At 40.7% G+C, this 103,673-nt stretch overlaps 12 protein-coding genes across 18 annotated transcripts in view; 6 read left to right on the top strand and 6 right to left on the bottom strand.

Moving 5' to 3' along the window:
* LOC130185460 (dual specificity mitogen-activated protein kinase kinase 6-like) overlaps window positions 1-6,524 on the top strand; it is a 13,077-nt gene extending 6,553 nt beyond the window's left edge. Inside the window, exons 9-12 of the mRNA XM_056401939.1 lie at window positions 355-432; window positions 1,581-1,720; window positions 1,913-1,958; window positions 2,227-6,524. Of these exons, the coding sequence (XP_056257914.1) occupies window positions 355-432; window positions 1,581-1,720; window positions 1,913-1,958; window positions 2,227-2,304 (342 nt within the window). The 3' untranslated portion in view covers window positions 2,305-6,524. The remainder of the gene's footprint in view (window positions 1-354; window positions 433-1,580; window positions 1,721-1,912; window positions 1,959-2,226) is intronic.
* A 14,968-nt stretch (window positions 6,525-21,492) lies between these two features.
* On the bottom strand, window positions 21,493-27,568 carry LOC130184532 (inward rectifier potassium channel 2-like). The gene is made up of 2 exons (XM_056400480.1): window positions 27,390-27,568; window positions 21,493-24,978 (listed from the first exon to the last, which is right to left on the bottom strand). The coding sequence occupies exon 2, from the start codon at window positions 24,737-24,739 to the stop codon at window positions 23,411-23,413; it is 1,329 nt and encodes a 442-aa protein (XP_056256455.1). The 5' UTR covers window positions 24,740-24,978; window positions 27,390-27,568; the 3' UTR covers window positions 21,493-23,410.
* Window positions 27,569-28,244: 676 nt separating this feature from the next.
* Window positions 28,245-29,438, bottom strand: LOC130185674 (inward rectifier potassium channel 16-like). Its single transcript, XM_056402262.1, has one exon. It carries the CDS (start codon window positions 29,436-29,438, stop codon window positions 28,284-28,286), a length of 1,155 nt encoding a protein of 384 aa, XP_056258237.1. The 3' UTR covers window positions 28,245-28,283.
* Window positions 29,439-35,723: 6,285 nt separating this feature from the next.
* Window positions 35,724-38,491, top strand: LOC130184727 (5-hydroxytryptamine receptor 3A-like). Its single transcript, XM_056400766.1, has 9 exons — window positions 35,724-35,757; window positions 35,871-36,016; window positions 36,306-36,350; window positions 36,433-36,539; window positions 36,638-36,807; window positions 37,166-37,281; window positions 37,573-37,783; window positions 37,898-38,053; window positions 38,203-38,491. The coding sequence occupies exons 1-9, from the start codon at window positions 35,724-35,726 to the stop codon at window positions 38,457-38,459; spliced, it is 1,242 nt and encodes a 413-aa protein (XP_056256741.1). The 3' UTR covers window positions 38,460-38,491.
* Window positions 38,492-39,003: 512 nt separating this feature from the next.
* On the bottom strand, window positions 39,004-42,010 carry zgc:112148 (uncharacterized protein LOC550424 homolog). The gene is made up of 7 exons (XM_056402409.1): window positions 41,948-42,010; window positions 41,698-41,765; window positions 41,454-41,598; window positions 40,977-41,066; window positions 40,351-40,476; window positions 40,131-40,259; window positions 39,004-40,035 (listed from the first exon to the last, which is right to left on the bottom strand). Exons 1-7 carry the CDS (start codon window positions 41,957-41,959, stop codon window positions 40,009-40,011), a joined length of 597 nt encoding a protein of 198 aa, XP_056258384.1. The 5' UTR covers window positions 41,960-42,010; the 3' UTR covers window positions 39,004-40,008.
* On the top strand, window positions 42,000-55,550 carry ush1ga (Usher syndrome 1Ga (autosomal recessive)). Of its 4 annotated transcripts, XR_008830204.1 has the most exons (6): window positions 42,000-42,066; window positions 47,892-48,325; window positions 51,625-52,078; window positions 52,541-53,337; window positions 54,132-54,217; window positions 54,714-55,550. XR_008830204.1 is itself a non-coding variant. In XM_056402407.1 (4 exons), exons 1-4 carry the CDS (start codon window positions 48,162-48,164, stop codon window positions 54,715-54,717), a joined length of 1,419 nt encoding a protein of 472 aa, XP_056258382.1. In that variant the 5' UTR covers window positions 47,222-48,161; the 3' UTR covers window positions 54,718-55,550. The 4 variants fall into 4 exon arrangements, 2 of the variants coding, with proteins under 2 accessions (XP_056258383.1, XP_056258382.1); XR_008830203.1 differs by lacking the exon at window positions 42,000-42,066 and having other exon boundaries at window positions 47,221-48,325; XM_056402407.1 differs by lacking the exons at window positions 42,000-42,066; window positions 54,132-54,217 and having other exon boundaries at window positions 47,222-48,325.
* LOC130185773 (proton channel OTOP2-like) lies at window positions 42,620-46,298 on the bottom strand. The gene is made up of 6 exons (XM_056402410.1): window positions 45,503-46,298; window positions 45,261-45,397; window positions 45,101-45,159; window positions 44,247-44,389; window positions 43,294-44,144; window positions 42,620-43,204 (listed from the first exon to the last, which is right to left on the bottom strand). The coding sequence occupies exons 1-6, from the start codon at window positions 45,936-45,938 to the stop codon at window positions 43,034-43,036; spliced, it is 1,797 nt and encodes a 598-aa protein (XP_056258385.1). The 5' UTR covers window positions 45,939-46,298; the 3' UTR covers window positions 42,620-43,033.
* A 1,265-nt stretch (window positions 55,551-56,815) lies between the features above and the next one.
* LOC130184891 (E3 ubiquitin-protein ligase TRIM16-like) lies at window positions 56,816-61,570 on the top strand. Of its 2 annotated transcripts, none has more exons than XM_056400993.1 (6): window positions 56,816-57,443; window positions 57,685-57,780; window positions 57,924-58,157; window positions 60,207-60,378; window positions 60,530-60,604; window positions 60,691-61,570. In XM_056400993.1, the coding sequence occupies exons 1-6, from the start codon at window positions 57,030-57,032 to the stop codon at window positions 61,224-61,226; spliced, it is 1,527 nt and encodes a 508-aa protein (XP_056256968.1). In that variant the 5' UTR covers window positions 56,816-57,029; the 3' UTR covers window positions 61,227-61,570. The 2 variants fall into 2 exon arrangements, with proteins under 2 accessions (XP_056256968.1, XP_056256969.1); XM_056400994.1 differs by having other exon boundaries at window positions 60,207-60,375.
* A 106-nt stretch (window positions 61,571-61,676) lies between these two features.
* amn (amnion associated transmembrane protein) lies at window positions 61,677-63,167 on the bottom strand. Its single transcript, XM_056400995.1, has one exon. The coding sequence runs from the start codon at window positions 63,152-63,154 to the stop codon at window positions 61,679-61,681; it is 1,476 nt and encodes a 491-aa protein (XP_056256970.1). The 5' UTR covers window positions 63,155-63,167; the 3' UTR covers window positions 61,677-61,678.
* A 1,359-nt stretch (window positions 63,168-64,526) lies between these two features.
* otop2 (otopetrin 2) lies at window positions 64,527-67,738 on the top strand. Of its 3 annotated transcripts, none has more exons than XM_056400992.1 (7): window positions 64,527-64,615; window positions 64,856-65,319; window positions 65,401-65,537; window positions 65,627-65,685; window positions 65,771-65,895; window positions 66,025-66,830; window positions 66,925-67,738. In XM_056400992.1, the coding sequence occupies exons 2-7, from the start codon at window positions 64,902-64,904 to the stop codon at window positions 67,093-67,095; spliced, it is 1,716 nt and encodes a 571-aa protein (XP_056256967.1). In that variant the 5' UTR covers window positions 64,527-64,615; window positions 64,856-64,901; the 3' UTR covers window positions 67,096-67,738. The 3 variants fall into 3 exon arrangements, with proteins under 3 accessions (XP_056256967.1, XP_056256966.1, XP_056256965.1); XM_056400991.1 differs by having other exon boundaries at window positions 64,534-64,615; window positions 64,916-65,319; XM_056400990.1 differs by having other exon boundaries at window positions 64,559-64,615; window positions 64,901-65,319.
* Window positions 67,739-67,894: 156 nt separating this feature from the next.
* Window positions 67,895-76,317, bottom strand: hid1a (HID1 domain containing a). The gene is made up of 19 exons (XM_056400989.1): window positions 76,159-76,317; window positions 75,332-75,481; window positions 74,099-74,269; window positions 73,520-73,636; window positions 72,397-72,503; window positions 72,139-72,255; window positions 71,379-71,586; window positions 71,224-71,280; window positions 70,994-71,134; window positions 70,803-70,893; window positions 70,558-70,709; window positions 70,371-70,449; window positions 70,029-70,193; window positions 69,688-69,915; window positions 69,352-69,503; window positions 69,190-69,276; window positions 69,004-69,095; window positions 68,733-68,891; window positions 67,895-68,643 (listed from the first exon to the last, which is right to left on the bottom strand). The coding sequence occupies exons 1-19, from the start codon at window positions 76,222-76,224 to the stop codon at window positions 68,580-68,582; spliced, it is 2,403 nt and encodes an 800-aa protein (XP_056256964.1). The 5' UTR covers window positions 76,225-76,317; the 3' UTR covers window positions 67,895-68,579.
* Window positions 76,318-77,117: 800 nt separating this feature from the next.
* Window positions 77,118-82,550, top strand: LOC130184894 (uncharacterized). The gene is made up of 3 exons (XM_056400996.1): window positions 77,118-77,693; window positions 78,229-78,346; window positions 79,803-82,550. The coding sequence occupies exons 1-3, from the start codon at window positions 77,677-77,679 to the stop codon at window positions 80,022-80,024; spliced, it is 357 nt and encodes a 118-aa protein (XP_056256971.1). The 5' UTR covers window positions 77,118-77,676; the 3' UTR covers window positions 80,025-82,550.
* Window positions 82,551-103,673: the final 21,123 nt, after the last annotated feature.

Consider the following 103,673-nt stretch of genomic DNA (forward strand, 5'->3'; position numbering starts at 1 on the left):
CGCAAATATCTTGCCTGGAATGAAGGCTCACAAAATGAGTGCATTATTTTAATCCCTCCACGAAAAACATATTGTATCTGTTTGTCCTTAACCCAGTTACACTTATTCTCATCTTTAAATGGCATTTTAATTATTTGGTGAGTTTCAGTTAAGTCTGAAATTAACAGTGCTTTTATCACTTTCTGTTTATTAGTATAAGTCTTTTTTCCTATTATGTCAAAGAATAAATAAGACTTGTTAAAAAAAACTAATTTCTACAGGTACAGTATAATTGTAGTTTTTTTTTTTTTTTTTATTGATGAGATTATTTTTTTGATAGTGTTGGTATTTATCTATTGATAATTTCCATTTCAGCCTGAGCGGATCAACCCTGACCTCAATCAGAAAGGCTACAGTGTCAAATCAGACATATGGAGTCTCGGTATCACGATGGTGAGTAAGGCTGGATTATGGAAATTTTGGCTTTGACTTTGTGATACTAGATGAAATAGTTCTGCTGTGCACATTTAATGCCAGTGTTGATATAGTTTTCAGTGAATTAATTGCCACAGCAATACATGTTATTGCTGCCCTTCTCCTGGCTATAACTGTACTTTAATCTGTTTTTAGATGTGGATCAAAAACATGGTTTACAACCATGTTTTGTCTGCTGGATAATAAATGCTTTGCGTATTCACTGTGTTGCAAGCTATGAACTTATTTCACATATGACTAACACTGGTGGCAAACACCGAAATGAAAATGTTAGCTTAGTGTTATGTAACCACTCCGGAACCAATTAGTTCATAAATTATTAAATGATGATAATGAAATGCTTTTATTTACACAGCAGTGTTCTTGACAAAATTGCATAGCTCATTGTAAAGAATAACATACAGACATTCAAACCTAATTTAGGTCAAAGATAAAAAAGCTTCTTTCACTCACCCCTCTCTCTGCTCTGGCGTTGACCATTTTCTTAAATGGTTAATTGCCATATTTACTAAACGAGGTCAAAAGAGATTTCATAACGCATATCTCAGCATTCTAAACACAACTCAGCACCAATGCTGAGTCATGGTGACCCTTGAAAATTTTGATACCTATGCCATGTCAGTGTCACACCCTCAGTAGTTCGTGCTGTCCTCACTTAATAAATTACACGGCTTACGGACTAAACTGACGGATCCTCTGTTTATTTATTTTTACTTTGAATTGACAAAGGAGCTTCTATTGTGTTTTATTTATTGAATTTGACACTAGTTGTTTAAGGAAGGTATAAATCTGAAAAACTTTCCTTAAAATCTATATGTTAAAACATATATTAACTTATTGAAATTGTCCAAACACTGTTGCATTAAATTATATACATTATATACTGTAAATATCCATAAAATGTTCAATAGTACAAAATCATACTGCCGATTTTTATATGTAGATAGTCTGAAATGTGTAAAATAGTTGCAGCTGAAAGGCAGTTATGCTCACCTAGGGTTTGCAAATGTTGCAGTGAACTATTACCAAAATCAAACATGCATCACATGAAACATTTGCCTTAACACTTATGATTGTGGTTAAATCGGCCTTCCTCTGTCTCCCAGATTGAGCTGGCCATTTTGAAATTCCCTTACGACTCATGGGGCACCCCGTTCCAGCAGCTCAAACAGGTGGTGGATGAGCCATCTCCACAGTTGCCTGCCGACCGTTTTTCCCCAGACTTTGTAGATTTCATCTCCCAGTGGTAAGCCTCCTCACATGCAATGACAACAATGTTGTGCTCACTGTGCTGTTTGAAAAAAGAAAAGTAGCCCAGCAGGGGTCAGCGTTAGCTCGTGTTTTTACTAAGAGTGGCATGAGTACAGTGACTGGAGTTCTAACTTGATTTCTCTTCTGCTGTTTTTCTCACTTTTGAATTCATCTCTTGTTTTTACAGTTTAAGAAAGAAGCCAAATGAGAGACCAGCTTATACAGAATTAATGGTTAGTAGTTTTTACATTTAATTTCTCTCATCCCAAAATACCAACATGTATTATTATGCTACTTTGTCACCGTTACCATCCCCGCTATAATGTTCAGTGTGCTCTGGTTCTTGCTTTTGTCCACGAGAGGCCAGGCTTACCCAATTAACCCACTATGACTATGGTGTGTATTTTTCACAAGTAAATAACAACACAGGAGTCAGTTAAATATTTTTTTTCATGGTTCAAGAACATATTTCTAACTGTGTTTTTCCTTGTTTTGATGCAGAAACATCCGTTTTTCACCCTGCATGACTCCAAAGAGACAGACGTGGCCAGTTTTGTCAAGGTCATCCTGGATGACTGATGGGCTCCCTCCAGGCTCCACCCCATGAGGGTAGGCGGGACCTCTCAGCAAAGGAACCAATGGCCTACCTTTTTTTTTTGTTGTTTTTTTGTTTTTGTTTTTTTAAACTCACTGGAATGACAGACTGTCATGCACCCACACACAACAGGGGGGTGACCCAAAGACTGACAGCAGCCCAGCAGCACTGGTGTGGGAGAGTGGTGGTAATATGAACTTGTACGGCCAACTGGAGAGGTTTAATTCACTCCTCCAAGCTTCCTGTGTGCGCAGTTATCCAACATGATGAATATGAACTGAACCTGATTTGTTGTTTTTGTCTTGTTCTTCTTTTGTTTTTTGCCCCCACTGCCCCTCGTATCTCTCCTTTTCAGAATGGACAGAACCAGCCATTACTACTTTGTGACACATATTGTATGAATCATTTGAATTTCATCTGCAAAACCAAACAGTTAATGTGTATGTTGTTGCATATTGAAAGCTATATTTGCATAAGCGTTTGTATGTTTTCTCATTATACAGAGTTTTGATACTGTATATCGTTGAAAAGTGTGAATTTTACCGGACTAGGGCCTTGTTTGTCAGACAGACCTGGTTCCGCCCTGAGGTGATTGGTCAGTGCAGGGGCTGCAGTTGTCATGGGCCGGGCCGTGGGAGGCTCCAGGGCTGAGACAAAACATGTAAGAAATGTCAAAGGTCACATTCTGGGCAAGAGGAGTTGCAAGTCATTCCTAGATCGCTCGGCGGTGCGAGGCAGGAATGTAAGGCGTCCCATATCATTGGTGATCTGAGGCATAACCCTCCATGCAGTGACCCCTCCGTGCTCCTCTTCTTTCTTGGGTATTAAAGAGGTTTGCTCCAGTGCTACCATTGTTACTACCTGGAAGTATTCAGGGGTCGCCTAATCAAGCTCACAGCTTTATCTTTTTCTGTGTGCCATTTTTGCAAATCGTTCTCATGAATTACTGCATTAATTGTGTTTTTCTTCATTTTTTGGACTTGTTCTGGCCCGCATTTTGATTTATTTCGGCCACATTTAAGCTTATTCTTCCCTTTGCCGACCTTTCTCAATTCTGGAATCAGCATAGTCTTTTCATAAGAGGCACTTATATTTTCTTTTTCTTTTTCAGAGACCTTATTATGCCTTACACAAACAGTATGGTAGGGAAATAATTTATGTGTTAAAGATGTAAATACTATCTCCTTTTTTAATGTAACATGGCACTGTCCCAACCTGGCAGTGTAGATGAATGGTAGAGTGGTTGGTATTAGTTAGTTTTAATGCAGTGTGACACGCGTACACAAACACTTGTACTCACAGGGCCAGCTGACTGTCGTACACCTATTTTGGACTGATGTGCTGTCAGGCTCCACTGCTCAGGTTTCTGTGCTCTCCTTCATGAGGAGACGGCCCCATTTTTTTTTTTTTTTTTTTTTTTTTTTTTTTTTTACCCCCCCCCTCGAGGTTGTACTCTCCTTGAGTGCTGGAGCGAGAGCCTCTTTTCAGTCCATGGTGGGCAGCCATTATCTATTCTGTCAGACCATACTATGCAGAGCCCCTTGGACTCATAACAAGAGGCCCTTGCCATATGGCAGTTTCCCCACTCCAAGTGTTCAGAGACTGTGATGATGATGATGATGATGATGGTGACGATAGTGATGATAACTGACGTGCCTCTGTTCATGGCTAGCACTCATTGCCTCTCTGGTTTACACTGTAGTGCGACCTTTATCAAAAGTCAGTGAGTTAGGAGTATTTATGATTGTGAATAATAAGGGAAAGCTAGCAACACCACAAAGAAGCTGCTGTTTTTTCTTTTTTTTTTTCCCTTCTTTTTTTTTTTTTTTTCTTTTGTTGGCCTTCTTTGGATGGCCGTTCCCTTGGTGTGTAAAAGTGAGTTTTTACGCTGATCACAATGAGAATGGAACACTTGCTCTACCTCTTACTCCTTCACTCTATTTGCCACCTTTTAATTGGGTGGGACTGACAAACTTGAACTATGGAAAGACAAAAAAATAAAGGCTTTATTGTTCAGTATGTCCATTTATAACCCTCATGTCATGATTCCTGCAGGTTTAGTAAAAAGAAAAAAGTCGTTTGTGTGGGTAATGCACAGAAGATGTACAGTACAATATAGTACTGATTTTTTTTTTATTGTCAAATTGCACGAAAAGATCAAAACCAACAATGAATTGATTTTACTAACAGGTATTGTGTGTATAGCTTCAGACATTAATGAGCCACAATGTCGCACTGGCTGACATACTGTATTTCTTCATTACCATGAACACAGGCACTGTAGTTTTTGTTTGACATTTGCAGTCCTGCTGCTGTCAGTACATATTAGCAGAGCAAAAGTGGTGTTAGGCTACGTTCAGACTGACTTTATCCCTGCTTGAAAAACCACAGCCCCCTCATTCATGTCAGTGGTTTCAGTGCAGCCATCGTCCCTGAATAATGTTTCAATTTTGCCGCAATGACACGGTATTCAGGAAGGCGCTGTGACGGCCAATCAAACACATGCAGGTGCACATTCCTGCACGGGAAAACGTTGTAACCCTAACTCTACAGTTTACCCCGCAATCCTTTCAACCATAGAAGAAGTGGTTGCCACTAGGATAATTGTCTAAAGTCGTAAAATCCTGTCCCTTAAGTTTTATAAACCGCTCTGCAGTGTTTTTGCATCTGATAACCTGTCACACTTATGGCGCTACTTAAACTAGGCGTCTTGGATTGGATCATCTCACTGGTACCTGAACCTACACGGCCCCACCAACACAGCCCCTTGCATTGTTTTAACGCAGGGCTGTTTTAGGCCTGAAGACCTGCTTAATCTGCAGCTGAGCAAATGCACTGTTCACTCCTATGTGAGCACCTTTTTTTTCTAAAAACTGTAATGCCCACTTTTTTTTTCACAACACATTGGTGGTTTTGGTCTTTTCGTGGGATTTTACAATAAGAAAAATGCAGATTAATGCTAACCTTGTTGATTGGTCTCTTTGTGCATACATTTTGATCTATTTGGTGAATTTGCTTTTCAGGCCGCTCCTTAGCCCGCTTAAATCCTACTTCTATGTCACTAACAGTTCCACTTAAGACTCTTTATTCCTGCAACTGCAGACTCTGATCGAGTTGAGAGATACTGGAGCTGACCGATCCAGCTGATAAAACGTCTTTGGGTTTCTACCTGCAGCACCCTCCGACTCTCACCTTTCTGCTCACACACCTGTCAGTAAGACCATGTTTTAGTAGAGCCTACAGCTTCTACAGTTATAAGCCTGAATTCGAGTAATCCCAGCACCTCTCATTCTGTTTGAGACAAAATTGTTGCAAATTAGGATCCATAAGGGTTAAAGGTCTCACAATTTCCACTGCAGGTCATTCCCCAATCCAGTTATTACAATGAATGCGTGCAGTGTGACTTGCCAGAAGTATTACAGTTTCTATTTGTGTAAACACCGTTATGTAAGGACACAGAAGTGAATGCACACTTCTTGGCAAGTCATGATTCCTCTGAATGTGTAATGAATAGAGAGAAGAATCATTTTGATGGCTCTTTCTGAGTGCTTTTTTTTTTTTCTTTTTTGCCGTGAACGTTAACAACAGAGGTTAACAAAAGCTCGCTTTGAGCAGGCTTCTCCACTCTGAGTGTGTCTCTCAAAGACCGATGACTTCATGCCAAGATGAGGAAACACAATGCCAGTCGACTGCAGGCACTGCTGCAGTGTTGTGCAAAAGAGTGGTTTGACAGCCAAACTAAAGAAACACTTTTTAGGAAAGGAGGCCTTTGGTGAGAAATTACATAATGCCGCTCAAAAGATTTTCATGTGAGGAGAAAACAGCCAGCCTTAAGTTGAATTACTGTCCCAGCGCAGTTCAATGTGGACTGTGATGCAGAAGTGAATCACTACCTCTCTCAACAGCAAATGTGCATTTTAGGAACTCAGAGGGGGGGAGGGGGGGGGGCAGCGAAAGTGAATGGTCACTTGTTATGTACAAAATTAATGTTAGACAACACTTAAGAAAAGTGGGAGTACAACCTTGACATACTTATTCTTAAATTGATTATTTCCATTTTATGCTTCTTGTAATACACTATGTTTCAGAGGGAAATGTACTTTTTACTCCTCTACAATTATTTCCTATTCACTTCAAATATTTTCAGCATTACAGATTAAACTACCTATTTTGTACATAATTAGTAATAAATAATAATATAGTAGCATAAGACTCAATTAGTACTTTTCATTTTCATTTTTTGCTCATAATATTTATTCAAGTGACATTATCTGTACAGGACCTTTATTTTATTTTACAGTATTTGAATACTTCCTCCATCACTGCTTAAGAAACATTTCATTTATATGTATATTTAGTCCTTTAGTCTTTTTCTATGATAAAGCTTAAGCTACAGAAAAGAAATGGACAAAATGTGTTTGGCCCTGGTGTGCATGCTATTTTCCTTCATTGCTGTTTGGTCGAGAATCAATACTAATGGCTTTCACAACCATAGACAATCACTCGGAAATGGCTCCGCAAATGAAATCATTTTTTTTAGAAAGTTAACAAAATAGTTAAGAGTGCATGGCTTGATCTCAGGATGTTGCATTTATGTTCAAATTCAGTGTAGAAAAATACATTTAGTGGCTAGAAAATAAGAAGTTTTCTCAAAACTTTAAACCTCTACTCCTCAAACTAGAGCATTTTATAGTCAGTTAGACTTGCTGTTCTGATGCATATTTGTAGAAAGGAGTGATTATATTGATCGACAATCACTTTTTCCCCCAAGAGTGCAGTGTGAGACCAGTAAGGCAGCCGATTCCAGTCAGTGCATACGACAGAGAGATGATACTAACCCACACACTTCAGACTATCTTAGTAGCTTCCATGGTATATTAATCAAGCAGATTCTTCCTGTCTGTTCACCCTTCCTTTCAACCGTTTTTCCTCTTGCAGGTCTCATCCAACAAAACAAGTAGTAGTGATTAAATTCATGCCTATTTTTGCCCGGTGAAGAAAAGTTTGAGAATGTTTGCTGTTGCCCCATGGGACTCTACAGATGGACAGAGGAGTGCCAGACAAGACATAGTAAGTATGTGCGCTCCATTTTAGAATTATTTCCTTAATCTCATGCCAGATCTCACGATCTCCTGACCTGCCTTCATCCTGGAGATGGAAATCCAGTAGCAGGGTTTTGCGTACCACCCAGCATTATCATTAGGGTGCCACACACGTAGTGTTCTATACAATCATCCTTCTGATTACTGTGTTTTGCCAACATATAATAAGTATGCATTGTGATATTGAAATGGACAAATGGGAATTGTGGGTGAACTCAGGACATCAGCACTCCATGAATATGTATCCCCCTGCCCTTCTGTGTCTCTATTCCTTGCCAAGGAAAATGTGGCCGTTACCGTGCCCTTAGATGGCAGATGTACGAACAGCAGATGACGTTGTGTAAGTTTGTCTTCTACAGCCATGACACAGGATGGCCTGTGATGGAAAGTTAGAATGGGGTCCCTTTTCTAAGGAGTGTGTGGAATCAGATCTTCTTAGGCTGCACAACCTTATGTAACATCCTGTACTGTGGATGGGCTCCTGTTGCACCGTGAGTCTGTAGGCCTGAGAGGGGTGGAGGGAGGGGTAGTGAGTGTTTACTTGGATTCGGGCAGACATGACCGGTTGAGTAGTCTCATTAGTAGTGTCTCATCTTTGCACATAACACACAAACATGTATTTTGTATAACCAACACAAGAGAAAATGTTATGTCAGAACCCCCCTCAGAGCACGCTGTCTTTTAGCAGCCATCCTTTCATTTCTGCAAATGGGAAAAGGATGAAATATTTAATGCAATTTAATTAACCTTCTGATTAGGTTTACTTTGTGAAATACATGCAGCACTGCAACAGTTGTTTGCCTATACCTTTAGTGGTTCAACAATTATCAGCAAAGGTATTGTTTATATTTTTGTCTTTGGAGAGAGAGGATCAAGAAAATGTTTATATGGAGTAAAAGTCTGATTGCTTGATATTTGCCAAGAAAGAAAACTTGCCTGTAGAACAAGAACAGAAACAAGAACAAAGTACAGCAATGTTTATGAAATGCAAATAAAAATATGTTTTTATCAAGTAGCATCAGATAAAAAAAAAGTAAAAATATTCAGTATGTTCATTGTTACATTATTATATCTTACACTGTTGGATTATCATTATTATTATTGAAAAAGTAACATGTAAGCTTTAATGTTGCAGCCAGCTGTGGCTCAGCTAGTTTTACTCATTTTACATCCTGTTGGGAAGTTTAATTTACTGTATAACCATGGATTGTATTGTATATGTTTATTATAGCTTTTTAAAATGCTCATTTGTAACATACTGTAACTAGTAACTACACATGATTCATAAGACTTAAAAACAGCTGCCAAATAAATGTAGTGGAGTAAAAAGCACATCTGAAATGTAGCAGGGTAGAAGTATAAAGTAGCATAAAATTAAAAAACTTGAACGAAGTACAAGCAACTCAGAATTGTACTCAAGTAAAATACTTGAGTAAGTGCATTGAGTTTCTTTCTACCGGTGAAGAGTGTGCAAAAGTTTATCGACCCTCAGTAATTTGGGTCATTGCAATGGAGCGGTTCAAATAAGTTCTACAACATAAAGATCAGCTTTAAACAGAAGCATGTTTTAATACAAGCTAGCTACAATGCTAGCGTAACCTAAAGTGTACTTCTGCAATGTTGGATGTAAACTTCCTTCTTTCTATCTAAAGCCTTGAGGGGAGTTCTGTGCTCTCTGGATTCAAAGGATTGGGTGACAAAGCAGACGCTGGTCCATGAATACATCTCCTGCAGAAAGTAAAATGTCTCAGAGGGACTCGTACAGGATGAGGCAATTACATAATTATATTGTGGTTAGATCTTTGGTTATAAAAAAAAAAAGGGCCAGTGGCTTGGGAACGTCGACTGCTGTATTTTTTTCAGCTTCTCAGACTTCTTAACCCAGTTGGCAATGAGGATTACAAATATGATACAGCTCTTACATGGCATCAGACAGCACACAGCACTGGGTCTCGAATGTGAGGCCAAAGCTGGATTAAGCATCGAATAGAAACATGAAAGGGTATCCTGGATCACAAGTGCCACCTGCTTGAGAGGGATTTCTTAACCCTGGTCAGTTGAGAAGACGACTCTAACTGCCTTTTGTAAACAGTTCAAAGTCTCCTGAGCTCACTGGAAATACAGCACTCTAGTATTACACTCTTACAATCCAATCCAGCAATTTAACTTCGCTGGTTTGTGCTTTAAAACAATCCCATTGTGGAAGATTGTTCTTTCATTTCTCTTGTGTTGAAGGTGGTGCCTGGACAGATTTGATAGTTGAGCATGGATTAAATGTCGTGGCAGCGATGGCAAGCATCCATCACAGATCACAATGCCAAAGAGAAGCCTAAGAAAAGATCTGCCCCTGTGACGTTACATATGAGCAGGTTGATGACAAGAGTGCGTGTGTGTGAATAAGCAGATATCACCTTATTAAAGCAAATATTTGACATCGGCGCTCCTCATAAAACACAGGTGATCGCTTATTTAATCAAACTGGCAAAGGTGAGAGATGTTCAGTGTACTCTGTCTTGACACAGGTCCAACTCCTGCAATAGGCAGGGTTTGTAGTCATGTTTCAGCTCTGTTTGTTGTTATTGTGCCAGTGCATGGCTTCAGCAAAAATGAACACATTGCCAAAATAGGTGAGTGAGTAGCAGCAGAAGCTGTTGTACAAGCATTTAAAACCCTGCTGATGTTATGTTTAGTCAAGTGATCAAGTGCTCACTCCTCATGGGAAAAACACACAGCATTAAGCCACCATATACAGTATGGACCATTAATAGACACCATAATTATCAGTAATAGCCAGTAGGATTGCTTCTATGAATAATTACAGTTTCAACACTCACAAGACACTGACGGCTAAACAAGGAGGGCGTGTGTTGTTTACTGCGTGATTCGGAACATTTGGACTATTTTAAAACCCGGGACAGCCAAAGAAGGTGAAATGTAATATCTCTGTATTCACTGCTGCAGAAGAAGTGCTGTGGGCTGATGTCGACGGTTGGAACAGCTGCAGCAGCTAGGCAAGGCAACCCCCCCCCCCCCCAACCATCCAAACCTGGTCACACAAACTCACTGATGACATAATGATGAAAATTTACTTAAGTCAATTTGTTTTTTTTTTGTTTGCACACACACTGGATTCACACCTACTTTATGCCCTAGGGTGTAGTTCTCAGCCAGTCCTAAAGGAGGATTCTTTTTTTTTTTTTTGACCTGACATCTCCCATTTGCCTGATTACATAAATGCGTTTCCGTGTTTCCATTGATGACCTCCAGCATTACTGACAAGCATCTATTGATTTACCAAGATATGCTGCGGTCGGCAACTGTGCAAATGAGCAGAGACACTGCACACCACTCAGACTACTATTCAAACTACTCGAATATTCCCCAACAACATGAATGAATACGCAAAAGTTGTGGGAGCCACAGGCCGTGCTGCGACTGTGGTCCTCTCAGGATGAATTGTAATAACTTTGGTGATCTCCCAACAAGGTCTGGCACCATCATTAAGTCGAAATTTTAATTTGTGCAATGCAACGCCAAATACACAGTTGAAGTCATGACGTCATGTGTAGGCTAGCTTCTGTTCCACTAGCTTCTGTAACCCAGTGCACTCTCTCACTCAGCTTTTCGTTTCATATTCTCAGACGAATCAGCATCCAAAGCACAAGCACTTGCTATAAGAAACTGAAACCTAGACATGTAGCCATACCAAAACATGCAAATAGCAACTTTAAAAGCTTATTAAAGGACCGCTACAGTGGCTGTAGATAATGAGATATTGTTGTACTTCCCTCTTATTTTTGTTTTTATTACTGTTTTTTCATTTCTTATTATTGCAAGTCATCATTTGTAACAAATAGTAAGGCTCCGCTAATGCCACTAGCATTGTCTGCCTGCTGGATAATTATGTTGACATACATTTGTGTCTTCTTTGCATACATACAGTATGTACAAATGAATACAGCCAGGCTAATATGTGGATTAAAGAACTTCTGAGGGAAAAACACACTGTGCTTGGATTTCAGCCATAAAATACTGTAATGGGTCATTGCCTGCAGTTTGTGGACTCGGTATTCAAATTAAAAGACCCTTCCTCAGGACAGATGACATTAAGTCTGAACAATATATTTGTCCAGCCTCTGCGCACCTGTTACTGTTGACACTGGAGTGAGGTCAGCAAAAGATTGTTTTCTTTGTTGCCATCACATGGCCTCTGGTTTCTCATGGTTGGAGGTGAAGCTGGCAGCAGAAGACAACCCGGGCTTTTTTCCTGAAGGAGAGCCGACGCGTTTAGAGACCAGCTGGTCTAATGGAAACATGCTTTTCCCCAGTGACAGTGAGTGTAGAGAGATGCTTCTCATCAAGGCTGCCTAGCTGCAAGTCTGTGCCTGTTAATGCAAAACAACCAGGGCTAAAAAAGAATCAGACCACTGAGACATAATTTTATATATAAACCTCTTCTAGTCTTCTGAGTGATGAAGTCTGATCTGATCACCAAGCGATATCACTCAGGCCTTCTGAGGATATTTATACAGCCACAGCTACCATTCCTTTGCATCATACTGCAGTAAGAGATGCTGATGAAGCGCAGTCAGATCAGATGATCAACTGCTTTTATTCAATGACAGGATGCAAGATCTGTTTTACAGCTTTTAGACATGTTTAAATTGACCAAGTAAGACACAGACATCAGCACCAAAGAGAAGAACTACAAGGACTGTATGTGTAAGTGTCTTAGGCAGACTAGTGTCACAGTGATGGAGGCAGGTGTTACAGTATGTTAAGGATTAAGTTCCAAGCTGGAAAAGTGGATGGTCTTTCTTTCCAGTCGTATGATTCACTTGCAGGAACAGAGCCAGCTGGCAAGTCCTGCTCCAGAGGCCTTTCAAGATTCACTAAAGAGTGATTAGCGTCCATATCCCCCATCATTCCCCATTCATTTTTTTCTTCTTTCAATTAGCAAAGGAAAGTAATCGTCCCTTTCGAATGGGTTGATGTATTGTTCCTGAAATAGACTCGGCCAAGCGTGTTTGACTTTTGTCCAGATTATTTCCAAGTCTGCCAATATTTAAATGACACAAATAATCCTGGCTTCTGGGGAAATGGATGATGTCGTATGTGCTGTGCCTCCTCTTCAAAGTAATCTTTCAAATTGGCAAAACAGTGCTGAGAATCACATGCACATGCACACAGAGTCATATGGTAAAAGCATAGTTTTAACCAAAACTCTGGCCCAAGGCTTCCTGCATTTCACTGTCACTTGTGTAATTCTTCCCATCTTGATATCAGCAACTTGACTTTTAATCGGCAGGTCCTCGTGCTGCTCGACCGGTGTTGTAAGTGACAAGGAAAGTCAAAAGATAAGAACACAACAGTGATTACCTGAGCCTTCAGGTGTAATGCTAAGCCCTCTCTCTGGTGTAGGGATGTTCTTAAGTGGCGTGCCACTCTTCTCCTGTTACCTGTTCCTCTCAGTGGACATGGAAAACTTGCCCTGTTTTCAGTAGAGATGGCTTCCATTACACTTGTGGTTCTTGTACATCCCATTAATTAGACCACGTTGGACACTCGGTCCTTTCTTTGGCATCATGCCAGCGGAGATATTGTGTGCGTGTTCTGTTCCAGAAGTGAACAAACATGTGTCAGTGTTGTGTATTACACTTGTTTTATTATAGCTGCTATTTTAAGGCACTGATTCCGTTGCATATTGCGGAGCCATCTGATTACCTTCCATATGATGATAAGGCTGATAATAATAACATGTAACATACTCTATGTTTGATTTTGATCCCATCATGTCAACTCTTTGCTCTCTATCTCTTTCCCATGGGGAGTTTCTAATCAGAAATCACACGTCATCTCCTGCAGAGCTTTTTCTGCATTGTTTTTCCTTATGGCAGACCTGCTTAAACCAAGCATAAGCCACCTCTGTAATCTCAGGACAGGGGAGAAAATTGTGTTGTGACGTAAGGAATAATCTTCTTGTTGGGAGAAATTGCATTCTGAGCAGACTGAAGAAATCACTTGTTATTTTTAGAATGGAATAGCTGTTTGCTTATTAACATTAAAAATGTAATTAAATAGAAAAATGTGGGGATTTTTTTTTTTTGTGCTTTCTCAACACAACAAGAAAACTTGCACGTTTCACATTTTTTTTATTTGTGATGATTCATTTTGAAATGAAAGTCCCCCATCTTTGTCTGCGTCCTGTTTATGTGGTTTTGAAATCTTGGACCCTATCCCTGCATGTACATTATGAGTGTCGGATAGCTTGACACCATAGGATATTCAGCACCCCTCAACCGGATGTCAGAAAGGCCACTGTCGCAGTAAACACCCACCCCCGAGGTCTGAAGCCAAGGAGATAATCTCACCTAAAAAAGGGAGAAGATGATATCGACCATCTGCTTCATCTGGAGGGGATTTGATTGGCTTGCCGCAGCAGAGCAGCGCAGTGGGGATGATTAGGCCTCCCTGGTGTCCCATTCCACTGGGTGCCAGGCTCAATGTCACCACTGATTGGATCCTCTAATCTTGTTCTGTGTGAATTAATTCTAAAGTGGGGAGGAGGATGATCGCATTCAGTTTGCCTTGTGCCCTGATTGTCTGTGTGTGTGTGTGTGTGTGTGTGTGTGTGTGTGTGTGTGTGTGTGTGTGTGTGTGTGTGTGTGTGTGTGTGTGTGTGTGTGTGTGTGTGACCCTCTACTCCCTCTCTCCCATGATTAACAGGTACAGTATGCGATGGCTATCCTGGCCCCGGAGAGGGATCTGTATCTCTGACACCATTTCTACTTTGACGTCCAGGGTGATCTAAGTTGCAAATGCAACTTCCAGGCTGCATCAGAGATCCAAGCACACGAACCAGGTGCTCAGCGCAGCATTTTATCTGTGGTAACGATATACACTGAACCCCATGGGGAAACGTGTCGATAAATAAGTAATGAGCATTTGATAATGGAAAATTAAGCAAGTCTATTTATCAAAGAAGCACATATGCAAAATCTGACCCTAAAGACTTTTGAGGACGATCAATTTAGACTTGAGTTTTAATGTCAGATTTACTGTCTACCACTTACCTGTATGTTTAACAAGAAAAAAAAAAAACATTTTCAACTGTAAATGCACAAAACATGTAGGTGAGTATCAACAAGCAAATGCATTGTGAATGTTATTGGAGAGTGATGCAGTACGTGGTTGGAGAACCTCACGGGATCTGGTCTTTGTGCATTACTCCGGTGATTTAGCATTGCACTGCCAAAACACTGTTGGACTTGTGAGAGACAAGTTAATATAAGTCCACAGCCACAGTATCAGCTTTGTGAAATTGAAACAATGATGGTGCTCAAAGAAATGTCAGGAGATCCCCAAAGTTATTACAATGAATCCTTTGGAGACCATGAATGAAATATCATGGCAATACATCCAATAGCTGTCAAGATATTCCAGTTAAAACCAGATATGTCAACCTCGTGGTGGCACTAGAAGAAAAGTGATCCTCTGGGAATCATGAATGTCTGATGTTGAGATTTATATGCAGTCATAGTCACAGTTAAAATGTGTAACAGAGATATATCGAGAAGTAAAGATTAAGTCATGAAGGCTGTGCATTTCCCAAATGCCCGTCATGAGCCCCAGTTTCCCCAGAACTAATCAAACATGTCATACTATCATCATCCTTTCTATCTTTGGACACTGAACAAACAGCAAGAGTTTGATTCCAAGTTTCTTTCTCTACGTCTCTCTGTGTCTCTGTCTATCCTCCAGAGGGATCCATGCCGGAGCTGACGTTGCTGGTTGCCCAGACATTGTTATAGTAACCCTGGCCGTGGGCCTTTCTTGGCTCTTTTATGTGCGGAAGCCGCTTCGTCCTGAGGGGGCTGATGTTGCCGCGCATTCAATGGAAAGATGTCAGCTCCATTCACAAAAACAGGATGGTGACATGGAGTGAGAGGTTTGGTTCTTTGAACTTGGAGCAAGCAGCAGGGCAGGGTACAGAATCAGGCTTGTCGTCAAAGTGAATCTCCAGGGAAAGCTGAATATGATACATGATAATTATCACTGCAGTGTCTAAATGCCCATGTATGAATGTGGAGCATGCATAAACTCCTCACCTGAATATATAAACTTAAATATAGAAATCTTTGTGGGAAAATAAGAATACATACTTTGATTACATTACGACCAACACAGTTTGGCTATTTCCCTGACATATAAATAAGCAATACACTGGCTGTGGCAGTTGGTGATCCCCAGTGTATGAACATAGTGGCTGGCTGGCAAGACCAGTCTTGTGGTGACCTTCGTTACTGAAGGGCTGGACACACTTCAGAGGTATCTGTCTCTCCTCAGCTGTCCTTATAAACAAGCCCCTCTCAAGTATCACCCATGTTTTTGAAAGATAAAGTAATTGCAAAGTAATGGCTTTAATAATGACACCAACTGCGTTTAAATTGGTTCCCTATAAGCCTCGCTTTCACTATGCAGCTCTGTCTGCCACCAGGTCCCGAAATCTCCCGGGAAAATGAAGGCTCGATATATTCCCGAGAAGAAGTGCGCCTGCTACTGTGCAACCAAAACAGAAAGAGGATAGAGTTTTCATTTTATCCCCGGTTTAGCAAAAATGTCAGACAGTGGAACAACCAGAGTAATTGTGGGAACTCTATTCAGCAAAAGAACAAGAGCCCCGTTGTCGGAGGAGGCAAAGAAGACAAAGACGGAGAGTGATAGAAACCAAGTTGAGGCGGAGGAAAACCTAGATGGGGAAAGCTTCAGAACTTGAGAGGGTTAAAACCTACTAAAACATACTAGATCAGTAAGTAATAAAACCTAGCAGGAATATTACTCTGCCTTTATCTCAGCACTGAGATCACGGTTTCTAGTTCAATTCCGATGGTTGTTTCTTGCTTTGGACAGTAGCCAGGCTGATAGCAGTAGCCATGTTGCGATCCGGTCCTTGCGACAGCAGCGCCAACAGTAATACCACTTGTTAACACTAGGGTGGGAAGACGAAAAGTTCTGTTTCCACTTAAACTTAAAGAGAGAGACAAGAAGAAGCTCTTCATAGTCGCACTGTGTTGCTGATATGATGCGTCACTTTCAACTCGGCAAGAATAAACGGTTTTAACTGTTATCTGCAGGTGGATCTACATCGCCAGCAGAGCTTGTTACGCTGGAGCCGTGCATCATAAATGGAGGTCACGGAGGCTTTGTTTTCACTGTTGTGGCTCACTCGCAGAGGCACCTCCATTATAGGTAACAAAGCGCGACACCACACACAGCCAAATCCTCTCAATACGAGATGCTATTGGTCAAGAGCCAACAATGAGCATAAAGTAGGTATCGCCTTTGTTTCCTGGCTCTGAATGCGTCTGTCAAGGTTAGAGGAGCCCGAGCCAGAGGGATAAAGGTCAGTGGCATGAATACACAACCACAGTTATTGACGGAGATACAGCGATGTGACTGCAACACTGTAGGTGTATTTTGTCCCAGTGACAATATGCAGAAAACCTAATCTCAGACGATAAAAAACAAACTCGTATATATTTGCATGAAAAGGGAAAGCAAAACAGAAGGCAGAACATAAACTAACAGTGCAGCGATGGACAAACACATAATTGCATGTAAGCAGCGATGTGCCAAGTGCCTTTTTGTTGCTGCTTGTGTGACCAGACACACCCGCCGTGAATAAATATACATATTGTCTTTCAGCAGGCTGGTGGAATGGAAAAAGCCTGAATCCTGTCCAACATATTGTACCTGCTGGATTCTCCTATTCCTCCCCTGAGTGTCATGAGACACTCAGCTGTCAAAGATGGAGCCAAAATGAGTATCAGCAGGTGTGCGTGCGTGGGCATGTCTTTGTGTGCATGTGTAAGGTTATTGTGGTTCAAAAATCTGAAATTAGAATGAAATGTAAGCAGAGGAAAACAAGCAAGCAAAACAGGACAAGAGAAGAGATAATAGACTGTTTGTAAGGAGGCTAAAACTGCAATCAGTGTAGAGATAAAATATTCATGTTACTTTTAGCTGTTCAGTGTCGTGTAGTCAAATAAGTATTTAAATATAAGTGACAGATAAAATGATAACAGACCTCAAAATTAAAACTAGCAAACGCCCATGTGAATAAAAAGAATTAGAATATCCAGGCATGAAGAGAAGAGACAAATCTCTACTGGGGTTTCACTGTCACTATCCAGGAATCCCCCTTTACACATACTACACACACACACACACACACACACACACACACACACACACACACACACACACACACACAGACACATACTGTACTAGCACACACACACAAACACACAGCAGCAGCAGAAGGTTCTGGCAAGTAAAAATAATAATAATCATTATAAATGTTATTTATACTGTAAAACACCTTTCATAACAGAAAATGCAGCTTAAAAGAACAGTTATTAAAATAACACGACAGATAAAGACAGCACATGTCAAACAACAAAAGACAATATGACAACAGCATCCTGAAAAAAATAAAAAGCGAGTCAGTCAAAGTGTGTCAGCTGTTGGCTGTTTGATGAAAAGACATTTGCCTGTGATCTGATACTCCTGTGCTGTTTAACGTTAGCTGTAAAACCTTACCACCTTGAGTGTATTCTGATATGTCAGACACTCCAATCAGGCTTCACCAGCTAATTTTAACGCGCTGAATGTGCCGATTGTACAGAATTATGGAGGATTATAGCAAAAAAGCAGCTTCTTTTAATGTTTTTACATGCAAACACTGATTTTTTTTTTTTATTATTCCCAAAATTCACAATTGCACATGGTATATTTGACTGTATTATGAGCAACTGAACTACTGTGTACTTCACCTGTGTGTGCTTCTTGAAGCGTGTTGGCACACAGCTGCTGTCTTCGGGTTGCATTTCCTCATGCTAATTGGGTTAGCATCTCTGCAGCAGCGGTGTCACATAGAATGAATGGATGGCAACATGATCACCCTCAAAGTTGCAGTTTAAACAGGTCTGTGTCAGCGCTTTTGCCCCCCCCCCCCAGTGCCACAAGTCCTCCTCAGTCAACCCACTACCATCATTGACTGGTCGGCTGAATGAGACAGCAGGTCTCCACTGCACCATCAAACCCACTAAAGGCCTTATGCAATTGTCATCAGAATTATATAATTACCTAATTCAATTGCATTCTAGGAAGTGTTGTGGTGATTTATTTTTTTTAAATTTTATGCCACTTGTGGTGCAAGGCTTTAAATCAGGCTGCAAATGACAATGTGGAAATCAGTAACTAACTCATTCCTAAAATACCTTGGCATTCCCAGACAAGGTGACCTCACTATTAGACCACAGGCTTCAGCAGGCAGTTCATTACCAACATGTTGCATGAGTCATATGTTTGTCAAAAGGTCAAAGCCATCATCAAACACATCCCTTAGACTTGTATTGGCTTTCATCCTCGGAGAAAGGTTTGCAGGTTCTGTCCCACTTCCAGATGCGTTGAGGCAATAAGTTTATTTTGCAAGAGTGGTTACAATTCGTGAACGTCACTGCTACTACAGCTTTATTTTTACCGTCAAGACTACTGCACCACTTTCTCGGAAGTAACAAAAGAACAGAGCAGCTGATCGTAACAGAAGTGTCTGGAAACATCTGTGCGAAACCTCGGTGTGCCTCAGTTCAGCAGTGTACTGAAGTTTGACAACCTGTTTTTATGTTTGACCCAGCAGATAGAGCGTCGTAATCACTTCAGACTCTTTTCATTTTCCCAACATCTGCAAAGGACAATTCACACATTATGTTTTCAAGACAGGATCTCAAATCCAGCTGCTTTTGAATTACTTCTTGATAACCCATGACCTAGATGCCTGAAAATTGCCCTTGACGAACATAGCACACTCTGCTCTTTGACGCATGTTGTTGTCCGACTGCATGGATCTACAGATCTGTTTCTGTAGGCACATATATATGCCAAATATGCACCTGCAAGAGAGGATATTTAAAGGAGTTACCGACAGTTTGTGCAGACTCATGTGTTGCAACAGACCATCTCAGTGAAATGAGATAGGGGTCAATGTCATCAGTCACTCTTGTGTAAAGAAACACAGGTCACTTTCTTTATAATAAAGATGAAACTCATCTTTCTCCCACTTTTTTTTTTTTGTTTAAATCAGATTTACATTATTAATGTTGGTGACGCCTGATGACCTCAGCAGCACTCACAAGACGTGAATTTAGGCCAAACACATACAGTTAAAGCTATTTATAAAGCGACAGGCTGTGGATGTGCCCCATATAAGACCAGAGTCTGATCATTTTTCTGATATAATACCCTGAATAATAAATATGCTCAGGAAAGACTGCACACACTTCCTCCTGGGTGATAAATATGCCTATGATTTTAGCACTCTCTAAAATTATGTGTATAAACTTTCTCTAAGTGACAGTCACTGACATGAACCAGGGGTGTTTCTGAGCTCATGCGAGGGGGTAACAGGAGGACAAATGCTACACTTCCACTGGTCGTATCTTTACTTTTTATCGGTTCACACTGAGGTCTGTAGCATGAAATATGTCCACTACGTCTTATATGTGTATTTTCCAGATAAATCAACTTCTGTGTGTCATCTGCTGCTTTACTCTGCTGGTGAACTGTTTGTTTATATTCACCGATCTAATCTGAAGGTCAGGCTTGTTAATAAGCCAGTTCAGGGGAATTCGCCAGAGAGACGTCATCATCAGCATTGACCAGAGCTCTCTGGCCAACGCTGGCGGTCAATTCCTTTCACACAGTGCATCCAGCACGGACGGAACAGCTACCATCCCTCTCGGTTAAATGTCATCACAGGACTTTAGGTGTGATATTGCTGATATCAAGAGGATTTTTTTTTTTTTTTCGAGCGGGAAGCTGGAATTAAATTATCCAAATGCTTGTAGACTCAGAAGCCATCTAAACACAAAAATAACTTCTTCGGGTTTTAAAATTAAGGCAGTTTGGTGAGAATTAATTGAATTTTTTTTTCTAAATGGAAAATAGACAGTCCCCATTTTCACTCCAAGCCAGAGCTTTGTGGCAGTTTCATTGGCTAATGTGGAAAAAGCCCTGAAGCAGCACCCACTTCCTATGTAGAACCAAATCAAACCGGCTCACTGCCTCCCTGTGGACGTGTCTGATCAATAGACCCTCCGACTACGTCTCATGCTGGCAGAATGCAGCTGCGGATGGAAACTAACTAAATTTGCCATACTGTGTCATACTGCAAACACAGGTTAATCGGTGATACAACAATATTGATCACATCTGTTGCATCTGCTTAATAGTGTTTTTATGCATGTTAATGCTGGATTAGAGGAGCTGGTGGGTTATCACACAGTGCTGGCTGCGTCCTGTCTGGAGTATTGGTTTGTTATGCAATCTGTGCGTGTCCCAGTGGTTTTGTAGACAGATCATCAACAAATACACTGTATCACTTCTAGTGGAAACATCTCTGACAGAAGTGAGAAGACTTAAAACTTCAGGACAGGATTGGAGGTGGTCTGATTGATGCTTTACTCTGTGGCTTCAAGAAATATGATTTTACTAGAATTATATTCCAGCTAAGTCTACATATTTACAGTATCCATCAAGACACTTCATGGTGCAGAATACACTTATTTTCCACAGTTTACTAAAAGAGATTGGGAAAATCACATGAGGTGTTCTTTCCATTGCTGTCATTGAAAATGACTTCCAGCAGAGCCGACTGATATAGCATGGGATCTCTGAGGACTTCCACAGAACTGGAGTGAGTCAGTTTGGTGAATTAAAGTAAATGATGGTGTGAGCAGTGACAGCTAGCAGCCTGGAATTTGGGCCACAGCTCCAAAATTAGAGGAGCAGCATGTGTGTCCACAGCTAAAACAGTCAAACAGGCCTCTGCTCACCAGCTCCAGATGTCACACATTTTGGGTCAAAATGCGAGTTCTTGGAAAATTCGAACACTGTAGATACGTAAACATAGACTGATGGGTAGCCATTGTTAATTAGTTCACACACACACACACAGTATCGTCTGTTGAACCAGATTCGTTGTTTACAATCAATGCATCAACTTGATAATGATTTTGTCAAGTTTTTATTGAAAAAAGAACATAAACAGTTTTCAACAACTGCAATATCAATATACAGTATTTGCATTATAATTTACAAAAGATAAAAAAATCTGTACAGTCTCTAGTTTGTGCAGGAAGGTGGGAAGACCCTGGTAGAAAAATAAAGACCTAAGACAGGAGACGTGTCAATGTGAGAACAGATAAGATGTTTTAATAGATTTCCTTACCAGAGAAGCAGTACAGTGTTCTGGCTTCCACTGACGCTATCCAAGCATGAATGTGTCGCAATTACACCTAGAGTAACAGTTAAAAAAAATAAAATATCAAAGCTCAATCTTTGTGTAAGACTGATGTCAAGTGTGCTATCCCCATTCAGGATTTGTGATTGTAACTGAAGGATCGATCAAGTGATCTGGTCTTTAATAAGACGAAGCAAGGGCCCATTCAGAAATGACAAGTAACTTCACAAGACCCGCAGCGGTGAAGGGAGAGGGTTTACTAAGATGTGTCCAAATTCTGCACAACTGCCATGCCAAGAACACTGATGTTAATATAGAGAGGAGACTACGTCAAAATCAACTCAAATAAATCATTGTTTCAACAGCCAATCACTGTTAGATGAGGAAAAGTTCAGGTTTCAAATCAATGTCAACTAACAGATGAGTTACAGTTGTCTCTTATATATATGTACACATTTGGCTTTGGAGAATAAGCAGTTTCTGCTGTTATGGGGGGAGGATTCTCTGGTGAGGAACAAAGTGCTCTAAAGCTTTGGAAAACACACTGACAAAATCATGCTTGTCTACATCTAAAAATAACATTATAGGCTGTATCTGCAATCTTCAAAATGGATACTTTAAAAGACAAATAATACATTTTGGCTCCTAGATTTCTCTCTAAACATACAATATGTAACTTAGCAGCACGTATCATCAACATTCATAACCTCGAGCTTCCTGTCGCATTCTACCACTGAACTGTATTGCACATTAGAACATGAAGACCTGCAAGAAGTGGCAGTATACTGCGCAGCGAATCACCCGCGAATGCTTCTTCCTGTGACATCTTATGCAGTGTGTGCTCAGTCGAGGCCGAAACCTCCAGAGTGCCTCCTCCGGGACTGAGACTTTTGTTAAGGCACACGTTGCAAAAGATGCTATACTTAGACAAGATGATAGGTTGAGGAGCATAGTGTACTTGTGCTCGTAATCTGTGCAAGACATCGCCTTCCTACCTTGCGCCAAGACCATCACACTGAAGAAGACTAGACATACACTTTGCTAAGAGACCAGCTCGTTAACAAACAGCAGCCTTTTTTCTTTTTTTTTTGTGCAGGTGGTTTAACTCCTCAAAAATGACAATATCCTTTAAGTCAAGATTGTGGAACTTCAAATGATTAAAAATGCAAACGTTTTGGTTGGCATTTAAATATCAAATCACAAGACATCTGGTTTAAGTGAACTTTTTTTAAATATATTCAATTATGTTAGCCAGTCAAAACCTCATGTGACGTTTAGGCCGCAAAAAGAAAACCTATTACACGCAGGATGCTCAATGCAAAATGTGCAAACTGGAAATATACACTTGAATAAATTAAGAAATGTAGTCAACCCAATTGGCTATTCTACTAACATATTTAGTTTAATAAGGGTAGTATGCACAGAAACAGACTGCACAGTGTGTAAGTGAAGGCTTCTAACCCATTTTAGCTTCATGCAACCAGTTAATTTACTACCGCTTTCACCATAAACAATGTTTATATTTCCTTGGTTTCTTGAGTATGAGCTTCTGCATAGAGAATTTCATACTCAAATCACAGTCTTTTCAAATTGTCATGCATTATTGACAACAGCGATCAGGACCACAGTTCAAGCTAACTTTAACATACCCTGTGGTAAGTGTTTAACCCTTCTTTATCCCCACAGTCATATTTCTGATTCAGCAGTCAGAGGTCTTGATTCTAAAGGCAAAGAGTCCAGATTGCATTCAGAGTCTGACACCACATCTGTGTTTGTGTCCTCAAGTGCACCAACCTCAACACCACTCATCTGCCTGTTATCATCCTCCTCGTCAAACTCCTCCTCCATCTCGACTTTTTCGAGAGCCACCTCGTTCTCGTAACAAAAGGAGTTCCTCGAGCTGGAGGCGTTGGACTTCCTCTCAGTGAGTTCCCGGGCACTACAGTGGGGCGTGCTGGGCACCTCGTAGGTGTTGTCAAAGCGAGAGTAGTCCACCTTGTAGAAGTTCTTTTCCTCAAAGAGCACCGGCTCAAAGCGGTGGCCCCACAGAATCTCGCTGGCCACATACGAGCTCCGACACTGCGTGGTCATGGCAGTAGCCTCGACCATGCCCTCCAGAATCACTACGATCTCAAACTCTGCCGTCTCCAACTCCTGTTTGCTCATCTCGTAGAATGGGCTGTCCTCGTCGATCTCATGCACAATGGTAATTGGAGACACCAGGAAGATTCTGTCGATGCCACTATCGAAGCCCACGTCGATGTCGACCTGATCCAGAGGGATGAACTCTCCCTCAGCCGTGGTGCGGGACTTAAGGAGCTGAGCCCTGACGTGAGCCTCCACCAGGTGACTCTTCCTCAGGTTCCCCACGCGCCACATCAGGCACAGTTTACCATCCCTCATAGCCACTGTAGCATAGTGGCTGAACACAAGGGTCTCATTCCTCTTTTTGGGCTTGGCCATCTTGGCCATGACAGCACCAATGATGAAAGCATCAATGATGCAGCCCAAAATGCTCTGGAAGACGACCATGAAAACGGCAACGGGGCACTCCTCTGTCACATAGCGATAACCATAGCCAATTGTGGTTTGGGTCTCCACTGAGAACAAGAAGGCGGCCGTGAAGCTGTCCACATTGGAAACACAAATCTGAGTCTCATTCTCTAAGTCCCCGTAAGAGAGGGCGACTACCCAGAAGACAAAGCCAAAAAACAGCCACGACAGCAGGAAAGAAAGGCAGAATATGAGCAGCATCCAGCGCCAGCGAATGTCCACACAGGTGGTGAAGATATCTGCCAGGTACCGCTGGCCTTTCTCACTCATATTGATAAACTGCACATTGCAGTGACCATCCTTCCTGACGAAGCGGCTCTGATGTTGGTGCTCTGTGTGCACCTTGTTGACATTGCCGTTTCCATAGCCGTTTGGGACGGCAATGGTGGCCAGCTTCATGCCGTCTTCCTCAGAGGACACAATGCTGTAGCGGTGGCTTCGCACACTCCCCATCACTTCCATCTGGGAGGGCTGGGCCGATTCTGCTTTGGAAAACAGTCTAAGTTTTTGGTAGAAGCGTTGGAGAAACAGTTTTGAATGATCCCGGGGACAAACTCAAGCAGAAAATGTGAACAACAGGACTAGATCCTGCAGGGAAAAGGGGAGACTGGACCTGTGCTTCTGCGGGCGTGCTTTGCACCTTTGGTGAGGGCAGGTCACTCCTCTCTGACGGCTGGTTTGGACCTCATCAGTGAAGTGGGCTGTGGAAATTACAGACAGAGAGAAAAACAGTTTTAAAGTAATTGGCAGGAACCAGAGCAAAGATCAGTACGTGTGGGTGTGTGGTTACTTGCTGTCTAAATAATGGATTGTACACTCAAAGTTAACAGCATTCTTCTTGCATACACAAACGGTGTATGCAGTGCAGTCAGAAAGCCCAGGGAATCCATTGTTTGTGCATTATCAGTAGGAGATAAAACATATTATTCAAGCGCTTAGATAGCTGACAAAGTGGGAGAGGATGTTTACCCTGCTTAATGTAAGTATTAATTAGACAGGTCAGTTCCACGGGGAGCTGAGTCAAATTACAGATCAAGTTCGTGTTAATCCTGTGAGCCACTGGAACACAGATACAGTACAAGTATCAGCTCTGTGCAGATACGCAAAAAAGTGAGAAAGCAATGCATAAACGTATGGCATGTTGCATTGAAAACCTGTTGACAATTGAATACAGTTCCTGCTGTGTAAGTGCAGAGTTATAATAACATATGTCTGTGCATGCCCAAAATCTCATTCACAACTACAGCTGACACCACCACACCATGTAACAAGATTAAATGAACCCTGCAGCTTTTCAGAGAGGAAGGGCGACTTTCTCTGAAAGCAACAGTACCCTTGCATCATATGTAATAGAGCAACAAGGACAGTTAAATTAGAAACGCTATTGACTTGGTGGGTGTGTGCGTGTGTGTGTGTGTGTGTGGCTCGAAAGGTCCATTAAAATGCAACACCACAGGCTACAAAAGGCCATGGTCAGCCAGACATGCTCTGCTAGTGCCAAAATAACTCCCCACCTCCACTTTGGAAACTCATCTCATCTGAGTGTCACTATTGTATTAAAGTGAAAGGGCCAAGAAATAAAATACATCAATGGATAAATAAATATAATAAAGTCTAGGAGGCTTTTTCATTTAAATATTCTGAATAAACCTAGCTGCTCATGTTTCTTTCATTTAGTTTTGAAAGCATGACGCAGTCGTCGAAAGGAAACCTTTTTTTTTGTTAACATGGGCGTTTTTGTGTCTGTAGTGCAAGTGATCAAATGTCATGTGGGATAAGATGTGGAGGACGTGGTCCTAAATCCCCCCCCTGCATCATCTTTGCTTTTCACAACTGATGATGTCACTGCTGGGTCGACTACAAATAGCAACCTGTCACGTACACTGTTGGGAATATGGGGGCTCCATTCATTCACAGCTCAAAGCATGCCCAAGGATTTTGTTTAATGGATTTTAGAGATTTATTATGATATTGAAAACACCACATTTATCTCTTAAATGCTACATTTATTACAATTAAACTGCAACACTCACAAATTAGCAACACAGTCTTAGTGAGAAAGACCATTTCAACTTCCTTATCACAAGTAGAATATCCAGTTTACATCATGACGATGCTGGCCGTTCTAGACCTTTTCTTCACCTTTTTTATTTGGCTTACTGTGGCACAGAAACAAGACAGACACCAGACTGCATAAAAGCCGTGAATGCATATAGTCCACATTACGTGACTGAAGAGAGGTAAAGCTCAAGAGGAAAGCTGCACATTCAACAGAAAGACAGCGGAGAGAGCATTTGTCTACTTTGATCTAAAGCAGCACTTAACACTTTACAGTGCATAGAGATTTGGTGAAAATCTCTAACTCGTGGTGTTGCTGCACTGACACTGAGTGCATGCCCTCTCTCTTCCCCTCTGTCACCGTTTACTGGTTTCTTTCCCACCAAGCTTTTTTTCTACATCACTTATTACTGCAGGTTGGTACATGGTGACAGACCAAAGCTTCCAGAGGCTGCACAACCTGTGATTGTTTGTTTTGCATGTGTTCTCAATTAGTGCCAACAGCTGAGGCGGATGGAAACTGGTTACATAAAGCTGCTCTATTTTTTATTACACAAAATCAATAACTATGGCCAATCATTCCACAGATGGTGTCTTTTGTTCTCAGCATTTGTTGTTTTATATTAGTTTATATATTTTTCAGCAATTTCACAGAATTTCCATACATTTAATTTATTCATGTTTAGCATTTTTATACTACAGGTTTTGTGCAGCTTGTGCACAGATACGAGTTACAGAGTTCAGATTAAGAGCAGGGACAATACAGATCATCCAGTCCACATTCTGCAGTCTCCAATGTCCCTTAACAATAAGAAGAAGAAGAAGAAGAAGAAGAAGAAAAAGAATGAATAAGAAAAATATGTTTTGTAAAGAAACGTTAGAGACGGGAAACAGCTTGTTTCATATAATTAACTTCGTATTACAGGGCAACAGAACATGCACTTTTTGCATTTTACACAGAGACGGACCATCACTTATTACAGACTGCAGCTATATTTCCCCGCCATATTACACTCATAAACAGAGCTGAATGTTTCCCGCTTATTGCACCTACCTGTTGGTCCTTGCAGTGTAAATGTGCCGTTTTCTTTTTGAAATAAGTCCCATATGCGCCGCATATGCACACTCCCCCTCTTTTATTCCTGCTGCTCTTTTGTTGTGTTCTCGTAGTTTCCCGTCTGGCGCTGTAATTTCTGCCATAACCCTCTCCAGCAACACTGAAGAAGATATTTGTCGTTGCAAAGAGAGACTTTAAAAACACGTGTGCCTATCCCCGCCCCCTGCCGCTGCTATGGCCAATGGAAAGCTGCAGCGCCTGTTTGAGGCTCTGAGCCCTCATGGAGGTTTAGGGTTTTGTATTATCTGTCAGAATGGAAGACAAAAGGAATCAAATCCCCTCAGAAAAACCTGACGTTTAAACTGGAGAGAAGCGACAGTTTGAGTGCAAAACATCTCCTGAATCGCAGCAACACTGCATGTGATTTGTGACATGAGTCAAATCACTGTAATTAATCTTCAACAATTGGAGTTTACACGAGACTTAGTGTTTGATCATTTCTGCCTAAGAATCAAGCCAATACCCTCCGTCATGTGGTGTATCGACCTACTATGTGAAATCTGTGCTGGAGTGATATTGAGTGTAGGAGACAGGGTGAACACAGGGTGGCAGTGTAGAGCCACACTGGCGTCACATAATGTTATTGGCAGTGTTACTATAATTCATGATGAGAAGAAAGAAGTATTCAAAGAGCAGACTTTTACTAGGGAAATTAGACTTTTATTTGACTTAAATCTGTGGTTATGAATTTTAGTCATATAAAGCATTAAAAAAATCTCAGGTTATAACCACTGTAAAGTCATATAAATATATTTACAAGAGTACATCTTATCACACCGTCCATGACAACAGCCCACCATGCACTGTGATGTATTTCTTTGTTTGCTTAAGTTACAAAGAGGTTTGGTGCATCACCTCTCCAGTGAAGTCAAGATTCGCCTGGAAAGTGTGTCCGTTTCTCTTGACTGATGGTGAGAGCAGGCTGTGGGACTGACCATCCTCTACAGGACATCTCTCTCTGTCATATTCCTCAGCACTGAGCTGGGGCACCGGCACCCATGTGGTCTCATTGAACAGAGCGTAGTCCACCTTGTAGTGCTTCTTGCCAAGTTTCAACATGTCCTGGAAACGCTGACCCCAGCGGATGTCCGCCGGTGTGTAGGAGGTACGGGTCTGGTGGAGCATACCTGTGGAGTCTCCAGTGTAGGTGAAAGATACCACCAGTTCAAATTCGTCGTCCAGCAGGTCATCAGGGCCCAGGCTGTAGAGAGGACTGCCAGGCTCCAGCTTGTGAACAATGGTGACTGGTGTGGCGAGGACAAGGTCCCGGTTCTGGATGTCCAGGTCCTGATAGGACATCACAATAGACCCCAGTGGTTTTTTTACATAGCTGACTAACTGGGCCCTGGCGACCCCCTCCAGGATGTGATTACCTCTGAAGTCCCCGAGGCGCCATGACAGACACAGAACCCCATCTCGCAGGTTGACTATTGCACAATTGCTAAAACCCACCGTCTGAGCTCTCTTACGAGCAGATGCCATCTTAGCCACAACAATACCAATGACAATGGTGTCTAGGAGGCAACTAAACACATCTTGAACTGTGACCACAATAATGGCCACAATACAGTTCTCAGTCATCCCCCTGAAGCCATAGCCAATAGTTGCCTGGGTCTCCATTGAGAACATAAACGCTCCAGTAAAGCCGCGCACGTTGTCCACACAAGGTTCGTTGTCGACATCTTCAGTGTCTCCATGCACATATGCAATGAGCCAATAACAGAGACCAAAAAATAGCCAAGAGAGAATATAAGAGAGGGAAAATATGAGGAGCATCACCCTCCAGCGGATCTCTACAAGAGTGGTGAAGATGTCCATCAGGTACGGGCTCCAGTCTCCAGGGGCCTTCTGGAAAACCACAGGAAACCTCCCATCTTTCTGCATGTAGCGGAGCCGCCTGCCCTCACTCCCGTTTTGCCTCCCCAGTGTGTGGATTGTGGTGCAGGTGGTATCAATGACGACCTGTTGTCCCCTTTCTGTGCTCATTTTGACCAGGTCTAGATTTCTGTGGACAGGCAGGGATGAGATGGGAACAGCATTATTAGGTAGACAGTTGTATTTTCAAGGTGAATAACATGACAGTGTGCTCAGGCGCAGGAGGGACACCTTTTCGCTCATTACATGTGACTGAAATGTAAAAGGCTCTCAGACTTTGTTTGTTAAGCTGGACCCTTCATGTTTGAGCAAGCCGCCCAGGTCAGTGTGCGCCCCGGGCTATCAGCAGCTTATGACTTGAGCAGTGCCCGGCTCTGTGTGTGAAAAATGTTGTGCCAGAGTTTCTTAATGGTTGATTATTCACCAGAAGTTCCATTTCAGTCTGGACACGGTCCAAGTCAGTTGTGCTAAAAGCTCTCTCTAAACAACGATGTCCAAATTATCACCAAATGTAATCATGCAGATGATTTTTTTTTTAACCATACTGCTTGTTAGAATAAAAATTCTTCAACATTGAAAAAGAATAAGAGATATTAAACAGCGGCGGCAGTGGAAGTTGTAAAGCTTATGCATAAATCACTGTTGTGAACGCACCTTGTAGGAATCATGAACACAATTATGGAAGCTACAAAGACAAATTGAAATCAATTGAAATCATGGCTGCCATTGGATGTATCTCACAATTTTAACATAATGCACGTGCACTGTAGCAATGCTTTTTTGTCTTTTCTTTTTAGTAGTACCTGCTGTTTTGCCTGGATTCATAACCGAGGAGTTATGTTATTTATTTATTGTGCCCCTTCATTAAATTATGTTGCATGCCTTATTACATTTTATATGTCAAAATGTATCATGCAAAAATTCATTTTACTCACTGGTTCACAAGATTTTGGTGTTGATTTTTAAGTATTTCAAAACTTTGACATAACATATAAAAGAAAAAAAAGAGATGCATGTATGTTCATGCTTTTCCCCACATGCTTTTCTCCATATCACAGATTTAATTCAGTTTGATCATTCTTTTTTTTTTTTAACATGAACCTGAGACACCTTTTATATCTCTCCTTCATACATTTGACTGCCCCAAGAGCAAAGTCCTTAAATCTTGCCCTTGTTCAGGTATTGATCTCAGCCCATGAGGATACATATTTAGTCATAACAATCTGACAAGATTAACCAAAGCTTTGGGTCAGGGGGAATCTATTCCTGAGGGAAGAGCCTTTTTTTTAATCAGTTTGGCTTATCTCTTTCGGTTTTGAGTTTCGGCAAAGTCTGTTGGCTTCCAGATGTGACCCAGAACAATGCCAGGGAAACAGTGAAATAGACAGGAGCCTTTTGACAACTGTCCTAAGATGACTTAGTTTTGAGAAATCAAAAAAATGAATGCATTGTTATTTGTGTTAGTATCCATAAGCAGCTGTAAGGTTATCATAGAAGAGTTTATATAATCAATGTGTTTACTCCACAAGTCCTTAGAAAATATGTCTCAGTTCATTAAGCAAAACCTCTAACCTCAGTGCGGTGCAGTTATTAATCTATTTTAGTCCTCATGAGGGTAAATTATTGAGCTCCAACCACCTCTAACATCTTTCACCTCCCAATGTTACGGCAAATGTCAAACTTTAACCACATCACATTCTTTTCAAGAACATAAAATACACCAAAGTCAGGACGTCTCTATCACTTTCTTATTCTTAATCTTATTAGTAATCTGACAGTTGCTTGAGTTTTCACAGATGAAAGGCTTGTTATCAACTTTATTTCTCTGTGCAGAAACCCTCGTTAGTGTACTCAGTGATCAATCAGGTGTCCATCTTTACCAGAAGGAAGTCAGACTTTTATTTCAAGTTTTTATTGCTTAATTGAGTCACATGAGAGGACACAGTTGATGTTTATCTCAGTTTATGATAAATGGCTTCTCAAGGACTCTAATTGTGGGTGACGGCAGACTGTCTTGGTTATAGTGTTTGTGCAACATCGTGCCAAGAGCACTGTTGTTCCTGTCAGTCAGATAAATGTCAATCCAAATGAGATTTCACTGTGAATGGGATCCTCATGGTGGGTGAACAGTAACTGAACACATAAGTAAACAAAAACAGTCAGACAAAAGAAAGTCAAAGAATGTGGAAATATGCACGGACACGCACAAAAACTGTCCTAAAAGGCTCAAAAGATTCATCAATGACATTCTGAACACAGATATATCATCTCATTTGTTGCACAGTTACTGATTTCTTTTGCATTTACAATTATGCTAAAATAATGGGGTAAGAAGCAGAGTAGATAAATACAGGAAAATGCACAGAAAAAGAAAAAGTTACCAAGTCATTGTGCATTTATAAGTTGGTGAATCCTTGACTGTTGCAGCCTGATTTCTACACAGCAATCACTGAGTCCACGGACAAGGACAACAACAGGTTACAGGACAATCAGGTCTGGGGAAAAAGGTCACAGCGATCCTGCCCACCCACCAGCACTTGTCTCACACAGTAACAAAATGAGGAGGGAAAATTACAGAGACTATAGACATGTCAAGGTATGGCTTTATTTTCTATTTATATAAACTCTCTTTTCATTTTTATTGTTTCGTACCAATTTACTTATCAATTTTCCTTCACTTTTTGAATCCTGTGCGACACTTTGAGCTACTGACACGTGAAAGCACACTTGACCAATAAGCTTGAGTCTTAGATCGTGATTCCTAGAGAATTACTTCATATTAGCTTGTGCATTTCTTATATCATCTTTAAGATCCAAGAATTATGTTGTACATACTGAGGGTTAATGGTCTACATGTCCTCACCGTCCTTTATAATGATTTATTTTCTTCTTTTTTTTTTTCCTTCTAGTTAGTACTGTTGAAGTAGTGAAATATGGGGTGTTCTCCATTTCTACCATGAATTTACTGCATATACAGTAATAAAAAATAATTTGATCTCATGGCATAATAAAACAAGCTTATTTATTCTATTTCTGTTTTGACCCTGAAAGCGGTCTTTGACCAACTATTCTTAACATGTATTAGCTAAAACTGATGTAACATATGGTGTCAAAATGCATCATTATGCAATTTGTTTTGTAGAAACGCAAACACAAGTCTTTTATTTCTCTTCATAATAGAAAGTGAAAATAACATTGCAGTGAGTATTATTTGTTTATTACTGTAAGAAGCCTTTTAATAACCCTGCAGATGTCATAAGAAAGCACATATATTTCAATGCTGAACTTACCTGCAGAGAAGAAATTAGAGGACATCAGGTGTCACATCGGTTCTGTGTTGACACAGTCAAAGTTACCTCTGACTTCAGTTGGCTGCAGAGTGCTGAGGGTCGGCCTGGATCTGAGGCAAAGTCTCATTTTCTTCTGATATCACAGCAATCACTTCCCTCTGAAACCCTATTGGACAATCTGGAAGAATTTATGACCTATGGAATATTTTAAAGGTCCCTCGGGACAAAAACATCAAACGTCCTCTGACCGTTTGTTTTAGGTGATATATATAATAAATATAAATTGTGCAAGTCAACCAGTCTTCCTCAAGAAGGCAGAGGCAAAGATATTTTGACGATTGATAGGTTATGCATATTTGAGCCATTTCCCTTTGGATTTTCATAATTCATTAGACAGAAAGTTAACCATTGCTCCACCAGGTGGAGACTCTGTCACTGGCACAAAGATTTTCTTTGTCTCAATTGTCCTCAATTTGGTTCTGATAAGACAAGAGATCACAGCTGAACCGCCAGGACACTCTGACTTTTAACCCACGTTTATTGCGGCCATAAGAGCATCAAAGCTGTTACAAAGAGGTCAACAACACCAAACAACCTTGTTGTGTTTTTTAAATTAGAACATGACAAGCCCTCTTCATTGAAACCACTTCAATATGTATTGTTTTGTTTTTTCAGATGATATGTGAAGAAAGAGATAAGACACATTCCTCTGAGAGATAACCTGCAAAGAAAGGTTCATCATTCATTTACAGGCAGCAGCTATATAATGAATAAGTGAAAACACAGACAGAGAGGAAATAGTATTACTTTCTTTGCTACAGAACATAATAATACCCAACTGTGAGTTATTGATTTAAGTGTTTAAGACATCAGACAACAACATCATCCAACATGATCACGTGATGTAGAGATCCACAATTTGAAAAGAAAGACATGTCAGGATCTGATTTAAAGGATCAGAGGAAAAGGTGTGAGAGCAATAAAAATAAAACTTTTATTAGGCCACTTAAGTGGTTATATAATAATTATTAATACTATTAAGCTGTGATTTCAGTAAAAAAAAAACAACATGACAGTAACATTATGTTGCAAGTCGGAATGTTTGAGTGAGAGTGCGTGGGTGTTATGTTCAGGGTTATGCAGTGTACATTACAAGCCTGGCTGTGTTATACGCAGGTGAGGGGGAGTCAGTAGAGGCAGGATTTCTGCAGGTATTAGAAAATGGGCAGAGACCGTGCGGCTGTGACAGAAAGGAAACTCATTCTGCCACTGCAGTGTAAGGGGCAGGAGGAGTCAGGACCAGGCAGCAACGGCCTTCATCATTTTAACTGGAGCCATTGTGAGATATTGATAGAGGAGCAGCCTGAACTGTGTGGAAATGTCATGAAACAGTAAAACAGTCATTTTCCTGTCAAGCCAGAGACCTGAGGGGTGATAACCTCAGTGGTGACTGTTAATGATCGGGTCAGTCACGGTATGGAACGATGCCAAATGTTCAAGATAAAGAACCTTAAGTTTCCTGGCAACATCCAGCCAGCCAAAAGATGACGGATATAGCTGAAATTATACAGCCTGTCAATTCAGAGCGTGGACTGGAAATTGCACTTGATGCACTTCACTTCATTGGCGACACAACAATACTGTATGCCAATACAAAGTGTCATGGTTTGCTATGGCAGACACTTTTTGTTAGTTTTGTTTTGGAGTTTTTGCACTTCCTGTTTTATTTTGTAATTGGTTTCCATGTGTGTCAGTGTTTTTGCTTCCTGTCTTGGTCCTGTGTCTGTGATTGTCTGCCCCGCCCTAATGTGTTTCACCTGTGTTCAATCACCCTTGCCTCCCTTGTCTATATAGTCCTTGTGCTTCCCTTTGTCTGTGTTGGTTCGTCTTTTTAGTTCAGGGTTTGTTCACGTCTGTTCATGTCTGATTTTTGGTTAAATAAACCTGCCTGCACCTTTCCCCAAGAGTTGACTGCATTTGGGTCCAACTTACCACACATCCTGACACAAAGATGGAAACATCTGGTTTGAGCATCTGTCTTTTTTCTGTTATAGAAACAAATGCCCTCTTAAATGTATACCCTCTGCCATCTTCCTCCTAAATTCAAGGTGGAATAGCTAGATGTTGTTTTAACTTATTCTCTACTAAGATACTGTTACTGTTTTGTAGTTATTAACTTTATTGTCTTTTATCTTTTGGTCTTGGTGTTGTATTTATGTGCCCTGTGTTTTTATGTTTTTATGTGTGCTCAATGCATATATTCCACTGCTGCATACCCAATTGCCCCACTGGTGACAATAATAATAGAGTTATAGATTCACTGATTGATTGATCTTAAATTTCTACATCATTATAGATGACACACACCACCACCCACATACTTTTAAATATATGGAATATATATTGTAGGAGTGCAGATTCTAACTAGTATTACTTAAGATAATAAGCTTGTGATTGAATTGTTCATGTACGTGGCAAAAAAACGACAAATGATGAAACCAGAATTCATCACCCAGCTGTCAGTGTTTTTAATGGCTCATTCTGTGAGAAGACACGCTATCCAGCGACTACACTGAGACCAGTCTCCAGTCTTTGTCCTGACACCCATGACTGGGAGTGCTGCCTCTTAGGTAAGGTAAACTCATGTCTCCATTATTGGCTGCTTCAGCTCACTCTCCTCTAATGACAGCCATAGTCCCATTGTAATGCAGAGCAGTGCAGCCTGCTGTAATGACAAATAGCAGCTGGAACTACCTGTGCCCGCTGGCAGGTAAACAGACAGTGGGAGCAACTGCACTTTTGTTCTGACTGTTTACACACTGAGGGACATGCTGAACATATTGTAATTAATCACGCAAAGGTATTCTTACACACCATTGTGGGTCGTTCACATTGTCTCCTACTGCACTTATGTGGGTGATGAGTGCTGTGAATATATGGTCAGTCGCCACAGACGGGCCTATTTAAGAGTCATGTCAGGCTGAAACCTGAAGAAAGACTGGCACACAGCTGTCAGTCAGTCTGCAGTTATCAGTCATACGTGAAGTATAATAGTCTGATTCCTGCAGTGATGCTTTCAGAAACATTCAGATCCCACAATCTGGGGATGGCCGGCTTCTTACTGGGTTTACTAACAGCTGGTAAGTGCAACTTATATTCCACAGAGCAATGTTTAAAGATCTAATATACTGGGAGATTTATTTATTATGTATCTTATTAAGTAGTTTTGGTTCACATTTGTCTCTGATTTTAGGACGTGGATGTGCTGAACCCAGCTGCACAAATCGCAGATGTCTGGCTGAAATGTTGATAAATAAAAATTTCTCATCTCAACCACAGTATGAAAACTGCACCCAAATAATACACGTGCCTTTCATTGAGTACCAAACTTTGTCAGTTGTAAGTATTGTCTTTTATATTTTATGAAAATTAGTTTTTTCGTTTTAGATCTCTCATAACTTGACAAGAATTTATGATTGTTAAAATTGTGTGGCAGTGCTTTATTATTTAAAATGTCTCTATTTATCTAATTTCACCTGTTAATGTAATTCTGCTTAGCATGTTGGAAATGTATTTTGACCAGGAGTTCTCACCAGAAGTCTGTTATAACATTTCCAACAGCACTCCAGTAGTTTTGATAGTTTGCCTAACCTCATTTATTTTATCTATATATATTTTTTTTTAACAGGACACAAAGAAGCTCCGCCTAAATAGTCGCCTGCAAGCAACAATGGTAAGTGTCAAGACACTTTCAAGTGAACAAAAAGAAACGGAGGGTATGTTTCAGTAACATTCGTTTTGATCTTGCACCACAGGTATGGAGAGATGATGAGCTGAGATGGAACACATCTGTCTACCAGTATGATGAAGCGGCCCTGCCGGTAGATAAAGTCTGGACCCCAGAGATCCGTGTAACAAATGGGTAAGTCAGCCACACAGCAGAAGAGCTTCCAGCTACTATCACAAATTCACTTCATGGACAGGTTGATCTGACACATCTGTCGTCTCTCATGTGTGTAGGATACGAACAACCATGCAGCACAGCTCCCGTGATCTGCTGGTGTACAGTAACGGCACCCTGAAGCACACCGTGATCATAAACGCTGAGGTGAACTGTGAAGTCAATCTGTTCAACTATCCCTTCGCTGCTGATGAATGTCCTGTCGCAATCCAAACCTGGGCCGCTGGCGGTGAGCTCAGCACATCACTTAAATACAAATATCAATACAATATTCCATTGAAGATTTGAAGTGAGAATTTCCTGATTTTGTATATTTTTAATTTTTTTTTGTTTGTTTGTTTTGGGGGTTTTTTGCACTGTTAAATTTGGAAAAATCTGATAATAATTATATATTACATGTCTTTTAGTGTCTCATTCATAATTTTGCTCAGGGAAAAATACAAGTGTGACTGCAGCACTGACTCTTGCACCAAACTCACTCTTAATTTATCTCAATTAATGCATGTTTGTGGCTATTTATTTCTTGTCTGTACAAGTATTATGCAAAAAAAAAAAAACAATGTTAAAGAAGACTTCATTTCATTCAGAATGTGGTACAAAGCTGGTACTGGGTGAATTGAGGATGGTTGATGGTACCCACGGAGACTGGGAAACTGATCAGGTGGACTTACAGCAACAAAGAGATGACCGCAATTACATCATGGTAAGTTCATAAACCTGAGAAATATGAATTTATTCTTAATGATTGACTAATTTTCTGGTATTAACCTAAAGGGATTTAACTTTTAAAAGCCTGTGTGATTGTAACATGTCTGATGTGGTTAGAACTAGAGAAGATTAGTCGATTAATGGTTGGTATTCAAATACAGCCACAGAGGAGTTTGCAGAACATTTTTAAACGCTCAAAAGACAGTATTATGTTTTTGTATTAGACTACCAGCATTTTGTATTAGACACATGTAGAAAATTAAGTGTTTACCACCATACTCCTCAGGTGTCACTGAGCATCAGATATGTCAACCCCTTCATTACATTATTGCTGCCCAGTATTCTGATCGTCTTGGCTGATGTTATCAGCTGCACCCTGCCGCTGGGAGGCGGTGAGCGCAACTCTTTCAAGGTCACCCTGGTGCTCAGCTTCACCATGTTCCTCATCATCCTCAATGAACAGCTCCCTGGGGACAGCAAGTGCAGCCCCATCATCCGTCAGTCAGCTCGCATGCATGTCACAAACACGCACACACACTCACAATACAGAAACAAAATATATGAATGTCTAAAATGTATAACTCTGAGTCATTTAACCATCTCTGCTGCAGGGATCCACTTCTGTGCTTGTCTGGTGCTTTTGGTGTTCAGCATGCTGCTGTCTTTGGTGCTGACACGAGTGGCAAAAGATGGCCTCATTTCCTGCTGCTGGTCCAAAGGGCCAGTGCCAAAAAACACAGGAAACAAGGAGGAGAAAGAGGATGAGGGTGAGGAAGAGTTGACTGTTAAACATGTGTTGAGTTTGTACTCCGATACCTTTGATACAGAGATGAGTTGTGTTTTGACTCTTGTTTTTGACGAAAAAAAGTGCTCCTATATATTCAGTCCCTCTCTATGGCTACTTCAATCCCTACAGAAACCAAACCTGACATCAGTGTCATTCAGCTGAATGGTTCAGAGGAGGACAAACAAATGCTCAGAAAGGTGGTAAACTTCCTGGAAGCTTTTGAAGCCAAGGACAAGGAATCTGAGAGATATCAGAAGATTGCCAACACACTGGACAAGATATTTTTCTGGTTCTATCTGGTTTTTGGCACTCTGTACTTTTGTGCCATGACTTATGTGATGGTAAAGTACAGATGTGAAGTTAACCATTTTGATTTCTGGTACTAATACAACTGATTAACTGTGTTTTATTGTGTATCTATCTATCTATACATATATGTGTGTATATATATATATATATATATATATTTTTTTTTTTTTTTTTTTTCCAACTGAGTCATGTATATCAATTTATTGTATAACACTGGGACACATAGCAAAGCCACGTTCCCTCAGCAAATACAATATATTAAATCCAATGAAAAGACATAATGGAGGGATGTAAGGGATACTGAATCTGCTCAACACTCATGTTCCTTTGTTGCCACCTTGTGGTTGAATCATTTACTGCAGGCAGACTGGTGACCTGCTGCACTCCTCCAGGTACTCTTGACTTGGATCTGATGAAATTTTAACCAGCAGGACTTCAGCTTGAGTTGAATATTTCACAACTGTTTATGCCCACCAAAAAAACAAAGCTGCTTAAAGGCAGTACACTTTCATTCAAATAACATAATGTTAGATTCAATTGCAAAGTAATATAAACTAATGTTCTTAGTGGGCATGTTTATCTGCAGTAGTCAGGAAGGAAGTTATAGTTGAATTATGACACTTTTAACCCGTGTTTTAATGTTTTTATTTAGAGTTGCTTGAACATATTCTTCACAATGTGCCACAAGTAAGATTAACATTTCAAAAATTATATAAAACTTTATTGTCCAAAACTATTTCCCAGAGAGTCCTGGGTAAATGACCAGTTCATGTATAAAATTGGAATTTTAAACACTTTTCCCAACCATACCATACAATGTCAATCATAACAAACTTTTTTTCTTTTAACAAAATAGAGTTAAAACACAACATCCAGCAATGGTCTAACTATAAAGTTGAAAACCTTGGTTTGATTAGCAGCCAAAATAAGGTAACACCTCAATCAATCTACATTTTCCCAAAATGTCCTTTGACAAAATCTCAAGCCAACGGGAATAATATCTCCTACATGTGAAACATATTTTAATGCTTTAATTTTTAGAAGTGCCCTTAATTCAGGACACTGTCTTGATTGAAAATCCTCCCATGTATCATGGATTTTAACATTACCCTCTTAATGTTAATATGTTTACAGTACTATGCACCTTAGTACTGGAATGAGGAGCAACACTATGGTTGTGTGTGTGTGAGATAGTTGTTTTGAGTGAATGAAATATCTTGTTGTGATCTTGTGTTTATCTCATTTATTCTCTGGTCTCCCTTTCAAAAGACATCTTGAACCCAATAAGATTTACTAAATAAATAAAGCTTTCCTTGAATAGACAAACAAACAAACTAACTACTGGCAGAAGAAATATAACTCTCCCTGAACTCTGCACTTATGATGATCTAAATAAATGTATGACATTCAATCTCAAAAAACTATATTGTATTTAATTTGAATTTATAGAAAACTTTGGCAACTACTCTTGAATATATAAATCAGTGAATTCAGAAGAAACACATTCAAAACCCATACACCCTCAGAAAAGACCAGCCACCTACAGGAGTCAAGGTAAATACAATGTGTTCATCCAGTGTTGTTCTCCATCACACTGCAGATGCTTGTCACTTGTCCTCTTCAACTTCAAGGTCCCTCCGTTTTCTTCATTGCCTTTGGTAAAAAATTAAAACAAATCAATAAATACTAATGTAACAACTCATTAGACAAATAATGGAAGAAGGGGATTATGATTGCTATTCAAATACCTGTTTAAAAATCTGGACACCAAGGTAGTTCTTTGCCATGCTTGTCAAGTTGGACCTTCCACCCACCTTGCATCTCACATAACCATACAAGTTGGCCCATTGTAAAACCAAGCCCAATATTACAACAGCCTGTGGGGCAAAATCACAAACAGGAAATGAGACATGAACCGACAATTAGCAGTTATTTAGACACACACTTGCACAGAATCTCTGAACTGACCAGCCATTTTATCCTGAAGGAGAAGATGGTGCTGAACACGAAGATGATCCAGAAGATAGGGCACACGATAAGTCCAAGCCAGAAGATCCGTGACTCAGCGCTGGATGTTCGGTTCGGACTGTGTGTCTGTTAACAAAAGTAAACAAGGTTTCATCATGACCAATGTTCCCATTGTGGCACATGATAGTTCTAAGAGAGAACAAAGCAGTAGTTTTATGTTACACTACCTTCAATTGTCTAACAGGGTCATGCGGCTACATTACAGGGTAAAAATGCTTAACAAAACTTACACTGACGCTAACAATACTGCAAAGTGCAGTCAGTATATGAAATTATAGATGCATGCACAATATCTTCCACAAACTGTAGACAGGGATACAGTCGGCTCTGTGTTACTTTAAATGTCCCTCCATTTACAGAGAATGCTATTACTTTACAGAAAGCCGGGGTTGTGTACCGTCATGGTCATGATTAATTGTCAAAAAGAAACATGATGAAGCCGTTAAGTTATCTTGTTTTTCTAACTGTGTGCCTTACATGTGAGAAACCTTTTATCTTGAGCTGAAAAGAATTCTGTGCAAATACCAGCAAGGCATTTTGGATGTACCTGATGAGCTTCCGCTTACCTTCCTTGACTCAAACACCCAGTGGCTCTTTCCATCTTCATCCACTTGATTCCACCACCGAAGGCCTACCAACAATCTGCCGGAGACGTTCTAAACAAAAAAACAAATTCATCTGTAAATGAAAACCAGGTACTTTGGTTTCTGCACTTGTCCATTTATTCACAAAAAAAGTAAATTAGAAAACCAAAACAAAAAACACAGACTTCATCCAACATGGGACCAAAAAAATACCAAATTGTAAAGTGATAGTAGGGTTTGAAACTGTCGGTCAGACAATTACAATGGGAATGGGACACTTTATAAACTAAATTATTAATCAATGAATGAAGAAAATCATTGGTAGATTAATAAATAATGTAAATAATATTTAGTTGCAGCCTTAAATGTTACACAAGCACAGGGGTGCGGCACAGGGTTACGGTAGTTAAAGTTAATATCATTTATTTCCATAGATAAAACATAACCTGAGCTGCTCACCTTGACGGTCCAGAAGTCACATGACAGCAGGAGGATGATGGTGACCATACAGGCAATGAAACGGCTGCTGATAATGTCGCATAACAAGTAGACCAAGATAGCACTTGTTCGAAAGAAGAGATGGAAAAAGGAAGCCAGGGGCTGCCTGAAAGACAGATTATCGTTTTATTCTTCGGAGTTTAAGTAAAACATTTGGTCAGAATAGAGGGCAGTTGGTTATGACCAGAAAAGTAGCAAATCTCACCTAATTTTAGACTTTCTTAGCCTGCTGTGGTCATCATCCTCACCAAAAAGAGGAGCGTCGTGAGAATCCTGAAAACATTAGCAAGTTAACGCTAACGCTGCACACACCAAACTAAACACCTGTGTCCTCGGCTTGGTTCGTAAGTCATGAGTATTTACGATTAAAATATTGATTAAGACAAAGATTGCAACATATACACACAAATATTCTGCTTTATATTGTCACAAAATCTAGTTTAGCACCGAATTACCTGTCTCAGCATTTTGATTTTTAACACTTCACGATGTATTTCCTGGTGACGTGGTTGTAAACAAAACCGTGTGCTAAGGACCCCAGACCGGCGTGGCTCTAAAGTTGCCTGACTTAAAGGTAAGCCAAAATGAATGTCGCTTGTGATTATTGTAATATTTAATTACTTGTATTTTTGAATTGCAAGTTCTTTCAGATGCTTTGACAAAAGGTTTCTTCACTACGTTTGATTAACTGACTGTTTGCTAACTGTTTATGTTCATTAGGGAAATTATTTTCATTACCTATCAATGTGCTGGTCACTTTCTTCATACAATAATAATTTATTGGCAACGGCAATTGTTTGGTACATTAGATCAGCAAATCGTGTATCATGGACATTTCAGTCTCTTAAAGCATGTTCAAAATGCCCAACAGTCCAAAAAAATATAATGTAACTATAATGTAAGACCTAGATAAAAAATAAGAAAATATCAACATTTATAGGCTGGAACTAGGTACGGTTTGGAATATTTTCTTGAAAAATTATTTAAACAATTAATTGTTTATCAATATAGTTGCAGATTAATCAACCGACTAATTGGACAGTTTTGAAAAAAATCTAAAGTATATTCCAGCCAGATGTAGCAGACTTGGTCTTTCAAAATACACTATTAGGTAGCAGTGGTAATAATGATAATAATAATAATAGTGATAATAATAATCATAGCAGTTGTTGGCACAATAAATCATTCCCTTTCATTCAATATTTCATCTTATTTTATTGCTTCTCTTTATTTACTGCACATACAGGCTGACGCATAAAAGTTCAAGATCAGCTTCACAATGGATTTTTTTTTCTTTCACCTTCTGAGATAACATTTTGAATAAATTGAATACGGACTACAACATAACAAGAGACATCAAAATATAAAGGCTATAATATGATGAGAAACATCACATGATGATATTCGTCAGTCAGTATCTATGTCACAAACAGAGGGAAATAACAATAAAACAAAGCATCATCATAACAAAGTACAATTTATACAAAACAGCTTTATAATGTCAAAGCAGTTGGCTGGACATGTTTGTTTGTCCTGTAGTGCTATGAGGTCAGATAAACCTCAAACAGACTGGCGACTGAATGCATGCGGTAAAAGATGCCAAATGGAAGTCCAACATTGACAACAGCAGCCCACATGTTGAAGTTGTAAAAATTAGTTTCGGTGTCATGGTCAAACTGGGGACGAGCGCCGAATGCTGGCATGATCCACAGCTGTCAAAGACGGAAACAAGAGAACAGGTTGAGTATTTGGTCAATTTTCAAACAGTGAATTTCAGGCAGTGAGGGAGAATGGTACTCACTATGATGTTGCCCATCAGTAGGAACGCACAGACCTCCTTCAACACTCGTCTCTTCCATGACAGTCTGGGTCTGTGCTCAGCCGAGTGGCCATGCAGGGTGTGCTCTGTGAGTACTGGGCTTGGCTTTGTGTCCATGTTTGATCCTTCAAGGCTGCTCAGATCTTTTTCTGGCTGCAGCACGTATGGATTTGCAACCACGGTGATTGGGTGCACCTCATGGAAGGGCTCCCGATGGAGACCTTCGATTATGAAAAAGTTCTGCATGCCGAGCTGGATCACCATCAGGATAGCCCAGGCCAGGTTTAGTCTGTTTAAATGGCCTTTTGCTCCAGTTCCAATCATTGCTACTATGGTGAAATAGCTGATGATAAATTGTCCCAGTGAGGCTCCCACCAGCAGCCCCACATCTAGACTGCGTGTGGGGTTTTTCTCTGATACATGTTCCCTGCGGTCCACCTTGTAGACAGCGCAGCCAATCAGGGTGGAAACTGACATCGTGGTAACTATGACTATATTCATGACAAAGTGCATCATCACTGCTTTGTCTTTCTTGTAATCGTCATCATCATCTTTTTTTTTCATTTCCACCTCATATGCGATGAAGGTTGCCAGACCTGCCACCACTAAGAGAACTCCCATGACTGGACCCAGAAATACATCCTTCAGGTGGAATTTGATTTTGTGGTGGGAGTGTTCATCTGCTACTCGACTTACATTTTTCCACATGACATAGGCCATGGCAGAAGCAAAGAGACTATACTCAATATTGAAGGGGTACAGGTAGTAGTAGGCTTCCTTGAAGATGCTACATGAAGTGTGGCTGCACTTGCACTTATCGTCTCCATAACCTGCTGTTATACATGACAGAGCACATGAAGAGAGAAAAGTATTAGGTTGTGGTAATTTTATTGATTTATTGAGTCTACTTTAATAGCTAAATCTACTTTAATTACCTCTACTGATGTACAGGTTTCGTCCGGAGAGTTTAGTGTCGTTGCTTGGATAGTCGGGAACAGTTGTTTGGTGAACGGACTCCTCAGTGACCGCTGTCATCCACACAACCAGATTTGTGGAGAGGGTGAGCATCAGACCACAGCTGAATAAAAGATGAGGGAAACAATGATTAGAGACCATAACAGCAGCAATAAACATGATCTGCTTTACCAGGCCGTGTGCCATAGTATCAACATTTAATGTTGCATCTAATAATAATGTGTTTTTTTTACTTTATTTGGTTTTCAAACCGAAGCTGTTGAGCTTGCGATTTTAGGGCTAAAACAATTTGTTCATCAATTGAGGAAATCGGCAACAATTTTGATAACTGATTAATCATTTAAGTCATGATTTTAAGCAAAATACCAAAAAATATATTGGTCTTAGCTTCTGCAAATTTGAATATTTGCTGGTCACCTTAGTTCCCTATATTAACAAACTGAACTGAAAATGTTCATCAGAATTAACATTTTATGATCATTTATAAACCAAATGATGAGTTGATTTATTGAGAAAATCATCACCAGATTAATGCATAATGAAAATGATTACTAGTTGCAGCCCTATTACAGTTTACTCTAATAAGAATAAAATAATAATTGCACCTTTTCAAATGAAGAGAAATTTTTGTTTTTAGCAATGAAACAATGTCAGTCCTGTAGCAGAAACTTAAATATAAAAATGCTCTCAATTGTTCACCTTATGTTACAGGAGAAGAATTAATTCTAAGTATCAAAATGAATGCCCTCGGTGCCGTATGTTTACAAAGACAGAAGGATGAGAAAAAGAGGAAGGAAACTGTTTAATCGCCTACCGTGTAATGTTCTTTTGTAGCTGCACACAGTCCTTGGCGTGGATGCAAAAGAAGTATGTCTGCAAATTGATTTCAGAATTATATAAATATTTTACAACCATAAAGGCTCAAGTCTAAAATGTAACCTGTGTAGCATGTTGGCATTTTTAGGCATTTTTACCTGCACAAGTAAGAAAACAAGTTGCACCACAGGGAACGCAACCTTCACAGCAGAATCACAGTGGAGGTAGCCCACATAGCTGGCTATCTTGAAAATGTCCATGATAATACTGAGCAGTCCAAATAGCACAAGTCCTCCTGAAGGAAAAAGAACATGTAGAACAGGGGATTTTTTTTTTTAAACCATTCAAAATTGCTCTGTAAATAAAACTTGATTCTAAAGCAAGCGGAACATTTACTTACCCTTGAGCCATACCGGTCCAGCATGGGCATCCTGATAAACAACAGCATTTTCTTTCCTGGTCGTGTAGATGATGTAATAAATCATCCAGATGGAGGTGAGGAGGAGGAGGATAATAAGATAAATCTGCACGTGATAGATTTTGATGTTTACATCGTTGTGAGCGCTGCCACTGGCCAAGGCGCAGCCCAGGATCAGAATGTTTACACAGATGATTCCAGAAAGCATCCATCCCCAGTTTCGCTCCCTCTCCCTCACGACTCCACCGGAGGAGATGTCCAGGTCGGGTTCGGATGTGTTCTCCGCTCGACTCGGTGTGTTGATGTTGTTGGAGAGGTGGACTTCCTCCGTCTCCCTGTCTTTGGCTGTCATCCTGCATGGTTCACAGGGATTGCCATCGGTCAGGCAGTTGCAGGGATGGCCAGTGTTCAAACACATGATTCTTCTCGCAAAGATCTATTCACAAATGAGTTGTTCGTTTGAATCTGGCTGCATGTGAGACATTACAGGTTTAACAGCTACACCCACTCTCTGCCTTCCTTTAAAGCCAGTTCCCGCCCAAGTGAAACTTTTCCATGGGCAACAAATCAGCATAATTGTCACCCTGTAGGTGCTACACAAAAGAGCAGTTTCAAATCAACAAATGGTATTTAATTTCCTCTTCTTGTGGCTCCTATTTTGGCAGCAAATGCATGTTAACAATGTACTGAATAATAATTCACAATCATGTTTATGTAGAAAGTCATCTACACTATCCCTCTCCATCCCTGATAAAATCAGGAATAACAGGAAAATTTAAATAGCTTTATAATAATATAAGAATAGCTCCTATTGTTTAGCAAAATTGAGCTTTTATTCTCAGTGACCTTCTAATAATAAAGGAAAGGTTTCAGGATACCTGTAAGCCTACCTGGTGTAGTGTGATCCTGAGAAACATGCTGAAGCGTCATGGCTTTTATATGCCTCCAAAAACACAGTGGTTTACTGTACAAAGAGTCATAAATGTCAATAAATCTGTTATGAACAACACCATATTATTACCAAACACAGTGTGTTTTGCACAAAATATTAATGTAAAGTTCAAAAGATGTTTCCAGGAAAACCCTTTTCTGACCAATTCATAATACAAGAAAACCGGTTCCTTTCCAGATAAACAGCAGTTTTTTTGATTTTGTACAAATAGATTTTTAATGGCAGTCACTTTAAAAGAAAAAAAGTTTTAGCTGCATGCACAAAAGAAATGCTGATGATGCTTATTGTTAAACAAAAACTATATGTGACATTAAGCATCAAAAACATTTTTTAATTATTATTTTGTCTTCATAGAAAATTTGTAGGTTTGATATGTTCTGCTGTCTTTGTCTTTGTATTCATCTTAAGCCCGGTCTTTAGCTGCAGCTGACCACATGCCGGCATGCGTTACAATCTAAATGTGATCTAAATTCTCTAAGGAGGCGTAGCATGCCGTTATTTGCCTATCTTTTTTGGTTCACTGCTTGAAGGGAATACTTTCAGCTCTTTAATGCTATTCATGGCTCATTGAAGAGATGTGCCCCTGTATCTTCTCACAGCAAAGTGCCTGAGGTGGAGTACATGAAAAGCCTGGCCACTATCTCTGCCTATTGTTATGGAAGTTTCAGCTGGGTTGTATGTCTGACACCTTCATTCTCTGAGGCACTAGTTGGACTGTACTTATTTTAGATCAGTGGGCAAAATTATAGCCGTTTCATCAGGATGGGGCTGACAGCAGAGGTACTTTTTTTATTGCAACACTCCATCATTGTCACATTGATTAGTAAATCTTACTAGTGACGTGAAGTTCACAGTGATAACAATGGTTTACTGAAAAGAACAAGGAAAAACAATGTCAACACAGTGCTTCAGATTCTTGGAACTGAGTAACACCTCTCCGGTAATAGTTTTACTTGACTGTCGGTATACTCCTCATTTCCTGAACAAGTTTATGCAGCTCTGCAACTTGGGTGCAGCAGTTGGTTTTGGCTTGATGTCTCTTCCAGTGTGATGATGAATGAATTTGAAAGAGTGACAGAAAGTTGTTGAAATTTCTTCTGATTTAATCACATACAAATGTAAATGTTCTACCAGATCAACCACAGAGATATAGATATATCATTTTCAAAACCATTAAAATCTATATCAGCTGAAAACAGCTTGATCCACATACTGTGATAAATATAAATATAAGTCATTACTGAGACTCTCAGTCATACAGGCACAGGCAGGAGATCATAAACAAATATACACGTGCCGTTGAAGTCTCAGTAGGAATGTTACAGGAATAGAGACGTCAGTAATAACTGATCTGGTGGGTGCATTCCGTTATTACACCCCTTTCCCTCAGATTACTTTTAATGTGTCTGTTTTGTGGAGTTTGTTGTTAGGCTCCCCAGCCTGTTCTGGATCACATCGGCCACCGGGAGCACTATTCCCCACGCCGTGGACATCGTGTCGTCCCTGGATACCGGCGACGCTGCTCCGCTGATCAGGAGGAAACTCACTCTGGGGAAACGGTGGGACAAACGGGCGCTACAGCCGCTCTGTGCCCACCACATGCCCACATGACGACGACGACGACGACGATGGTGGTGTTGGTGTTAATGAAGCGGAATGGAGTCGAGCAGGGCGGACTAATTCTGCACGATGAATGACAGGTACCACAAGGCGGCCCGGGACGGCTACCTGGACCTACTGAAGGAAGCAACTCGGAAGGATCTCAACGCTCCGGATGAGGATGGCATGACACCGACGTTATGGGCTACTTATCACGGCAACCTGGAGGCTCTGCGGCTCATCGTGGCGAGGGGGTGGGTATAGAAAGTTTATGACTTAATGAGAACGTGTGCGGAAAACTTTAACGTGACTCATAAATGTCCATTTCAGTCATTTTGGGAAGGAAAACACCGCTAGAACAAAAATGAACAATTTTACCACTTTCCTTTGTTATTTTTTTCAGTATCAGATTATGTAGAATATGTCCAATAATGACCTTATTTCAAGTACCTCACTTAAAATAAGTAATATTTTAATACTGGAACTACTTAAAGACATTTTTATTTTAACATAGATTTTAATGATGAGCGAACAAACGAGCTTGAATCATTCGGAAATCCTTCTACTAATTAGTATCACTAACAATGTAGGTTATCTCTCACAGTGTGCAGCAGTAATTTGAGTCTAACATACTCAAGGAAAAGAAGAGGCCTTGACATACTGCAAAAACATTCACCCCAGGCTGTGCTCCTGGCTAAAAAGAAGCACGGTTTGAAATAAATAACCTGTTCCGTAACTATGTAGTTATACTATTTGGTCAGGTCTGAAAAGTCCAGGTGTTGGGTTAGACACTGTATTTTAAAATGAAGAGTATTGCAAAGATTAAACTTACTAGATCTTGGCAGGCCTATATCCAAAAATCCTCCTGTTGAGGTTTTCCAGTATGGTGATAGCTCTGTAACCACCTTCTAGGGGCCATATATACTTTGGTTATTGCTAAAAGATAGTTGGTCATTTTCAAAGTTATATAGGACTATTGATTCTGTAAACAATGAACGCCTCCATTACATTTAAGATTGATGACACTGTTCAAGGTCAACTGATTAGTACAGCCGATGCTCAGCGGTCATTATTTATAAAAACAAGAGCATGATGGCCTATAAAACAGACAAAAAATATACTATACATTTGCCTAATAAAACAGTACAGACCATTAATTCAATAGGGTGCATCATGGCAGAAATATGATACATTAGTGTTTGATTTTTTATTTTTTATTATGAAATTGAACATTTTTATTGGCTTATAATTTCTTTTTTTTTTTCTTTCTTTTTCTCAATATCAACAATGGATACATGCTGTTTTAAGGAATGATAGAATCAGCTGCTGTGTGAAGACATGCCTCTCATCAACAAAATGTGCAAATGTGACTGCTATTCATGCACTGTTGGGAAGAGGAAACACACAAGAGCTCATTCCTCATCTTTTCTGGCTGACCTGGTTTGCATGCCAGCCAGAAAAATGGGCTCCATTATGAATCTGCTTCATTGAGTAAAGTGTGTAAGAGGCTTATGGTAAAAGTGAGACAACATTATTTATCAGTGCTCACTGAATGCAAAAATGTCAGCACTGAGGACAGACACATTTATTTTCACAGTTGTCTTGAAGCAATGCCAGCAGCAAACGCTTCCTGTGCTAGGTGATAATACTAAATTCACTTTTTCCCACGGATTCAGTGCAAACAAGGCTCTGGATGCATTCAGGTGCCAAGGACATAGCATTCCTGTATTGATAGCAGAAAACATAAACTCCTGATTGACAGGAGGTACTAAATTAAACATTAATAGCTGCCATAATGTGTCCCACAGGCACCACACTCGTGAAACCCTGGGATATATTGAAGAGACGTTTAATGCTCCTTGATAATTTCATGGGAACGATGCCATGCTCTGCTATATTTGGCAAATATATTGCATTTGGCGACCTGCAGTGACATCAAGCTGTCATAGGAGGTGAAGATGCAAACAGCCCATAATAAACAGGGCAGGGATAAGTTAGCAGCCCTATCACAGCTGCGGTCAGCATTTTACTGGTACATACATAAATTATGACACATAAAGCTATCATGTTCGATGGTCCCAACCACTGACAAGCATATTGTATAATCTTCAGTTCAGGAGGTGATAAATGTTTCCTCTCAACAGAAAAATAGAACATAGCTAATTGCTGTTTATCTTTTCACATCAATTTATAGCATTTTATGGCACTATTATATGTCCCTCCATCTATTTTTCGCCAAGGGTTAACTGTAATTCCTTTGTTTGATCATTGTTTTATTGTCTTTTTCTGGGCTGTTTGCCACCTGCACTCCATCATGCTCACTGCTGACAACCTTACACAAGCAACCTGTGACCCTAAAACTCCTTTCTCACTCTAATTTTTTAAACCCAATTCTGTCTAGGTGAACAAAAGAAAGAAAGCAGGGGCCTGAAATCAGAGTGGGACTTTGCCAATCGCTGCCCAGGTTGGGTCCAGCAGATCTGACACACATTCCCTGTGAAAACCTTACAACGCAATGCATCAATAATAAATGTGCACTTCGACAGTCGCTTCACGTCCATCGCATCAAATATTTAGCAGTCTGTAGGTGGCAACATTGGAGGATGGAGACAAGACTTAAGACAGTTCAGTAAACATGTAAATTTAGGGAGTGCGATGCCAACTAGAGGACTTAACTGAAAAAAATAGAAGCACACATTTTAAGTTAAAATTGTATCAACAATATTTTGTTGCAGTGGCCACAAACAAGCTGTAAATCATGAATAAATCCTAGCGATGCTTAACGGAATATTAGACTGGACAAAATTTTAATGATGAGCGAACAAACGAGCCGTCTTACTGAATTGGAATTCAGGCTTATGATGGGAAATAAAAGTACAAAAAGCAGCATACACATCTGTTCTTCATACCACCCATCCAGCTGTAGCACTGTATGTTTTGACTTGAGGAATTCAGTGTGACATCACCAGCCATGCACAATTGTGCTTTTTGAGTCAGGCGTAACCTATTCGGCCTCCCCTGAAACTAGATACAGGCAGTGTAGCAGTGGTACTGGGAAGCCTGTGGTCATATTACAGGCTGACAGCAACAGTGCAGCACACGTAGAGGTAACCTTAAGGTCGGGGACTGTCAGCCAAGGGTAAATATTGCTTATAATTTTAGGTATGGCCCTGCATAATAGTACATTCCCTGTGTAGCATCCTTTTGATAAAACCTTCCTATTTGTCAGTTGGTCAGAGCTTTTAAAAAAAGGAAGCTGCCTATAGAAGATCTATGTTTGGTTTTCCAAAAAGGCAATGTGGTGTTTAGACTATAAATTATTAACCAAGGCTCCATTAATAACCCACGGATGGCAGGTCAGTGCTGAAAAACGTAATCAAAACATCACATGCTTACTCATGAATGAATCATCTAAACAGCAGACCAAGGAGGCAGCCTTTATCCATAATCTTTCTCACAGTCAGAACAGGGATGAAAATATTTATTTAGCCAATCTGATACATGTTCTCTGAGTTTAAAGTTTGCATCTGATATCTTTCTCATGACTCCGCAGAGGAAACCCTGACAAGTGTGACATATGGGGGAACACGCCACTCCACCTGGCAGCCGCCAATGGTCACCTCAGCTGCCTTTTCTTCCTGGTGTCTTTTGGTGCCAACATATGGTGCCTGGACAACGACTACCACACGCCGTTGGACATGGCTGCCACAAAGAATCACATGGATTGCGTCCGCTACCTAGATTCCATCGCATCCAAGCAGACAGGCCTCAATCCCAAGCTGGTCAGCAAACTGAAGGACCGGGCATTTCGTGATGCCGAGCGACGGATCAAAGAATGCGTGAAGATGCAGAAGAAACACCACAAACGCATGGAGCGAAAGTTTCACAAAGAGGCTTCTGAGGCTTCTGCATCAGACGTTATGAGTTTTTCCAGTTACACCAGCAGCTCTCTTAGCCACAAGCTGCGCAACTTCAATGCAGCAACCGTCAGTGTGCCATATTCTCAGGTCAGGAGTCTTCTTAACTGCATAATTTAGCAAGACTGCTAAATACCACCATGGTGACAGACAATGCTAACATGGTGTAGTTTTTTCAAACTTCACCTTCTTAGCTACAACGTAACTAACAAAATTGAATGGAAATTTTGGTGATGGTGATGGTGTTAGAAGAAAAGTTATTACAATTCATCATCTGGCAACCATGAATATATGTCCAAAATTTCATGTCAATATATCCAGAATTTGTCAAGCTTTAGTGTGGAGCAAAGTGGTCAACTGACTGACTGATCAACAGACCATCACTACCATCCTTAACACCATGCTGCTTCCGCATATCATATGAAACCAGTAGCTATGTGAAAAGTATCAAAAACATATGAATCAGTCTTAAAGCTTCTAAAATTGCTCTGTGTTAAAGTAAGAAATACACTGTCTTTATGAATATTTCTTGTTTTATTCCTGTCCTTTTAGGCTACTCTCCATGCCACAAACCGAGGGAAGACAAAGATCCAGAAGAAGCTAGAGAGGAGGAAACAAGGAGATGGGACCTTTAAAATCTATGAAGATGGAAGGAAGAGTGTGCGCTCCCTCTCTGGACTTCAGCTGGGCAATGATGTCATGTTTGTCAAACAGGGGACATATGTAAATCCAAAGGACCGTGGTCGCCGCAATGTTCGTGACATGTTCCCCAGAGACAATGATGATGCCATTTCACGTGCCATGAGCGAGCCAGACCTCCACGGTCCCGATGTGGACTATTCTGAGATCAGCACCGACTCTGGACATGATTCTCTGTTCAACCGGCCCGGTCTGGGCACCATGGTCTTTAGGAGGAACTACGTGAGTGGGGGGATGTTTGACCTCGGTGGTCGGGACGAGGCAACTGTGGACCGGTCGGGCAATAATGTGCGTTTACGCAGTCGGCTGCAGCATTACCCGAGTCTGGATGCAGACAGCATTGGCAGCGCACGCAGCCTACAGGAGAGGAATGTGGAGGACCTGCCTTGGGAAGAAGTAGAATTAGGGCTGGACGATGACGATCAGCCTGAAACAAGCCCTCTGGAAGTTTTCCTAGCCACACAAAGCATGAGCGAGTTTTTCTCCATCTTCAAGAGGGAGAAGATTGACCTAGAAGCGCTGTTGCTGTGCTCTGACCATGACCTTAAGAGTATCCACATCCCCTTAGGACCGAGGAAAAAGATCTTAGATGCGTGTAAAAGACGGCTGGAGAGCATAGAGGACCCGGACTGCATCGAGGACACAGAACTGTGAGTGCTGAGATTTTCATTGAGATTACAGTTTAGTAAGGAAGTATTTGAGCAATGACATATTGTTTGTTATGTTGTCTCTGTTCTCCCACACATTGGATTTGATATGAAACAATAAATGTTGGGGAGTACCAACTTTCAATTTAAATTTGAGTATGTACCCATCAGACACATCATTGCATCAGTGGGGGGGTTCAACATTTTCTCTGGGGCAAAAAGGAACCCAGTACAGTGTGTCAGTGAACTGAAGTGTTACAGTCTTTACAGTATCTTGCTTGATTAACTAAAACTGAATGTGATGGAGTAGAAAGAACAATATTACCCATTTGAAATGTATTTGAGTTGAAGTATGAATTAGAATAAAACTGAATTCCTGAGTGAATACAAAGGGGGTGACAACTATAGAAGCTAATACCAAACAGGTAAAAGACTAAACCACCACAGCCACACAGAAGATTATTAGAATGAAATAATAAACTCTGTATTGGTGTCAGAACATACCTCTACAACAGAGTACCAGTGTTTGCTAACATTAGATAATATATGACATTTTGGTTTTGAAACGCCAAGCCAACATTGGAAATGAAAGGCAGCACCATCAGCTAGCAAACACAAGTTAGCTAAACTGTAACTTAAGGCAAAATTTAGCCACTAGCTAATATTTGCATTCATCCGTAGATACTTGACACAATTTAATTCAGACATTCTGAAGGTAAGAAAGTAAAGTGTACTAAACAAGCTAGAGAGTTAACCACTGCTACTTACATTTACCTACACTGTCACCCAACACACAGGAGCTAGACATGAGGAATGAGGGCGGAGTCACAGATGGAGTGAGGCAGACAGACGAGATGTTAACTTACATCAAAGTTAAGAAATGGTACGGTCCACTTTAAGGGTGTCTGAAATCATACTACATCATTCTTCCAGGCATGAATATGGGAAATATATCATAATATGTACAATTACAGGTAAGTAGGATATATAAATGTTTAAACCCCCCGGACTGTTGTTTTTACCTCTTTTTTAAAATGCTTGCTTGGTCTGTATATTTGCTCTCATTGTCCTGCTGCATGATACTAAAGCTTGAGTACAGTATATAAGAATTGATTCCTAATCTGTTCACTAAGTATGGATATGAGCATCCTCAAACACTCTTCAAGCTAAAATGTCAGCATTATAACCTCATAGTATTTCATTTTAAATCCAATGTGCTGCAGTTGAGCCAAGAAATAAAAAAAGGAGTAACACTCCAAATGTTTATAGACTGCACTGCATTGTTGCTGTTGAGATGTAGCCACTGGGGAAATGTGTTGTTTAAAGAAATCTTCTTCAGTTACAAACATGGAATCTTTTGTTTTCATTCTATCCTGCAGATAATAAAAGTTGTTGTAGACTGTCCTCCTGCTGTGCGCTCATCCAGCCTTAAAGGTCAGTGGAGCATTGTTGAGCGAATGTCACGTACGGACAGGGAGGACTTCATGATTCACCTCTCCTGGTAGCACAGTGGTAACAAAGCAGAAAGGATACCGTCAAGATCAATATGTCAAGCAAGAGGAGACGAGCGTGAGATAAATTCTTAACAGAATTCTTGTACAGCGTCTTGTTAGCCTTGGGAGGATCACTGAAAATATCTGTGTATGATGGTTGGTTGGACTCCCCTGCACTGCATGGTTTAACAAACTGAAAGACAATCATCAGAGTGTAGTGCTGTGCAGTGTCATTGTATGCCACATGGCAGAGTTAACAAAGAGTTGATTGTGGGGTCTGTGTCCCCTGAATGTGTTCGCCCCTGTGGGGTAAGTCCTACCACCTCATGTGCCTGCATTGCTTGTGCCTATGCATTTGTTTAAAAGTGTGTTATGTCATAAAAATCATTGACATTAACTTTATCATAACTTTCTAAGTATCTTTTTGCAATAACAACATTTTGAGCAACATTTTCACTCCACCTTTCATCTCTGTGCACGTTTACATATAGGAAGCCATGTCAGTCCAAGTGTGGCTCACTGGCAATGCAGGCCAACTGTTCACTGATATCACTGTACTGATTTACTGTAGTGTTGTAAACTATGTGAAAACACAGCATCTTTACATTATTTTATAATGCACAATATAACGTATAGTTTATTTTGCATGTTCAGTCCATGTATAATTATAAACCTTTGTATATCACTCATGTCATTCTTGATAACATGACAGTCTTCCAACAATTTGTATCTTGAGTAATTTTTTTAATAATATACATCTACAGCACAGCATATGTCGATGTTTACTATCGCAACCTTTTAACATTTTAAGTGGGATAAATAAAAATACAAATGTTTTTGATGTTGTAAATTACTTAACTGAGGAATCCATATACTTTGCTCTCCTTTCGCCACATACACTACTTATTATATTTCATCAGCAGAAAGGCTCAAATTGAAGATATGCAGAGTACACTGTAAGATGTTCCTTTATAACGGTCGCAGTTTCCATTAGGAACACTAAGGTTGTGTCCTAATAGTCCTTTTTCTGGGTCTTTGACACAAAGAGAACTTTACATTTTACAATTATACACATATTATACATAATGGATGTTAGATGGCTGGTTCTGATGTTTCTTAAACTTAATATTTTTGTAACTTCCACCAGAATTACATACATGTGAACATGTATACAGGAGGCTCTGAAACATTTCGACCATAATGTGCAGATGGTTGGAAGCTACTAAAATTTAGATGAGTGGGATTCTGCTGTGAAAATTTGCCTCAGTATTTCGAAACCTCAACTGTAAAGCTATAAAGTACATAAATTCTTACTCATTAGTATACCAAAGTTAAACTGAGATCCTACCTCTGCATTGTGTAACCAACATTTACAATATTTTACAGGTCAATGAACATCCTGTCTCAGCCGTTACCTGTTTACAAAGACATAACTTTAAGCTTCTGCCGAGACTTTGGTGTGTGTGTGTGTGCAACTGTGTGAGAGAGACAGACACAAAGAGTGGAAAATATTTGTTTTGGCATCTTCAGCCACAGTGATAATCCTCACATTCTGCTCACACATACACTAAATTCAAGTGTCATTGTTTCCTCTGTTCTGCATGGCATGAAATCAGGAAGTTGTACTTTAGATAAGTGGCGTTGTCTGGAAGTTCAGTGACTCTGACATGACGTTGTTATCAAAAGGAAACACAATTAGACTTTACTAGATGGTTTAAGAGCACTAAGTGTCCCAGTGCAAAACTAATTTGTGACATTGTCAGTTAGACCACTATCATTGTCTTATTGGAAACAGAACCCAGATGCTATTCTAACTTTACCCGACAATGTAAAATCAGTAAACACAACAGGACTTTAACTTGGACAAAATAAAAGACAGGATGTTGATTCCCCTCCCCAGCTGCATAATACACTCGTCATTTCCTCCTCATATCTTTGCGATCTGGTGTGTGTCTTCAGCTTAGTGAGGCTGAGTACAAGGCGAAGAGGAGAGTAAAACGGGAGGGGTGAAAATGCTGGCTGAGAACAAAATTCCTTAGGCGTGGTTTTAAATTCTTTCCTTGCGCACTGTTAGGGTCTTTCGATAAAAAAAAAAAGGCAGGAAAAAGCAGCAATAAGTGAGGAGCAGTCACAATTAGTCTTGTGACCGCCTAAAGGTCAACCAAATCAGATCAAGGGTGACTAGAGGGAACACTCTGAAACATGGCAACTCTCAGCAGTAACAGCGAGGAGAATTTGAACGAGGTTCAACACAATGCCAGCGTGAAAGAGGAACCGGAGGATCCTACCATTCAGACATCTGACATTCTGCTCTCTCAAGATGTGTTGTGTGACTCCTGCATGGACAGCCCCAGCAAGGCCCTAAAATCCTGCCTGACCTGTCTGGTTTCTTACTGTGAGGCCCATCTCAGACCCCATCTGGAGAACATCAAATTTCAGAACCACCGCCTGGTGGATCCCCGCCACGACATCGACTGCCGGACTTGTGAGGTTCATCAGCTTCCTCTCGAACGCTTCTGTCTGACGGACGGCTGCTGTGTGTGTCTGGACTGCGAGAGCCAGGAGCATGAAGGGCACACAATTGCATCCATAGGGGAGGCATGCTCACAGATTGAGGTCTCAAAAACACACAAACACACACAGTGCAATTTATTCAACACATTTAATATTGTGGAATTAATATTTTGGCAAATTTGCTTTAGTTGTTTTAAACAGCTTCCCTCCTTTCATCTCAAATGTGCAAAATATTCATTGAGAATATGTCAGTAATGGTCTTGCATTGGTTCCTAACACATAGTCTTATTTGAAATCCTGATGCAGCATCTCTTGTAGTCCTGTTTCTGATGATTGTTTGTAGGCTGAGATGCAGAAGAAACAAGAGGAGATCAGTCAGAGTACCTCAGCAGCTGAGAGAGCAATTGAAAAGCTGCAGAGCAACAATGACTTAATCAAGGTATGTTGCATAAACAAACATTTCACCATAACCTGTTTTCTGTGGATTGATCGAATTCAAAGTGGCCTGCTTCAAATATGCTATTCTAATTTCATCATCATTTTCTACAATTATTTTGTTTCTTCTCCCTCTGGCCCCTTCAGTCTTCAGTGCAGGAGATTTGTGTACTCGTTGAAGAGCAGTTTGCAAGGATGCAGGCGACTGTGGAGGAGGCTAGAAAAGGGGCCATGGAGGTGCTGGAGGGGGAGCAGAGACAAGCCCTCAGACAGGCAGAAGGCATCCAGGCACATCTGGAGCAGAAGAGAACAGGGCTGATGAAAACATTGGCTCAAATGAACAAAATGTCCAGGAGCAAGTCTGACATTGACTTCCTTCAGGTAGAAAATATGTGAAATATTTAAAATAATTATTTATAAGTAAAGAAATTGCATGACCTAGGAGGGTGCAAAGTCATTTTTGTCAAATGTTTCACATGATCTGGGATTAGGACAGAATGTTCTTTGAGACAAAGAGTTTATTTTGGATTCCGCTGTATTGACAGTGTACACACAGCAGGCATTTCTGCTTTCTGGGTTATTTAACAAAAGAGTTTTTTCTTTGAATTTTTATTGGTGAAGCAAAACAAACACATAACCAATGATTTAACATAAATAGATAGACATTAAACAGCATCATATATATACTATACTACAGTGGGACAAGCATTACATTGAACAGAGACTAGGCCTTTACTAAGTGTAAAGGATGAGCTGATATGGTGTGTGGCTGAAGCGGAGTGATTGGGGACAGTGGGATTCTGCAGCTCAAGATAGTGGATATGTTCTCAGTTACTGCTGTCCAAAGGGAGTGAAGTGGTTGTCAGGCCCAAGTGTCATGAAAATAATCATCAGTGCTACCCAGAGTGCAATGTGAACAGGTGTCTGTGTCAGCCAATCCCATTTTAAACATTTTATCTTTGGGTGATGAGGGTTTTGTTGATGGTTTTATATCGTACAAGTTGCAAGTTTGTGTTGGTGGTCATAGAGCAGATGTTTTTACAGATTTGTATCCAGAACTCGGGGGTTTGGAGAGAGAGACGATTCAGTCATGTGGTAGGGAGTGTGACGGGGGTATGAGGGATGGATATAGGTTTATAAAGTTTTGAGAGGATCTTTGTTTTATGAGTTTGTTTTTTGAATGATTTTCATGATCTCGACACTTCACTCAGAAGGTTGTAGTGTGTTGTTGGTTATGTTAACTTTTGAATAGATTATGGATTTTAATTGCTGGTATTGGAGGAAATAGTCTCTCCCACCCCTGTACCTCTGGATTAGTGTATTGAATGATATGATAGGTTGTTGAATAGGTTTTCGATAAGTGATCCCTTTTGTTGCCGTGATGGAAAGTAGACAGAGTTTGAAGTACAGTTAGAAGTCTGGACTGTGCCAAATTGGGGTGCACCTACTGGGTGTTAGTGATGATTCAGTGATGTGAGTGGTTTTCCGCCAGGCTGTCAGAGTTGAGGTGATTGTTTTGTTCTTACAGTAATTCAGTTTCTTGATTGATTGTGGTAGGAAGGAAAGGAAGGAAGCAATTGAAGTAGTTTTACATTGATTTTGTTCCAGTTGTAGTCGTGGGTTATTGTCGTTGTGCTTTTGGGTCCATTTGGATAAATATCGTAGATGATTTGCTATGAAGTAGCGGAGAAAGCTTGGCACTGGCCACTTTGTGATTTTCAATCGAAATCGAATTTCAATTTCGATTCTGGGTTTTTGCGGTAATTAAGTTGTTAATGAGTCAAGTGCTTTGAACCATTTGTCGGTGGGGGTGGTGGGAAGCATTGAAAGCAAATAATTAATCTGAGGTAAGGTTTTCATTTTAACTGTCGCAAATGTCAATTTGCCCCATGAGAGTGAGCAGCAGCCTAGGAGAAATATTAATGCCTAAATATTTTATGCTGCCGGTGTGGAGTGGGGAAGGGGTCGTGAGATTGATTTGTTCCAGTTTTTTGTGTAGTGTGAGATTGTGGAGAAGTTTTTAATGATGTTGTTATTGTAAGTGTAAAAATAGACAGGCACATCTAGAGCAAAGGAGAACAGAGGTGACGAAAACGTTGGCTCAAATGAACAAAATGTCCACGAGCAGGTCTGATGTTGACTTCCTGCTGGTACAAACATACGAAATATTAAAATAATTATTTATAAGCAGAGAAAATGCATTGCCTAGAAGGTTTAAAGCCATTTTAGTTAAATGTATCACATGATCTGGGATTAGCACAGAATGCTCTCTGAGACAAAGAGTTTATGTTGGACTCCACTGTATTGACAGTGTACACACAAGCAGGCATTTCTGCTTTGCGGTTATTTCACAGAGAAGAGTCCTGGATCACCAGCTTCATTTCACATCATGACGCTTGATACATGTTACTATTCTTTTGCTTGTTCTAGGAGTACTCAGATTGGAAGAAAGGAGTGGCAGATGTACGTCTGCCCAATGTGTACGTTAACCGCATGGACTACCTAACCTCTTATGTCCAAGTAGTGACTGATGCTACACAGGAGCTGTGTGATCTGATTCTCTCCTCCTACAGGGACAAACTGAGCATGTTTTGTAAAGGTGGTGAGTGTATGTTATACTGGATACTTTACCTTATATCATGTGGCTTGTCATGGCTCAGTTTTTGAATGTGTTTATGGATTTTCCAATTGTCAAGTATTCAATACATTGCAGAAATCCTGACAAATGACCTCTTTTCAAAATTATTAACTAGGTACTAAATTGACGATGCCAGAATCTCAACTTTCATCCTTGCCTGATCCTGAGACCCGAGAGGACTTTCTGAAATGTAAATAGACCAATATAATATGTTGAATAGAACATGTTCATTTGGCTTATCAGTTATTCACAACTTACATTTCCCCTATATTGTAGACACAAAGAGTTTGACCTTTGACCCAGACACCACGCATCATTTCCTGCGTGTAACAGAGGACAACAGAAAGCTCACCAACACCAGCCCCTGGCAGCACAGCTACCCAGACCACCCTGATCGTTTTGAGTACTGGCGGCAGGCGATGACTTCACAGAGCGTTTACTTGGGGAGGCACTACATTGAAGCAGAGCTGAGTGGGGAAGGTGCTCATGTGGGAGTCACATACAAGAGCATCGATCGTAAGGGAGAGCAGAGCGCCTGTTGCATCACCGGGAACGACTTTTCTTGGTGCATGGGGAGGAACAGCCGAGGTTTCTTCACCTGGCATGCTGGTCTGGAGACGGCCTTGGAAGTTACTGATATCAAAAGAATTGGCCTATATGTTGACTTTCACCAAGGCTCTGTGTCATTCTATGGTGTAACTGGTCCAATGAGGCTGCTCCACAAGTACAAGGCTGATTTTATAGAGCCACTATATGTTACTGTCTGGCTGTCAAAGAAAGACAATGTCGTTTCTCTGGTTAATGAAAGATGATGCCTCTCCCCAGCTTTTATGAACAAATTACCAGCTGCCATCAATTTGAGCTTGTAAAAGGAAAATAGTGCGCTATAAATGTTTATTGAGGTTACATAATAAGGTGCATATATGGAGGATTTTTTCACATACATGTGACTGACACTTAAATTTACCACCACCTAGTGGTAACTCTGCAGCATGAGCATAAGAAACGTGCAGCAGTAGGTGTTTTAGGATTTTACTGCAGCTTTACTGCAACTTTACTGCTCTTTAACGTGATATAAATGAGGAAACAACTGCCTGCCAACAATTCTTTTATTTGTCTTACAAGTTCATTTGGTCATTAAAACACTTCAGTGTCATTTGTATAAGATTATTTACATTGTTTATGAAGTGTGTGAAAAATCATCAAGTTAGTACAAAAGTACTTTGTAAATCATTAACATACCTAAAGTTAATTGCAGTCAACTTCAGGCATTAAAATCAGTTTCATTCTCATCAAAAACTGGATTTACAAAGTACACACCTGTCTGAGTCATGGAGATTGAATTATTAGTTTCAGTCCCAGACAATCCGGGAATATCGGACAGCATGTTGGGCTTGTCAAACATGGGGTTTTCAAATCCGTGGTCAAGAGGCCCACCAAGTTCTCCAATATCACCGTTTCTTTTCAAGCTTCTCAGAGATGGCATTGATGGCATTGATGGCATTGAAGGCATTGATGGCATTGATGGCATTGATGGCATTGATGGCATTGATGGCATTTGAACAATGCCCCTACGAATCAGGACAACTACTATGACAATGAGTGTAATCATAATAAAAACTCCAAACACAATTCCAACCACCATCCCTGCATTGCCTCCAGACTGATTGCTGCTGCTGCCAGTTGAGGCTTGAAATTCAGCCCCAGTGATTCCGAGGTTAGAGCCATGAGAGCGGGCATCCTTCACTATTTCCGAGGCAAGAGCTTCTGACTTTTTCCCCTTTTCTCCATCCAGAATAGCCACCTGGATCTCAGGTGAGGGACTGAAAGGGATGATCCCCATCAGACGTTGTGACTTGACAACTTTAGACATGCCCAGCTGGATGGATTTGTATTTTGGCTGGACGAGAAAAAGGTGATGGATCCGTTGCCTGTAACTTTGCAGGTTGAAACCAGGGGCATAATGGATGGTGATGATGGCACCACATACCTCACAGCAGTGTCCTATGGGGAGTAGAGGCATCTTACAGTTCATAGATGCACATGTTACACTGCTACAGATCCGCTGATGGTTTACAGAGTTCCCACACTCACAGCCAGAAGGATCCCCACACCCTGGGTTCCCAACAGTGATGGCAGAGGATCCGTGAAACTGCAGCCGGCCTGAGCGTGAGCTTAGATACTGTGAAAACTCAGATTTGCTATCAAACTTCTTCCCTTGCACTGACACAGATTTTACAGGAATGCTAGACTGACTGGAGCTGGTGTCCACTTTGAAGGAGGAGAGGGCTTTAAAAACCACGTCATCATACTGGCAAGGGACACTCTCTTCATGGACTGAGAACAGGAAGTTTCCATGCTGCAGCTCATCCACAGTCGCAGCCACCTGCCACAGAGCTGGGTTAAACCATTGCAGAGAGTCTGAATCTTTGAACTTGGTAGTCACACCTTGTCCGCAGCCTGGTTCTTGTCCTGCCAGAACATAAAATCCAGCTCCTGAATTCAGGATGAACTCTCCATCAACTGGCATCCTCATCTCCTGCACAGCATGCGTGGTCTCCACAAACACAGACACTTGTCTTTGGGCTGAAAACTGAACTATGTCATTGCCACATGGGACAGCTCCTTTGTCCCAATTGGTCTTATTCTCATAGTTGGTGTCAGGGATCCACTGTTTGTACAGGGCGTTCGCAGCCCCGACAAGACAGAAGAGAAGGAGCATGTCTGGTGTATTCAGCATCTTGAATATTTGTGACAGACTGAGAGAACATTAGGTGACCTTTGTGTCCAACCTTGTGACTAACACATGAGTGCACGCAGCTTAACAGTAAATTTGATGAGTTCTGAACCTTGTCAACCTGTTCAAGCAGGTGACCTGTAAAAGATTTACTTTTTCACCAATAACAGACCTGCCTCTGCTTTAAGGCAACATTGTCTGCCTGTTACCAGAATATCCTGCGCAGAGAGTTCAGTGGTTATTCCGATGTGGGCTTTCTACTATTCTCCTGTCTTTCCTTGTCTTTTCAGATTGCTCTGTCCAAATACTATGACTGCAGGGTACTGAAAACATTTCAAATTAAATTCCAAGTAAATGTTCAGGGATGGACTGGAAAAGGACAAATTCTTCTTGAAGGGCAACTTCTGGTCTTCCAAGATCTTCAATTCCTTGGTTAGCTTCTTTGAAGACAGCCTGGAAATGCATGTTTCATCTGTTCTTTCTTATTTCTACTATGAATTGTTTAATAAATCAGAAATCCCAACATTTAAAATCTATAAAAGTATAAAACCAACCTTCATTCTCAAATTACTCAGTCAAGATCATAACTTGTTGAATGAACTTAACTATTACATCATAACATGCTGCAGAAATATTAACATTAATAACATAGCACAAAGAAATGCAGTTAAAAAGCATGAAAAAAATACCAGACTGGGTTTAAAATTGTTTGGTTTTTTATTCCTCTAGCTTCCACATAATTATTTTCACTCAGTATGATCTTAAACAATTCAGAGGTGAATAAATAAGAATTTTAGGATATTGCTTTTGAAAAAGTCATACATTTAGGAAGCAAACTGTTTTGCCATATTTGTATGTTTTTTTTATTTATTTATTTATTATTTTCAAATGTCTTCCAGTCACCAGGACCAGGTTCTCACTCAGCAGAGACATCACTCAGTAGTGTAATCCTACTTCTTGGACCAGGAGCTAGGATTATGCATAAAAACCTGAATTTCCTCTGAGGCAGTCTGTCACCTGTGGCAAAGTTGCATGCTATTAGAGATAAGCATGCTGCTTACATAGAATAACAATACAGTACGTGGCCAAACGGGAATGGATACGGAAGTGATGATCGGAACTATGCTGGAGGAGATGCTGTGGGGGCGGGGTGACAGATGAGGACAACTAATTAGCCCGAAACTCGCTACACCTGTTGCTCTTCGTTTATTACACCTTGTTCGATGCGCTATCTTCTTGTACAATGTGACCTGCAGGAAGAGGAACGCTACTTAAGAGATTTTCTGTTCTCCACCAGTGTCCTTAGTCTCCCCTTTGACCCCCATTGATGAAGTTTAACGCGTCAAAGACTCCCAAGACCTGCCTTTGACGTTATCGTAGACAACAATCTTCATCTGGTCGACAGGACATCATGAAAACTGTAGCTCAGCAGATATTCCGGACCTGCAACAAACTTTTCTCTAGGTAAATTTAGGCAACAGTGTAGAGCAACTATCTATGACTCTCAAATTATGTCTAGCTGCCCCACTAAGCCTCTTATTTTGAAGGAATAGAGTGAACTTTAAAGTGCATTAACCCTTTAAAAGCAAAGACAAATTATATCAAATACATTTTCTATGGTACACTTGTGAATTTTTACAGCACTTACCTTGATCTGTTATATTCTTTTTGTTGGCTTATAGAAAAATATCTTGTATTTCTCAGCTGGTAACCTGAGCATGTTTGGGATAATTGCTGTTTTACTGCAAGAATGACCTTTTGTAGAAAAACACCAAATGATGTTGTGGAAGCCCATCCATCCAACATAGAAACAGCAGCACAACTGGAAAACATCCAACATTTTCCCAGTCCTTCCTGTCCTCCCAGTGTGGAGGCTGTGAGAGAGGGTGCTGTCCACCATGTGGCAGTGGTGATAGAGAGGGCCCACCATGGTGGTGGATGGCTCCTGTCTGGCATAATCTGCATCAACATCCTGATCCTGGGCTGTGCTCTGGTCAGCGCCAGTGCCTCCAACAGCGTGGCCATTACTGCCGTGCACCAGCAAATCTTCCTCATCATTCTCATCCTCCTCACAATGTTGTGGATGCTGTTTTACACAGTCGTCACCTCTCGAAAGGATCAAGAAGTCTTGTTCAAAGACAGTCATGCAGGGCCTGTGTGGCTCAGAGGTGAGAACTCTCTTGGGGCCTCTGTTCTTTGAAGTGTGTTCTTTCAAGATTTGATCACTTTGATTATATTTTATATTGCAGTTGGACTTGTGCTGTTTGGCCTGCTCAGTCTGCTCATGGATATCTTCAAGATTGCCAACTATGTGGGCTACCTTCACTGCGACTCAGCTGTTAAAGTTGCTTTCCCTGTGGTGCAAGCTGTATTTTTGGTTGTCCAGGTTGTAGCATTTTAGGAACATTACGCTTATGCAGTCATATTTTCATTTCTGGATGAGTATGGAAAACTCAATGAAACTGTCTGTTTTAGACATACTTCCTGTGGATTCATGCAAAGGACTGTGTGCAGCTACACACAAATTTCACACGGTAAAATGTCTTTATTTATTACAGTCAATTCTTATTCATTTGCTTATAATCTTGCAGGACATGCTCATTGTTTCACTCTTTTCAGGTGTGGGCTTACCCTTACACTCTCAACTAACTTGGTGGTGTGGATGGCAGCAGTGACTGAAGAATCAATTCACCAAACTGAGATCCCTGATTTAAATTTCACTGTCTCACACAAGATGTACAGAGGTATCGTTTTTTTTTTTTTTTTTTTTTTTTTGTTGTTTTTTTTTTTTTTTTTTTTAAATCACTTCTAATCGGATTCATTCATGGTCGCTGTTAAGGGAAAAAAAAACTCAACTGATCTTTCCATTTCAGCTAGCTTTGGTGATAAGAAGTGTAAATGCAGCCACTCGGTGTGTGACACCTTCAAAGACGCCTACTACTACCTGTACCCCTTCAACATAGAATACAGCCTCTTTGCTTCTGCCATGGCCTACATCATGTGGAAAAATGTGGGTCGACTTGTGGAGGATCACAGTCACCACAACGTTGAGTTCCGTCCAAAGGATGTGTGTTTAGGACCCTTAATGGGAATACTTCTGGTGGTGACAGGAATTGTTACATTTATAGTGTATGAGGTGGCAATACTAGAAGAGGAGGAGAAGAAGAGAAACATGGCCTTGCTGATTCATTTTACCATGAATATAGTGATAGTGAGCCTGATGTCCCTCTCCGCTATGATCGGCTGCATTTTCTACAGGCTGGACCGCAGGGAGCATGTATCAGAGAAAAACCCCACTCGAAGTTTGGATATGGGGCTCCTGGTTGGAGCCTCGATGGGACAGTTCATCATCAGCTATTTCACTATTGTGGCTGAGGTGGCGACGGGAGCCAGAGGCTACCTGAACGCCCTCAACCTGGCCTGGGCTGTGCTGACGGTGCTTCAGCTCGGCCTTCAGAACTACTTCATCATTGAAGGCCTGCATCGGGAGCCCTTCCATGTGATGCAGGAAGCAGCTCTGCACACCAATGCTCACGCCTTCCAAGAACATGTAGAGATGAGCATTGTGATGGAGACCAATAAGTCTAGCTACTTCCCAACTTTAAGTTTTGTTAAGCCAAGTTGGAAGAGAAGAGTTCTGAAGGAAGTCTGTGCTTTTTTGCTGCTTTCTAACATCATTGTAAGTTGTATTTATGCTTATTTTCTTATATTGCAACTCTAACTGCAACACCGTTTTCCTTTGTCTTTCGTATTCACTTATTCTGTGTTGACAGCTGTGGATCATGCCTGCATTTGGTGCTCGTCCCCAGTTTGATCATCCCACGGAGATGCAATTCTACAAATTCACAATGTGGGCCGCTATTGTGAATATTGGACTTCCTTTTGGAATCTTCTACCGCATGCACTCAGTTGCTAGTCTGTTTGAGGTGTACTTAATCTCTTAGCTGAATCTATTTTTGAGTATCGAGAGCACTTTTGTGATAGCCTGTTTTATGTAATAAATGTTTAAGTTTAATTTCATATATAAATAAATTTTAACTTAAAAAAAAAAAAAATCATGATGCATTAGTTATTAGCTTCCCAAACATTTAAATTCCCACATACAAATTTATATTTATAAAAGGTTTAATAATGTGCTGCAGTCTGAACATATTACAGGCGATTCCATTTACTTGTATAGTTATTGATGAGCGCCATAGTCTGGGGTTTGTTCATCTGATTATGTTCTGTTATTGAACTTTATAAACAGCAACAGTTGTGGCCTTAGAGCAGTGGTTCCCAATATTTTAAAACAAAGCAAAATGCTTGTGACCCCTTGTCAAAGGTTTTAACAAGGTATTCAGTGTTGTTGTTGTCCCCCCTTATCTAAAATCATGAAGTTGTACTATTTATAGATGTATTTGTAGACCATCCCCTCAATATTTAGGCTATGTATTCCTGCAAAGAGATTTGAGAAAGTGTCAACTGGCTTTTAATTGTCAGTGTAAATGTGAGTGGAGCACTCTAGTGGTCATGGTGTAAAGTGCAGCTTTCATTTCACAGCATTTTTGTGGCTAAATTCCACAGATGAGACCTTGCAATAGTTGGGCAGTTAATATGGATATGTGTAGGTTTAACAGTGTTTGTGTGAACTAGGCAGGTGCTCACTGAGTAAATGGCACCTCTGAAGTATTTGTATTGCTTGAAAGTTGCACAGCAGTTGGTCTCCATTAAAGCACACACTTCAGTAATGTGACTAATACAGACGCTTATGAATATATATTTTCAGGAAAATTTAAGGAAAATACAATTTTCAACATCAAGCATTGTAAGCATAAGCCAGCCAGATTAAAAACCTGGCCATATACATCAAAACATACAATCTGTATTATTGTCTCCGAAGTCCTGGAGAGTTACATAATCACATAAACTACAACCATAATAACGGACAACTCGTAAAGAGTGCAAGTTCACTTTAAAGCATGGCAAGTACAACAATGTGAAACACCAATATTGTGCCAGTTGAGATATGTTGGAAAGCCTCTGTTGGAAAGCACCATATCTTCTATAACAGGTCTGACTGAAAAGTTAAACATTTCCTCTCTCACGTCTATGTTGTCAAAAGAGCAAACGCTCCAGTCATCCTGGTGCTTCGACAGACATTCTGTGGTCTTGAGGTCTGAAGAAATGTACAAACACAGTTGTTACGGGCAATAATGATAATTCTATCATCTGACCTCTTTATTCGAGCGTCATCTCCTCACTCATCTTAGGGACTCTACCCAAGTCAGTGGTGTAAGGGGCAAGCATTACGAAGACGGATGATTATGTTGGCAAGTTAAACACAGTGAGGTTTACCGGGAAACCAGATACTGAGGGGAAGATGAACCCTGGTGGTGAGCAGTCCCATGTTTGTTTTTGTTTTTTTTTAAGTCAAGAAGCTGCCTGTCTACATCCTCTGAATCTCAAAAAGGCGGACATCAGTGTCATACCAGATAGGAGGGTCCACATTGCTAGAAAAAGAAAAAACAGAATAAGATTAGTTTTAGTTGGTGTGAAAAGATGACTATTTGCATAATGCTCATGCTTTCTCCTGACTCACCGCAAATAGACGACACCCCACATGTAAGTGCGAAACCACATGGCAGTGCCTGCATTGGCCTGATACTTTCTGATTAGGATAGGATGAGGAACTGGCAGCAGACCCACTAATGTGCCATGCTGGAGAAACTTCAGGATCTCTGATTCATCTGTCAAACCCCTGCAGCGAAACATGAGCAAAAAAACATTCTGGAAATATTTCTAAAGAATCTCAGCCAATATGTGACCTTTTTATGTTCTGACCAAAAAAAGAAACAGAATTGTTTATATACTTGTCGATGCAGATCTTCTCCACTTGGGGAACTAACACTTGTAGAAGACGCATGATAGTCTGCAAGGGTAGCTTACACTTCCAGGAGAGCACCTAGGGCAAAAGGGGTAAATCTGCATCAATTACCCATTCTGTTAAATATCCAAAAACAATTAAGGCAAGGATGAGAGGAAAAGATGTTACTGACCCAATCTGGCGTGGGAGCCCAAAACGATGTCGAGGACGCACTTGACAAACGTCTTCTCTCCATTTCTGCTTCAGTGTAGAAAACATCCTGATAATGTGAAGAAATAGATTTACCAACGGTGCATATGCTTTTAAACGCATGCACACAGACACACACACTTACTTCATTATCTCTGCCTGAGTTTGACTCTGTATCACTGGTCCCGGCGACTGCGCTTTGGTCTGGGTGGACGGTGTGTGGGGAATCTGTCTTTGGGACGGACACCATGGTGCCATCCTCTGACACCTGTGACTTCTCGGTGAGTTTATCGATGCCTGCACGAAAAACAGAAAAACCAGTGACTACTCGCAGGATAGGTCTGGTGAAATTTCATGCTAACAAGACAGACTACCTCGCAGTCGAGAGATAGAAATTATTTTACAAAACGTGAAAAGCTAAGTAAGTTGACCAATGAGCCAATTCAACCCTCAAATAGTAAATAGCATACAGAGTTAGTACCTGGTATAGCGACCAGACTGGTCTTCAGTGTACCAGGCTCCGCTGGCACAGCAGGGTGAGAGCCCTCCATGGACACGGTCTCCTGGGAGCTTGTGCGGGAGATGACATCTGGTGACTTCCTCTTCCTTTGCAAAGCTTTTTGAATTGAAGATGGATCGGAGGGCAGGTTGGCCAGCTGGTGGAACACGTTACGTTTGCGAATGATGGCGTACACCAGGTTGCAGTTTCCTGGAGGTGAATGAATGGACAGATTTTATACGCGCAGATGTGTCTGCAAAAGCTTCAAAACAAAAAGCCCTTTCTAATACTTTGAAGTTTATAACAGTCAAGCTTTCTCTCACCGTCAAACTGGTACTGGATAATATTGTTAAAAGCCTCAAGAAGGAAGAATACAAGGTGATGGTTCTGGGCTGCAGAGAACAGAAACCAGCTGGTGGAGAAGGCCTCCAGCAGGTGGAGCAGTTTATTTGCTGCCACCATGGACAGGCTCTTCAAGTAGGGAGACACTGCAGAATAAACAGAAGGAACATAATAATCATGTAAAAAAAAATAAAAACAGTAATTTTCTAACTAATCAAACATGTAAAGACAATTATTTCTTATGACATGACAAAACTTTATAATATTTGATGTTGCAAGTCAAATCTGCGTATTGCCCAACAGATGGCGCCAAAGCAATTCACCATTTACAACAATGGTGAGCAGACAGTCGAACAGAGGCTGGAGACGCTGGTGGCCTGTGGTGATTATCTTGTGAAACACCTACAAAGCAAACAGAGTAACAGCGGTGAACATGAGCTGTTTTTTTTAAATCAGCCAGCAATAAAGAACAATACCAGTCCAGACTATGAAATGTCGCAGGTGTCTCACCACTATAAGCAGGTCAGCATGAGTCCCTGTGAACACCGGGATGTCCATCGGTACATGGATGGAGTAGGGCTTATTCAAGCGTACGCCAAAGTTTCTCTCCCCGCTCAGCAGCAGCAAAATGAACACGCCAATGTGCATGAGTCCTACACGGGCTGCACCCGAGGAAAACATGTCAAAATAAACTCACATGTAAGGCAGAGGCTTGTTAGTAGCAAGGGAAGTGATAACACTGAGGTGAGACTTACACTGGTCAGCCCTGGCATCGTTCAGGTAGTAGAGTATGGGAACCAGAATATCCAACACATCACTGCTCTTCAGGACAAAAAACAGGAACTTCTGCCATGGAAAAACAAAGAGGTCTGTGTTGAATAAAGACAGCACAGACTTTTAATGCCTCATCTGACCAAGGAAACTCTTCATTATAGTTCTCTCCAACCTTATTGAAGTCGCACAGCTTCCAGAAGAGAACCAACAGCTCTTGGTGGAACTGGATCTTCTTTGTGGAGTTAGGCAGATAAGTCTGAGTCAAAGGGTTGGTCAGCAGACGAGCCAGGCCCTTCAGTACAAAGTCAAAGTCCTGCCAGCAGGAGAACACAAGAAGCTTTGGACAGGTGATCTTAACAGGGAAAATCTTTGCGTATTTTACAGAAAGGATGATAAGAGTACCTCCTCTCTGTGAATCCTTGACAAATAATTCACAAACAGGTTTTCGGGGCCTGTAGACTGCACAAAGATACAGAGATTTATTTCAATGACATTAAACACGTGCCATATAGTCGATTCATTGATTTTTTTTTTTCCCTGAGGTCTAGGTGTCGTACCTCTTGTTCCTCCATGCTGGATGGGGAGGCAGGGCGGTGGGGAACCCCTCCGTCGTGCTCCAGCGTCACAATAAGGATCTGTACAGCCTGCTCCACTAGCTGCTCCCGGTAGTCAGAGAAGAGCAGGTGGTTGTAAGGGATGCCGTAGCCCACAGGATCGTAGGCACACACCACATTCAGCAGAGAGGTGAACAGAGGCAGAGCATGTCTAAGGGCAAAGACATGAAGACCAATCTGAGCGAATCATGTGCATCTGTGAGTCTCTTTCTTAAATTATAACGTACTGTAATTTCTAATGAACTGTCCTATGTTAGTCAACACAGAAATGATGTAGTGAAATCCTGAAGAGAAAAATAATGTGGAAATACAGACAGACTTGAGAGTTCAAATTTATGAATTTGGAAATAGTTTTTTCAAAAAATGTTAATTTAAGGTCAACTTACAAGCTTTTATTTCTGAAATTTCATTCACATCTCACTGACAACTCAGCCACAACCATCTCCATGAAAACTAAGCAAACTCCACTTGTGATGAAGATCATGAGATGCGTTTGTAAGCTCTGAAAAACCTAGTAAGTGGACCTTTTTGTCAGATAAATCTGCTTACAGGTAGTCTGTTTATTCACATGAATGTGAACTTGCATAATCAAGGTTTTACTTCTTGTGCCATTTAAAAAATCAGATAAAAAAAAAACAACTGACGATTTGATGAATGCACGTCGTCACGTGTTGTTCAAACATGCGTGGTTTTTATATATCACCTATTTTCTGTGGAGCAGAAGAAAGTCACCCAAGGGTTGAGGACACTGTTGTCTGATGATGGAGGCAAGTACATGGCCTCAGAGAAGCAGGTTAGTAACAATCTCAGCAACTCTGTCCTGAAGAGGGTCAGAGACAAAGACACAGAGGTGGAGAGAAACAAAAACCTGGTCAATCCGACGTGTAGATGAGACAGTAACGATACACTGATCGTGATACATGTCTTGCCAAACACAGCTGGACACAGTCGGCCGACTCACCTATTCAGGTCATGGATGTAGTTGAGTGGAGGGGACTGTGCAAAGCCCACCCCTGCCTCCCATATGTATTCACAGCTGTCTATAGACTGCATGTTCTCTACAGAGTCCTGGGTGGGGCAAAAAAAACAAAACAAACAAAAACATTCAAATGTAATAGTTTTTTTCAAATTGTAAAAAAACATTTCTCAGAACATGTGTTCAGTGACATTGCAATTACATTTCTGGTTGTCTATACTTTCTGCAACATCTCCTTAAACCTAAAAATATTAGGTTGTTTAATCCTGCATATTAAAATGAAATGTTTTTCGATGTGTCTAGTTAAGGTAGTGTTATGTTATGTGTTATGTTAAGCGTTGGAAACTAAAACGACTTGTTTAAGAATCTGAACACATGATGATCATAGTGCAGAAACTACTGTTTATGCAAGGTTAAGGTTGGGCAACAAAATCATCAGGATTATGGAAAAATGATCATTGTTAAATGGAGAATGTTGGTAAGTCATCTCCAAAGTCAAACGCTTTGCTCACCATAACAGCCTACACAGCTTTATTTTCGCCTTCCTACACTTATGCTTCTTCCTGCTTTGGCACTATCAGTGAACATTGTCTTAGAGAACAGTTACTTTCAACTAAGTTCTGTGAAGAGCTAAATCTGAGCCCATTTTTGCATGATGTGGTTTAATGGCAAATGTAAATATAGAATGACGGGGAAATAATGAGCATACTATAATGCAGTTTACCAGGGAAGTTTACACCGCTCAAGAGCTCATTGTGATCTGCAGAGTTGCGGTCGGTCATGCAACTCCTTACTCGTGAGAAATTCTTCCTGGTGACGCTGAGTGTATCATCCATCACTATCTGTTTCTGTCTTCTACTCAGAGAAACTTGAATGACAGGTTGGTTGGGCAACTTTAGACCAGGAAGAAGGAAGTGGCGCTTAAAAAAATATGTCTAACCTTTAAAACAATTCAATTAGAGTAAAGAGAGAGAAAAAATATGAAATGTTTGTGTTCCACTATTATCGCAATGTGTCAGCAGCAGTTTTGTTTTTTTTCTTGGATGGTGGTGAGATGTCAAGTTGATGACACTGGACTTCACAGTGTTTCAGGACACTGGGTACTCACAGGGCCTCGCTTGTGGCTGTGCACAGTGAAGTCAGGGCAGAAGAGCAGGTCAGCGATAGCCAGGAGCAGCGACTCGGCCAGTGGTCGAGCTCCGTCATCATCATCCAGCTCATCTGTCTGGAAAGGAAGGTTATATTTATGAGACTAAATCCAAATGTTGAATGTTATTCCATACCATTGACTGAAAAAAATAATGACGGAAATGGTAAAATGACTCAGTGCAGCTGAATTTACCTTGCAGCATCACATTTCCTGCTCTACAGGAGAAAAGGTAAATATACCTCCTTACAACTGGAATAAAGGAACCAACTGAAATGATCAGCTGAGTCACAGATATATACTCATGAAAAGGATGGGTTTATAACCTTTATGTATTCATTATATTGTATAACTAGAGTGAGTAAGACTCTGGGAAGCCTCACAATTTTGTATTTTTGTAACTGAGATATATTTTTAGCAACAAACAAAAGCATGTTGTGTTCAAAGGGAGATTGTGCAAGCGACAGTGTTGCTGCCTGATTATGTTAACACATGTTTTTAATTCTTAAAATAATCTTTCCTTTTTCTTTGTCCACTCACCCCAGCCCGCCCAGCGCCAGGCACCGTCGACCAGAAGAATCCTCTCCAGTCCTGGTCCTCAAAGATGTAGGGAAGGATGCGGGTCAGGATGCAAGTGCAGTTCAGGATCACCTGCTTCTCCCTCTCTGTGGGGCAGCCAGACTCTGCACCCTGCACCAGCTTCTCCACGGCCTGAAGAGTCAGGAGTCACATGAGAAGGAGTATGTATGGAATGGGAACCTCTAGTGAGCCGGGCAAATTGTTCGATTGTTTTACATCAGACCGATAAAGCTTGCTATAGTGTTTTTTAAATTCAATCTTAGTAATCCGATTTGCTTCAGCAACATCTGCGCTGCTTTGCAGTTGGTTAATGAGGCATCACTCAGTCAACATGCACAGTATGACAACAAACATAGTAGTTTCTGGCATGTTTTTCCATTATAAATTATGGTAATGCTGTTTTTGAAAATCAGATTCTTTGTAAGCTGATCGTGTGGGCAGTGAAGAAAAACCATCACAATGAACATATTCTTATAATATAAAATGTCTTATTTATGTCATCAACTAGACACATAATGAATTTGATTTTTGAGAGCAAAGATGCAACATCTGAACAAAGGCAACTGTCGACAATGCTGAAGTGTCTCGATTTTGTTTGGGTCAGTAAACATGAAGCTATGTGCAGCACCTTGTAAATTGTTCATTAAAGTCTGTTTATACTTGATATCAATTACACTGGGGAGTACACTACATATCTACACTTTGTTTCTTTTAACAATGAAAATATTTTGCCTGAGACGGGGCCATTTGCTGCTGTTTTGGGCCTTTGACATAGATTTACTGTTGAAAATGATTCATTATCTACATTTCATCAACAGCACGCTGCAGCCTGTGTCTAAAATAGTTAACAAACCCCTTTGAATCCACCCAGCTTCAAGGGCTCTCCTCTTCTCCTCTTTATTTAATTAGGCTCTAAGTACCCAGTATGCCTGTTTTGTCTCTGATAGGCAGCTTCAAATGGAAGCTGGGAGCAAGAGACAGGAAGCGAGGGGAAAGGAAGGGGAATTGACTCACATATTCCCACATTTGAGAGCATGAGGCAGTGCCTGGCTGACAGACGCCAGTGCTGGGCTCTAACCAACAAAATCCTGCATTGTTTTAAAAATAATATTATTCCACTAGGCAGCTTTAATGTAAGCATGCAAAAATGAAACATTGTGCATAGATGTCAGTGATGTTTTCTATGAGCACTACCTTATAGCAGAGGGTTGCTAAATTTGAGGGGGACTCCTCTCGAACAGCTCTTATCTCTGCAGCTGGCACCAGTGCAAAAACATCCTGGACCGTGGTGGTGGTGTCTGCCCAGAACTGGTCCCAGAAGGCATCGTCTGTGGCTTCCACTGGCTGTAGAAAATATGTTTACATTTTACTTCCCTTAGAACTGAGTCAACGGGAGCATTTCATGTCAGTGAGATTTCAAATAAAAATTGGCCTGACTGATCTTGTATGGCATTGCAGTGCGTTAAAAGATCATTGTGCCCTTTTCATCATAATTCATACATGGTTGTTTAGTCTTGCATTGTGCAGCTCATCCGAGGCCTAGTTAATGGCAATGTAAACAACCTATGTTCCAGCAACAGTGAGGAGGCATTATCTGGCACACTGATCCAAGCACAGTCCACCTGCCGCATCTGCAAACGTGGTCATTTCGAGACCTGCGTCACCAGCTTTGATTCAACTACGCCATCACTTATCTTATCGTCAAAACTAAACATGCACAGACTGGATGAAGGTTTGTGGTAATCTGCATCGCATAATCGACCGTCATTTAATCCAACAGTTTATGACAAATGCAATCTATTTGTAGTTCGGTGCATGCAATCTTAAACATCGACATTATAAACATTTCGATTATGTAAAATAAACATATGTAAATTTAAAGGGCTGTTAGCAATATGAGACCATGTTTTTCCTGCTACATGAAAAGCGTTATCTCATCTCCTCGGTGATGCTCTCCGGTGCGCTCATCGGCTCTGTCTCTCTATGTAATCCTTTATTCAAGAGTATGGAAGCGCATATACCTGTGTTTTTGTTGTCAGCTGAATCACCGCTTTCCTGAAGTTCAGTTTTGAATCGGTGCTGCCCATTGTGATTATTTCCCTTAATACTAACAGGACCGCTGCTGCTGAGAATCCCCGATAATCTCACCTCCGTCTTTCGCTTGAGTCATTGGCGGAGGCGTTTTTTTTTTTTACACTATTGGCTGGCTGGACGGGCTGCACGACAGGGTGTGACTTCCGGGTTGAGAAGATGTCAACCCTTCACTACGGTTGGATGTTTTGTGTCCAGCATTTGAACTGCTATTCAAAACAATATGTTTTTCTTATGTCCTTAGGCTGGAAATTGTCCCATACTTTGGTAGGTTATAAATTAACCATAATTGTTTTATGGGTAGGTGGGCTGCTGCACCTGTTACATTGTAGATTTTTTATTGCAGAGAGTTCGGTAATTTCAACCCGTAAAGCAATTATTACATCTACCTCCATGTGTGGAATAAAACGTTTCTATTGTAAACAGCGACATCTTTTGGGAAAAATCATATTGTGCCAGGCCATAGGCCAATATTTGTCTACTGGGGGTGTCTGATTAAGGCTAATTACATTTTTATAGCAGGACACTAATTGATAAAGTTATGGCGTTTAGCAAACTTCAATGAATCATTAAATTAGTAAGCAGCGTTCTTGAAGACTAATACGCTGCAAAATCTGCGCCAGCGTCTTTTCATGTTGCTTTGAAGTGCTGCTCGTGATATTCAAGTTTCTTTCCGAAATTAGCTTATGTGTGTAACATACGTGCAACCCAAAATAAGGAATAGGGTACATTACTTTTGTTACCATTGTTATCATTATGACTGTCGCGCTCACTACTCTTTACATCTCTTGATGTACAGGATACTCTACTCTAATTCACCAACTACCATTACATAAGTACATATAATTTTCCTGACAGCCCCTGAAAGCACCATTACTAGTCGCTGCCGTCTTTGCGCAGCCGCAGTGCCATGTAAACACAACTGCCGCGGTTGGCTGTATCTCGGGCTAATATCGCTAACTAAATTGAGCTCAAAGAGCCGAAATTTTACTCGGCTTGCGGTGCAAAGATTATTAGCCTTCCATGAAAGAAACGGCGCCAATTCTGCAATATGCGCTGTAGTCAGCTAACTAATTGAGAGCGTCAGCTAAGAAGGTTAGCTAGCGGCGACGTTAGCGTTAGCTTGTAACCAATGATAAAGCGTTTGAGACTGGCTTGTTAACTAGCTAGCCCGTTATCCTCACACCTTTTGTAGTTTAATAGAATGTGGAATTTGTAATTATTCGCTATATTTGTCAGTGTTACGAAAATGACCAATTGCACCACGTCATTGTTCAGCGTAATTAGCTAGCCAGACAAGGTTAGTTTTGCTAACTCAGGTGACAGGCCATCGACTGACAGGAAACAAGCTACGTTTACAAGTCGATAGCATCAACCAGCCGGGTCCTCCAGTCTGGTCAGAACAAACACAACAAGGAAACTCGTCGTGGTTGATTTAGTGTCATCATATGTTGACTGAAAACAGGTGAGCGAGGTGTTCCGTAGTTAATATAACGAGTAAATGTTTTCTGAAACAAATAGCTGAGTAACGTTACTGTGGCCTTTATTAGCCGCTATCCTCAGCCATTTAAAAGGCTGTTCCTTATGCTACAGATGATCGGGATTCACATATGCGAGCAGCAGTTGGTCGCGCATTTGTTAGGCCAGCGACATAACCGTATGGATTTGACAATTACACAATTAACTTTCTTTGTTCTGATTGTTTAACCGTTCGTAACACAGCTAGCCTATTTTGGGTACAACAGCGCAGCTTGCAATGCTGTCAGTCATTATGTAATGACTTTAACATTTAATATGATGCCAGTATAGCGTTATGTATACACTTTGGCAGAACCAGATGAGAGTGGAAAGATAATGTACTGTCTTTGCTTAAAAATCTAGCAACCTTCCTTTGGTGTTTTTTTTTTTTTTTTTTTTAAAACAGATTGGTGAGACTATACATTGATGTATGACCAGCCCAGTGATTGCATATATGTGTGTGTATATTTGTGCCCAAACAGGAAACGGCAGCGCAGTGGTGGTGATGAGGAGAGTGGCCACCTGGTGCCCCAAGCCAAAAGGCAGAGCAGAGCTCACCCTCTCTCTCCTGAGCCAGGCCGGGATGCTTGGGACTCTGAGGTACAAACATGTGTCAGTGGATATAAAATCTTAATACTGAAGAAACTGAAATAGAAACTGGGCAAACAATTGTCCTCAATTAACTTTTAAGTAGCACCAGTTTTTGTTAGACATAAGGTTGCTTTTACGTCTGTAGTTCGGTTCACTTAGTCTGAATCAAAAAAACAATCAAAAAGATACATTGTATCTGTTCACTGAGATTTATTACAAACAAACAAACAATCTGGGTGTAAACATGAAGTTATATGCACTGACAGGTAAGTCATTCATTGGACAGTTTTGACGACAATCATCCTGCATCATGAGCGTTGCATGTGCCCACATAAGGGAATCGCACTTGGGGACTGAAAAAAAAATCATCTAGTAATTTACTGTATCTTATGTGTATGCTTTTTTGCTGGTGGTAACAATGAGCGCATAAAGAAACGGGTATTTATGAACATTATTAATCAAAACTGCATCTGGATCTCAGATGTCACAGATAGTGACAATGAGGGAGAACCAGGATAAAAAAGAGCATCTTGTACCTTAATTATGTCGTCCTTTGTAACTTCTTTTCACTTTCAATGATTAACTGAAGACTTTTTAAATTGTGGGAAGTCCTCACACTTGTGGTGACGAGTATGTGTTACAGCATCAAATTATTTTTGCCAAGTTACATAGATCACACAGGAGATCGCTTTCTTGACAGTTCCCATGATCGATATCATGGGAGGGATGTAATAGTAGTTCTGCTTTTGCAATCACACTAAAATCACATGTGTTGGTGCTTTCAAAACACAAATTAACCACATCAGAGTTTGCTTGGGACAAACGACACAACTACACAGGAGGTGTTGCATCCGCGTTTTTCAGTCATCCGTCTCAAGCACTTAACTTCCAGAACAGATTTGCTTCTATTTTAATCAATCCAGCTGTCTACATAGGCCACATAACGGCTTGCATCTTACTTGAGCTATATGCACATAAATTGACCTGAAGTGTATTTTTACACTATTTTTCTGTAACTACTTTGATTGTGTATTGGGTTTTCAGAGCTGAAACTTGGGTGACCCACACTCAATACTGTGCATGAACGCACAATCCTTTGTTGACATACATCGAGTACTGAAGTTGCTGCTGCTCTGCTAATGTGCCGCTTTCACTAAGTTGTCCGTGTACAGTTCGCATCATGTTTTCACAGCTTGCACTCCAGCATATCTATGTGAGTCTTTTTTAGAGGCTTCATGGGTGATGAGGTCATTGTGTTGTTTCGGCAAATGCCATACCTGACCTCGAAACATGTCAGTTTTGAGTCTTTGAATTTCACAAAATGAAAGACTAAACTGAATGCCACTATAGTCTCTGAAATTTATTTCCATGTGATTGTAGAACGCCTTGATGTTGAAAGATTCATACCATAAACGGTGGACTACATTTCCTAGCACACTGCTAATGTTGACATGTTGCATTTCAGTCATCCAACAGTGAGAGCAACAGCAGCATCAGCAGTCCAGAACATGCTGCTGGGAGCTGTAGCAGTCGGTGTGTTGTGGGCCCCTGCAGTCCCCTCAGCTCTGGCGACTCCTCAGAACTGGCCGGCCCTACAAACCTGGTGTCCTACCTGCAGATCAACCGCATCCTGAAGGAGGCCCACTTCCAGAGCCTGCAGAGCCGAGGCCAGCTCAGAGACACATGATGACTTAATGTCCTTTTGTCAGCCACCAGAGGACCGAGTCCCTCAAGAATATTGGAGCACCACATGCTGAATCACTTCACTCAGCTCTTCCCCACGCATCTCCAGTTACTGTGATATCTCACAGCTCTACATATCTGTGGATGGAGACCAGCTCCTGGTCAGGTATCTGGAGGGTGTTTATCATTCAAATAAATCAAAGTGATAATTATTTTAGCAATAATAACTGTGTGATCCACTTCAACATTTTTTGTGATCCACTTGATTTCTGACCAGTCTGGTTTACATGCTGCTCTCAGAGCCATTGTAGTGACTGATTGATGATGATAAATCCCTGTGTTTTGTCTTATATGTTGTATGAAAACAGTGCTACTGGAGCTGTCCAAATGGCACCAAACACAATTTTAGGCCGGTCAGTGTGACCTGTTTAGTCTCCTTGTAGGGTACTTGGTTGTTTAATGCTGAATCTGATGTCTGTGTAAGTACATGGACCAGTCTCAGGGAGGATTTGCACTTGTCTTGGACTGCTCATTTGTTTTCATATTCAGACAGTGGCTCCTTTACAGGGGGGCTGTAGAAGCCATGGGTGTTAACTTGGCCAAGGAAGTTATTTTCTATTCCTATTTTGTTAGTTATTAGAGTATTTCTTGTCTTGTTTAGATTTCAGTTAAATGTAGTGGAGATTCAGGAAGCCATGGAATAAGTGAGTTGATTTTAGCATGGATCATACATTAAAAGGATTCCATAATACTGCCATACATGGGAGTTTTGAATAAATTTGCAAATTTTCCACACAGGTCCACAGTGAGGTCCGGTGTTGTCTCCAAGTCTGTTCTCCCGTTGTTGTGTTTCTCGTTACCTTAACATGTAACCTTATCCTAACCCGAGCCACTGAGGAGAGGGGGCACTATAGGAAACGCAGTTGCAATGGGAGGGAAACTCTATCTGACGGTGTAAAAGACTTTGACACAACAACGGTAAAGAGACTGATGGCTGGTAAAACCTTTACGGACCGATATGGCAGCTCACCACTGGGAGTTGTCCTGGTGTGCTTGATGGCCATTTTTGTTCTGCTGGCGGCTGCACTTTGTCGACCCGTGACTTGGTGGGGGGGGTGTTGTCAATGAAGTGTGTTAACCAATAAATGTGGCTGGTGAGCATCCTAACTATTATATCTAGGTTTCCAACAGAGCCCCCCAAACATCCCGATGCGTAGGCCCGGTGGGCTGCCATGCTTTGAATACACTGGCATAAACCGTGCACATCCAATTCTAGGTGAAGATTCAAATTTCATAAACATACTTGACTGTTAAAATATTGTACAGCCTTGGCAGTGGTGTCCCCAGGTGTTTCTTTCTCGCTATTGTTTTTATGTTTTATTTTGTCCACATCATGTAATAGATAAATTATTCCATTAGTTCTTGTAAGCACTAAAGTTTGTGATCTTGACATAACCCATCTGGTCTTCTCATGATCATTAGATAATAACGCTATAGATTGCGACACAGGAATAATCCTCTACAATCAGCAGCATTGCCAAATGTCACTCATATTTGATACCAGAATTTAACACTGTTTATAAACTGATGCAACTACATCCAAAGGAAGAGTCCATGTATGGTCACTATTATATTCCCTTACAGGATGTGATGGTAGACCTGTGCAAGTCATCTTATAATGGCCTTGGATACAAAGCAGTGTTAGGTAGAGATGGCATAATGTTTGTGGATTATGAATAGATGGATGAATGCTCCATCTTGTGCATCTTTTCTAATAATGGTGAGAATGCAGAGTGATTCATGTCAAGATTGATCACGAGATAATTATGTCGAGATCATGAGAGAATAATTAAGAATATTTTGATCATTATGATGGCTTCTCGTGATCAGGGGAAAAATGTAATGTGAGTACAATATTACCAACTTTAGTTTTCTTGTGACCACAAAAAGAAAACAACAATAGTAACACCCATGAAGTCTACAACCTTCCAAACTTCGTTCGCAATCTTTTATTTTTGTATTGGAGTGCTGTTTGATGTGGCATTTGAGCATGTAGGGAACTGTAGTTCTTTCAGTCCAGAGGGGGTTACAGTACAGCTTTTAGGAACAAAAAGACATTCCCCTGGCTTTGTTTGCAATATTACTGGAGCCACTAAAATGCTGTTTTAGTTGCAGACGAGCCTCTCTACCTGTGCACTACCATTCAATGGTTGCTGTGAATGTCTGTGTGCACTGAACATCCAGGTACAAGCACTGACCGTAAGGCTGTGCGTCTCTCCTTTTCTTAAAGCGGGATTGGTTTCGTTGCTGAACCTTTATCCCAGGAGTAAGCTCAGCTGTTTATTTTTATTTCTATTTTTTCAGACTGGTGTGTCAGAAATGAAAGCGTTTTGAAGATGTGGTTTATTTTTTTTCAATGATATATTTTTTGTATTTAGTAATGTACATGACATTAACCTGCCATTGTTTTGATTTTTCTTGTAAATATTCCTTCATTTCAAAAATAAAAGTTAATGTTTTTGAACAAAGACATTCTTTACACTTTTACATATGCATCATTTTTATTATTTATCATTGTGATATAAGTTAAACAAGGGTGAAAAGTCGAGGCAACACTTACCATTTTTCAGAATTGTATAATAAGACTCAAATATGGTGCTGTTTGGATGGTCTGGGTCTATAGTATTTGAACTGAGCTTCACAGAGGAAATACCTGTTAGGTTTGCAAGCTATGTAATGTATGTGCATACAGGAATTCCCTCTATTCCTTTTTCCTCCAAGTAGCCAGTAATGAATGACTCCCCATGCATTGAGACCATCATTAATGAGATATGACCTGTGTCTAAGGGAGGAGCAGTGAAAGGTTTCTTTAATTAGCACGCTACATGTCCTTGTCTTGTCACACACACAGTAACAGATTACATACATTAATGCACCACACGTAACCACGGTTACCTTGCCGGCTACTGTGGGTCCTCATTACTTGCCTCCCTTGATCCCCCCCCTCCCTCCCACTCCACCTCGACTAAGTTAGAGATGACGAATGAGCCAATGAAAATTCAGGATTAGCAATCTTTCTGCATTGTGACAACATAGCTCTTTTCTTTTCTCGGGTGCATGCCTTCTCATTATCTTGAAAGACGGCTACCAAATAAACAGCACAGCAACATATAGAGAGGCACAATTAGTGAGCAGTAAGTGAAAATTTCATCTGAGCATCATCTGAGGTATGCCTCTTTTTAAACAGGCTTTTGTACCTAGAAGCAAACATCACATTAGAGCCAGGCAAGCGCCATGTAATTAAGGTGGTGAGGATGCAATTAGCAGCAGCAGCGTGGATAAATATTTTCCCAGCAATAATCCAAATTTATCTTTGAAAAAACATTATTGCATATTAAAGAAATCATTCACCCTAGAATGCAAATCCAAGGAAACCTCCACTTTCCCATTGTTTTTTTTTTTTTCAAACTATTGGTGTTAAGTAATAATGCTGTCGTATCGTATATACACACTGTAGTAGAAATTAATGTTTACAACAAGGCAGAACATACTGGATAAGTCATCCAGTTCAAATTAAATATATTTGGACTAAGTGTAAGCATGGTGCTTCAAAACATTTGAATTATCCTGCTCATGCTCTTTAAAATAACTACTTCTTTTGGAGGTATAAATAAACCAACACAATTTAAATAGTAACAGAAAATGTCATTCAGTGGATTTAAAAGCAAAAAACATCCAAAAAAAGTTTTCATTTGCACAGAAGAAAAAGTAAAACCCTGATGGCTGCTCCTGCTCTAACCCGTCAACGATCAAAACGCAGTATTTCTAAGATAAAGTACATCCTAATCATTGTATTTTGTTCGCAGTGGGTGTTCTGAGCCCAGATGTTCATGAAAAAAACAGTAGAGGGCAGCACACTCTGAGTGTTAGCTGGACACAAACTGTATTCCTCATAGTCTGAATCTCATAAATGTTGGGGAATTCTACAACAGGATCAAAACGTGTGGGATGCGTAGAAGATATTTATCTTTAATCTGTTTTCACACACATACATGCGCGCGCACACAGACACAGACTGTCCTTTCCATGCAGCGCACAGATATGAAGGTGGGCAGTGATGAATGGCTCATATCAGTTGAGTGGAGAGGCAGGAGAGAGTTAAATGAACTGTCCTTGTTCTGGGGTCTATGTATGCACATACATTGTTATATTTTTACCATGGCCAGCGAAAGAAATCTGGGTTAGTCTATGGTTCCTTTTCTCTGTGTCCTCTATGCTAAGATTCTCATCTCTCCTCAAAGGCAAAAGCACAGGGAGCATTGGTTAGAGACTACAGTACAGACAAGCAAACACACTACTGTATGTTTTATATTTATCAGTGTCCACTTCACCTTCAGCTTCAAACTGGCAAATTAAAACAAAATCTCCTTGAATAATCTCACGTCTAAGATTACTTGGAAAATAAAAAGAAACACAGGTCACAGGACAGTCCTTCAGGTGTTTGGCTTTGGAATATTCAAAAAATAAATACTGTCAGGGCTAAAGGAGCATGAGAAAAGAAAGCGAAAGTGAGTTAAAGCTGATCTGGTCACCCTTGCCTCTCTTTGCCAGACTTTGGCTGAGTTGTGTTTGGGCAGCTGTTGCCTGGCATGAGATGGTGATTGGGTTGGCATCAAGTATGCTGCTTTACCTCGCCAGCCAACACAAACATCTGCTTTGCCTCCCCACCACCATTTCACTCGATATCAAACAACAAAGCTCGCCTGCTCTGCTGCCCCCATGGCCATCCGAAGAATTAATGACCCGCCGAGCACATTAGCGGTGCCCTATTGCCCCGGCCTGGCTGGAGCGGGGAATAGGGAAAGCTGTGGCAGGCGAACAAGGAGAGGGAAGGGTTATAGGGTCAGGATGATAAAGTACTTCACAGGTCAGGAATTAAGATGGATAAGATATTCAGGTGATATTGGGATGGTTGCTATTTATCCAAGTCTTTTTTCATTCTGCAGCAGGCCTTTACTATTTATTTAACCGCAATGTTGACAGACTAAACCGGATTTCATGCAGAATTATTGTTAGAAAGTCTGGATTTTTTTTCATTTTTTAAATTCATCTAAGAAACTACAGTATCACTTTATATGTTTGACAATCCACTGGGGGGCAGGGGAAGGCAGGTAACTCAAGTTGGAGAGAGAGGTTGTTAAAATACAAAATATATGGCTATTAAGGCACAGCACTCAGACTAAAACGACCGGCTCTTGAGTAAAAACAAAAACCGAGGAGGATCTTCATCCTCATCCTCTGTGGGCCAGCCTACGCCGCTCTTGTTAGCGCTCACTCTTTCCCCAAGTGTTGCTGTCAGGGTGTGGAGAGGAGGACTGGGTTATCTCACTGACTGTAGCCTAAACATGCTCCCCCAACGCAGCTGAGAAACAGTCGTCATTTCCCTAAGCAAAGGAAAGCAAACAGTTCAGCCGCACTCTATGGAGCTGTCTGCAGTTTTAATGCTTTGAACGGACTGAGCAGAAAAGCAAGATAACCAACGGGCTCGGCATGCTTGGGTCACTGTCTCCGGTTCCACTTTATGGCCTCCCTATTCAATTTCACACAATGCGCTCCAGAGACAATGTACAGTAGACTGTTTTCATTGCACAGCGAAGTTACAGTCAAGGCCCCGATCAATCATAATAAATGTTCAGCCCAGAAGACATAAAGAAAGGCTGTGAGCAGTCTCTTGTCCAACATGCAGACCACAACCGTTCCTCCTTTTATGGTTGCTTGTGAGAATATTCCCACACCCTGGCTTGTATTTGTAAAGCGTGATGTTTACGTGGTTCAGTTTTGCCCTGTTCAGTCGTCAACACTCTCAGGCTTTCAACCCAGAGAGTGCCGGGGAGCCAGAAGTGCAATAGTCTAGAGAGAGCCGTGCTAAGTGGCACTGTTTAGGGTTGGGTAGAGCATGCACTCAGTGCACCAGCATATAGACCGCTGTTTCCTAAATGGGCCCTATTAACTGAATAGGAATAGGCTGCACGGGCCTGTGTTGTTTGCTCATGAAGGACATGCTACATGGCTCGCACAGCCTGGTGTCGTCTCCACATGGCTGACCTGCCACACTGGCATGTTTCATCACCAGAGGAGTGATATGGCGCCGCTCACAGCCACCAAGGTGCAATTTGTTGCATTTGGACTATAACTGTCAGGAAGAGATATACCCTCACTTAAATAGCCGCCCATAATCTGCCCCTCTCCCTGTATTATCCTAATTGAACCCATGGGCGGCCAACGCCATCAATAGCTGAGCTCATCTGCAAATTAATAAAACATGGGCCCTCACCAAATCTATGCTTGTGATAGAGCTTGAAGCTACTTAGACACACTAAAGGAGAGTGTTTGTGATTGTTATTTGCAAAAGAAATGGAGGCACAATAAATGTTCTCATTTTGTCTTTCAGCAGAGATGAGCGTGAGTTCTTATAGCTCCCACGGTCCTACATGTATTCCCATTGAGCTCCTCTTTCTCCTGCTTCCTTCTTTTTCATAATGGAAACACTTATTAAAGCCATCATCTGCCATTTACCTAAACATGCTTTTTGCAATGTGCCCTGTAATGTGGTGATGTTAGATCAGTGGCTACAGGGCTTTGAGCTGCTGAATCCAACTGATTCAACAGGTGATCGCCACTCAGGATGTTTTGTTTTCTCCTCACTGCTGACTGTTGCGAAGCCACATATTCCTCAGTCAGGACTGAGACATGCTGGCACCATCAACAAGTGCCGCATCAGCACAAGTAAAGGGGGGAGCTTTTGACTTTGTGTTTATTTTGACTGTCTGGACTGATGCCCAGCATGATGTGGGAGACGGTGAAAGGGGCGGTCATCATAATAAGACCTAGATCTTAATAACAACAAATCCTGGAGGACACTAAAAAAGCAGCCTTAGGTTATTAAAGGCATCTATCATGTCTGTTGGGCTAGCAGTCATTCAGTCACCGTCCCCTCCTCCTCCTCCTCTCACCATTGATGATCACTCCTCTGTTGAACATGAAACCAAGGCCGTGGTGACCAAACTTTCATCTTCTTTCTTCTTCTCTTTTTTCTTCCACACTGCAATCTCATGTGTAGCACAAGTCCCTTTGTTTTCACACATACAAAACCCAAGGCGGACTTTTAAAGACTGTGACCTCCTACTGTTCCTCCAAAAGGAAGGCCAAGCCCAAAGTGGCATTGCACTCTGAGGGAAGGCAGGACTCCTACAATATCAACACAACGTACCTGGCCTTGAGTGCACCTCAAAGCTTTTGGTCTATTCATGGGCTTATTTTACAGCTCAGTCAGTGTGCACTGATGAAAAAGAAAAAAAAAAGAAAAAACGTCTCTCAGGACATAAAGAAAGGAATGCTGTAAAAGCTGGAAGGCCATGACAACTTGATGAGCCATCAAGACTGACTGTGAACAACCAGAAACATGGAGGGAAAAAGCTGACATCACAGGGCTCGGGTATATGGAGTCATGCATATATGGACAAAATAGAAAAACAAACCGACTCTCCAAAGAAAACAGTGAGTAATCCTTGGACAGAGTATTGTTTGGGCATGCACATGCATTGCTGAAACACCTCGATGCCACAGTGAATGATGGAGCACACTTGTCTATGCTGGACCGGTTACAAAGAGGGGGGGTGGGGGTGGGTTGGGTGTAAAAACATGAGAAATCATCAAACCAGAAGAGAAACGAGTTCCCATGAACAATATACACAAAGACGAGCCTTTTCATCCACAAAGCTTTGATGGTTGTGCTTTAATACTGCAAACAAAAAGGAGAAATAAATTTAAAAAAATCAAATCTCTCCTAAAGACTGTCAGCTGTTGTATTACACAGTCTGCTAAAGGCACAATAAATTACAAAAAAGGCTGATAAGAAGTTGGATTTGTAAGTGCTTGTGTTTAATTTTACTTACACAGTTCTTGAATATTTCCACTTTGTTAGACATTGTTCCACTAGATGTCACAGGGAAATATTGCACCTTTGCACTCACATCGGGATCAGTTTAGTTGTCATGAGGAAGGATCTTTTTAAAGTTTGTTAAGTGACTCTGATGATGTCATCGGGGTTATCTTGGCTCATGCCTGAGACTTCATATTTGAAACAGTAAGCCTGGGTTACAAACTGGAGGTGAGGAGTTTAGAAGAAGTGGGCATTTAGGAGGCAGAAAGTGGTATAATGACAGACACTATTGAGTTGTATAATGGGAATTGTAGTGTTTGGAGCTCAGCCCATTCTAGGGACTAATAGTCACAATATCTTGGTCTCTGCTGTTTTAGTTTTGACCTTTTTTTTCCAAATTTGTCTCTTCTGAGTCCCGCACTTTATGAAAGTGCAATGTTAAATAGCTAGAATACCACTTTAAAGTAATAGTTGACATTTTGGGAAATATGCTTATTCGCTTTCTGGTGGAGAGGTAGTCGAGAGAGATGGATATCACTCTCGTCTGTTAATTATAAGACTAAAGCTAGCAGCTTCTTAGCTTAGCTTGGCATCAAGACTGGAAATTGGCAAAAAGCCTGATTCTGTCCAAAAGTAACAAAATCCATCTATAACCTCTCTAAAGCTCAGAATTAACATGATAAAATCTTGTTTGCTTAATCTGTAAACAAACCAAAGTAAAAATGACAATTCACCATTTTATGGGAGGTTATGTGTCATGCTGGTGCATCACCTCACCCACCACCCCCTAAATAATGGACAATTTTTGAGGGCACTATAGTGGACTACAGTGGATAAATGTATATACTCAGAATTTGGACTGATTTAAATACACTCTACTATAGTAAATAGTGTCTGAAGGTGCGGCCCTTCATAACTGTCGTAGATGTGAAGGCAGGTACAGTAACTCCTAGAAGTCTGAACTGGTTGCCTGGCAACTGCTTAGAGCTAAGAAATTGCCTATCTGTTGTTAGTTGGACAATTCGTAAAGCAGTTTTGGGTAAAATGGCAAACTGGTGGTTTTGCCCTGTGTTTTTTGTGCAGATAAAATTAAACAATTTAAGTTGTTTAGTGAGCTTCAGAAGTGCTGGTATCAGAGCCAGACTAGTCGTCTCAGTCATCATGCAAAGTTAAGCCAACAAGCTGCTTACTGCTGCTTCATATTTAACAGATATGAGATTGGTGTCAATTTTCTCATCTAACTCTCTGTCTAAAAGTGAATAAGCATACTTCCTGAGATGCTAAACTTTTTGTTTCAGTGAACCACATTTAACGGACAACCATGGAGTCACTATGCTTGAAAAGATATTATATGACATGTTAATAGGATGCATTGTTGGAGTTGAGACTATCCAAGACTGCATGACGTAGTTTGAGCAACTACATTAAAATGCTCCCTACAGCTTTCTGCATTAATAATTTACCATTCTGAAAGAGACCATTCTTCACAAAGCCCACTGCTACTTTTGATGGCTGAGCAGCATATTTCACTGCTTATGGTTAACTACAACTTCTTTTGTCACATTGTTCATGAACCTGTCACAATAAATGTCATTTTTAGGACCAAATCGAAGTCTGGACACAATGCCAACACAGAAACCTAACACAAATTTGTTTCATCAAGTGTGGCCTTCTCAACACTCGAGTATCATGTATTGGGTCTGTCTGCATTCTATTTAATGATTTACTTCTTCCAAACTTCAGTGGAAACATAATATTTTACATCCCTTAGACTGTCTTGTATAGTGCAACAGAGCGTTATGTCGACTTTCATTACTGGAATGGGAGTTTTTGAAAGAGTAAACCTTGGAGTTTGTCCAGGCAGCCTTGTTGAAATTTGCAGTGTTGATTAACTTTTTTTTTTTTTTTTTTTTTTAAAAAGAAGTCAGTCACTGTCATTGTCACTACCTATAAAAAAGTGGAGCCCAAAGGACATTAAGTGGAGGATTTATGGTTGCCATATATTTGAGTGGAGGGCTGCTAAACCTTATGAAGTCTCTCTTGGCGCTGTAAGGTTTTGCTTTCTCTGTCTCGCTCTGTTGGTTTTTTCCCTGTTGCTTCAGAGTGCCTACAATTTCCCTTTCTTTATTTTCATTGGCATTTAAAGAGCACGGTGCTCTGTTGAATGTAGTCATTCAATAGTGAGCTTTTCAGCACGCACATACGCACACACACACACATACACGCACACACAAATACATTAGAACACACACGCATGCACACACACAAAGAATGCAGCCGTGAACATGCAGAGAGTGGACCCTGACTCTCCTGTTCAATGCCACTGAACGCTGGAACCCAGCAAGTTTCAGACGTACACCAGGTCTGAAAGCATTTCTCCCTGTCTGTGCTCCTCATTGTTGGGGGGCATTAATTGATTGGCTTGGTTTCTATTCCCTTTTGTGAAGTGGCTTTAGTCCTGGCTTTATGAAGGTTGCTGAAATCTATTCAGACCATTCTCTTTGCCTGGTGGAGCAGAGCACAGCGGTGGAGCAGCCGCTGTCTGCACCTTTATTGGTGGAAATCGCCCTTGCACATTTTAATCTGCCATCTCCTGGGGTCATATGTCTCATTAGGTTTTATATTATATCATCACACAAAAAAATGACTTTCCTCCATTTATTCCTTTGATCTTTTGGCTTCTAAGTCACCATCATATTTTTGCTAGTTCTTAAACATCTTCAGTCAGTGTATATTAGTATATTGGTATATATCTGCGGCCTCTTTTGAAAGAGGTCAATCTGAACCATCAGTAGTGTGATTTAAAACTTATTTTGTAGTTTCAATTATTTTCCATGGCTTCATGGCTTGATAAAGATGAGCCACAGCATTAAAACCAGACCCTGTTTTGAATGTAATGGCTGATTGGTGTATGTACTGCTGCATTAAAATAGAAAGGTATATTGTCAGGGATCTGAATTCACCTTGTATGAATGCCGCCTGTCTGTCAGCGTGGATCTGCGGATGAATAGAAGCAGTCATCAGGATGTAATTGACCACACGCGAGATCAAAGTGTGTTTGTGCAGCAACATTTTATGATCTACTTTTTAATGTGACAAAATGCTGGAAGACTATGTGCACACAAAGTACGTTCCAGTAATTAAACATTTAGCTGTTTTGCCTTGCATGAAACAGCCAACTTGCACCTTGAGGCTATCAGGAGCTACAATAATCCTGACAGGGAGAATCGGAGAGGGAGGTGTCAGACTCAAATCATCAAAAATAGTGGCGTTATTCAATTTGACTCATGTAAGCTGCAGACTTCTGTGCCTGCTTTTTTTGTCTTCTTTTTTTTTTTTTAAACACACACGCACACTCACACATGCAGTAACAGCTCATGCAGATGGTCCTATATCCACATCTGGCAACAGCTGGAGTCGTGAGCACATCTGTTCCATCCTGCGTGGAAACAGAGAGGGTTGCTGCTGCTTTAATACTGACCTTCTCTTACATATTTTCACTTTTTGATCCACTGTAGTACCACAGCAGCAAAAAAAAAAAAAAAAAAAAAATCCAGCACCAGCGGGGTTCTCTTACGTTTCCCCTGATTCAGACAGAATGGCCTATCATGCTCGCCCGAGGGGAACAAATGTCTGCCCAAATCACATCGTTTACACTCTCATACACATCGTTTCCCCTCCTTCTTTGTGTTCTTGCTTCTGCGATTTCACTGACTTTCTTTGGCTCGCTTCCTCTGTTGTTTTACTTCTTTATTCTCTCTCTCTCTTTCTCTTACTTCTCTGCCCGTCTTCTTTTCCTCCTTCTCATGTCCACATTTTATATCGAGGCGGCTGGTGAATCGCCTTGAACTGCTTTCTTCTGCTGGGCCACAGACAACTAAGATCAGCAGCTGTGTGCGGGAGACACACGCTAAATCAGAATTTCTATAGCTGCAAGGATATGGGGTGCTTTTTGTTTGATGACATTTCAGTACAGGAGATATATCTCTGTGCGACCTTAGTATGGCCTGTGCAGGTGGCAAAACAGGCCGCAAAGATGCAAAGAATTTAAATTTAAAAAACTTTGAAATAATAAAAATGTAGCCCAGGACACACGGACTGTTTCTTTAATTTCACTCTCCCATTCTTCTTTCTGGAGATCCATGAGACCTATTTCCTTTCTCCTCCATCACCTTCTACTTCTCTACATCTTACTTTTTACTTGCCCCATTTTGCAATCAATCCGCTGTTCATCTTATCTAATGAGCTCATTAGGGTGTCTTAAGCAATGGTGATTGATAATAATGGCTTAGAAATGTCCCATTGATTCACTTCTATATCAGGCCTGTAAAGTAAAGGCTCTCTACATTAAAATCATAGGAGGTCAGCTGAACCCTCTCTTCTATCCATCTCCTACATCTGTGTGACAAGTCCTTTGTTTTCAACACAACCGCCCCTCCCCCGCCACCATTCATGACGAGCAAAACTGGTTCGTAGTTAACACGTCTGCTTGGCCTGGTGTATTAACATCTGTGTAAAGCTGCCTTAAAAGTGTGAGAAGGCATCACCTCTTGAAGGATCTATCAATGACTCCTTTGCAGTGCTTTTTTTTACTTCAACAGGCTTACAATTTATTATATTTTACATGTTTACAGAGGCCAGTGAGTGAAACCGAAAGTTAACTGTAGACATCATATTATTCCAGCCAAAAAAAACAAAGGTGACGTGTTGCAGTTGGTCAGTTTGCTGGAAGTCTTTAATTTTTATGGCTGGCCTTCTTAACAGCCATGACTGATGGAGCTATTTGACTTTAAAGCTGTAAGAGCTCCTGTTTGTAATGCAGGCAAGTTTCTGAGGCCACTGGCAATATGTCTAACGATATACTACAGCTTTATGTATGCCGTTTGTATGTTTGCATTTGTGTGTGTGTGTGTACATGAGTGAGGGAGAGAGAGCTGGAAAAAGAAAGAAGGGAGCATGGAGGGGTGGGGTGGGGTGGGGTGCTAATGATAATTTGGGAGGGTGTGTGTGTGTGTGACAGATTTTGCACCCACATGAATAGCGCACAGTCAGCATGCAAGCTCAAATCACTTCAATAGTTTCACATCAACCAATTTAATGGCACAATCCCGGCCAGTGAAGTTTTTATTCCAAATCCTGTCCTAATGGCCTTTGAAAGTCTGCCACTTCCCCCTGGCTGACAGGTTGTGCATTTGGATCTAATTGAATCCATTTACATCCTGCACAAATAGAAAGCACATGGAGGCCTACCCACCTGGTTCTGATCAGCTACTGAGTTGGGAGAACCACACTCTTCGGAGTACGCCCAGTGCCAGCAGGGGATACACTACACAGCGGAGTGAAAAGAGAAGGAGGGAAGGAAGAGAGAACACCTTTTGATATTATTCTTGGCACTAATTTAATTCAGTCTGAGTTCAGTTACCCCTTCACATTTCGGTGTATTCCTTGTCTGGCTGACTGTGGTCTTTTACAGTTGTATGATATGTTACCACAAGGGGGAGTCCAGCAATACCCAGTCATGTATCATCACTGTGTCTGCTGATGTGGACCTGCAAGCATTCATCTACAACAGCAAAGAGATGAATGAAGCTTTAAATTTTAGATCTAGTATGTGTCTTCAAGGTATAGTCTGACGTATGGTACAGATCTTTCCTAGATTAATGTTGCATAAAAAATAAATCCATTCTTGCTACCAAATGTAAGTCTCACTAAAAATTCACAGGGGGTCAGACAAAATACTATACCAATTAAAATTAAAAGTGAATTAAGTCCTTAATTAACATTTCACATGCTGCTACAAAGGTGTGGAATATTAGTTTTAAGGCCAATTAGAGGAGTTTGTCAGCGAATAAAATTTGACAATTATCACTTTTGAGTCTTCAAAGTGAAGGAACTGATGACTAACAGAGTTTAAAAGAAGCCAAATCATCTGGATCCAAACTTCAAGTGTACATATGAATATTTATTTTAAATATTAAAATCATTGTGGTGATTTTCAAAGATGAGCAGAAGACTCAAGCTGAAACTAACAGCACTGACAAAACACATGCAGCACAGTGGTGACAATATTGCTAATAAGCTGTTTAGCATGCAAACTATAATAATATAGGTATTTCAACATTAAAGATTTTTTTTTTTCATTTAAAAAATTGTTAATTTGCTTTTTCGCGCTTTTGCCAAAAGTTAGACCATTCTCACGTCTGTCCCATAAATCGAGCTAAAACTAGCAGTTGTTTGGCTATCTTATTCGTACAAAGACTTGAAACCAGAGATTTTGTTACCTTTGGACAGAGCCGGACTAGCCATTTCCTCCTGTTTGTGCTAAGCTAAGCTAACAGGCTACCGTTGATAGCCTCATATTTATGGTAGAGCCATAAAAGAGGTAGCATTTTTCTCATCAAAGTCTTTCCAGACAATTAATGAGCACATTTTACAAATTTCTGTAGATTTTTACATTATTTCAATACAATGCGGTGTCTTTGTGATACAGCTGCAGTGTCATGTATTCCTGAAGGTCGGTGTCCACATCATGAATAAGTGTCCCTGTATGCTGGTGGTTAGTGGCATGGGGAAAGCTGTTGTGATTTTTGCATCAGAGTACACAGTCCAGTCTCTGTGCGTGGCCTACATTCATGCGTGTCTGTAAATGGAAATAGTTAATGGGGGCAGTGGGTAACATCATGACCTTCATCAGGTCCCCTCGTGGTCCATCCCAGCCCCACCTCACGCCACATCTGGTTTGACCATCTCCACCCCAAACCCCTGCTAGTCACCCCCGCCTGCACCTCATCAATCCTCTGTGTCATCATTGCCACACTTCTGGCTATTGCCAAAGTAAGCCATGACACGAAGACGTGAAAATGATGAATGGACTTTTCCGGACAGGAAACAGCGATGGTTGAAGAGACACCCCACCCTCACTCATCTTTCCAATCCATTTTTCACTTTCTTTCCTCTGCCACGTCTCTCTGTTGTCCATCCTCCATGAGTCAGTAGGAACCAAGCGATCACGTTCCACAAATACAGGCCTCCAAAATATGTGGTTTCTTTTTTTTTTTTTTTTAATTTTCCAGAGAAAGTTGAGTCCCCACAGTGGCTTTGAATGACCACTCTTTTTCTGTATCCAGTCTTGTGTTGATTGTGAGCAACGCTGAGGAGCTGAAGAAAGTCAATTAATTTTTTTTTCTTTTTTTGAAAACTTTGACCGGATATAGGGAACATATAATAGAATTTCATCCTTCAATGTCCCATTTCTCAGTTTTGACAAACCAAAACATTGTAGTTTGATCTGCAACTAGTTCTCATCTCCAACCACAAGGATTACAGTAAACTGCGACATCTATACATCATCCATTGTTGTGTTGTTGTGTCTGCCTACCCATAGCATGTCCATTCACTGCTGGACAATACTGTCCCTTAACTATTATATGAGTTGCTGTAGTTTTATTGGATGTTGATGTGAATAGAAGTCCCTCATTGTTCGACAAGAGACATTATCAATCTCCATCGCTATAACTATTGGCTTGCGCTCACAGGCTTTTGTCCAACACTCATGTATTGTCCCTGAAAGCTGTAGAGGTTCTTTTAATGGCTCATGACTGAGATATTCATCTCAAACTTTTGTCAGACCTGGTTATTACCTTTATAAATTGTAGTAATTTTCTCTGTCATATGTCATATGATTTTAATGTTTGTGTCAGGGTGTGTGTTAAGGCTTTAGGGGCATGTTTTCGAACAGAGCCAGCTCTTAAAATCCCTCCATAGTCATCACTTGCATTTTGCCCTCATGAACTCTAGCTTCCAATATCAGACCAAAGAAACACTGCCTTGTTTCTTTGCTCCCTCGGGGCAAAGTAGCACTGGTAGATATTTAAGAGATTTAAGCCTCCTTTGTTTAGGGGACTGAAACCAGTCATTCTCTAGCCCCCTAAAGCACAGTATAGGAACAAAATGACTGTGCTTTAATATCTTCATCATATACTGTATATGTCTAATTTAAGACAGGGAGAGAGTTTTGTTTCCATCAAAGAAGTGATGAATAAAACATCCAATCATGTTAAATACAAGTTTTCTTGAGACCATTTGTTTTCCAAGCCTTTCAAAATAATCCTCCATGGAGTAGCACAGTTTGTCTGACATCAATTATTTTGAATAAGACAAACTGCTCTCGTTAAACCCGCCATACACAGCAGGACAGATGTGAATATTCAATAAAAGACATAATACTAGAGGTTCAACAACCCCCAAAGTATACGTTTTTGGAGGAGACGTATAGAGACTTGTTTCTCTGCAGTATTTCAGTGTGAGTATGTTGAGAGATTCCCTTTCATGTAATTTGATTAGTGGACCAGGATTCCAGCCAGCCCTCACTCATTTACTATTATTCAGAGGAAAAACAATTAAGCTATACATGTTAGCTATCAAGGAGACAACGCACCCATGCACAGGCACAGTAATAGATAAAACACACACACATTCACATAGGCACGCACACACACACACACACACACACGCAGAAGTCTCATTTAATCCTTTATGATGCGCCTTGAATTTGTAATGATTTTAATTAGGAAAGGTGCAGTAGGAGTCTACTCCGTGGCAATGCTGACACTCCAGGGTGCCTGGAGCCAATTAAAAATATGTGCTGATCAAACAGCCTGCCCTCGCCATGCACGACTATCCCCGGAGCCTCTGCTGCTGCAGAGGGACGGCCAAGCTCAGGGCCTCTTGCTCCCATCGAACAGGCGGCAGAGGAGCCGGCTGAGCTACATCCAACACTCTCCGCCCAGAGATCTGGTGCAAGGCTCAGCTACTCCCATCAGCTGCATGCAATGGTGGGCAACGGACGCCCAAGCAGCGAGTGGAAGCCCCGTAAGAGGAATCTTTCACTTCTCAATCAAACATCTGTGAGAAAATATCACACACCTATTTGATCTCCACAGAGATCCTTTTGTTCCACAAGGGAACTGGCTCAGCCCAATTTTCCCTCACACTCTGAGTGAGAACATTGCATTAGATCAGAATTATATGACAATTTGGAGTGACAATTAAGCCTGGTATTAATTACACTGTTCCTTTTGTTTCGAGCAATCCCTGCGATGTTGCCAGAGCCACGATTACCCAAAACAGACCAATTTAAATGGATCTGAGAGCAAGTTATATTTTACAAATGTTAATATTCTTGAGGAATCCTTCATCTCTGTCACATCCTTTCCCTCCTCCCTCTGTGAAGTCCCTAGTCCCTCTATCATTAGACATCTCTGTCCCTGGTGATTAATGATACTAATGAGCATGTGCAGCCATTCACTCTGCCACACATTATTCTGCCCTTTGGCTTAGGCCATGTGTCATGTCCTCCTGAGGACGCAGAACATGCTTCCCTGGTCAAACAATAATATTAACTTATATCCTTTGCAATATCTTTGTCAGAGGGACACATACAGAAACGTGCATATGGCTTATACCTTCATTTTGAATGATACAAAGATATTACATTTCTGAAAAAAAAAAAATCATAAAGAAAAAGAAACAACATGGAGAAATATATTCACATGCACTGCTGGCACAGATTAATAATCGGACAACACTTTACTGTATGTAGACTACATTTACATTCTGTGCAAATAATTCTCAATGCATATCTAGTGGTTTAATCAAATGTGACAACCTACTGCTATGGCTGACCTGCTGAATTTGAGTGGAGCATGTAGTGACTTGGTGTGTGCCATCATAAAAGATGGATCTCTGTGGGTTTTTTTTTTCTTTCTTTCTTTCTCACACTTTCTCTCTTGCAGAAATCAACATTTAAACTACTCTAAAAAAAAAAAAAAAATTCTGAAAAGCAATTTGTGCATTAATGGTAGCAAAAACATAGTCTGCCATTATTTTACTCCGAGGATTTAAGAGCACATGTTGCTCATTGAACCGACTGTGTCTGCTGCTGTTTCCTCTCTTTTCCACTTCAGCATTGTTGCGATGATCTGGCGTTGTTAAACTTTTATCTTTGGCAGACGTTGCAGGCTTGTCAGGTGGGCAGCGAGAGTGATAACTGCATATTTGAAGATCCATAAAAGAGCCCCCATATCTTTGGGAGTCCTATCAGCTGGGACACTGAAATACGGCTCATCACTTTTATGTCGTAACCACAATCGGCCATTGGGATGTGAAATTAATATGACAGAAAGGCCATCTGCTATGAGAGAGCACAGTGGCAACCAGGAACACTGGTTTAGGCCGTGCAGAGGACATTTTTAATTGGACACTTCATGCGAAAAGCATATACATGTCAAATAAACTGATTCCTTATTGGTGTGATGGCTGAGCTGGATTTATGGTAGCAAACAAAGAGAGATAGGGAGAGAGAGAGATGCTTAGAAGAAAAAGAAAAGTAGTTGTGGTGGACACTGCGACACTTTAGAGATTGCTTTATAATCAATGCACCACATCAGATGACTGTAGAAAAACATGTATAGTTTTACTTTGATTGTTCAAAAGTTGCTTATCTCAGAAGTCATGGCATTTTTAGCATGCTCTGACTTCACTCTATGCTTGTTATTGTAATTGTTGTTACTGTAGATACACATCGACATATGAGGCTTTTAACTACCTTTTAACTAAGCCTCACTTTCTCATTAGCCTGCTGTGCTGCAAAGCCTGAATCTCTGAATCCCTATTGATCATTCATCAGGAAGTGGTGGCACAGTCTCAGCACCTTCTTGATTCAGCAAGTTTACATAGGGGTGGATGATTGGAGGACGCTGCCACTGTGCACTCTGGTTTCATTTTCTGGCTGCAAACATGTTTGACTGTCAACTTTTTTTCTACTCTGAGGTTGACATTTGTCACGGTTCTTGGGGTGGTCCAAATACAAAGCTTTGGTAGCAAAACTTAAGTGTAAAGCCAGGTTTGTATATTGATTGATTGATTGATTTATAGCCTGTCAATAGCCTCTATCTGCCATCCGAACAGCTGTAAGGACATTTTTTAGTCCCAAGATCTTCATATCAAATAAATTGACTTTGTTGCTGAAAAGACTTGTGGATAATGCTCTGATATACAGTTAGGAGAAGTGGCCTGTGACTCACTTTCCATACTTCCTCATTGTGATATTTCATGATTATCTGGTCTTGATTGTTTCTGAACTCATCTGCATGCAGAGGATTTAAGCAGTCTGTTACCAGTCAGCTTGAAACAGCTCTACTGCATAACACTGTCTCTTATTTTACAGCAGGACAAATACATAGTCTTCATTTGCACCATTTCACTGGCCTCTGAAATTCTGTGGCATTATTTCTCTATCAAACTGGAAAAAGAAATCAAAATATCTTGATAAATCAACCCTAACAAGCATTCAGCGTGTCGTAAGAGGATAAAGCATGGGTTGTGTGAAATGAATGCAGGGGCTCTGTGAATGAAAAGAGGAAGCCCAAAGGGCTGAGCTGACTTAGCCATGGACAGACCTGGGCCTGGGACCCTGCAATGATCTTCATGATCGCTGCCCAGCTCAGCCATGTGATGCTTATGCAATGCTCCTCCAACCTGCAGCTGGGGGAGAAATCAATCACACCACAAACCTTCTTTTCTTCTCTCAAACAAGAGCTTTTCAGTGACAACAGCCATCTTGGTCACATGACCATTGGAGCATCATGCAAACCCCTCAGTGTCCCTCAGCACCCCTCACTGCAGATGTTCGATAACAACATGGCTGATGAGTTTAATAATGGAAGCACAATGTTGTTCTTGTGTGTTGTTAAGCCTTCAACAGCTGTGTTAGACATCATGATCACAAGACTTGATTAAAAAACACAACGACCTAATGTGTGATACAGTCTGGGGCACTGATCAGTAGAGCTACTTGGACAAAATGTCAGCCAAAACTCTTTATTCATTTATCTATATTTACACTTAAGTGCGGGGAGTTCTATTTGCATGCCACATCAAAGAACTGCTGATGTATACATCCTTATAAAGACCTACCATTGGTCCAAATGGGTTAAATTGATACATTAAGACCGTTTGTTGATCAAAGCCTCAGTGAATCAGTAGAATTCATTGGGTTTTATACATGAGCATAAACACACACAGTTTACTTTTCAAAACTTTTTTTTAATCCAGCATTAGCAGCATAAACTGGTGATGGAAATTGCAAACGTTGTCATTTCCATTGTGGGCCTGCAGGGCTGCAGAGCAAACAGTGAGGTAATGAGGGGGTTAAAACATGACGTCAGGTTGCCTGGGTCGTTGAACTTAAAGGTAAAGAAGGGCAAACGTGCCAGAGGATGTCACAGGACTGGCGGCTTGTGGTGATTATATCCTCCATTTAGAGTCTATAGAGACAAACGCCCAGCATGCTCCACTACCAAACTTTTCTTGTGAAAGCACTGACTTTAAATGAGGTAACGTTAAGGGGCTTGTTTTTTTTTTATTAATTAATTTTATTTATTATTAGGCGATCAATATATAGTCATTTATCAAAATAAGACGTTTGGCCTATACTGGATTATGTTGTGAGCGTGTGCGTGAATACGTGCGCGCTCCATATGAGCTATGATGTATCTCGTAGTTCTGTGTATTGTCTGTTCCCACCGCCTTCTGTAGGCACCCAAGCTTCCAATGAGCTTTTGTTTTCAGTCAGAGGAAAGTATGATGTGAATTCACGAGACCTGGTTTGAGACAGACTATCTTTGGCCTGTTGCTAAAATTGAAATTTGTTTGAGCTGCCTTTAGCCAGAAGTAGCTTCGTCTAGGCGAGAATATGTCTAAAAATAAAATGAACAGGTTTATTAGTGTGGTAACTGGGATCAGGGTTCTCTCCTTGAAGTGAAGATAGATCCATGTAGGGTGCAGTTTTAAATACAGTGCCAGTGTTCAGTAGGCTTCTGGTTATGCCATATGTCACTACAATTCAAGCAGTTCTTACGTAGCACCCCCACCACACACACACATACACACACACACACACACACACACACACACACACACACACACACACAATCCTTGATTATGCCAATCCACCCATGATAAACATGAAAAAAAAACATTTTATGTTACTACACACAAACTGCAAGCTGTTAAATTTGCTTCCAAAATGTTATGTGTGTAATTTATGCATAAAGATAAACCTGTCTATGTGATTCATTACATCTTAATTAATATCGACTGATATTCAATCAGGTCATGCGTGCACGCACTATTGCTCACTCGCACACACACACACACACACACAACACACACACACACACACAGATACAACACAAACATACAGTTCAAAGGCTATCCGTTGTTAACCATCTCTCCATATTATATCGGACAGTGCTTTGAGGACTTAACTTGACCAAACCTAATTCATCTGCTCACTCAGTTTTGGAGGAAGTATTAGGATAAATGTTACATTTCTGCAGTCCTTCTATTTAAAAAAATTGTTTTCCAGAATCTTCAGCTACATTATGAATAAAACCTCTGCTAAACTGCCAACACAACCTGAATCTCGTTCTTATAGAAAGCGTTTTTGTTCTAAATTTGAGCTACAATAAGATTGCAAATATTTCCACAACATGAAATCATGTTTCATCGTCAGCTGACCAGCCATGTTCATAGTGCTCTTGAGTATTTTATGTGTGGAAATAAAAGCATATTAGACAGCGAGTTTGTCTATCGTTAATATCCAAGGGCCCTTTCTTCGACTGTAGATGTGGGTGGGAGGCTCAGACTGTCAGTCATCAACGCTTCATTGATCAAGGACAATCCTCGTCGTAAAACTGGTCTTTTTCTTAAGAAATCACTCACTCCGCATTAATTATCACTCTGCTTGTTGTGTGTGTGTGTGTGTGTGTGTGTGTGTGTGTTGTGTGTGTGTGTGTGTGTGTGCGCGCGCGCGCACAGCTCACCACGTCTTTGAGTATCTCACATTGCATGCATTCATTTGAGAAGAGTCCATGATGAGATGAATTTCCAACACCTTCTGCTAAAACACAAGTTAGTATTCAAGCAAAAGCAGCAGAGCTTTTGTCAAATCTCACATGGGGCAGCGCACAGTGAAAATAGTTTCTGCTGTAGTAAATTACATTATATTTACAAAGAGTGTAAAAAATAAAAAATAATAAATGCATGAATTCCAGCTTGACATTAATCTGTGCAAGTAAAGATAAATTCAGAAATTTCCTTTTCTTGATATAGGGCTATGTTGTGTGAGTAGGTTGGCTGAAAACCTTTTGGACTGACTAATAGCACCAAGCCAGTTTGAGGTTTCATCTCCTCCAAAAACTAAATAAGTAAAAATTAATAGATAAAGAATATTTTCTATATTTTTATCAGGCCATCTAAAGTGCTTACAAAAAAATCATTTGAGGGGCCACTTACACACACAAAGAAAAAAGTGGTAATAATTCACCATAAATCTTATCATTAATATTAATAGCCTACTTGTATATTTTATTTTCATGATCTGGCATTTAAATGAAACATTTATCCAAGAATGTTTTGCAGAATAAAGAAAACAACAACAAAAAATGTCACTAACGCACAATGGTTTAAATAAATGAAAAGGAAATGAAGACATTTCTCTTCTTTATTATTATTACAAAGTAAACATGAAATTAAAAATGTTTTATATATCAGAAAGTGGCAGCTTTTGTTAAAACAATTGCAATCAAGGGGACTGCAAAAAGTATTTTCAGTAAAACCTTGATGGAAAAAAATCTTGTTAAATATTTGTGATGGGTAATGCAAAAAAAAAAAAAAACATGCAGGTAGAATAAATAAGTAAAACAAATATTTTGGCTGCACCACATTCATTATGCTCTCTACATTGTCTTCATACATCCATCGGCTATCTCCTCTCCTGGCTCCATGCAAGCTGTTTACACCCTAATCTGAATTCACCGACTAAAGCCAAACCACAACTATTACAAACAGCATGTGACGTTAGACTCAGAAATTTAGTCCAAACAAATTATACTGTTTTTTATTATTATAATCACTATTTTTACCGCACTATCCCCACAATGACAAACCTCATGCAGACACGCTTTAAAATGGTGAAAGACTCCATGCAGATTCTCTCCATTAAAGCGGACCTCGGCAGGGCGATCCACGACCGAAGCCGTTTTCTCTCCGCTCACCCTCACGTGCAGCCTATAACCTGGATTGTTTCGAGGCTCGTTTCACTTGTTTTCATAACTTTTCATTAAGATTAGGCATCGCCGGTCCGCATTTATCCGAAAACTAACCTCCATTATTTTAAATATCCAACATATAATTTCCCCCCTCTCTGCAGTATTCCCTTTGATTCACGCTTGACTCATATGGCTTCAGGGCCAATAGGGGTCCGCCTTTGGGGCGCCTTGAAACCGTCTCTTCTTATCCCCTTTCATCATCTAACCCGGGACGCCTTGAAACCGCAGGGCCAGTTATTGCCTTTTTTTTTCTTTTTTTTTTCTTTTTTTTTCAGACAGCCCAATGCGGACTGGCCAACAGCCAATCAGAGTCTTGTTTACACTCAGTGACTGACAATGCTCTGGCACAGCGCCAGCCAATCAAAAGCGTTCATAGAAGGGGGGATTCATTTGTAAACATTTAGCATAATGTAATAACCAAAGTCCATAGTAATAACATGGGGGAAATATTGGAATTACTGTCTTGTCTGCATGATTCAGTGCAGAGTTTCAAGAAATTGCCTTTGAAACCATTCGTCAAAAAGTATCTATTGGCTCT

This window comes from Seriola aureovittata, chromosome 17 (genome assembly GCF_021018895.1).
Source record: "Seriola aureovittata isolate HTS-2021-v1 ecotype China chromosome 17, ASM2101889v1, whole genome shotgun sequence".
Classification (NCBI taxonomy): Eukaryota; Metazoa; Chordata; class Actinopteri; order Carangiformes; family Carangidae; genus Seriola; species Seriola aureovittata.

Coding starts and splice junctions, on each gene's coding strand:
- zgc:112148 (XM_056402409.1), bottom strand. Junction 41,067..41,453: donor GTGACTTCTGGACCGTCAAG/GTGAGCAGCTCA, acceptor TTTTTTGTTTAG/AACGTCTCCGGCAGATTGTT. Junction 40,036..40,130: donor GTGTCCAGATTTTTAAACAG/GTATTTGAATAG, acceptor TTTTTACCAAAG/GCAATGAAGAAAACGGAGGG.
- LOC130185674 (XM_056402262.1), bottom strand. CDS start 29,438: ATGAGCACAGAAAGGGGACAACAGGTCGTCATTGATACCACCTGCACC.
- LOC130184727 (XM_056400766.1), top strand. CDS start 35,724: ATGGCCGGCTTCTTACTGGGTTTACTAACAGCTG. Junction 35,758..35,870: donor ACTGGGTTTACTAACAGCTG/GTAAGTGCAACT, acceptor CTCTGATTTTAG/GACGTGGATGTGCTGAACCC. Junction 36,808..37,165: donor CCAAACCTGGGCCGCTGGCG/GTGAGCTCAGCA, acceptor CATTTCATTCAG/AATGTGGTACAAAGCTGGTA.
- LOC130184891 (XM_056400993.1), top strand. CDS start 57,030: ATGGCAACTCTCAGCAGTAACAGCGAGGAGAATTTGAACGAGGTTCAA. Junction 58,158..60,206: donor CTGACATTGACTTCCTTCAG/GTAGAAAATATG, acceptor TGCTTGTTCTAG/GAGTACTCAGATTGGAAGAA. Junction 60,605..60,690: donor CCGAGAGGACTTTCTGAAAT/GTAAATAGACCA, acceptor CCTATATTGTAG/ACACAAAGAGTTTGACCTTT.
- amn (XM_056400995.1), bottom strand. CDS start 63,154: ATGCTGAATACACCAGACATGCTCCTTCTCTTCTGTCTTGTCGGGGCT.
- hid1a (XM_056400989.1), bottom strand. CDS start 76,224: ATGGGCAGCACCGATTCAAAACTGAACTTCAGGAAAGCGGTGATTCAG. Junction 71,135..71,223: donor CAAGGATTCACAGAGAGGAG/GTACTCTTATCA, acceptor TCCTGCTGGCAG/GACTTTGACTTTGTACTGAA. Junction 68,644..68,732: donor TGGGGTGTCGTCTATTTGCG/GTGAGTCAGGAG, acceptor TTCTTTTTCTAG/CAATGTGGACCCTCCTATCT.
- otop2 (XM_056400990.1), top strand. CDS start 64,563: ATGAAAACTGTAGCTCAGCAGATATTCCGGACCTGCAACAAACTTTTC. Junction 65,320..65,400: donor AGGGCCTGTGTGGCTCAGAG/GTGAGAACTCTC, acceptor TTTATATTGCAG/TTGGACTTGTGCTGTTTGGC. Junction 66,831..66,924: donor TGCTGCTTTCTAACATCATT/GTAAGTTGTATT, acceptor CTGTGTTGACAG/CTGTGGATCATGCCTGCATT.
- ush1ga (XM_056402408.1), top strand. CDS start 48,162: ATGAATGACAGGTACCACAAGGCGGCCCGGGACGGCTACCTGGACCTA. Junction 48,326..51,624: donor CGGCTCATCGTGGCGAGGGG/GTGGGTATAGAA, acceptor ATGACTCCGCAG/AGGAAACCCTGACAAGTGTG. Junction 52,079..52,540: donor TCAGTGTGCCATATTCTCAG/GTCAGGAGTCTT, acceptor CTGTCCTTTTAG/GCTACTCTCCATGCCACAAA.
- LOC130185773 (XM_056402410.1), bottom strand. CDS start 45,938: ATGTGTTTGAACACTGGCCATCCCTGCAACTGCCTGACCGATGGCAAT. Junction 45,398..45,502: donor TGGACCGGTATGGCTCAAGG/GTAAGTAAATGT, acceptor TTTTTCCTTCAG/GAGGACTTGTGCTATTTGGA. Junction 43,205..43,293: donor TACTGATGGGCAACATCATA/GTGAGTACCATT, acceptor CGTCTTTGACAG/CTGTGGATCATGCCAGCATT.
- LOC130184532 (XM_056400480.1), bottom strand. CDS start 24,739: ATGGAAGTGATGGGGAGTGTGCGAAGCCACCGCTACAGCATTGTGTCC.
- LOC130184894 (XM_056400996.1), top strand. Junction 78,347..79,802: donor GGGATGCTTGGGACTCTGAG/GTACAAACATGT, acceptor GTTGCATTTCAG/TCATCCAACAGTGAGAGCAA.